The sequence below is a fragment of the Ochotona curzoniae genome, unplaced genomic scaffold (assembly GCF_017591425.1).
Source record: "Ochotona curzoniae isolate NIBS_2020 unplaced genomic scaffold, NIBS_Ocur_1.0 scaffold_4506, whole genome shotgun sequence".
Lineage (NCBI taxonomy): Eukaryota > Metazoa > Chordata > Mammalia > Lagomorpha > Ochotonidae > Ochotona > Ochotona curzoniae.
The window spans coordinates 47,970,390-48,114,568 of NW_024467119.1; the positions used below are offsets into that span (position 1 = coordinate 47,970,390).

General features: G+C 38.2%; 1 protein-coding gene across 2 annotated transcripts; it reads right to left on the reverse strand.

Moving 5' to 3' along the window:
- Window positions 1-9,499: 9,499 nt before the first annotated feature.
- UGT8 (UDP glycosyltransferase 8) lies at window positions 9,500-93,169 on the reverse strand. 2 transcript variants are annotated; one of them, XM_040967051.1, is made up of 6 exons: window positions 92,999-93,169; window positions 59,408-60,231; window positions 18,743-18,885; window positions 17,220-17,296; window positions 14,350-14,569; window positions 9,500-10,399 (listed from the first exon to the last, which is right to left on the reverse strand). In XM_040967051.1, the coding sequence occupies exons 2-6, from the start codon at window positions 60,227-60,229 to the stop codon at window positions 10,036-10,038; spliced, it is 1,626 nt and encodes a 541-aa protein (XP_040822985.1). In that variant the 5' UTR covers window positions 60,230-60,231; window positions 92,999-93,169; the 3' UTR covers window positions 9,500-10,035. The 2 variants fall into 2 exon arrangements, with proteins under 2 accessions (XP_040822985.1, XP_040822986.1); XM_040967052.1 differs by lacking the exon at window positions 92,999-93,169 and having other exon boundaries at window positions 9,719-10,399; window positions 59,408-60,328.
- Window positions 93,170-144,179: the final 51,010 nt, after the last annotated feature.

The window sequence follows — 144,179 nt, forward strand, 5'->3', positions numbered from 1 at the left end:
CTGAGTTTGGGTGTTTAACTTGGGTTGCACACATTCCTATAACTTCCCTAAATTCTAGGACACTCAAAACTCCTGGAAATCCTCCATTATTCTAACCTAATGCGAATCTTCATTTGTGTATTTTTATAATTCCTCAAACTTATTCTTAGAGATCTCAATTCATCAGCTGCTGTTGGACTTTTTTTAAGCATTCTTTTAAGTCTTTCATTGACTCGATGGCTATTATAGAATTGGATGAAACTTATTTCGAGAATATAAATTCTAGCAGAAATCTCAACCTGGGTACTCTCATAATTCCAAAAAAATTTTGCTGCTCCTAAGAAGCATTAGTCATTAGAAACATTGGACAGTGAAGTCTTTTGTTCTCTAACTGAACCTAGTATCCAGAACACATAACCCTGTGCCCAGTGTAGAGTGGGTGCTCAATAAAGACATCTCTGAATAAAGAAATAAATGAATAAATAATGCAGAGACAAGTACTAAGCAAAGGATGAAATGCGATTAGACTTTAGTAAGCTTTTTATTGTGTTTAAACTGAAAGGAGCATGAAATTACACAATCTAATCCAAATCTCTTAATGAGATGATTGCATAGCTAGAGTTATCACATAGATCTATAATTTGTACCTGGGCACATAATAACAAAATATGTGGCTACGCATTTTCTTGTATCACCTACCCCAAGTTCACTGGCTATTTTGTTCTTTTTATAAAACCTGTCCCAGAATCAGCATCACAAGTAAACTCTGGAATACTGGAAGAGAAACCCAAGTTAATAACTTCATTCATAACGAATCTTGCAGGCAAATCTCACAATTTGATATTAAACCTGAGCTTCCAAGTATATACAGCAAAATTAATTTAATCATACTTAATGCTCTCACACAACTTGCCTTGCTTATTTTTATTTTTTATTTCTTTTTTTATTTTTTTACTGACTTATCTTTTAAGCACTTATAAATGTAAAAGGTCATAATTGTGATTATTTGAATACATGTTTTTACTTTTGTTATATCCTTATTCAGTATATTTTTATAGACTTAACTGTAAAGTAACTCTGGGATTGGCGTGATTAAAAAGGATATTTCTAAGTTTCGTTTTGCAGCGCTATAAGGTATTCTGTAAAATGAAATCAAGAATTACATGAGTGAAAATGCTTGGTGCCCAAGTTCTAGTGATATAAAATCAAGACACATTGGATTTTGAGTAAACTTTGCCTAATTATTAAAAATTTCTGACGAAACCCACCCTATCAGGATATTAGTAAGTAAAATGTTAATGCTAATTAATGGAAAAATTACACAGCTTTGTAAAACTGGCAAAGTGGTGATTAAAAAACCTTTGGAACATACTGTATGCCTGCATAACCTTCAATTATTACTCTATTCTGCTTTTCATCTGGGTTCAAATAACATATTTGTGTTTGATTCAGTCTTTAAATTGTGCCCCACCTTCCTCCATGGAAAGAGTAATTAGATAGAATCAACAAGAAAAAATAGCCAGACTTAAAAGATATTTATAGAGCATCCATCCAACAATTGCAGAATATACATTCTTTCCCATGAATGCTTGGAACACTTTTTAAGAGAAATGACATATTAGTACACAAACAAGTTTGAACAAATCTAAAATATTTAAATCATACCATCTATTTTCTGACCATTGCACACTAGAATAGAAAAATAAGCTAACAACAAAGGAAGCTAGAAATTATGTGAATACATGAAGATGGGCCAATATGGTCCTGGATAAGCAAAGAAGCATTAAAGAAATCCAATAGTGGAATGTGGAAATTCCTCAAAGCTAATGAAAATGAAATCATAGTAAAGTAATGTTAATGGCACACAGCAAAAGTAGTAATAAAAGGAAAGTTTATAATAAATTTCTACATCAAGCAAATAGAAGACATGAATGTTGACTCTCAAGAAAAATGAATGTTGACTCTCAAGGACCTAGATATGATAAGACAAATCAAAATGAAAGTTATAAAAGGAAAGAAATAGGAAGGATCAGAATTAAAATAAATAGAAACTTCAAACACACAAAGGATCAAAGAAATGACAACATTTTTTTGTTGTTTTTAATTTGAGATATTAAAAAAAATAGACATGTAGACAAACAGAACTCTCATATGCTTGCTCACTCCTCCAGTGTTTCCAGCAGCTGTGTCTGGGCCAGAGCACCAGCCAGGGATAAGAAACACAAACCTCCCACGCGGATGTCAAGAACCCATTGCTTGGGTCATTACTTCTGCCTCCCAGGATGAGTCGTCAGGAACTAAAACTCTAATGTCGGAATCTTGCTGCTAGTCTCCATCCCTTCTCCTGAAGAGCTGGCGTTTTGCAATTCACACACACACACACAAATTATAAATGGGAAAATCAAATAAATAGTCACAAATGAAAAAAAAGAGGCATGATAACTTATTCCACAAAAATACAAGAGATGATTAAGAGCGGTTATCAAGTACTTGCCAACAAACATGAAACCCTAGAAGAAATGGATGCATTTCTAAAATACTTATCAAAATTGAAATCACGGTGATCCACAAAACATGAACAGACTGATAAAGAATGAGTTTGAACCACTAATTGGAAGTCTCCAAACAAAGAAAAAATCCAAGACCAGATGACTTCACTGTTGAATTCCATCTAATATTTTGTCTTTTAAAGATTTACTTATTATATTTGAAACTCAAGAGTTACAGGGTGGGAGGAGAGTGGAGTGAGAAAAAAAGTAAAAAAACAGATTTTTCCTATCCATTGATTTACTTTCCAGGTGGCTGCAACAACCACGTCTGAGTGGGCCATGCAAAAGCCAGGGACTTCAGGGTTTCTCCAGGGGTGGCAGGGGACCAAACACTTACTTGGTCTACCTTCTGCTGATTCTCCCAAGTAGCAAGCAGAGAGATGCAACAGAAATGGAGCAGCTGGGGCAAGAATTCATGCGGAGATAGGATTCCAGTGTCACAGGTAACAGCTTATCCACTCCACAATTCTTCATCCCTTGTCAAACTTTTTAGAAATAAATAGTGCCAATCTTAAAGCATCACAAACAATTAGAGAGAGGAGCTCTTCCGAACTTATCCTACAAGGTCAGAGTTACCCTGATTTCCAAACCAGACAAAATAGTGTGCTGGTATAAAACAGGTTGAAATGTTAACCTTTGCAGCAGAATGATGAGTGAATCTATAGGCGATTGTTGAGTGTGATAAGCCATACACAGAAAGACTGCAAAATCTCTCTCAAACTTGGGAGTTGTAAAAGTAGCTGCTCTGACCTTTGAATAGTGATTATTGGATCCTGTGAATTGTGGGGTGAAGCAGGTTAGAAGGAAGATGAAGAACAGATACTAAAATGCAGTTAGAAGCAGCAAGTTTTAACATTCCATAGCACAGTGGAATGACTGTAGTTCACAATAACCTATTGTGTTCTGTAGAGGAGCTTACAGGAATAGTTTTTTTTTTTTTTTTCTACATGAGTATAGCAAGACAGTAAAACCAAGTTTTGTGGATATAGACACTAGATTTGTTTAAGTTTGGGATCCAGGGAACAGACTATCCCAAAGCAAGCTCTCCTCTTAACTGGGGGAACATGGAACAGTTAAGACATAATTATCAGTGGAGTGTGGTGGATATACAACCTGGAGGCTGATGAGAGTATAGTAGTGGAGAAACTCACAAGCGAAGAAAATAAGGGTAGCTCAAGCACAGAATTAGTATAAACAGGATGCACACAGAGCAAAGGGAGAATTGGTGAAGGCCTTGATAACACCAAGCAAATCCTATAGTAATTTGTCTGATAACCCACCCAGCGTTTGGATTTGAAGTCCAGTATTCCAGTCTTCCAGAGTGGAAACGTATACTAACATGCAACTATGAACAAATCTTAGCCAAATAGCTGCCATCCTAAATATCAGAGTCCCTGATAAGAGAATATGTTCATTCAGTGACTTAGCTCAAGGTCTCTGAAGGATAGACTAAGTCAAGGCTTTTTGTTTTTGAACATTATTTGCTTCCAACAGTTTGCATTTTTCCCTCCCCCCCCCACCCATTTTTTTCTGGAAGAAAAACTTTGATACATTTTTGGCAAGAGGGGTTTCTCAACAATAGCTCTTGAACAAAATTCATAGAGGGGGGAACCTAGGAATAGTCTTTTTGAGTTGACATTTACTTGCTTTTCAATGCACGGTCATGAAACCAATCCAAATGCTCCCACATTATCAGCTAGCTCCCTTTATCCTAAATTCCCAATTGTGGCAGTATGTCAGGCACCTAAAATCAATTCTTTAACTCTCTCAACTGAATATGGAAGCAAGTATATTAGTATCTCTGATTGGAGTTTTGATTATCATTCCCAGGCACTCGTGGAAGGAAACTTTGGGTGTTTGCTTCCTCAAGGCTCTTTGTTATTACTCTCCCTCTCCACAGTGCGCGATGATTAGCAAGACCAGGTTGTTTCCTTCATCTCCAAGGAAGAAGAGTATTGCTTATTGCCAGCTCCAAAGAAGGAACAGGCCCGGCAAACTAGAGCAATTTAATCAAACCTGAGAAAAAGGAGCCAGAAAATATCTATCTATCCTCTCCCACTTGAAACTTTGCCTAATTTTTGTACTTTACATCCTGTGTTCTTCACCCAATAGCAGAAAAAAAAAAATTGAATCAGAGTTAGCTATTGAATTCACAGTTCAAGCTCTTGATTGTGTCATTTACCACATTATGCCTGAAATTTGGCATATCTATCCTACCCTTCCACAAGTCTGATGAGTTTTAGAGGCCACAGTTGATCTGACTCTGGGGCATGGCTTTGTCTTGAATACATATTTTTGTGAAATGGAGATTAATGCAAAAACCAGTAACTGCTAAAGCAAGACAAAAATTATAGAAATAAAAGTGTACGGTGATATTCAAAATGACTAAAAGCTATTATACACAATATGTATTTTAAGTTATATAGATGCATGCTGTGAGAAAATGCATAAATTTTTAAAATTTACATCATTTTATTCCATTTTCTGTGAGTTTTCTGAAGTTCCCTCATATCACAGTTACTCATTCCTATAGTGTCTTTTGTCAATTTCTATTTCTACCTGTGACAACCTTGTATCTAAATCCATGCGCTCTAATTTGTCACTGACTAGTCATAATTTTTACTGTATCATGATTATTCTTGAACATTGTGTCAAAACTAGTCATTTTTCTACACATTGTATAAAAAAAGATTTATAAATTGTTTTATACTGGTTATGCCTTTCACTGCCAGAACAGCCTTTCAGTTTTTAAAATGAAAATTAAAACATTTCTTTTACTTTAAACCAATTATGAAAAAGATGTGCATATTACAACTAATTTGCTCATTTCCAAAGCCAAGAAAAAGTAATTCTAAGAGAGCTATGCTGTTGTCTACAATTTAGCCTAAATGAACTACCTTTACATTAAGTCAAATGATTGTAATGAACAACATTTGACATCAGTAGCTTTGAAAGTTGTGCCACATGATGAGGTGTTCAACATTCTAATATTTAAATGCATCTTTTTCCCAGTGGAAAAGTTACCGAATCACCAAAGCACTACAGATTGTATTTCATAGTGACAAACTGAAGAGCCAAACCAAAAACTAATATCAATAAGAAACTTATCTTTTTCTTAGTGTAGGGATGTCTTCATCATCTACACTACTGTCAGGACAGACTACTTACAGATTCCAACTGCTCCTCATGGTCAGGTAACAACACCTTCACTCTGGAGCCATCCCTTCCAAAAATTACATCCATCTACATCTCTGCCTATTGAACTTGTATTTACTACTTCTGATTCAAGTAAAATAACTTCTGCGAGAGGGAAACTTTTCTGTGTTTCAACAGCACATTGTTATCCATATGATAATGTATATTTCATTGCCTGTTGAAATGTCTTGTTACTGTTTTTGTTCCCTTAATGCCAGGGACTATGGCTTGAATCATCAGTGTCACACACAGTGCCTGGCACTTTAGAAACTCAGAAAACAATGTTCATTTGTTTTAAGAAAGGCAGTGTTTACAGCAGTGAGATCAAGACGATAGTCATACTGACAAAGGAACATTACTTGGTGGTGCCCTAAATGAAGAAACACTTGATTATGTGCAACCTAAAATACACTGCATGTATGGCATCCAAGTTAGGAATATCAAACTGAGAACTGATAGCAAAATAAGTAGGCATCTTTCATATAAAATTAAGAAACTTTAGAAAGATGTAGGGAGTCAGTGTACACAATGTAGTTGGAATGAAAAGACCATCAAAACTTAACCAAACACAGATCTTTCGTTATAGTCTTATGAGGTGAATTTCCAGTAAATATAGCACATAAGTGAAGAATATTGCATTACAATACTGATTCTAATAAATGAGAAACCAAGTAAAGCAGACGAGATCAGGAGTGTTCAGGATGGTATAGCCATAGACAGAAGCCAAGTGGAGCATTAGGGGAATATAAATAAGGAAGTAAACTAAGCAAATTATCAAGTCATTTGCAACAGAATGTAGATAGATGGTGTTGAAAGAAAGATGAGTAAATGTTAAGTTTCTAAAAAAACCAAAAAGATGTAGATAGAGCTCTCTTTCAAACAAATTAAATGTCAAAACATAATTTTCAAAACATGGTTGAGTATGGGATAATCTATACTCCATATATTTGCAAATGGCAGCACTCTAGAAAACATCTAATGAGGATAATTAAGAAACCAAAAGGGTGGTATGAAGAAAAGGGACACAAAAAATAAAGATAGAATGTATGACAATACAGTTCTGATTTTTCAGTTTCATTTTGCTATATATTACTCTACTTTAAAAAACACTGGTTTTAGAACAGTAAGCAAATTATCAGGAATCTTACATGCTATATTACAGCTCAATTCCCTTTTCAGTCATTTGTGGCTTTTGTGGCTTTTCCAAAAGTATGAGTGATGTGATGACAATGAACCTTTTGGTTTGTTTCTTTTAAAGACTCAGTGTTGGTACTCATGCCATCCCTCTCCCTGTAACACTGCCAACCTAGCAATCTAACATGTTAGCAAGTGATAGAGGAGCTGTTAAATTTGTCAGGATTTGTAGAAAAACAACAAAACAAAATATGGATGGTTTTTAATCGTGTGGCTTCTACTAAGGTGCTGCTAACTAGGATTTGCTAGGAAAAAAGCTTTCCTTGAAAACAATCAACAGCTTCTTTGAGTGTAATTTATGGCTTTAGATACCATCTAAAATTTTTACCATCTCAGGAGCAGGATAAGAAATTCTTTAATTTATAGTTTGGAGATGTGCCTACACACTTCTCAAACATTATCACGTAAGATTGGAATAGCTTCTATTTCAAGTTATTTTCAATTATATAAACTGCAATAAGCATTCTCGGATGTGATTTGACGGGTATAAACTGGTGGAATTACACAGAAGAATGAAAACTGGACTGTATTTTCCATCAAACACATTGCATTCTCCCTTGTTGTTTTCAATCTATTTGAATCTTATATTCTCAAAGCGTTTATTTTGGAATCATTAGATTTTAGAATTTGGGTTTGGGTTACTGGCTGGGTTTTGAAAATATAATAGCTACAGATCTTTGCTAAGCTTCCACCTTAAAACATTGCTTTATCCAACCACAAGCTCTTTGTAATCTTATACAAATCGTGTCTCTGGGAGAATGTGAATAGTAGAAGTTACGAATCTAGAGAGAAAATGTACTTATTTTCATTTGACATGTTGAGACCAACTACAGAAATGTGTAAATAATTGCAGAGATTCTTTCTGTAAAACAAATGAATAAATGCCTTCTTGAAAATGTTACTTTATTAAAGAATCTAGCCAAGGTGTGGAAAATTGCAAACCATTTCATTTATGAAAACTGGCTAACAATATGCATACTGGAAAAAAAAAAAACAGCAATCATAAGTACCTGTACTCGGACTTCTTAATTCTGGGACAGAATTTTAAGATCCTTGTTGATGTACTTCTAAGGTAAATTATTTTGTTTAATGATAATAAAAAACATTGTCACATTTAATACATTGTTTTCATACTTATTTACACATATGAAAGTTGGGAGATCTTAGAAATATGTTTATAATGTATATATGAATATATACATATTTAAATAATATTGCCAAAAAAATCTGAATAAAAACTTTATTCCAACAACATTTCTCTATTTTAAATCATGTTTATTAAATTTTTATCACAGTGGAGATAACCTCGCTCTCAATAATGCAATCAGTGCCTACTTTCAAATTCGTCAAATTCTAAAAAATTTAATCAACTCATTCATACACTCTAAGCCCTGTTACTATCCCACCATTCATTGCCTGTCTTTTTTCCCCCTTTTAATGTCAACATTGTGATAAGATTGTGAGAAGATATAACTAACAGACTCATAGGTATAACACCATTTCTTCAAGTATTCAGAGAGCAGTACATTTGCCTGCATTATACATTAGGAAACTACTTGTGACATTATTTCTAGGTACAACAGAGTGGCTCCTGGTGGGAGTGTACTGAAGTTGTATGTCATAGTGTATGACAAGGATTTACAGCATTCTAGAATTTTTCAAAACTCTTCCACATTCTTGAATGATCTTGGGTAAATGTATTTTTCTACTCTCAGCTGTCAGACATGGGTTTTCAAACTACAAATAAATAAAGCATACACTCAACATGTGTAGTGCAAATGCTAAGTAAACAGAATGACATGGAATAAACCCATAGTTGCCAACAAGTGAATGGTTCAGCAGGGAGGTCCTGATTTACGATGCCTATTAGTTGCATCCCTGCTCCCACCTGAATACTGCCACCGTTCCATGTCAGCCACAATTCCTGCAAAAGGCTGCTGAAGTGGGAGGGGGTAAAACGGTGAAGACACAAGGAGGAACTCCTTCTAACAAATAAATGGTACAACTTATCTGTCCTGTTTTTGTGTCACTGTAAAATCTGATTTGCTAGCAAAATCTCATGCCTCTTCAGACAAAAGCAGGTACCAAAATGCAGAACTGCAAACATCACATGTAAAGATAGTGTTGGCACCTATGGAGCATAGATTGTGTGGCCCAGACAACAACCGGCATGAGATGAGATTTCAAAGTTCAAACTCTGGACATGTAACCTCAACATTCTAAAGTTACATTATAGAAAAGCCATTGGTTACATACACATTCAAGCACTGATCCTCTTTAAAAATGTCATTACAGACAGTAATTTTTAGTATTCTGAATGAAAGTCATAGCCTTTTTGCTTTATCTTAATGACTCAATTAACATAACGGTTTCCGTTACAATGACATATTTAAAAAACTGAATTTTTTCGAGAGGAAAATTATTGCGAGGAGATGAAAAGTGAAATGTGACAGGTAATGATACATTTGCTTCATTACATGTTCTCCTTGCACAAGTATTCACAGTCTGTGAGCAAAGGAAAACAAGCAAGGAATACAAGAACAGCAAAAAAAATCCAGACCTTCAAGCTTCTCAGTTTCTTTCTCTGTATTCAGTTTCTAGGGGAAAGTATTTTTGCACGTTTGTGTTCTGGATTCACGCACATTAAATGCCGGAAGAGAACCATGTGGAACCTGCTTGTTTACTTCAGTTTTAAATGTGGTTTATCCTCAACAAACAACAGTGAGCAGCCAAAACTCAGGATACACGCATGCGCACCCACACTCAACTCTTACTAAGAGGACGGAAACCATTCCTTATCTGGGACACGCACACGACAAGATTCAAAACTAAGGTCTGACATGGTTGCTTAACTGATTTAAATAATTAAGGCTTCTAAGAGGTTCAGTGCCCAAACTCACTACAACATCAGTGTTTGAAAACACTTTTTTTTTTGCATTTTAGGTTTGTGCTGCTTGCAGCCTTCCTCATTCCACAGAATTTCATTAGTAAGATCTGATAAGGGACTGTTAGAATTGTTTTTACTGATGTTTCCCTTTTAGTAGCTGTTAGACTAAATTATAGCAGTAAAGATTCAATGACTGAACCAATTTGTTTCTATTACGCGGGCCGTGTTGGCTCATTTCACCTTCTTTTCATGTTTAATATGGCCATTTCTTTTATACTTGCCATTGAGGATCCCGTTGTGGTAATGTCCATTGACTGCACTATGCTTATTTCTAGAGCACAGGCTTTTGATTTTTCTGTAGATGAACTTTGTCACCCGGGACAAGAGGAAGTACAATAAAGCACCCCCGAGCGAAAGCACAAGAGCAACATCTAGTAAAAAATACTGGAAGAACGAGATCTGATGGACTGCGGCACGCAGGTGGTGGGCTCCATTGTGGCGGAGAATGTAATCTATCCAGTAGACAGTGCGATTGACAGGGTGGCCAGGCTGGTCCTTGTGAATTTCTGAAAGCTTCTGGGCCCTCTGACGGTAGCTATGTGGCAAGGGAAAAACACAGAGCGGTCAAGCTTCTCTATTCACAAGGTTCTCTATCGATGCATCTCTCAATTTTAAAATTGGTAAAATTAAAGCAAGAATCCTTTACCAAGCACCTACATCATGTTAAGTGCTTGAAAAGCTTAATCTTACAGTAAGCCAACGAAAATATTTTATACTGGTAAGAAAAATAAATCCAAGAGATTCAATAATCTGGCTATGATTACAAAGTTGAAATTGAGATTCAAACTTAAGGCTCCATATTCCTCACTCTTTCCTCACTGCTTCACGCATAGCTGTGCTCTTCATAAGCTTTTAAATACTATTCATCAAGTGCTCTCAAGCAAGAAGTAGAGTTCATTCAGTTAATTGTTTAAAAAAAAAAAGAGGACGGAGGGGAAAAAAATGTAAATTTTTAAGATTTTGTTCTACATTTTTTTAGCTGTGACACTGAATTTTCTTTTAATTGAAAGCAGTATTAAGTGATGGCATGAGAATATTTATTACACATCCAAACACGGGTTGAGAAATGCTCCAACCCATGAAGTCATGTGTGACATCATACGCAGATATAATTACAATGTTTCTAACATGTGTGACTCGTATGACATAGCCAGTTAACACGACACAGAGACACAGGATCCAGAACATCCTGGAAAACACTCATGACAGATTGGAATGCAATGGAAGGATCTAGAAGTAGTTGGAGTGTGAAGCAGGAGATTACAGTTATTAATGAAAAAGCTACCTCCACATGTATGAGTTGATTTGATAACACTCTCCATGGTTTATCTCTAACCCTAAACATTAAACCTGAATAAATGAAAGCAAGTTTGCAAAGTGTGAAGAGCAGGAGTTTTGGTCTGAGGGAAAGATCAAATCAAGGCTTTTCCTTATATTTCTTTCATGAGAACCACATAATATGGAATAGTGTAATTTTCAATGGGCACATTTCCTCCCTCATCTATGCTTTATGACAAGGTTACTGACACACAATAAAACCAGTTGTGTGAAGTGGAAAAACAGGCAGTGAGAGATCATGTTCACCTTGATTTGTAACTTAAAATTATTTCTAATTGGCGGCAAAAAGCAAAGTTAATAACTTCTATTACTCCAGAATTTGTGAAAACTCTTATCAAGAAAAGGGCATCTTTAAAATTCCAAAGTAGAAAGTGGGTGTTTTCGACAATAAACTCCAATGATCTGTTTGAAGAAAAAGACAAAAGAAGTGTTTAAAAATAAACAGAACTCTTGCACCTCGGGTACTTTAGTGTCCCTGTGGCTGCCACCCTCTGTCCAATGAGGAGTTAAACAGATATCCATGAGCATTCCTGCGAGGAAACACTTTGCACACTGTTAAGTAAGTGATAACTTTGTATGAAACTTCTGCATGTTCCTCTTATTTGTCAGAAAAGCCCCGGAGAATAAAAGTAAATCACTTAGGGCTGATACCATGCCATAGTATGTTAAACCTCCGCTTGCAGCAGCAACATCCCATATGGGCTCCTGTTCAGATCCCAGCTGCTCCACTTCTAATGCAGCTCCCAGCCTGGGAGCTGGGAAAGCAGCAGAGGATGGCTTAGGTCCTTGGCCCCTGCACCTACGTGGGAGACTCAGAAGAACCTAGTGGCTCCTGGCTTTGGATCAACTCAGCTCTGGCCATCAAGACCATACGGGAAGTGAACCAGCAGATGGAAGATCTCTCAGACTCTTGTTTCTTCTTCTCTCTTTAATTCTGATTTTCCAATAAAAATAATTCTTTTGAAAAAAGTAAATCACTTATAATTTCAACAGGTAACTATACTATTTTTTATCTATGATGGAGATTTTGAGAATTTCATAAATACAGACAGATATTGTGGTGCAGTGGATAAAGCCTCAGCCTGCAACACTGGTGTTCCATATGGGCTCTGGTTTGTTCCCTGGCTGCTCCACTTCCAATCCGTTTCCCTATTAATGTGGCTGTGAAAAGCACTGGAAGATGGCTAAGTGCCTGGGCCCTTCTCACCCATGTGGGAGACCCAGCTGAAGTTGCTGGCTCCTGGCTTTGAGCAGCCCAACACTGGCTACTGTAGCCTTCTGGGAAGTGAACCAAGAGATGGAAGATAATCTTCTTTCTTCTCTTTCTTTTGTTCCCTCTCTCTGATTCTTTCAAAAAATAAATCTAGTGTTTGGCCTTTTTTTAAAGTTAATGGACAGTGAAACTAAAGAACAACTTTAACTTATTGGAGAAACAATTTCTAAACCCTTGCAACATTTTTTTTCAAAATATGCAGATTCATGAATTTTTTACTAACCCACACATATTTGGAGTTCAAGAAATGTTGCACTAAGCTAAGCTTTTATTTCAACTTTCACATTTTTGTAGAAATCTTGTATGTGTATACAGGTGGAAATGTACGTATATATCCCCCTGACCCAGGAGGAAGACCCTGGGCATGCCTTACCCGAGCTGAAGAGAACCCAGATTCTCACTGAGACACTCACTGCTCACCGGGAGCAGACCCTGAAAGCTGGCTGCTTCCTGACAATCTCATTTTGTGCCACTTCCCTCTTCACAAGTTCATGGGTCAGTTGGGAAGGGATGCTGAGGTTGTGAAAGGTCGATTTTAGACAAGGAATTATTTTCTATGCTGGAACTAGCCTTGACATTACTCTGCGCTTTTAGCATAGTTTTTCTTTCAATTCAAAAACTCTCTTCACTAATAGGAAGGTTGCGGTGTGAATTTAAACAGTGAACAATGTTATTGACGGGATCACGTATGCCACTCAGCATCTCTCCCAAGACTCTATTAGAAAAGTACCTCTTAGTGAAAATAACTACTTTGAGAGGCTGACAACACCTGCACACTACATTTGACATGAAGCATGTCTTCTGTTAAAAGGTGGCCACAGCTTGGACATGAGCTATGTAGTAGGGCTCAACTCTCTTCCTCCTTACATTCTGTTTGTTTTTTTAATTTTTTTATTCATTCTGGTTTTTCATTATTATTAGTAGTAGTAGTATTAGAATGTCAGATATACAAAGAAGAGAAGAGACAGCAAGCTCTTTCACTCTTTGATTCATTCTCCAAACAGTTGCAATGGCCGGAGCTGATCCGATTCGAAGTCAGGAGCCAGGAGCCTCTTTCAGGTCTCCCAGGCGGGTACAGGGTCCCAAGGCTTTGGGCCATCCTCGACTGCTTTCCCAGACCACAAGCAGGGAGCTGGATGGGAAGTGGGGCTGCCAGGATTAGAACCGGCACCCATACGAGATCCTAGCGCTTGCAAGGCAAAGACTTTAACTGCTAGGCTACTGTGCCGGGCCTGTTACATTATTTTAAAGTTAAAAATCTCTAGACTCTGGGCCCAGGCACAGTGGCGCAGTGGTTAAGGTCCTCGCCTTGCACGCCCAGGATCCCATATGGGCGCCGGTTCTATCCCGGCAGCCCCGCTTCCCTTCCAGCTCCCTGCCTGTGGCCCGGGGAAGCAGTCAAGGACGGCCCAAAACTTTGGGAACCTGCACCCGCGTGGGAGACCCGGAAGAGGCTCCTGGCTTTGGATCGGCATAGCATCGGCCGTTGTGCTCACTTGGGGAGTGAATCATCGGACGGAAGATCTTCCTCTCTGTCTCTCCTCTCTGTATATCCGCCTTTCCAATAAAAAAAAAACACACATAGTTTGACCTAATGCTTTTTCCCGTTACATATCCCCTGTCCTCAGTGTGGTAAATCTTAACAGCTGTTTCCTCAGGGTAAACATAAGGAGGGTGAAATCACTACGGTTTTTATTTTCCAAATTAAACAATTCATGTACAATGTATTATCACAGGAACTCTAAGGATATTCCCATAGCTTACCTATTAATAATTTGCTTATAGTAACTAGCTATTGACAACATGTTTTGGGATCTATATTTATGAATGATGTATATGTAACTAAAGATATTTGGTATTATTTGAAGCCTTACCTGGGATTATTGATAACTTTCACCAATGCTTCATATAGCTCTCCTTCGGTAACTGTCTTCCACTCCAGCAATATTCCCATGCCTTTTGCCTGAACACGGGTCATTGTATCATAATGATCTCCAAAAAGTGGGATTCCTACCACAGGCACACCATGGTACATAGTTTCAAAAATACTGTTCAACCCACCATGGCTCAGGAAGGCTTTAATATTTGAATGCCCTAAACAAGGATGAAAAAGGAAACAATTTATAATGCTATTATTTCAGAATAGAGATTATCTTATACAGCCATAGTTTATAATAACATAAACTATAAAATATATTACAATTTTCCATGAATTTTTAAAAAGTCCACCCTACAATAAAACACATTATGTATATATATGATTTTAAAGTACAGTTTTGCCATTTCTTGCTCTGGACCTATTTAACTGGTATACATGTAATTATCAGTTTGTGTCAGTCAAAAGCATTTTACGTTGCTGAAATGTGTAGCTTTAAAGAGAATATTGTAACTTTCGCCCAATCACGTCACCCGAGTACTGTCACACACGTAAATGGCCAATAACAAGTAGGTAGCCAAGGAAAGCAAAAATGTCAAACAAGAACAAGAATCCCCCATATTCTACTACAACTTGACACCTACTTTTTGGCTATACAGACATTTGCCAATATTAAATTCAAACAGTCTTTGTAAAAATAATTATGTATAAACATAGTACAGGATTCTAAAAGTCCACAGAGTTTATGTGTTTATCTCAACAAACATTGTGCAGTATCATGATTTTGCAACATTTAAGTATGTCTGCACCTGCGTTTCACAGTTTTAATTTCTTTGAAAGATACAAACAAAGGCGCATTTATGAAAATCAGTCATAAGAGATGGGCCATCATGTCAACGTTGCTTATAATGGAAATAAAAGAAATAGCCTGTCAAAATCAATGAGGCATTACAAAATCCAATTGTGCCTTCCCACAAAACAGCCTATGTCTTATAAAAGGATGGGAAATTTTTCATATGATGTGTGACGATAACAAAGGCTGCATCTACAAAATGTGTTATTGGGCAAACAGGAATTACAACTGGTAGAAATACACATCTTTTAAATACGTATACCAGGTACAAAAAGTGTGTGTCCATCCCAGCCTGCATGGGATTCCCAGCACTTACTGTCCCAAAGTCCATTTTCCAGGATATGTTTTAAACTTCCTCATACTGAAAGTTACATGAAGATGTGTGTACATAGGTTACACACACAATGCATATATAAAATGCATGTATATATTATGTATATGCATATATTATATACGTAGTGTATGGGTATTACATATAACTTGACTGCTTCATAGTCACAAAATTCAGTTTGCTGATTTTTAAGGGGATCTATGTAGTTTCTAGAAAACATGATTTAGGGGCTGTCACTGTGATGCAGCAGAGTAAGTTGCTGCCTGCAGCACATGCATTATACATTAGAGCTACACTTAGAGTCCTAGCTGTTTCATTTTCAAACTAGGTCCCTGATAACATGGCTTGGAAAGCACTGAAAGACGGCCCAAACATCCGGACCCTTCCCACCCACGTGGAAGACCTGGATGGAGTTCCAGGCCCTCCTGATGCAACAACAAACTGAGAACCAGTGGATGGAAGATTTGTTTCTGTCTCTATCCCTGTAACCCAGCCATTCAAAAAGTTAAAAATTAAGAAGAAATACATTCTAAAAGCCTCTTTTCAAAAATTTAATCTAATTTAAGGTCACCTGAACCTTATATTAGTATTATAAAGAGTGGCTAATACTGTTCAAATCATAATCTATTTATAATTGTAATGAAAATTATATTAATCGATAGCTATGACATTATACTTTCAAAATATTTAATGACCAAAACTGTATTTTTACTAGGCATGGTTTCTAAATAAAAGGTTAATTTATTTAGATTTAATTACACATAAAAGATATGCATGTGATAACTTTTTTCAGTTGAAGATAAAAATCTCAAAAAATAAGTCAAAAGAAACACTGTATTTCTACAACACCTGCTGATTTAGGAGAAAACTGAGGCAGATAACTAAGAGCTAAAACAAATCAGCAATTTCCCTGATCTACTACTTTTTTTGGTTTCAGATAGATAAAACATTTCTAACTTTCCTAGATTTTGAGACACAACTGTCATACAAATTTGTATGTTTGTTGTTCCAATATCACATTTACCCAATGAGATTAGTCAAGTACAGCTTTCTTGAGTGCTAATTTACATTAACTTAACTATACTTACCAGATAATTAAAATTGGTGACTGAACTAACAATTGTAATTTATAATCCTGACTAACATATTCTACAAATTGTTTTCCAATAAAGACATGAAATGTTGGGTTGAAGTTTACAACTTGAAGGTCCGGCGCAGTGGCCTAGTGGTTTAGGTCCTAGCCTTGCATACACCAGGATCCCATATGGGCTCTGGTTCTTATCCCAGCTGCTCCACTTCCTTTCCAGCTCCTTGTTTGTGGCCTGGGAAGGCAGTCAAGGTCAGCCTGGAGCCTTAGCACCTTTCACCCATGTGGGAGGCCAGGAAGAAATTCCTGGTTCCTGGTTTGAGGTCAACTCAGCTGTGGCCATTGCAGCTAATTGCAGAGTGGTTCAGCAGATGGAGGATCATTCCCTGTGTAAATCCTCTCTGTGTATCTGCCTTTCCAACAAAGATAAAAATAAATAAATCTAAAAAGAAAAAGAAATTTACAACTCAAGATGCCAGATAAAACATGACTCTCTCCTAAACTATAGTGATACGGTATGAACTACTTAAACACAAAAATCTGTTTACACAATTAAATTTTAATGGTCAAGTAGTCATCCTCATGTTACAAACTTACCCAGCAGGTCATTTTGTGGTAACCATTCTATGAGCTTAGTGTTGTTTCCTAGATTCTTTGGTTTGGTTCCAGAAAATCTGAAATGTACACCAGACAAGAAGCTTTTCAAAACATCAAAACTTAGCTCATGGTTTTGGCTATCCAGTTAAATGATCACATTTCCAATAATCCATGTATTTAAAAAATTAAGCCATGTTTCAACAGCAACAAACATTAATTAACATCCTTCTTAACCAAAGCTTTCTTCCATTTAGGAAATAATGTGCTTTGATACGAATCTATATTATGATGGCTCCTCTAAACAAAGAAGTGAAAGGAACAAATCAGCCTATAGCAGCAGGCATCTGCCACAGTCCTCAGCAACTAAAACAAAGGGCCAGGACAGGCACCGCTGGACAGTCAGTGGTCTTCCCTTAACACTGGAGCCTGAGGGCAGGTGCAAGATTGAACGAAACCAGAAAGTGTGTTTCTTTAGCTGGGCACCATATAGGAGTTCTGTGCAAGAAAGGACATGAATAGGCTACACCCTGGCTGCTCTTCAAAAGGTAAGCCATGAAGGTGTATAATGATTGAGAATCTGGGCTGAGCACACACAGACTGTCCTTCAAAGTAGAACGGTTGCTTTCTGGTTTAAGCCCAAAGAGGAAAGGTGGGAGACTAGAATCTGAAGAGACAGGTCATGAAACGTTAGAGTAAAATAATCATGCAAACCTGTTTCAACTTAGCTCAGCCATGACATGTGCAAGCTAAACAAGTGCAGGAGTCACTCTAAAGGGAAAACCCTCATTACTCACGGCCCACCTGTCACATCTTGAGATACTTTTCTAACTGTGGGGCTCCGGGGTGCTGACAGTGTTCACCAACACATCCACAGAGCCCGGCAGCCGTGGCAGGTACTACATAAATACATGCTAATTAAAGGATTCAGGTTGATGCTTTAAACATAGGGCTGGAAACGTCACACACAGAAAGCTGTTAGCACCATCCAAAGGATCTTCATGCCAACCTTTGGATGTGTCATAACGAGTGTTTATGGCTAACTGCTGATTTTTTTTTAACATCTTTGCTACTTGGACAAGAATATATATATATATATGCATTTTAAAGGAGAAAAAGTGGAAGCCTTAAAAAGATATAGAATATATGTTACCTATTTATTTATGCATCTGTCTTGGTCATTCAAAACTGGTTTAAAGGACTATACAGAAAAATATGAAATTATATTATTTTTAAGGAAATAACAAGAGAAAATGAAAGTAAAAATTTGAAAGATGATTACAAATTCATCTGAACCTAGAATAAATCAATCATCCTGAATCACCTCTTTTCTGTGCGACAGGCCAGAGATCTCTCATTCGTCATGGAGTTTTATGAATCAAGCTCTAGACTTGAACTCATTAAGAAATACAATGAAGAGTCAGCATCATCTTGCACAAGCTGCCAAAGCGCTGTGTTTTGCCACGTGGTTAACGAGGGGATGTGGAACAGTCACAGCGAAGAAGCCACCTGTATTACGGCCTTACCTCCAAAGCACTTTTTGAGGCAGTCTCCCCAGAGCTCCCGCAAGTTTGTTAGCAATGTCTTCTGACAGATATTTGACACCCGCTCCAAATGAGACCAGCACAAAGCCATGTTCGCTAGCACCATTTACCCACTGTTGGAGATCCTGTAAATCAAAATAGGGCAGGTGATTTTATGAAGATCCGTAAAGTTTATAATTAATGCTGTCAATAGTCCAGTTTTTTTCTTTAAAAGCCTTCAACTTTGGTCCTCTAAATAACTGTCAGAGTGGTTCTGGGCCACTCCGCATTCCTAATGGGAAGAGCGAAATATCACAGTCATATTTCATAGATCCTCAAAGGTCTTTTGTTCAGGTAAAATGAGTTGCGATGATCACATCACTTACAACTTTGTCACATAATCCTTTTATTATAACCCTATTTGTAGCTAAGGGATACTGCACAATAAGTATATCCACAAATGTATTACTTTACAGCTTAATTATCCCTAGGGCTTGCTTCCCTTAAAATAGGTAATCATCTAACATCAAGTTCTCTAAAGATGAAGTTTTGGGGGTCCATTATTAGCAAACACCCTGAAACATACCTGGCAAATATGAGATTGAGAGTATTCTCTAAATTTTGCCTCACTAGGATTTACAAGATTTTTCCATTTCAACAGTGTCAATTGTTTGTTCTGTGTTCTGCCTGACACAATGCATGTGGCTAGTTTTCTAGATTTTTCCTGCCAGAATGATTGCTCATAATAATATTTTTAACAAATAACTTTCCTTCAGGAAATCTCCTTAGTAGTTTTAGACAATAAAACTCAGCTTAGAAGGGAGAGGGAGGCCCCAAGGTGAGATCCAACATGCCGTTTCCCAAATGGGAGATGAATACGAGGAATGCGGGCCAGACAAGGTGTGTGCTCTGGGACATTTCCCTCCTGGCGAGTTCACCTTCATCGTGAAAGCACAGAGGACCGGCATGACAAATGCTTTATGGGAACATGTGGGTTCTGCCAACAAGACCCAGGAGGCCAGAATACTTACAGTAGCCAGAGACTGGAGGAGTTTAAATTCCCTGACCTCAAGGCAAAGAATTTGAACTTGGAACTTCATGAAAAGTCTGTACATCTAATCACCTCAAGGACTTCCATATAGAGGATTCTGTGGAATTGAAGGCCCCACCAGTTATAAAGTAGAGCTGATTTAATAAGGTTTTTCCCCCAAAAATCTCTTCATAATACATGTGTTCGATATAAATAATTGAATTTTTAGAATCCTCTTGCTCTCGAAACGAATATCAGATCTAGAAAATTAGGCTTAAAATTTCAATCACAACAGCAATAAAATTGATGCATACTGAACACTAACACAAATGTATAGATAGGAATCACGTAATTGAATGAAAGAACTAAAAGCAAACCTGAGTAAATGGAGAAGTATAGGTCATGGCTGAATAGGAAATGTTAACATTGTCTGAATTCTGAAGCATTGCTCTCAAAGTTTTGGATGTTACCAGAAGGGTGCCCACAGACATACTTGTTGTGCTAACATGAACTTTCATTAGCAGGCAAGAAAGCCCATCAGTTGCCAACTCAGGGAAAATGCAATTCAATCCATCCACTATCATAAGTCAGAGAACAGTTAGAGAGTTAGATTGAACTACAATATACCTTGATGAAAACACACACACACACACACACACACACACACACACAGCACTTTGATTGTGGGGAATTCCTATGCTAGACAGACTCCAGAAGTCCCCAAGACAGATTTCACTGCATAACAAACTTCTGGAGTTCAAAAGACATTTTATAAAAAACAAGAGAGCAGCAATTAGACTGACATAATTTTTATATATGATTAATACTGAAACAAAATAGAAAGGGAATAACCCACAATAAATGTTGAGAAAACAATTGCTTCTTCATAAGAAAGAAAATGGTAAAAAGGAAGTTGGTTGATCTCACATGATTCATCAGAGAAACATAAACTAAAAGTTTTTTATCATATAAATTCTGTAATGCTCTACAGAGAGAAGGTCAATATAGTGTCATTTAACCTCTAAAAATTGAATTTGGTACTTATCTTTCAAGTAACTGTGATTTTATAAATTTCTTTCAACTCTGTCATTTGCCAGATAAAGCATCATTTATGAAGTGGCTTCAGCATTTCTAACCCTATGCAGCAAGCCTTTTCCATTTCATCTTTCAAACAGTCCGTATTTTACTTTTTTTTTGTAATTTACATGATCATTTTTAATGACTTAACGTTTCATCCACTTAGAATTTACTTTAAAGAAAAAGTACAGTTTGGTATTCTTCTGTATTTTTTTCTTTCAAGATTGATTGATTGAGTTGAAACAGCAATGGAGAGATAGAGAGCAAGACAGACAGATAGACAGAAAATGGGGACCCGGACTGAAACCAGCAGCCGGAAATTCCACTTGTATCTCCCAAATGGATGTCAAGGGCTCAAGCACTTGGTCCATTTTCTGCTGCCTTCGCAGGTGCACGACTAACAGGATGCTGCATGGGAAGAAAAGTGGCAGGGACTTGAACGAACACTCCAATACGGGATACTAATACGGTAAGCAACAGCTCAATTTCCTTAGCCGCAATACCAGTCCTTCTATTTTTTAAACATATGATCAGCAGGCTTCTCAGCATCCTTTACTAAATATTCTTTCCTCTCTTCAGTGAGCAGGGGTGTCACACTCTCTCCATGTCTAGATTCTATTGTGTCCCACCACAGAATACTGTGTATTCTTGTGCCGCTGCCAAAAAGTCTTCATGCTGCCCTTTCATAATATAGTTTAATATTTCTAATGTTCTATGTCACTCATTACCTTTTTGGGGATTCTACTAAGTTATTTTTGTGTTTTGTGTGACTTTTTTCATCCAATTCCATTTTTACTAGTGGAATCACTGTTAATGTAATTTTTTTTTAAAATGGGAGTGCCTTGCAGAAAAACATCCCAGTTCACTGGACATACGCGTTGTAGAAGTCACTCTCAGGTTTTCGCATTGAGCTGGTCAGCGCTGTGTGCACATTGCGCCACTAGGTGGCAGGGCAGGAATGCAGCAGAGGCATCTGGCTTCAACCACTGTGATCATAAGCCTGAATCCCTAGCCCCTCGCTGTGGGCCTGGAGAGGAACCAAAGTCTAAAAGAAAGAACTCCCGTTTTCAAAGTGTAAACAAAGTCAGCAGACTGAAACCACAAATCAAATAGTAAACAGGAAACCAGCAACATGGGTAGAAGCTCCCCTCACTATGTTATCCTACCAGTATTGTTTTAGAATCATCCTATTCCCACACAATTTAAGTGATCAATATAGATATCCACCTGTACTTTTCTATTAATTTTACAAAATAAAATTTATGCCAATTTGAAAACTTGAAAAAAAACACTTCCCAGTAAAAAAAAAACAATAAATCACATTATCTTCATATAGGGTTAAATCTTTTGTGGGAAAATGGAATGTAATTATGAATTATATTTATCACATTAAATTAATACTACACATGATACTTATCATAATCAGACTATATGGTAAAGTCTTCACCTTTAGTGGTACCTGTTTGAAGAGATAAAGTGATAAAGAGAAGACAGAGGAGAGAATGTGAGATAGAAAATTCTCTCATTCACTTCTTCATTCCCTGTATTGTTCCAACAGAGGGCCAGGCCAAAATCGGGGAGTCAATACAGGTCTCCAGCTTGGGTTACAAGAATTCAGTGGCCAGAGCCACGACCACTGTCAGGAGCAAGAGTCAGTACTGAACTTCCAAACACTCAAAAATGCATTCCTGGGCATCTTGGCCATCAAGCTACATTTCTATCCTATCTTTTGAATTTTTCAACTTTTAGATTAAAAAAAAAAACATGATTTTTTTGTTTCTTTTCCAGTATTGCCAGATTTCATTGAGTAGAATGACTGGATGTGAAATGTTTGATGTGGCCCAGGACAGTAGCAACCCATGAGATGTGGTCTCTCCCACCACATAACTGTTCTTGGGGAGCTGGGGTGAAAAGCAAGGACCTGTGAGTAAAGGAGATGTGTCAGAATATCGAAGCAATGTAGCAGAATTGGAGCAACTGTTCAATAAGTGATATTTGCAATTCATTTAGGCAATGCAAAATAATAATGATGGAAAAACATTAAAAAGAGGAGAAAGCAAGATCTGGATATGTTTCCAGAAGTTAATCATCAGGTTATATACTCAGACTCCTTTCCAAAAACACGAATTTCCTATCATGGTAAACAAATGCAAAAAAAAAGCCCAATTCTAGAACTGTAAAAAGTAGCTTACAGTAACTATTTAAGAACCAGTGAAAGAATAATTAAAAAGTGGATGTGGCAAGCACATCTCTGTTTACTAAGCTGAGTGTGAGCACTTGGATGCTGGGAGACTGAGCCGGCTGGGTTAGCATCAGCCCTGTCCTCAGGGCAGCCATGACCCAATCTACACAGCTCTCTCCCTCAGAGTGGTTGAGAGGGAGCCAGGTCCTGCGGGAGTCCAGTAACACTGTACCCTTTGTGAGCACTATCCATTCTGGGGGAAGGAATGCTTGGACTGTGAAAGAATCCTACACAAAGACTGTGATGGGAGACGCGGGTGGTGCATGTAGGGGCTGCATTTCTGGTTCCCAGCAGCGATATTAATGGGTCTCTTTTCCCATTTTAATGGATCTGAAACAAGGGAATGCTCTACTTTGTTCAGGACCACAACAAATTGAAATATTGATTCTTCAAAATACAATAGGTAAAATCATAATGAACATTTAGATACAAAATTAACATCATGGGATCTCGGAACATTAAATATGATCTCTGAATACTGCAGAGATAACCAGGATTTATTAAGCAAGCAAAATATCACTAAAAATCTAAAAGTCATCAGGTAAAATATTGATCATTGTTTATGCAGATTTATTTGACAAGAAACTGACTTCAAATTCCAATTTCAAAATGTGAGCTGTGATCTTAATCAAGGTGCCCACAGCATGAGTTCCAAGTCCCTGATCTTACCACACAACACATTGTGAGAATTAGATGAGATCAAACACTTCATGAGGGAAACACTACCGTGCTACTTTCTTTAGCTGTTGTGTATGATAAACAACACAGACTAAGAATGAAAGCGATGTCTCCACTGAGGAACACACACACACACACACACACACACACACACACACACACAGAGTTATTCTGTATCCAGAGATTTTCTCTAGGCTATATTTTCCATCACATTTTAGATTCTTCTGATAAACCTGGTGAAATACAAAGACAAGAAATACCACAAAATATCTGACATGTAGGATCAAATCTAGTTGGTAACTTTTCCAAAAAGTTCAAATCATTTCTAAGATTATGCAAAAGTGCTTAAGTTCCATCAAACCTTCAGAAGTAGTAATGATGCAGTGAAATAATCATGTGGTGTTCCCATTTTTAAAACAGAAAAACGAACACTAGAGGGATAGATCCATTTCCACCAAGATTTTGCTGTCTGCTTTGTATCTTTCTTCTTTAAGGGCTTTTGATTTTACTAGTATTATTACAATTTAAAAAGGTAAGCAAAATTTGAAACACTGGGTTGACTTTAGGAAAGTTAAATTGTCAAGGTTCTTAAGACATTTAAGGAGGTGTGCATGAACATCCGGGCATCTACCTCTCCAGGACAGTACAGCAGGGCACACAGGTTCTACAGAAAGTAAACACTGGGTCTAAAAACAGGGCAGAAACAGTAATAAACAGAGATGAAACTCTCACTAGGAAAAAAATACCAATCCAAAGATAATATGTAAGCATTCCTTATGTAACAAAAGGAAATTAAGAATCCAGAGTTTGAGAATGACAGGCGTAAGAGTGAACACGTTTATACACATGAGAGCGGAGGATGCAGAGCGAATCGATAAGACGCAGAAGGAAGAGGCATAATTTTTCTGTGCACATCTAAGTAGCACAGCCATTTGAAATCCTGGAATGTTCTTTTCTTAATAATCTGCTGTCAGATAAAACGTGTAAAGTCTGGCTCAAACAAACATGGTCATGGCTACTGACTAATCACTTATCAAATAGTGTCCCAGCTAATTAGGTGGGTTTCCGAACCTCTGCATTAATTCAATACTTACTGAACACTCGCTGTATATTGTACCTGTCACTCTGCTGTACGTACGACACGTGTTCGAGAGGAAGTGACTGAGGACTACAGTCTTCAGCGTTTACACTCTTATCAAGATATCACACTCAAAACTTCTCTGCCAAGGCTTCTGAGGTTCTGATACTTTCTTCTTCACGCTCCCAAACACAGTCTTCCCACTGCTTTCAGACAGTTCCTCCTAATATTGTAGCTATAGATACCAAGGCCCCAGCAAAGATCTCTCTTGTCACCCATTGAGAGACTGGCTCGCTCACAGGGCACCCTGTCACTGTATTGTTCAAGATTTTGTCTCTTCCAGCTTGTGAGATGTGACAGCTGCTCCACACTCACTTCTAATAAAACAGGAAAGCAAGCAGCAATCTCGGCCTTTGAAAAGATCAACTACATATACATTGCTTAATTTTTACATTCAGGTGAGTGGATAAATACGACATTTTTCTCAGAAATTTTAGAAATACTATAAAATAGAATTATTACAAGAGTGTCTCATTTTTACCCAAGTTACCCACTAAATGATGTAACCTGCTCAGGTCAGCCCACCAGTCTATTTGTCTGCCTTCTCTTTTTTTTTCTTAAGATTTATTTATTCTTATTGCAAAGTTAGACATACAGAGATGAGAAGAGACAGACAAGATCTTCCATCTGATGATTTACTCCCCAAGTGACTGCAATGACTGGAGCTGAGCCAATCCAAAGCCAGGAACCAGGAGCTCCTTCAGGTCTCCCATACGGGTGCAGGGTCCCAAGTCCTTGGGTTGTCCTCGACTGCTTTCCCAGGCCACAAGCAGGGAGCTTGGTGGGAAGTGGGGCAACCGGGATTAGAACCGGTGCCCATATAAGATGCCGGTGCATTCAAGGCAAGGACCTTAGCCGCTAGGCCACCACTCCAGGCCCTGTCTGCCTTCTTTCCATAAAACAAAGCGACAAGAAACATCAACACTTTCTTCTTGGTAATCACAATCCTGTCATAGAGACACAGACTGATGAGAAACATTTCTGCTGTTTTGAGTTCTGATTATCAAAACAGAGTTCATAACTTGACAGGGAATAAGCCTGATACATAACACTCAAGTTGAATGATCTAAATGGCTATCAATTATGGACAAGTCAAAATTGCACCTGACTGGATACAAAACAGCACATCTTCTGATCTTCTGTGAAAGTCTGACCAAAGATGTTCAGTGTGAATCTGAACACAGGATAAACACAGAAGGATGTCCTACAAAGTCACAAGCCTATGACCCTCAAAATCATGACAGTCAGAAAAACACTGCAGGATGAAGCTGCAGGCAATGCCAGTGGGCAGCTGATGTCTCAGACCACGTGGAGCACAGAAAAGTCATGCCGTCCCCCATTCAAACTGCTCAACTACACGCATAATAAATTGTTGCTAAAATGACAACAGGGTAGAGTTTACAGCTCTAGGGGCTGGGATATGTCAAGAGAATTTCATTTGGATCCTTTCTCAAGAGTCATAAATGGATTTTTAAAACCTAGGAAAAGATCCACGTGAAGTCCCTAACATCTATTCTCAGAAAAAAAAAGGGGGTGGGGGAGGGGGAGAAGAGAAAGTAACAATAACACCTCCTTTATGATTTTTAAACCCTTCTATGTTATCTCTTTAAAGAAAAGATAGTTGGGACCCGGCGCGGTAGCACAGTGGTTAAGGCCGTTGCGCTCACTTGGGGAGTGAATCATCGGACGGAAGATCTTCCTCTCTGTCTCTCCTCTCTGTATATCCGCCTTTCCAATAAAAAATAATAATAAAAATAAATCTTAAAAAAAAAAAGAAAAGATAGTTGATAAAGCTGATACTCAATAATACCCAAGACTCTAGGTTCCAATGCATGAAGCTATGACTCTCACCAATACCATAATACTTGCTTGGTATTTTTCCAAAATAATTTTGGTAATTACATTTCCTTTTGAAGTCTGTATGACAGAGACAGAATTTCAGTGCCCTTGATGTAATCTGCTATCATATTCACTTCACAAATAATTCAAACAATAGCAGTTAAATAGACATTTTTTGGTCATCTTCTCTGGGTCAAGCCCTAGATACTAGGAACATATACACATGTGCATACATACATATATGGTATATCAATACATATGTGTATATACTCACATATATGTGTGTGACCAGTTCAACTCATAGCCCTATATATGCTTATATATGATTAGTTCAATCAAATATAAAAAAAATTCGGCAAGTAAATGAACTTCAAAAATTGTTTTTCCCCTACTGTTATAATTATGACACTTGATTTTTCTAAATTATAAACCCATGGAAAGAAAACCAATAAGTACAGAATTTGGGGAAAAACGGTCTTGGTTTAGTCATTTCCAGTGTAAATTACTCCAACCCATTCTTTCAGATCAATAAGCCATCAGAGCATACCTGAGACAGTTTCCCCCACATGACTAAGGAGTGCAGATGAAGCCAGACAAAGACCAAAATGTACAACATAATTATGTCATTTTACTCTATTTCCATCCAGTCTCATGTTTATTTAAATACCATGAGTCATGGACATAGATAAAAAGAGAGTCATCTTTTGTGAACTGAGTGACCATACAGACTAAAAATTAAGAACAGCTCTGATCCTTGACTCCACCCCTTAGATAATCTACTTCTACAACCACTCAGGAAGGTAACTCTTATGCCACAAAATCAGTGACCTAGAAGTCAGTGACCCAGAAGGGTGTGGGCAATGATATGTTAATCATGGGATACATATTTGGTCATCCCAGTAAAGCTTTTGTACCTTGGGCAGAAACATGCAGAGACACAGTATACAGCACCTGTTCAACTATGAGCTCGTCTGAGAACTACATTATACAAAGAAAATTTTAAAATAAACATCACATTCCAGTGCAGCAGGCAATAGAGACGGGAAGACAAAAATCCTGGTTTAACCCATCACGTGCCATACAAAGGAAGAACGGACATCTGTTATCAGAGATGGCTGGGGCTTCCCTCCAGGCTCTGCTCCAGCAAGAACACTCCATCACACTGTGCAGCATGCAGCCAAATCCATGGAACCACAATTTGCATTTATCTGCTCTCCAAATACTCCAATACTATGACTCCCTTTAAAATTAATAAAGCTAACCTCAGCCTTCCACTGCATTCTGTAAAGAAATGTATCTTTAAATATTTATTCCCCAAAGTGCCTTCTTACACATTTTCTTTTATCTCAATTCCTGGGCCTTCTAAGAAAATTTTGCTTCCTAATACTAACCAGTACTAGTCTCATTGAGAGTTTTTCCCACTCACTGTTTAAGGCTCAAGTTCTAAATACTAATTATGTTATTTTAAATTTTATTTATGAGAAAAATATTAAAATTTTCATTACTCTGATGACCAAGTGACATTCAAGGCCTATTGGTCATTCCTTCCTGCCCTGAACTAAAGCTTCTACATTCATTCATCTAGTTTATCTCTTCCCATCCCTGCCATTCTGGTGGCTTTGTTCATTTTCTGACCTTGCATGATGGCATGTCCTTGTACCCAAATTCAATGGGTCCTCAAGGTCAGTTCAAATGTCACTTATTACATCAATCCTTCTGTAACCTTGCCAAGCTTAAGAATTTACTCTGCATTTCTTTTATTTGATTGAATTTTAAGTCTTCTGTAGTACTACACATATTTGAATTTCTTACAAAATATACGGATAAATAAGTTAAGTCTTTTAACAGATAGCTCCCTGAATTTCAAGGGACTTCAAACAGCATGCAGTCTGAGTATCCCTAATACACAAATTCAGGATCTGAAGTGTTCAAATCTAATGCTTCATAAGCACTAACATGATGCCACAAGTGGAAACTTCCATAGCTGACTTCATGTGATTTGCCATGGTCCAAATGCTGGTGGACTGAAAGTATTGTATAAACTACATGCTGGAGGATCTGGTGCAGTGGCATAGCAGATAAGTTAATCCATCTCCTGAAGTACTAGACTCCCATAGGGACACCAGTTCAAGTCCCAGACACTCCACTTCCAATCTAGCTCCCTGCTAATTGCCTGGGATAGCAGCAGACGATGGTGCATGGCTTCGGGTCCTTGCAGCCATGTGGGAGACACGGAAGAAGATTCTGGCTCCTACATTTGGAACAATTCTGCTGTGGTCTTTTAAAGGCCATGTGGGGAATGAGCCAGTAGATAGAAGATCTCTCTCTCTCCCTCTTTCTCTCTGTCTTTCAAGTAAAATCAAGGAGTGCATTATTTAAAAAAAGAAGAAGAAGGTTATATTATTAGGATATATATGAAGCATACATATTTCATGCTTACACTTGGATTCCATGCCCAAGATATCTCATTAGTATATGTACATATTCCAAACTCTGCCCAAAAAAATCCCCAAACCTGAAATACCCCTCCCAAATCTCACATAGCTGACACTCAACCTGCCCATAACTCATGTACAATTAATAACAATTCACTGAATATATCATATTCAATTTGCATTATTTTCATAAATCAAATCTATGCAAAAATCCATCAACTCGTACATGAATTTACTCCAAAGATTCATTTTTAAAATTTACTTAAAAATTAAAATAAATTATTTTTCAGAAACCAATGTGTATTCTCCCAAAATATCATTGTCTCACATGGTAATTTAGGATAGATGAAGTTAGATTTTAATATTTCAGGCATATTAAGAATTAATTAAAAAGACATTTAGAATATGCATTAGGAATCCTGGGACAATAGGACCATGTCTTCTTATTCCTCAGCCCCCAGAGATTGGCAAACTTGCTACAACATTAAAACAATTAATCTTTCTACATATGCGTAAGATCAAAATTTGTATATGGCCTGCAAATCTCAGGTTTGATTATAGCACAGGGCAGTACAGAAAACCCTATCAGAACATCTTAGCATGACAGAAAAAGTGATTTTTATATGGACAGTCAGTACTTGCTTACCACCTTCAACTGTCTCAAATTTCGTGTAATATTATAAACATATGAGACTTTTCTATTTATAAAATATACAAAATGAAAGAAACAATCTTAAGCAACATTACTAAGACATTTCAGGTATTTTCTCACTTAGGAAAGTGGGAATCAGTCATAATTTGCCAAGTTAAAGTCAAATTATTTACATTTTTATATACTTTATTTTTATATTTTTACTATATGGCTCAAAAAGAAGGCTGCTTAGGAAAACTGCTCGAAAGAATGAAAAACCAGAAAAATATGTAAGTAACTTTCTTCCTGTACAAAGTGTAAGAGACAAATGTTTGGGCAAATACCTCAAACACCTTATGGTCTCAAAATCTAAGATGGGGTAACCTGAGGAACAATGTACAGAATAAATGCTGAGAAAAGCAGAGATTAAATTTTTCCAAGATCAATCTGGTCAGGCGTTTTTGAAGAGAGTGCCAGCAAGAAAAGTTTCTGGTATTAGAAAGAAGAAACAGCAGGATGAAAAAGACTTCTGAAACAAAGGGTATGATGTATGTTCAATGAGAAAAGAAGTAGTAAGAAAGATACTGCCAAATAGAAACAACAGCATTACATAAGGAAAAGATTTTCATAATAAAGCACGATGAGATGAGTTAGAGACAGTACCAAAGGGCTGAAAGGACAAGAAAAATTTTAAAAAGAAAAAATTCTGAATTTATAATGAATTCTTGGATTCCAGAGAGATGATTTTCATAAAATAACTATGAAAATAGAATCAATGACCAGTAACCAAAAAAAAAAAACCACCAAAATTGATATTAATAGAACTAGAAATCTATCATAGATTGAGTTAGGTATTTCATAAAAACATAATTTTTACCTAAAAAAACTTTTTTTACCTAAATAATTTTTTACCTAAAAAAATGGCAAAGGGACTTTAATTTGTGAGAGTAATAGCAAATGCTTCGAATAAGAGCATTTAAAGAAAAGCTAACACATAAAAGGAATGCTAAGGTGGAAAAATTCTCCAGTAAGAGATATTTGTAATAGCCACATCTCAGGAAGCAACCATGCACACAAGATGGTGGGAGAAAAAGAACTCTGGACGCCAGTGGATGTCTTCACAAACACACACACCCATATATACATTTTTCCACATGAATAAAACAAACTTTTACAAGTTTTAAAAAGAAAAAGGACTCCAAGATCAACTAATTGATGGTCATTTTTTAAATACACTACTTCTGAGGTAGCAAAAGCCCGGCTGCACAGCTGGAGTACCAGGAAGAGTTTAGCACCTGCATGGAGGGGAAATCAGTGATCCCAATACAAAATCTAGGGCAAACACAGACTCTGCAGGTGAGCTCATCCCGGGAAATTTCTGCTTATCAATCAAGCATGGCTTTAAAAACTCACTCATCCAAAAACAGAGCTGCTGTGAATAAATACAGAATTGTAAGGTAGTATTCAATCACATAGAAACGAGTTCCTCTCAAAGTGGATGAACACCAAGACACACTAGCAGTGCACACTGTAAAGTCACAAGACCCAGGAATGTTCATTTTAACCCATATTTCAGGGGTTTTTAATATTAAATAAGAAAAGGTATACATAGGAAAACATATATATTCCTTGCTACCTAGGAAGAATCATGACTTCAGTATCCCAGCTCCCAACTTTAGCTGGGCGTCTTGCAGCCCAGGTAGAGACTACATTTTCCAGTCTTAGCTGAAGTGTGGATATATGATTAATGTTCTGATGAATGAAATGCAAGCAAAAAAATGAATCTGCCAAGGGATTACTATATTTTACGTTTTATATTGTGTTTTCATTTTAGGCAGAATAAACACCTAAAACCTGATACAAGCTTATTTTGACTGTGCCTTTGAGGGTGCTTGTGTGAGTGTGGGAGTGGACCAGGTGGAGAAAGTCTGAAAATTTCCAAAAGAGCATCACCACAGGGGAAATGGACACTTGAATATTTTCTCCAAAGGACAGCCACGCTCTAAAAGAAAAATAAAATCACTATCCATTTCAGTGCGAGATTTAAACTACAGTGAAGGCAATGGGGATGTCAGTCAGTCCATTGGGACAACTCCTAATAGCTAGAACATAATTGCTTATGACTCATAATAATCTTTTTGAGGTGTTAAATTTTCACTTAAGTGGGTTTTTTTTTGAGGTTTCCATTTTTAGGGTTGTTTTCCCCCAATGATTTTAAATTGTCATCATTGTTTTACAACTCACTATGCTGTGCATGTTGTGTCACTTTCAATACTGTGGGTATAGACTGTATACAAACTCTTAGAAAGCATCACGTTTGCACTTTTTCCAAATTTGACTCCTTAAAACAGTATTACAAAAGCAATGACTTTATAAGCATTGTGTTTATAAAAACAAATGCTGAATAATGCCAATGAACAGAGAGCTGTCCTTTTCAAAACAGCTATATTCGTGAAAGAAATGTCATGAGGTTTAAAAAGAATAATCCATGTAAATTGCTCAGAATTGTCACTGATAATTAAAAGAACTAGTGAGCATTAGCTATAACTATTTAACAAAGTATTTTCAAAAAGAAACTGAGAATTCATTACATGACAGCCTTGGATGGAAGCTATTAGCATATCTCTTATGACGTCTCAGACATTACCTCCCAGGGACTACATAGGAATTAAAACTTATAATTGATATATTTTACAAAATATCTGCAGGTGCAACTGTCGTTCTACAAGAGGATAAGCCATTACTCACAGACTTTTTAACTGTTCTAGTTGTGTGTTCTTTTACAACCAGAATCAAACCTGCCTAAAGAAGTCACACTGAATCTCAGTGAAGAAAAACACTTCTTTTCTCTACATAAAACGTCACACTTCAGAACTCAGAAGAGTTCTGATCCGGCTCAGATTCTGAGATTCCTACACCAGCCTGGTCCCAGCGATGTGCAAACACCTCTGCGTGGTGCTGTACACCTAATGTGAAGCCAGCAAAGTAATCAAATAGTTGACCACATTTATCTGAAACAAGAAATACTATCATTCCTGAGCATTTCAACACATGCTACATGCTAGATACCATTTATTAGTAGTATGATACACTCTAGAGGCCAATTTCAAGGGGATTTGGATTTAAGCTCCCCTCTGCATTTTTTATTTTATCTCATCCTCTGCTTCCATTGTGTGTGGTGAATTAACTTCTTTCGAATGCAGTGCAAAGTTACTCTGTAGTAACTTTAGGAGAATTGAAAAATTAGTCACATAATTTTTTTGTAGGGTTTAATATTCCTGTCAAACCCAAGTTGAGAAATACTACTTCTGGGAAATAATTTACTTCATTAAGATAGAAATTGTACTGTTGGTGCTGCTACTGCTAGCTCCACTGCTTGCCACATAGTTCCCATCACATTTATTGGCACTGCAGCATTTTATTATGTCCAGACACATATATAGATCTGTTCATCTAATGTGCTTTAAACTAGCAGCTCTCTTTTTCACAATGCAATTTTAAACATAGTTTATGCTGTCCTTTTTTGCCAACAAAATGTATTTGCTTCCAGTCTTAATTTAGCAATAAAAAATTTTCTCCATCATTTGCAATTGACTTAATACTCAAGAATGTACATATTTCATTCTCTCTTCTTTTCCCTAAACTTATAAAATATCTAGCTTATGGTAAGAACACAAAATATATTTGTTAATGTATAATGTTTTGAAAAACATCAGCTCTATCCATTTTACTAGTCTATACCTATATAACTCAGATAAGCAAAAAAAAAAAAAAAAGAATGCTGAGCCTATCAAGCCCATGAAGCTAATATACACTATGCAAAATTATGCCTTTATTTCTAGATGATCCATTAATATGAGGCTACTTGTATATGCTGAATAGTAAATTACTCAGTATCAGCAGGGCTTTTTTATGAAGACTATAATAGAACTTTCTTTGACGCTTTTGTCATCCTATATCAAACAAAAGGAGAAATTTCATTTCAGTATACAGTTACTTTCAGATCTTTTTCAATTGCTGACAGTGTGACAGACTGGCACATCTACCATGATATATAGTTTTAATATGGCATGACCGAGTAATCATACTGGTTTTGAGGATCCAAAAAACTCATGGACACTATTATTCGTTTTTCACTACTTGCGCTTCAGTGGTTCAGACTACCCATATTATCTCTATTAGTGAATGGAAACAGTAATCAGGACTGCAGATTTTATAGAAAATCTGGGACCGGGGCTGGCATAATGGTGTATCAGGCTAATTCTTTGCCTGTGGCACCATTTGAGTTCTGGCTACTCTACTTCTGATCCAGATCCCTGCTAAAAAACTGGGAAAGCAGTGGAGGATGACCAAAGACTCTGGGCCCCTGTGCCAAAATGGGAAATAAAGCCAGAAGAAACTGGGTCTCCCAGCTTTGGACCAGCCAAAACTCTGCCTGTTGTGACCATCTGATGAGTGAGCCAGAAGATGGAAGATCTCTCTTTACGTCTTTTTCTGTAACTTTAACTTTCAAGGAAAAATAAATAAATAAGAATTTATAAATACCTCCTGGGTTTGATATTTCACTATCTGATTTGGATGATGTACTCAACTTTCTTTATCTGATTAAAAAATTAGGTCGCAGTTCTTGTCCCTCATAAGATTATGATAAGGACAAGCTAAATGTTGCTTGTTAGACATGCAGCACTGTTTGCTCACAGTGAGCCGCTGCCAGATGAATTACTGGCATTGCCCTAACGGATCATCAGTGGTGAAACTCTTGATGCTTATCCCCATCCAGGAACTTCCCTGGATTTTCACCAATTTTCACACCTGTTGGGTTATTTGCTTAATTTTTCTGTGCCATAATTACAGGTTGAATTTCCTCACTTTTTTTTTATAAAGTTTCCCTAACTCTTTTCAATCCCTGAAGATACTCTGGAAGTGGGTATTGTGGTAGAAGAAGCTGAGAGAAGTTTTAAGGAGCTAATAGCCAGGCTAGGAATAATAAGACATACACAGTCAAATGAATAAACCAGAATGGGCTCCAGCAAAGCAGCACACAAGAATGACAACCCAAGGGGCGAGTAGACCACTGTCAAGGATCTTGCAGAGTCATCCTCATGACTACATGCTCACTGTGTCCTATAGTTCCTAAGCACTCAATAAACATTAACAGTGAAAAAAAAGGAGACGTAAGATTTTAAAAGGTATAAAGTAATATATAGGAATTTTGGCAGGAAAAGATTGGACAATGAATGAAATGCAAAATATATTAACTCACTCTTTTCAGTACATGTTTACAAAAGGCCCACAGAATTCTTGTCTTGTAATCAATGAAGGAGAACAAAAAAGATCAGACAAACATCAACTTTTAAGCTTCCTATGAGGAACCAGTAGACACATTCCTTCCCAAGGAGGAAGAGAGAAGTCACAGTCCCTGCAGTTCAATGTGATGTGCTAATAGAGCCTGTGGTATTCACATAAACTTATCAAAGGATCAAGAAGACCTTTCTAAGGAAGCAATGTTTAAAATAGAGAACTTAGGTGATCATTTGGTTCATTGGTTAAGATACCATTCAGAATGCACACATCCCGTACTCCAGTGCCTGGTACAAAGACTGGTCCTGTTTGCAATTCCAGTTCGTTACTATTGTGCATCCTGGGAGCCACAGGTGATGGCTCAAGTACTTGATCCCTGCCGCTGCAACTGGGGACTCAGATTGGGTTCTGGTTTCCTGGCCTTAACCTAGCCCAACCTTGGTTACTGTAGGCATTTGAGAGCAAGCCAGCAGATAGGTTATCTGTGTGTCCTGCTCTGTCCCTCTACCTTTCAGTGAGGTGAACATAAGCAGAAGAAAGAAGAAAGGAAGGAAGAAAGGAATCAGGGAGGCAGGGGAGAAGGAAGCAAGGGAGACAGAGGGAGAAAGAAAGAGAGGAAGGAAGGAAGAAAAAGAAGAGGAAGATAAGGCGAGAGAAAGAAAAAAAAAACTGAGGAACAAATCAGCTTGCTTGGAGTAATTATAAAGAATCAAGTTAGAAAAGAATAAGTAGAATAACTCCCAGTCTCAGGTATTTTAACAGGCTCATTGGTACACAGAACCCATACAGGATTTGGTAAGGATATGACATACCAAATGCTGTATTATTCAAACTAATTGCTCTTGCCATAAGATTTGATTACCGGAACTAAGTAACTATGGCTGAAGGGTGAAGCCAGGAGACAGGTGAATGAGTACTGTATCAGTCCACACACGAAGTCATTAAATTTTACCAAAAATAGGAGCAGAAATAGAAGGAAAATGATGGTGACATTTCTAAGAAAAAATTACCAGCATCTACCAAAGCCGGAAAAGGATATATAGTTTCAGGAGAACGTACTGCATTTTTGATGTATTATGGGCTTGAGAGAAATTTAAGCAGAGCCTTAAAGAATGCCAGGAGCATAATAAGACACTAGACTTTATGCTTGGTAAATACTTCCAATGAAAGAACCTCAACTGAATTTGAACTGTGGTAATGCAGCAAAGTGGAGAAATCCACCATGGGGAGAGGGTTCAGGGAGGGGTGGGGGGAATCCCAGTGCCCATAACACTGTGTCACATAATGCAATACAATTAATAAAATTATTTAAAAAAATAAATTAAAAAAAAATGCCAGGAGCAGGCTTGCTGACTCCCTTTCTACCTCTCTGCTAGATAACATGCTTAGTTTTTTAGCTTTTAGTTTTCCCACCATCTGAAAATCGGCGAAACTACAGATGCATTCAGTCATCCAATGGAAGTTCACTGAGTCCCTGCAGTGTATAATGCCAGAAACTCAGCACAGCGTTCAGGGAAGGAAGTACCATTTCAGTGATTTATCTTTTTTCTCTTTGCAACAAGAATTTACTCCAAACTAGTGCCCTGAAGCTATTTAATGGGCAAATAAGTGTTAACCTCACTCAGAACACGTGATAATGTAGTATTTTTTCCCTAACCTCCTCTTCACCAAATTCAGCTTTATCAGTACCAAATGGAAAATCACAGACACGCAGACATTTTGTCTTTTGTACCCTAGAGCTCAGTACTATCCCCCAAAGATACATCTCCCTGATTCCCTAATGCTAACTCAAGCAGCACATTTGGGTGTTTTATCATTGCCCCAGACCTGTAACTGCTAAAATAGAAATTTAGGTGTATAACACATTACAAGAAATTCCTGTTTATTTATTTGAAAAACAGTGGGGAAAAAGAGGGAGAAATAGCCAGAGAAAACTCTCTCATCCTTAGGCCATTCCTCAGATGCCTACTAAAGAGCAGAGACTGAGCCAGGCTGAAGCTAGGAGCTAGGCATTTCATATTCCTACATGGATTGCAAAGGTCCATTTCCCTAAGCCATTACCGGCTGCCTCCCAGTATGTGCACTAGCAGAAATTGGGAATTGAAAGCAGAGCCTGATTTTTTTTCTTTTTTTTTTTTAAGATTTATTTATTTTTATTGGAAGAGCAGATTTACAGAGTGAAGCAGATGCAGAAAGAAAGATCTTTCATGATTAGTTCTCTTCCAAATGGCCACAATGGCCAGAGCTAAGCTGATCTGAACCTAGGAGCCAGAAGCTTCTTCCATGTCTTGCATGCTGGTACAGGGTCCAGAGGGGAAAAGGCTGGCAGAGAGAGGAAGGAAAGAAGGAAGCTGAAGACCTGCTTTCCCAGGCCATCAGCAGGGAGCTGGATGGCAGTGGAGCATCAGGGACAGGACCAGGCACCTATATGGGATACTGGCTTGTATTACAAGGGTAGGTTTTAGCTGCTGAGCCATTCTGCCAAGCCCAGACCCTGAACTTGAACCTAGGCACTCAGATAGAGGATGAATATACTCCAAATATCATCTAAATCATTGGATCAAAAGCATACTCCAGTATTATTTTTTCTTAAATTATTTTTAATGTAACGTGTTAATATTTTAGACTCTATTCTGAACATAAACAGTCTGCTCATTCAGGGGCTGCTGCTTCCATTGTCTTGCATATAGACATTGTTTTTATCACCTAGTATAAATAAAAATACCACAGAGAATAGGAGTGTGCCTCTTCCAGCCTGAGACCCTGACCATTTATAGTTTTGACTTCAGATCCTAACCACAAATCACACAGACTAAAAACACCATTACAATAACAAGAATCAAAAAGACCTTTTGTTCCTTCAAAGCTCCAGAAAAGTAACTTCTCAATTTGAAGAATAATATTTCTTTAATGAAGTAGCTGTTTCCAACTGTTCTGAGCTACAACATTAGTCAAAGATCACACTGCTTTTCTCAGAGATTCACCATAACCATCTGTATTAAAACTAACTTCTGTTTACATTTCTATGACTTAGTGCATTAAGAGCCCTTAACTATGTTTCTGGGGAAAAAAAATTGTGGAACACTGATAAAAAGTGAAACAGTGAATATCAATCCTATTGCTTGCAAACTAGAACAACTAGAGAGAGAAAAAGTTGAGTAAAATGAAATTTTATTTACTGATGTGACACGTGCTTTGTTTATTCAGCTGTCTGTGCTGGGCGATTCCATACAGAGCTGTTCATCCAAGTGAACACATAGGAATAGAATGAGGAAACAGAACACAAAGCCAAAGAGTTCAGTCAAAAGAACATGTCCAGGGCAGGTGTTTGTCACGGTGGTGAGACTGCTGCTTAAATCTGTCTCTTCAGCTTGGATCTGTGCTTCCTGCAAATGCACACACTGTGACACAGCACGTCACAGCTCAAGGAGTTGAGCCTAAGCCACCACACAGAAGACCTGGAATTCCCAGGTTCTGGCCTTGCCCAGACTCAAAACTGGCTGTTGCAAGCATTTGGGGAGTGAACCAAAAGATGAGAGCTCTCTCTCTCTCTGTGTCTTTCAAATAAATATAACAAGTAGCTTATAAAAATTTCAATCAGTTTCATATTATAAAGACAACATCAATTAAAAATTAACTAAAAACATCAATTTAAATGATTCACCTTGCTGTAAGACCTAGCTGCTGATTATGGAGAGCTTTGTGTGTGCTGGGCATGGCATTAAATACAGTGCCTTACATACTCAGCTACTCTGTGTAAACTGCAAGATATAAATAAAGACAGTTTTCCTTTAGTGACAAGAACACTGCAGGTAAAGAAATCCCAGTATCTTAAAAATATAAAAAGTTTTTAAAAAATCAATGTTAACGTAAATGCAAAAAGCTTTTGATCTTTTAGTGAATATAGCCCAAAATTCAACTAAGTACACAAAGGCCATGTTAACAGTTCTAACAAGAGGGTCCTATTAATCAGCACACAGGTACCATTAACTATCTTGTCTACTACCTCACAAGGATAATGGACGCATTTCCCAATTTTGTATGTGATTTCCATGCACTCAAGACTGTTATCTTTCGCCCTGCAACATTTAAATTTTACTTTTAAAATTATCATTCACATTAGTTTATACTTTGGTGCACAGGTAGATGGAAAACATATATCTACAAATGTTGCATTTCCTGTCAAAATGCAACAGAAGAGAGGCTTATTCCAGAAATGGAGAAATTTAGACTTCATAATTTCACAAAGTATAACCATATCTGTTTCAGGGTCTAACTGTAATAACAATTTTTCTGCAGCCTGCTCTCTCATTTTCTGCATACTGCAATGGTTTTACTGCGTTGGTTACCACAACCACTTTACAACTATGGCTGATCTCTCATTTGATAAAATGCTAAATACATCCAATGCACTGAGTCGTATCACTGCAACCATGCTCTGATAAATGCACATGAATAAACTGTGTCTTACCAAAAAAAAAAAAAACCTAATTGTAAAAGTTTTCTAGGATTAACACTTTATTTTTAGCTGCTAAATTTTCATTTTGCCTTTCAGATTTTTCGGATACAGAAACATTCAAAAACTTAAAAGAATTTCTCCAGAGACTTTGAGATTGACAATGATGAGTAAACTGCTGCAAATATCTGGGCTTCACTTACAGGGTGAGGTGTCCCATTCTTTTGGTGATATTTTCTCAGATCTACCTTTAAATTTAAAACAAAAAATAACAATATAGGACTCTTATGCAATATATATGTGTGTGTGTGTATATACATATATATTTGTAATGCTTGCAACTTCAAAAAATCTGTTCATTTTGGATGGCAGCTAGGGTCTACCTAAGTTAACAGATTTATATGCATTTCTCCTAAGACATAACAGGGAAGTAGGAATTTGAGAAATTTTTTTCTTTCAAGAGTCATTTTTCTACAAAAATTTTGAACCTGTGAGATCTTAGCAGCAGAAAATGAAGATGCAACAAATATCACACCAAACTGAAGTGAGAAACTGGTGTTTCTTGAATTCCGTAAAGTGTCCTTCATCACAGTAACAGTCCATTGCTCCCACGTACTGCTCCTGCTGCTCTGACCAGGGTGTTTGGGAAGGCCATGTCCAGCAGCCAAGAAGGAGTAACCTACTGTGGCCAGGCACATAACACGACTTATCATGTTTCTTTGATCTATGGCAAAATTATTTTTCTTCTTTTATAAAGAAGTTGATATTCAGAAAATTTATTTGCCCAATGACCTACAACAAACAATTGTGAAATTGTAATTAAAGCACAGATTCATTAAACACGCATTTGGGCTGGGAGTTGAGATGCTAGTTGGGAGATCCACATCTTCTATTAGTGTTACAATTCTAGCTTCCTATTATGCGCACCCTGTGACATAGCAATGATGATTCCAGGTCCGTCCTGCCACCCGCATGGGAGGTCCGGATGGCATTCTAGAGCCTGGCTTTAGCTGTTGTGGGCATTTGGAAAGTGAAGTAGCAGGTGGAAGCATTTTCTCTCTCTTTCTCTCTATCTCTCCCCCCCCCCTTTCCATGTTCCCCATCTTCATATCATTGTGTCTTTCACATTAATAAAATAAACAGTTTTCTTAAAGAGTACAAACATATTTTCCTTGTATCAAATCCAACGCCCATTTCAGTACTAGGAAATCTCTTTGGGTCAGCTCATTCAAGAAGGCTTTGCAAAAAAACTATTCTCACATACTATGGGAAAAGTAAAGAAACAATAGGAGAAAGGCAAAGCAAAGAAATAGGAAAGATTACAGGACCCAGATCCTTCATTGCAAAGCCACTTAAGCCTAGCTTGGCACTGCTTTCTGGACACATAATCCCATTCCAACTCTGTGGCGACTGTCCTCTGGGGAAATGGAGATGTGAATACCCACATTAAACAAGAGAAAACAGGAACATCAGACTGCCCGCAAGATCAAGGTAAGAGATGGCAGGGCTTTCCCAGTGTTTAGGTGTGGGCAAGGTTGGCACACCACAGGCCAGGCATCTAGGATATAATCTCACCCTGAACACATATTTGCTGACTCGCTGGTGAGTGAATGAGTGAGTGGAGTCCTGGTGAGTGTGAAAGCCAGCCAGAGACTGCTGTTGTTTATTTACATTAGAGGCTTTCTTTCACAACTGAAATCGCCACTGGAGCCTCCAAAGGCCCAGAGAACACAGAAGCAGCCTGGAACCCTTGACAGCCCTATAGACCATGGCGGCTTCTCCATGCTCCCAGCGCCCAACAGAACATGCAGCACCTTCAACAACATGTGAAATAAATGAATGAACAGGACAAGTACACAGGTATGAAAAGCTGGGTATTTTCTTTTCTGCAGATAAAAAACATTTTCAGTCAAGAGCCATATTAGATCAAGGAAGCTAGTGAAGCCTGAAAACATTTGGTGAACTTGGGATGGAAGCAACAAAATGTTCTGCAGTAACAAAAATCTAAGGACAAGTAGACCTGTCTATGGAAGGGCAGCAGTAAATCTACAAAACTTAGTGGGATATAAAAAAAAACAGAATCCATCACTTAAATAAGCAGTTAGTGGAATTAACTTTCTAACAAAATAGAAAACGTGAAAAGTGATAAAAAAAAAAATCACAATGACCTAAAATGTCACCATAATAAAGGGTGAGAGTACATAATCCAAAATTCAATCATTTTTTAAGATTTATTTTTTATATTGGAAAGTCAGATATACAGTGATGAGGAGAGACAGAGAGGAAGATCTTCCATCCAATGATTCACTCCCCAAGTGACCGCAATGCTTGGAGCTGAGCCAATCCGAAGTCAGGAGTTTCTTCCAGGTCACCCTTTTGCAGGGTCCAAAGGCTTTAGGCTGCCATTGATTGCTTTCCCAGGCCACAGGCAGGGAGCTGGATGGGAACTGGAGCAGCTGGGATTAGAACCGGCACCCAAATGGGATCCCAGCACATACAAGGCGAGGACTTTAGCCACTAAGCTACCGTCCTGGGCCCCAAAATCCAAATCTGAGTGCTGATGTGCACTCACAAGTGGAAAATAATACAACTGACACATGTGATGAATTACAATCAGACACACGTTGATCTTGATGTTCTGGTACAGCACATTAGGCCAGCATCTGCAACTCTGGCATCATGAGCTCCAGTTCAAGTTGCAGCTTCTCTGCTTCTGATCCAGCTTCCTGCTACCCATGCAGATAACATGGATGAATCACCCGGCCTTAGCCATGGCCACGTGGGGAGTGCAGAGAGAAGACACAAGATACTCATTCGTTCCCTCTCTCCCCTTCTCTTTGTAACTATCCCTTTCAAATAAATAAGTAAATAAATAACCCTATTTTAAAAAAAAAACACTGGACCCAGCACGGTAGCCTAGTGGCTAAAGTCCTTGCCTTGCATGCGCTGAGATCCCATGTGGTCAATGGTTCTGAACCTGGCTGCCCTGCTTCCCATCCAGCTCCCTGCTTGTGGCCCGGGAAAGCAGTAGAGGACAATCCAAGGACTTGGGACTCTGCACTCGCTTGGGGACCCAGAAGAATCTCCTGGCCCCTGGCTCGTAGCGGCTCAGCTCCAGTCATTGCAGCCACTTGGGAGTGAATCAGCAGACAGAAGATCTTCCTCTCTGTCTCTCCTCCTCTATATGTCTGACTTTCCAATAAAAATTTAAAGTTAAAAATAAATTGAAAAAACACAGGTAAACTAAAATTATTGTATATGATCACCTTCACACCATCTTTGTAAGGCATGAATGAACAAGAAATTAATCTGTGTTTATACCCGGGTCCCATTTATACCTCTGTACCTAAATGCATTCGTATTTGGAAACATGAAGGATCTCAGACACGTCCTGTAATGAGTGTTCAACCTGAAGTAGCAGAAGCAAGTCTTTGCTTCCTGTCCTAACAGCAGTTTTCAAAGGAGAAGAGTACATGCAACATCACATGTGGTGATCTTTAACTAACGACAGTGGGATGCGCAAGGAAAAGAAGGAGGTAAGCAGGGCACTGACCCAGGCAAGCACGATCCTAACATTCGCTTTACCTGGAGTTATGTTTTCCACTCCTTTCACGGAGTTTCAGTTAGTGGATTTCCACAAAAGAGCCAGTCACATGGTAGTGGTCATACCGGACAAGCAGCAAAGCTCCACAGGTTAAATACAGACTATATGTATTAAATATATACAATAAATATATATACTTATCTCTCCATATAAGTTTATATAAATGTTATGAATTTTCAAGTAGTACAGTGTTTATACTTGCATGTGTCAATCCCTAAGAACCACATGTGAAAAAATCATAATGGACCCTATTCTTTCATCCCAAACCCTAATCATAGTCTTCAACGCCTGCTTTCATTCCCAGAACTTTTAAAAGCCAATTCATATAATAACTCATTTAATGCCTCTTTTAACAGACTTGAGGTCCTTAAATTCAAAACTACTTATTTTGCTAAATACTGAGTTTCCAAAGATCGCAATATCCCATACATATTTAGTAGATAAATAAATGATTTAAAATTTTGTGGACACTATTTTCTGGTCTGAATTTTTTTTAAAGATTTATTTATTTTTGTTGCAAAGTCAGATATACAGAGAGAAGGAGAGATAGAGAAAAAAGATCTTCTGTCCAATGATTCACTCCCCAAGTGAGTGCAACAGCTGGTACTGCACCAATCTGAAGCCAGGAGCCAGGAGCTCTTCTGGGTCTCACACGTGGTACAGGTCCCAAGGCCTTGGGCCGTCCTTGACTGCTTTTGCAGGCCACTAGCCGGGAGCTGGATGGGAAGCGGGGCCGCTGGGATTAGAACCGGAGATCATATGAGATCCTGGCATGTTCAAGGTAAGGATTTTAGCTGCTAGGCTACTGCACCAGGCTCTGGTCTGAATTTTTTTAAAGAGCCATCTATTTTTATTGGAATGTCAGATATACAAAGAGGAGGAGAGACAGAGGGGAAGATCGTATGTCTGCTAATTCACTCCCCATGAGTCATAATGGTTGGAGCTGAGCTGACTCGAAATCAGGAGCCCGGGGTTTCTTCTGGGTCTCCAAGCAAGTGCAGGGTCCCAAGGCTTTGGGCCATCCTAAACTGCTTTCCCAGGCCACAAGCAGGGAGCTGGATGGGAAGCAGGGCCACTGGGACATGGCCCGGCACTCAAATGGGATCCCGGCACGTTCAAGGTGAGGACTTTAGCCACTAGGCTACCACACTGGGCCCTTTAGGCTAGATGGCTGCCATTAAAAAAGTTGAACAAGTTCCATATGTCATTCTAATCATAGACATTGCCTATGGTGATGATTGATTTCAAGAAAACTGTCAGGCTGAAAACATGAATATTGATCTGGTGGAAAGTAAACATAAAGTTACATAATTTAGTCTCTAATTCTAAAGATTAAAGATAGCCCAAAAATCTCATTCTGTACATGAATGAATGGGAATTATTTTGAAGTAGTTCAGCATTCAGATTCAGACATCTGAAGCCTGTTGCAAATTACACAATTCTGGAACTGCAGTTTGCATGAAAGTTAAGGCCTATTGCAGACGGAAATCCCAGTAAGAGTCAATCTGCACTTCCCTTTTTGAACACAAGCCATGTATAACATACAAAGTTAATCATGTTTTGCAATACTATAACGGTGTCATGTCCCCAGGTCTGGGACTCTAGGTGGCCCAGGATGTCTTATATAGTGAAGCATTTAGGTTTTTTTTTAAGAGTTATTCTGGAAGAGGAGTCTCCTTTTTCATCCATTTATTAAGCCATTAGTTTCGACCCATTTCAGCATGTCTGTCTCAAAAAGTTATCTATTGTTTTAATCTGCCATGAGCTAGAAAATAAAGTAGTCCTGTTTTTTTAGAAAGTTACAACTGGATTAAAGACATTCTGTATAAAGAAGTTCTATGTCGTATTGTAAGTCAACTACAGAATCTGTAGTGCCTGGACATTTTGGCATTTAGTTTGGCCTCTCCAGTATCTTTTTACTTTTCTATGGAACATATTTGTTCAAAATTTGGAAGTGTGAAACTTCCAGAAAAAGCTAGTTTTCAGAGTTAACAAGCAATAGCACCAAAACTCCAGAACTTTGGCACTCCACTAAATGTTCTCTTAAAATGCAGCTTATTTATTTACTGACTTTTAAAAAAGCCCTAACAGTTTCTACATATCACACAATAACACTTCTCTTACAAAAATCCTTCATAATCTATAGTCACTTACAAGTATTTTCACAAATTTCCAACGACTATTGTTTTGAACAAAGAAGAAAGCTTTTTTTTTTTTTTACAAAGAAGTAACCTGCATGTGGTGACAAGGCTAGTGAGTGAACAGGCCTAAGACTCAGGTTCCTATTTCCTCAGTTCCAAGATGCTTCCTGTTATTACAGGAACACAAGCTTGTTCACAAAGCACAGAACTAAGTATGCATGCACATCTGGAATTTGAGATGGTCCTAACTCCATTGAGCTTGAATTTTGAGCTTGAAATCCCCCATGTGATGGAGCCATACACACTGTTACCGCAGACACCCAGGGGGAACTCTCCCAAATCCTCTGCAAGCTGCAGCTCTCGTCTTTTACTAACCAGACTAATTAAGCTGTGAGTATCGATTCTTCTGACTGAGGCCTGTCACGAGACCTCCGATTTCAGCATAAAATATTCACTACTCCTAGAAAGATAATACGTTGCACATTCTATCTACCACTAATACAGAGCACTGAACAAAGTTCTTTTGTCTTTTCTCTTTGCTACAGCTATCTGCACCTGAGGTTTAAAAACAAGACAATTTGAATAAAGTAGAAGCAGAAAGGGGCTTTGCAGCCCTAAAACAGACTGAGCCATATGATTAACTGAGGATGTTTCAGGTTCAGGAGAGCATGGATGCAGGGCTTCTGGGTACAGGGTTCCTAAACAGGGTAAAACAGAGCAGAGGGAGAAGAATAGGACAAAGTGAAAAACAGAAAATTCAAGAGCCCAAGATAAACCCAACAATTTTGACTAAGGCTGTCCATACTCTAAAGAGATATAAGATTTCTGCAAAGAATGATGCTGACACAGTCCTAGTGGATTAAACATTTTGTTGAAGATTGTGTTTTACGCACTCAGTACCAATGCTTATTAAAGAAACCTCTAATGTGTAGAGATTATTTATTTATGTTTCTCAAACAGAAATACTATTGTGTTGACTCCACTGGGTACGCTTTGTCCAATTCAGTTTTCTAATTAGCAATTCTTAGCATGATTAAATGCAAAATACACAGCTGTGTAAGACTTCAGCCTGGTAGTAACCAGTAGTGCCTAATACTGGGTTCTTAAAGAGAATAACAAAACTACTCAAATACTGAACACAAAACTTTTGAGGCCCAACTCAGCTGTAAGAATTCAAGTTAGACACAACCACTGACTATATGTGCATGAAGCTCCTTGCTGGGTAGTGTTTGCTACCTTCGTGGGAAAGCTATGTGAACAAGACAGAAAATAAGCCTGCTCTAAGTGGTTTACTCAGCTGAAAATACATACAGAATATATCACAATTGATTTTTATCAAATCATAATCTTAAAAGACTTTACTACCATGCAAATCTAGAATAACAAACCAGAATATCTATAAAAACATAATATCAAAAACATGTTTTGATAAATTTTTTTTTTGCAATCAACTGAAAGGATAAGGGTTCTCTGAAATGTTCAAGGCAAAGCAGACTTAACTAGCAGTGCAAAAATGTTTAAAAATCATGTGTTTTTCTACAAAATGCAAACTAAAATTATAAAATTGCATTCTACAGTATGTAGAATACAACACTGTACCGTACCCATATGCATGATTTTTTACTGTGTCAAAAATAAACTTAGCTTCTAATTCCATTTTTCCATGAACTCTTTTTTATCTTTATTTAACTATTTAACTATGTGGCCCCAGAAAGATAAAGGCGTCTTCCTGAACACCAAAATTAAGACCCAGACATATTTACCTGGTTCCCAGTGAGTGTTCTATCAACCTAGCCAGTAGACAGATGTCACAGGAATAAGTGTGCTACAAAAAGAAGCTGTGAATTCAAACATGTGTTGCTATTTATCTATTTAATAACAAGTAAAATTTTCCAATGACATACGACCATGTGTATATGAACCCAATTAACACATGGAAACATCCAACTCAGTAGCAGTGATAGTTGGTAAGTATAAAATCTCATTTGTTCTGGCTATGCTTTACTATTTTGTTATAGATTCTCAGAATTCTTTGAAGCCCCTCTTTTCCCTTCAAATGGTGGAGTGTTACCCCATATATATATATATATGGTAATACGTATGACTTCAATACAACCCCTTCGAAGGGAATGCTTACATCTAAGTGCCTTTGACCTTTCTTATCAATATCACATACTCATAAGTCAACACAAAATGCGTCTACTTACATATTCACAGTCTTCTCAGATTCAGTAATGTTACAAACCAAATATTCTCCCTCAAAAATTCATGCATCTTTGTCTTTCTCATCAAGGAAATGCCATCAAGCAATTAACTGTTCAATCAGGAAACCTGTTGCTTTCTAGGAATTCCACCTTACCCAACTTCAGCCCAGTCAAGCACAGCTGCCAAACACACTTGGAATGATCCCACTTTTTGTCGTCTCTGAAGCAAACCACCAGCCTCTGAGCTATTACAACATTCACTCAACTGGCCCCTCCCAGTCTCCTCTCACCACTTGCTATAGTTCCTTCTCCATAAAGCATATACTCAATCAGGCTTACGCCCACTGAAAGCCTCAGATTGGAATCCTTTCAGTTTACAAAGACTCTATAACAGGATCTCTGCTCACCCATGCAATCACCTAGGCCACTCCTTCCTTGCCCCAGTCCCTAAATTCTTCAGCCCCACTGATAATTTGAGAGTCTTCCAAATGCAGTGTCTTTCCCACTTGGAAATGTGTGTGCTAGTTTCTTTGACTGCAAAATTTTCCTTTGCTTGGATGATCCACCTACCTGGGAGGCACTATTCTAATCATCTGTGAAGACCCTCTATTTTCCATCACTGTATCCTATAATTTTCAGTCCCAGCATTACAACATTGAAAATTATACATCGGGGGAGTTGCTGTAATACTACCGGGTTAAGCCACTGCCTGCACTCCTGGCATGGCACCCCATGTGGGTTTGAGTCATGACTGCTCCATTTCCAATCCAGCTCCCTCTTAGTGCCCCTTGGGAAAGCAGCAGAAGGCCTGAATGCTTGTGCCCTGAACCCAAGTGGGAGACTAGAAGAAGCTCTGGGCTCCTGGTTTTAGCATGGCATGGCTCCGGGCTGTTGCGGTCATTCTTGGAGTGAATCAACAGATGTCTCCCCTTCTTTTTTCTCTGTAATGCTCCCTTTCAGGTAACTAAATATTTTGCTAAGAAAATTAAATTACAAATGTATTAATCTGTTTATATCCTACTATTTTCCCTATTATACTGGAAGCAGCACAAACAACACCACTGTGATTTGAACTTAACACTGAAAGTTGGTGCACGGCACATATTAGGCACACAATACTTTTTAAAGACCTATTTATCCTTCTATTTATTTAAATGGCCGATCAACAGAAAGGGTGGGAAGAGAGGTGGGGGGGGGGTAGGAAAAGAGGGAGAGACATCCTACATTGCTGATTCATTCCTCAGACAGCCACAACAGCTAGAGCTGGATAAGGCCAAAGACAGCAGTCAGAAATTCTGTTCTGGTCTCCTTGGTAGGAATCAAGAGACCAAGTGCTTGAGCCTTCATCTACTGCATTACCAGAACATGAGAGGGAGCTGGACTGGAAGTGAGTAAAGCAGCCAGCATTCCAATGTAAGATGCCATGTTGCAAGTTGGTCCTAGACACCCAATAACTCTTCAATGATCATATAACTTTCACATCTTTCTTATGAGTAGCCATTCCTTCATGATTTGCAAAACTTTTTCACCACCACACTTGCAAGGCTGTTCTAAAGACACTTTTCATGAAAACATAAATATGAAGCTGGTTTAGATGTTCTTCACCACAGCCTAAAAATGGTCAGGTGATCTAGTCAGCCTCAGGGTTTTAATGATAATTTTCAAACTACCTCAGCTGCTTTTCACTGATAAAAGGTCTGGGAATTCTGAGTTTAAAACCACTGTATCCCATGCTTTTTAAAACATCAGCCTTTTCATCTCAAAATTACATAAATTCCAAACATATATATAAATATTTTGATTATGCAAAGTGCTATGGTTCTAGGGAACGAAAGAGGAGATATAAAAGGGCTAAGCTGAGACACCTGCTCTGCAAGAGTAGTTCCTCCATTATTTTTGCCGAAGGATTTGAAAATTTGGAAGAACCTAATCTTTGCTTACAGACCTATACAAGCTCAATCTTTATAGGTACTATAAAAAGGCCACTTATCTGACCCTAGCTGACTATAAACCATTTTAATTCAGATAAAAATTTTTAAGAAGTTTCTGTAATGAAACGATATAGAGATAGAGATAGAGAGAGAGATAGAGATATCTCCAGGTGGGAAAAAAAAGGAAAGTAAAGGCTAATCTCAACTTGGCATTAAATACTCCCTCTTGATTTGACTTCTCCTGAAAAGCCACTGTAAGAACACGATACATAAACACCCATTTTACTTGGAAATGTTTTCTGTAGTAAACATTTCAGGAAAGACAGGCAAGTCTTCCTCCACCCTCACAGCACTTTTACTTCACAATCACTTCCTAAAATGATCAGTGCATTGACCAAGCAGTTAAAAGACTAGAATCAAATGGAGAGAATCAGAATTCTTGAATCTCCTCTTAAAAATAGTTCCAACTTGCAGCAATAAGTTCTGTTTTACAGAAATATACCTTGAAAAAATCCAAAAGCACATGATGGAGATGAGTGCAATCAGAGAGGGAAGCTGAACAGCTTTGTTTCGGAGTCCTTACCTGTAGCTAACAAGCTGCACATGAACATTCTATTTAGATCTATATCATAACCATGAGTTGAGAATTCAAAACATCATCTGAATTTCATAGAATGAAACCTTAAGGCAATGAGCCATCTGGATGTGCAACAAAATTCAGAGCCTTTATAGTTCTTGAAATCAAGGAACATACATATTGTTTTGACCATAACTGGCTCTGAAGTCACTTTCTGATATACAGGAAATCTGTAATTGCCAGAAAAAAATTTCCATATCAGATTTATGATGCAAGTAAGATGTAGTCATCATATATGTTGTTGAGCCTAAGTAAAAAATTCTCAAAGGATGGTTGGCCCTAAGATGCACTGGCATCCCCTATGGAATTGCTTAGAAATTATCAGTCCCAGCTCAGATATTCCAGGTCACCTACGAGCAGATACTAACATGAATTCCACAGGGCCATGGAATAAGCCATGCCAAGGAGAGAGAAGCTGAATGCAAAAGAGATAAGCGGATATACTCTGCAGGATGAGATCAGGCTGAGTTTAGACCATGGCGACTGAGTTAGTATATTTGAAATCTTAGAATGAAAATTTTAATGTGTTTTTGTGTTTTCTGGACCAAATAGTGTTACTCATTAAGATGAAACTGAGGAACAGAATCAAGGCAGAGTCTTCAGCCACAAGCAGGCAATCGTTTATTTGCCTGGACATTTCCCTTAACATCCCTCAAGAATGAGAAGCATAGGAAAGGAGAAAAGGCAGAGGTAGACCCAGCACACAGGGGGTCTGGGTACCTCTCCATTTATAGGTTTGAAAAACCACAAATAATATCAATAAGATAAAAGTGGATGGTAACCTGAAGCATTGTGGGGTGATTTCTTCAATTTTTCTTTCCATTTTATGAAGATACATCCATTAGGTTCTGCACAAAGCATTCCAAAATGTCTAAAGACCACATCTCTCACTCATGTGTCATTGTCCTTCTACTTCAGTGGGGAAAAAAATGTAGGAAAGGTCAAAAATCACAAGTTTGAACAGCTAAAATGAACAGAGGAGTAGGTGACATCATAGATACTTCCTCCACATCCTTCCCATCCTTCATCCCTGCCCCCCGAAACCATTCTTTCAGTTTCTATGAGCAAATTAGGAAGAGTAAGCAATTCAGTAACTGCAGCTCATCCTTAATCATAGCAGTAATTACCACAATCATAAGAGCAGTAACTTCCATGGGGTAAGTCAATGATACTCAAACCTCTGAAGTAAGCACGGCTACCCTCATGTTGATGGGGCTGATTGCTTTATTCAACAGAGTCACAGCCAGAACCACTTAAGTGGAAAAGCCTGTACATCTGCTACTTTGATATAAAATATTCCATAAAAAAATAAGAAGTAGGCAATTTCACTTTCAGCCATTCTTCACAAACAAGTCTGCTCTCATTCTATTATATCAAAATCTGCAATGAGAAATAGATCTTATGGGGCGGTTGATTGGACTGGTATTGTGGTGTAATATTGCTGTCTGCAATGACAGTATCTCATATGTTCAATGGATTGAATCACAGATGCTCAACTACAGATCCAGTTTCCTGCTAATGTGCCTGAAAAAGCAGTGGAAGATGGTAGAAGTACTTGAGCCCCAGGCACCCACGTTGGGAGACCCAGATGACAAGCTTGGCTCCTGGCCTAGTTGAAGCCACCTGGAGAATCAACCAAGGATGAAAGATCACTTTCTCTGTCTCTCCAATTCTTCCAAATAAAATAAACAAATCATCAAAAAAGAAAAAATAAAGATATATGACAAAATAACTAGCTGTAGTTGTTTTAAATTAGAGAACAGAACCATTTGGCTGAGAGTAGGAGTATTTGTGAGGAATATTATACCAAAACTAGGGTGCAAATAGCAATATAATCACAAAAATTATCATTTGTAAAGTGATCAGCTTAAAACATTTTCCTAGCAAACATTTACTGGCAAAACACTGCCAGTGTTGGAACTAACGCCTATATGAACAACTTGCTAGGGTTCATAAAAATTCAAAAGTTTTAACATCAACAATACCAGTTATGAAGTCTTTAGAAATCCTCAAACTTTGTAATAACTTAAGCTTTTCTGGAACTGTTTGTGTATTTGGATCCCTTAACTTTTCAGAAAATCCTCACAAGCATAGTACTTACGGAGCTATTTATAAGCTGTTTTTAACCACACTGCTGCTTAAGAAATGATCATTATCAAGCCCCTGTAGCTTGCAAAGTCAACATACCATGCGGGTACCAGTTTAGGTCCCACTGTTCCAGTTCCAATTCCCAACCATGCTAACACATCTTGGAAAAGCAGCTGAAGATAGCACAAGTATTTGGCCTTCTGCTACCCCTTAAGAAACCCAAATAAAGCCCTGGGTCCCGGCTTTGACCTTGTCTAGTCCTAGATGCTGTAGACATTTAGGAAGTGAGTCAGTCAATGGATGATCTCTATCTCTGTCGCTGTGTAATTCTTTCAAATATATAAATAAATGTTTAAATAATGAAACAAGAAAATTACTGCATCAGTGAACTAAACATTAAGCTATCGATAATTTTAACACAACTTAATTTACATGCTGTACAGTCATTTAGTAAAGTAATCTAGTTTCTTAACTATGAAATAAAGAGAAAGTATACAATCATTCCAAAAAAGCTCTGAAAATACATTTTGATTTAATAAATTTCTGCTTTAAAAACATCTATCATTTATACTTAGATCTCATGTTATAAGGAATACCTATCCTCAGAATTAGTAGAAGTAATTAAGTTATTAGTATATTCCAAACACTACAATCCTCAGGATGTTTTGCTTAAGTTTTTAAGCTTTATTTATTTATTTATTTATTTGAAAGTCAGGGTTATGGACCCAGCACAGTAGCCTAGCGACTAAAGTCCTCACATTGCACATGCATCAATCCCATGTGGGCACCGGTTCTAATCCCAGCAGCCCCGCTTATCATCCAGCTCCCTGCTTGTGGCCTAGGAAAGCAGTTAAGGATGGCCCAAAGCCTTGGGACCTTGCAGCAGCACGGGAGACCCGAAAGAGGCTCCTGGCTTCAGATCTACTCAGCTCTGGGCATTGCAGTCATTTGGGGAGTAAATCAAGTGAAGGAAGATTTTCCTTTTTGTTTCTCCTCCTTTCTGTATCTGACTTTCCAATTTAAAAATAATAATTAATAAGTAAATAAATAAGCAAACAAATAAATAAATAGTCTCACAGACAGGTGGGTAGAAAGAGAGATCTTCCACGCACTGACTCATTCTCCAAATGGTCACGACTGGTATCGGGCCAGGCCAAAGCCAGGAACTTCTTCTGGGTCTGCCATGTGGGTGGCAGCAGCCTAGGCATTTGGATCATTTCTGTTCTCTAGGTACACTAGCAGAAAGCTGGATTGGAAATATCATAGCCAGGACTCACACCGGCGCCTGAATGGGGTGCTGATGCTGTCAGCAACTTTTCCTGCTATGTCACAATGTTGGCCTTTGTTCTCAGTTTTCTGATCTTCATACACATACCAACAAAATGAAGTATTACTTTCCAGATGAAGACACATACTTTAATAAAAAAGTATTTATTTAGGATTTGGGTATTATGGTACAGTGGGTTAAGCTGCATTTCAGACACCTGCATCCCATGTAAAAGGCCCATTTGAGTCCTGCCTACCTTGCTTCCAATCCAGCTTCCTGACAAAAGTGCCTGTTAAACCGCAGCTGATGGCCAATTACTTGGGCCCTTATCATCCACATGGGAGACCCAGACTAAATTCCCAGTCCCTGGCTTCACTCTGGCCTAGCTCTGGCTGTGGTAGCCATCTTGGGAGTGAGCCTGTCATTCTGACTTTCAAATAAAGTTAAATCTTTAAAACAACAACACCACCATCAGCAATAAAATGTATATTTGTGCAAGGCCCAATGGCATATTGGCTAAGTTCTCATCCTGCAAGCACTGGGATCCCATTTTGGCATTAGTTTGTGTCCCAGGTGCTCCACTTCCTATCCAACTCCCTGCTTGTGGCCTGGGAAAGCAATGGAGAATGGCCTAAAGCCTTGGGACTCTGCACCTGCATGTGAGACCTGGAAGAAGTCCCTGGATCCTGGCTTGGAATCAGCTCAGTTCTCGCCATGGCGGCCATTTGAGGAGTGCATCAGCAAACAGAATATCTTTGTCTTTCCTTCTCTCATTGAATCTGATCTGCCTTTCCATAAAAAATAAATAAATTTGTAAAAAATATTTGTTTAAAACTAGCATTCTAGTTAATATGAAATATTGATTACAATTTCATCTCCAGGAAAGCTGAATTCAAAGATAGGCTTATTTTAGAATAAAACTTTTTGAGATTTGAGGAAAAAGTTCAAAAAGTTCTTCAAAATATGTATCTTCCAAAAGTGTACATGGACTTAAAATACTTTTGCAAAAAACTAAACTTATCTTATAATTCTATTTTCTATCAACTTTTGAAGTCCCTGCATATACTTTTAAAATTAACATTATTTTGTAAGGAAAAAAATTTTTTAAATGATTCATATGTACTATTAAAACAGCCTTAATTTTCTACTTCTGCTGCAGCCTCAGACCAAATCTTTTACCCCAGGAATTCTGGTCCCATAACCTGACATTTAATTCTTAAACATTGAAAACAGCTTTCAATCATTCTATGTAATAAGTAATGGTTTCTGTGTGACTCAATAAATACTGAATATAAAAAGCCACTGTTAAATGGTTTCATTCCTTTTCTCAGACTTATCTGCTCACAAGTGGCTAATCCCACAATTGCTCGGTGTCTTCTTCTTTCCAAAACGTGTTAGTGGGAATGGGTTCTGGCCAATGACAAAATGACAGTGAGTTAACTCTTGACCCTGTCCTTGGCTCCTGCTCCTTTTATCCATTTATCTCTTATCTGTGTTTTTCCACGTGATAATTTCCCTGAAATTTAAAATGCCCACCAAAGTAGTGAAATCAAGATGCTTTTAACACTTCTAATCTGACAAGAAATCGTTGTTGGGGGGTCACCGCATGATGCCACACATGCAGTGCTTTTTCCAGACATCTGGCCTAGTCCTCACTATTACCTCTGTGCAGCTGCATATTGAGGTCATCAAGCGGCAAATATACGCTTATGCCCTTTTTGCAATATCGGCAACATCAGGGAATCTACTCTAAAGTTAGCCTGGAATTTGACTGGGATGGTATACAATCATAAAATATGAACAAACAGGCAATTGTTAACATTACAACATTGTTGTACTACCTGAATCGCCTATCTTTTGGCAACTATTTCGATTTGATGCAGTTCAGCTAATGTTTAACATTTATTGAATGCGTACCATTTACCAGATAGTCAGAGTGCAAAGTGAGTAAGTGCCGCTTTTTGAGGTGGCAACATTCTGGCTAGGAAGAGAGCCATCTAAAAGATGAACAGTTAAGGTGCAGCCTGCTGTGTGCTGTTAGGGGTGCAGGGCTGCAGGAGCTGAAAAGGGGCATGGATCAGATGACTTCAGTCAGAGGGCAGTCATCTGAAAACGATCACCTGAACCATCTGAAGCCACACAAAGAACTGACTCCCTAAGAAAGGCGTTTTATTCTTTGATGGTATGATTGTTTCCATTCTCTATGAAGACCAGCAGCGCTTATACTCACTCCCTATCAGATGCCACTGTTTTTCATTCACATTTACTCCTCAAAGGGTTACTCACACAGGAAACTGTTTAGAGACCTTCTTGTTTGCCAAAGTAAGCCCTTTAAAATGTTCATCCACGTCCTCTATGGATCCTCAAAGATAGAGACAAACTCCTTTCTGGGTATGATCCAACCCCGAATGCTAATCTCTAATCTACTCCTGTGCTCAGGCAGACAGTAGATAGTACGAGACAGTAGTTCCTGCAGGCATATTTCTAACATGTTTAAAAACGAGCAAACTGCCAAGGCATAATATTTCCTTAGTCGACACCAATGACACTTTATAATCAAAATTAGCATTTCAACTGAGTTCCATGACCAAGACTCTAAAATGCAGCAGTGTGTATGGTTTCATTTGATTCTCATGCTACACCTCTACACTCTGTTAGATACCAAATATGTTTGCAGGGCCCGGCACAGTAGCCTAATAGCTAAAGTCCTCCCTTTGCACATGCCAGGATCACATATGGGCGCCAGTTCCCAGCTGCTCCACTACCCATCCCACCTCCCTCCTGTGGCCTTGTAACCCTACACCCACATGGGAGACCCGGAAGATGCTCCTGACTCCTGGCTCCTGGTTTTGGAGTGGCTCAGTTGTAGCCGTTATGGCCACTTGCGGAGTAAAGCAGTGGACAGATGATCTTTCTCTCTGTACCCCTTTTCTTGGTGTATTTGCCTTTCCAATAAATAAATAAGTAAATCTCTTTTAAAATATGGTTGGAAAATGTACTATATCTGCGTAATGTGTGATAAAACCCTGGCTGAGCCACTCCAACTCCCGATAGTAAATGAAGAAACCATTGTGTGACTCCAGGTATTTTGAAGAAAAACACAACATAAATGAAGTTGGATTAGACACTCTCTGGATTTTTATCCTCAAGTATTATGAAATCTTCTTTAATGTGTCTATTAGAAATTCTCTACTCTATCATCCCAGCTAGTGAGACTTAAATCCATTGTCAAATCATTTCCAGACATCTTAAACAACATATTCCAGTTTAAGATACCAGAACCATTATCAATGAAACTCTTATAATGAGTCCCAAGTTCTCAGTGGTTATTTGCCATAATTTCTTTTTTTTTTAACATTTAATTCTTTTTATTGGAAAGTCAGATATACAGACAGAAGGAAAGACAGAGAGGAAGATCTTCCATCCACTGATTCACTCCCCAAGTGGCTGCAATGGCCAGAGATAACCTGATCTGAAGCCAGGAACCTGGAGCCTCTTTCAGGTCTCCCACACAGGTACAGGGTCCCAAGTCCCCGGGGTTTTCCTCCACTGCTTTCCCAGGCTACAAGCAGGGAGCAGGATGGGAAGTGGGGCTGCCAGGATTAGAACTGGCACCCATATAGAATTGAGGTGCATGCAAAGCGAGGATTTTAGCCGCTGGACTATCACGCTGTGCCCTGTACCCTCCTGTTCTAGTGTCACAATCATGCCCTGTCATTAATACTGGCATTTGAGTATCTTTTTGCATTTTTAGACCCTAAAGTAGTTTGTTGTTATTATAGCTGAACATGCGAAAAAATAAAATCTAGTTTAGGAACATTTGTTCCAAAATATATTTCAGAGTGAGAAATATCTGAAAAAGACGCATTGTTTTTAAAATATTCCCTATTGAAAAATTATAAATACCATGCTGAAATGAAAATATTTTTTACACTAGGAAACTGACAAGCTGTCAGTAATGCTAACATGTATGTGCACACATTATAAATAAAATATGCACATACCATACATGTGTATCTGTGAAGATGATTAGACTAACTTGTCAAACCATTGCTGCAACAAAAAACACTCTATCAAAAGAATCACTACAGTCAAAAGAGAAGAAAGAACTGGGAAGCACACAAAGACAGACCAGTGTCAAAGCAGAAAGCAGAGCAAATCAGAAGACAATTTTGGTAATAACTTACACAGAGCACCAGGGCCCACTCAAGAAATGTTTTTAATATAAAACAAAACTGAGAAACTGGTTAGGCTATCAAAGGGCAGAAGAATCCATGTGAGAAAACATAAATTAGAATTGTAGAGAAAAAGAAATTCTTAAGGCTATGAGTATATATACATGACTCTTATTTGTGTGTGCTATATATATGTGTGTGTATGTGTACACATACACATATATTTGTTGTTATTTTTGTACATATGTTCACACACACAAACACATAAAAGCATAAAATGTCATTTTTATTGTGTCACTGAAGTTTGCTGCAACCCAAGTAAGACGTATAGGAACTGAATAGGAAAAAGAAAGCAATCAGAAGATTATTTCTTTATCACTGATTGCTTTCTCACTCAAATCATGAAAGATCTAAAAAACCAAACAAAAGCCAAAATGAGCAAGCAGAAGGGCAGTTATGGGAAAAGATAGCTTTGTGTACTAACCCCTTATGCAGAAGCTATTTCTGAAATCTGATTTTACCATTATGAAGGGGCATAATATATCACAAAGAAATTCTGATCTAGTCAGTGTAAGAATTTGCAATGGGCTTCGACACATTCTGGAATGGCTGAGATAAGCTAAAATGAATCTCTATCCTTTACAGGTGATACTAGAGAGCATCTGTCCACCAGCAGTCTCCAGATGCCTCACCTATCTGAAATGCTAGGACTGTACAGTGCACACATCTGGCCCTTTCCACACTTCCAGGTTACATGAAATATATTAGAAAACTCTACAGTTTGTATATTATAATAACCTTAATACTCTTAAAAACCTGATCTACAATTTATTTTATCTGATATCTATGAGGAAAGCAGATTTATCCCACAGTAAGGTACCAATTGAACTTGTAGCATATGGTAACAAAGCAAGAAATTAAAAATATAACAATTTATTCTAAGTGGTTATTTTCAGAATTAAGAGTGGGAATAGTTTCAACAGCAAAAATCATGAAGCAAATCCCAAGCTTTCTGGTAAATAGCATCAGAAGTTCAGATTAAACTTGGAAAGTCATCCTAAGGTTAGATAAGGCTCTACAATGACAGATATGTGTGCATCTATTAGTTTGAGATACCTAACAAAAAGTTAAACTAGGATGGAGAACACTAGTGGATTTACTGATAACTCAATCAATTAAAAAATTTATTGAGCGAATATATTTTCTTAAACTGTCATTGGTTCATCTTTGGAATGAAATGGCAATGTTTCCATACAACAGCAGCATTGTTTTATTGGTTTAATTTAATTGATTGCCTACTTTGACGAAAGTCACTACTTCATTCCCTTTGTTAGCATAAGTTTTCTAGTGGTGATGATTTCCTAGAGAACTTCTATTCACTTGATTCATGTTAATCTAAGCATGGAAACCTGCAGTTGTGCTATCTGAGGCACAACAATGGAATTTCTGTTCATGGAAAGCAAAATCAATAATACTTACTAAAACTAGTTGTCTAACTATTCATTAATTAATTATATAGCTCTTCAAATACTACACTTATCAATCAAATGCCATCTTCAGGCTATTCTGTTGATCTACAGAGTGGCCTCTAGGTATTACAGGAAAGCTCACTCAACAGGAATGTCTTCCAGGGAGTTAAAGAATCCACAGACATAACAATTTTGGGCACAGTGTGCCCTAGTTGCTTTTTACAGTAGCATTATCTACCAACTGATATTCAATCCCACCTCTTCCAGAAATCAACAATGACTTTAATATTTCAATAAAATGACCAATGTGCTCAGCAAACCTTACTTCTGGTAGTGGACTGGCCGGTTTGGTTAGGATTCCTCCTACGTAAACAACATTAGGCAGAGTGGGTCTTGGAAACTCCAGGGCTACATCAGTACACAGCATCCACAGACTGGACCCATGAACCAAGTCGTACATGGACTTCTCCGGCTGCAGGTTGTATTTCTGCATTATCCTTTCATATTTGGGAAGAACCAGAAAGCTGACCCCTATTCTGGAAATGAGGTAAACGCCGGTGTTTTTTATCCTTTGCAGCAAGTTCATGCGATCTGTGAGGAGTGAGTTAAACTCAGGAACGTAAGCTAACGGAGCAGGAGCACCCACTTCGGCAGGATACCAAAGGCCAGTGGAAAACACAGCATATTTAACGCCTAAAAGATGAGCAATCACAAATCCACACATATCATTAGGGTCCACCAGCAGCAGGTCAAACTTTTCTTTTTTCAGATCCTCAATGAGGGCATGGTTGCCAACCATCATGTCACAGTTCTTGGTGTAGTGATCCAGTATGTCAAACAGTTCAATAGCTGTCAATCTCCCAGAGAAAATATTCCGCATTTTGGACTGCAGGAAAGCGTCAGAGGTGGTGCTGTTAAAAATCCCTGGATAACGTTGGAGGCTGTAATGATTAGAGTGGGCGATGTCTCTGCCTTCAGAGAGAAGGAACACTGTATGGTGGCCTCTCTCGTGCAAGGCCGAAGCCAGTGTCTTGAAAATGTACATATGGCTTTCAAACATAATTGGCGGCACAATGATGATTTTGGCAGCCTTCACAATCCCAACAGCACTCCATAGGAGCATGAAATATGGAGTGTAGGACTTCATAGCTGTAACAACAACGAGAAAACAACTTAGATTCAATACAATGTTTACCATTCAGAGCAACCCCCTACCCTTTCTCTAAAATATCAGATGATCCAATACATCAAGGAATGACTTTTTAAAATTACACTAGTATGTATTCAAATAAGTTCTGTATTCTTGAACACTAATTTAAGTGAAAGATTGGCGGGAAAATTAATAAATTGAAATACACTTAAAAATGGGTCAAGTTAGAAGATATAATTATATCAGTAAATTAAAATTTGAAATAAAGCTTATATAACATTGAATGATTAACGATGTCTCCCTTTTGAATAATATCTATGAAATAAGTGTTTAATTTCTAACTAACCGATATGGTTAATCCCAAGAACAAAAGAAGAGACTTTATTTCCAGGTGTATAATTACATCATCAGATGTGCACATCATTTCACTTCAATAGCAATATTTCTAGTTTTAACCAAAAAAAACCAAAAAAAAATTCCTAGTTCACTCTCCCAGTTCCTGTAATAGTCAAGCCACAGCAGAGGCAGCAGCAGCAGGCTCAACTCAAATTTCTATTACAGTGTCAAAACCCAACTCCCAGAGCCATCACCAATACCTTACAGGTAAGCAGGAGCAGGAAGCCGAAGTCAAGAGTTGAACCTCAGCACTCTGACATGGGACACAAGCTAGACCAAATGTACCCTATAGCATTGCTTTTAAGATCTTTCATAATTCAGAGTTTTACTCATAAATTAAAATACACCTACAAAACTTGCAAGCAAAATGTTAACATTTACAAGGCTTGCGTTCATTAAAACATCCAAATAAGCACTCAAACCAACACTCAGATATGGGATGCCAGTACATCAAGCTGTGTCTTAATCTGCAAATACCAACAAAAAGACAGTGGCTGCTATTTTCTTTCACAATTTACTTTACTTATTTTTAATTGAAAGGCAAATTTACAAAGAGTTAGGGAGGAAAAGAAAGATGTTTCATCTTCTGGTTCACTCTCCAAATGGTTGCAATGGCCAGAGCTGAGCTGATCCAAAACCAAAAATCAGGAGACTCCTCTAGGTCTTCCACATGGGAGCAAGGGTCCAAGGCCTTAGGCTGTCCTCTGTTGCTTTCCCAGGCCATTAGCAGGAAGCTGGGTCACAAGTGGAGCAGCCATGACAGAAACCAGCACCCATATAGGATGTCGGCATGACAGGCAGAAGTTTAGCCTACTATGTTATGGTACCAGCATCTATGATGGCCTTTTTTTTTTTTTGTCACTAAATTTATAATAGTATTCATTTACATTTTAATGAAACTTTCTTGAGACTTTTTCTTAAATCAGAGTTATAGAGAGAAGGGAAATGAAAGAGTGATATTCCATTCACTGTTTCCCCAAATAGCCACAAAGGCAAGAACTGACCTAATCTGAAGCCAGGATCCAGAAGCTTCTTCTGAGTCTCCCATGCGGGTGCAGAGGCCTAAGCACTTGGGCCATCTTCTGCTGCTTTCCCAGGGAGCCAGATTAGAAGCACATCAGCTAGGACAAGAACTACCACCCATATACAAGGCTCCTACTGTAGATAGAAACTTAGCCTACTATGCCATGGTATCATTACTGAGACTTTTCACAGATCATAACCGGCTTTTAAATTTTAGCAACTCTTTTTTTTAAGTCTACACACTGAGAAGAACATAGAAAGAGCTATAAAGGGAAGTCTTATCATAGTAATTACCCAAAGAATCATTATTTTCACATTTTAAATAACTTACTGTGTAAGAAAGACTATCAAATTGCACCAAAAAAGGGCAGGGGGATGTAGGCTGACACACTGGCTCAAGTGCCTGCAGCCCATGTGGGCGTTAACTCATATCCGTCATGCTATACTTTCCATCTAGCTTTCTTTGAGCAGCCTAGGAAAGTAGAGGAGGACAGACCATATGTTTGGGCTTCTGCACCTGCATGGGAGTCCCAAATAAACTCTTGGCTTTGGGTTCAGATTGGCTCAGCTCTGGCCTTTGTAACTATTGGGGAGTGAATCAGTGATGAAAGATTTTTGTCTCTGTCTCTCCTTTCTTTAAGTCTGCTTTTCCAATAAAAATAAAATATAAATAAAACTTAAACTGACTATAAAATAGATGACACCCCCTCATCCAATCCATCTACCCACATATATCACTCCCCACCAAAACCCACAAATACCCACCACCCCCCACCCCCCACACTCACCCCCCCACCCCACCCCCCCCCCCCCACCCCCACCCCCCCCCCCCCCACCCCCCCCCCCCACCCCCACCCCCCCCCCCCCACCCCCCCCCCACCCCCCCCCCCCCCCCCCCCCACCCCCCCCCCCACCCCCCCCACCCCCCCCACCCCACCCACCCCCCCCACCCCCCCCCCCCCCCCCCACCCCACCCCCCACCCCCCACCCCCACCCCCCCCCACCCCACCCCCCCCCCACCCCCCCCACCCCCCCCCACCCCTTCCCCCCCCCCACCCCCCACCCACCACCCACCCCCCCCCCCCCACCCACCCCACCCCCACCCCCCCCCCCCGCTCTGCTCCGGATTCTAGCATCCTGCTTGTGTAGACCTTGGGAGGCAGCTGTTGATGGCTCAAGCAGCTGGGTCTCTACCACTTTCATTGTCTACCTAGGCTAAGTTCTTATCTCCAAGCTTCAACTTGGCTCAGCCCTTGCTGCTGTGGGCACCTGAGGAATTAATCAGCCTTCTGACTTTTGACCTGGCTGTGTCTAAACCAAGATAATGCTTTTAAAGAAGTTGAGATCTTATCTCAAATCAGGAGAAAAAGTACATTTCAGATAAGGTACAATGTTACAAGAAAAATAAAGAAATAAAGCTATAAGAAAAAAAACATTCTTGCAAATGTTAATGCTGAAAGAGAGAAGAACATTCTAAAGCAAAATCTCAAACAAGATCTAAAAATAAAAACTGACTTAATGGAATACATAAAAAAATATGTATGTATCATGAAAATAGGAAGACCAAGTGGGACAAGATAATTTGCAAATTTGTATCTGATAAAGGATTCTTACCTGAAATAACCCAAAACCTCTCAAAACTCATCAGTTAGAAGACACATAATATTTAATTGGGTAAAATATCTGAGCAGGCAAAGAAGCATTTGAGATGTTCCATATCAGTGCCATCACTGGCTGGAAATTCAAACAGACACCATAACACACCCATTAGAATGGCCAAATGCCCAAAGTTCAGAACACCAACTGCTGTGGACAGCATGAAGTTACAGAATTATTCATCCTTTATGGGAATGAAAAACAGTACAGCCAGTAAGGAAGATATCATGGCTATGACAATTTCATACAAAACTAAATATACTCCTTCCACATGATCCTACTTTCATGCTCCACATCTATAAAAGTTTGCACATAGATGTTTACAGCAACTTCATGCCTTATTGCCAAAAGGTAGAAATAGCAAAGATGACCACCAGTACTTAAGTGGATAAGCTGTGGAACACCCAGAGCATGGGAAAATATTCAACATTATGAATTAGCAAATATGAGCAACCAAGAAGGAAACTTAAATGATTAATAAGTCAAAGAATCAAATCTGAGAAGACTATCTCCTATGTGATTTACTATATGACATTCTGAACACGGCAAAATGTTGACAATAAGAAGATACTGGTTACTACAGAGTGGGATTAAGCCAGCAAGGAATAAGCACAACCCAGAATGTTTAGGGCAGAGTAATAACTCTCTAAGATACTGCAATGTTCAAAACATGACATCACATGTTTGTCAAAGCCTATGCACAACACCAGGAGTCAACTGTAAACACAGAATGTGGGTGGTGTGCAAGCACAAGCTCATTGACTGCAATCAACACACCACTGTGATTCAAGATGACCACAGTGTAGGTGGTTGTTCATGTGAGGGAAGAGATCTATGGGAAATCTGTGCTTTTGGCTCCATTTTGCTGAGAACCTAAAACTGCTCTAAAAAATAAGATTTATTGATTTTCAGAAAAATCTTTTATGAGTAAGCAATCCATAGCAGTTATCTTAGAGTTTAAAAGTCTCTTGTTATATAATTTATTGTAATAAATATCTTAAATATTAATATAAGTATGCTATTACAATATTCTTTATAGTTAAAGAAATCTTAAGTCTGGTGCTATGATAGTGAGTAAAGCCACCTCCCATGGTATCAGTATCCCAAATGGACAAGGATTCAAGTCCCAGTTGCTCTACTTCCAACCCGTCACCCTGATAAAATGCCGAGCAAAACAGCAGAATATGGAATGAATGATAGGACCCCTGCACCCACATGGCAGACCTGGAAGAAGCCCCTGGCTCATGGCTTTTGACCAGTCTAGCTCCAGCCACTGCAGCCATTTGAGAAGTGAATCAGTGGATGGAAGATCTCTGTCTCTCTCTCTCTGTCCCTCCCTCACCCCAATCCTCTGATCTCCCCTTTTTGTAATCCTATCTTCTAAATAAATAATAAATCTTTAAAAATAAATCTGTAAGAAAATCTTTTTTATATAAAAGATGTTTTTGGTTTTTTTTTTTTGAAAGGTAGATTTACAGAGAAGAGACAGAGAGAACGATCTTCCAATTGTTGATTCACTCTCCAAGAGCCTATAACACTGGAGCTGAGCAGATCTAAAGCCAGGAACTTGCAGCTTCTTTCTGAGTGTTCCACATGTGTGTAGGGACCCAATGATTTGAGTCATCCTCCACTGCTCTCTCAGGCCATAAACCAGGGGCTGAATTGGAAATAGAACAGCCATTTAGGATATCAGTGCCACTGGCGAAGGATTAGCCTGCTAAGTCATGGTGCCAGCCCAGAAATCACTCTGTCAATGATCCCTTACCCGACGTGAGCAAAACTCTGGAATTGCACTGATGCTCGAGTGCAAAAGAGTACACCAATTTTCTAAATCAAGAGGATAAGCTACTTGAGGAAAAACTAGATAACTCAGGGTTAAATCCACCTAACGTAGCATATTGTAGGCACTAATGTAGCATATTATAGGCAGTAAATGGCTTTCCATGTGTGTACGCTAAAGAGAAAACACCAGTCATTCACTTACTCCAACCATACATGCACTTTGAACTCAACTTCAAAGTTAGTCACAAGACAAAAGAAGTAATGGAGGAAATTAAAAATAACAAACTCAAATTCATGTCCTCAGGAAGATATTTTCTGTGAAGCAAAAGACAACCAAAACACCAAAAACTGTTCCAGAAAAAATCAAAACGAAGAAAAATGAGAAATTCAAAGTGACTGCCAAAAGAGAGAGAGAGAGGGAGAGAGAGAGAGAAAAAGCAACATCTAGGTATAATCAAAAGAAGAAAGGAGGGGAGTATGAGAAAAGTTAACAGATAAAAATTACCAAAGCAACCAAAATCAAGCTGAAAAAAAATACTTTATTTTAAAAAGAGAATAAATATGTACAATACTAAAAACAAAAAGTCTTAAAAACTGAGAATAGGACCCAGTGTGAAGGTCTAGTAGCTAAATCCTCACCTTACAGACAGCAGGATCCCATAGAGGCATTGGTTTGTGTCTCAGATGCTCCACTTCCCATCCTACTGCCTGCTTGTGACTAGGGAAATCAGTGGAGGATGATCCAGGATCTAGGATCCCTGAACCCACAAGGGAGACCTGGAGGAAGCTCATAGCTCCTGACTTCAGATTGGCTCAGCTCCAGCCATTGTGGCTGCGTCCATAGTGAACCAGAGGATGGAAGATCTCTTTGTCTCCTTCTCCCTGTAAATTTGCCTTTCCAATAAAAATAAATAAGTCTTTAAAAAATCCTGAAAAAGATAAGGCTGGCCGATTAGTGCAACAGACTTATCCTCCTCCTGCGATACTTGCATCCCATACTGGCATCAGTTCTTGTCCTGGCTGCTGCATTTGCGATCCAACTTCCTGCTAATGGTTTAGGAAAGCAGTAGAAGATGGCCTTGTCAATGGCGTGAGATACCCAGAAGTTCCTGGCTCCTAGCTTCGGATGGACCCAGGTCCAACAATATTGGCCATTTGGGGAGTGAACCAGGAGATGGAAAATCTTTGTCTCTCTCATGCTGTCTTTCAAGTAAAATAAATAAATGAAAGAAAGAAAGAAAGAAAGAAAGAAAGAAAGAAAGAAAGAAAAGAAAGAAAGAAAGAAAGAAAGAAAGAAAGAAAGAAAGAAAGAAAGAAAGAAAGAAAGAAAAAGCAAAGAAAGGAAAGAAAAGAAAAAGCAAAGAAAGAAAAGCAAAGAAAAAGGCAGAATACTAGAGAGTAGGTCGAACCAATAAAGACAATAAAGATTTCTGACCAAACACACAGTGGTGAAATTTCAGGATATCAGGGATCCCACACCAGGGAAAGGAACCCCCAAATCCCAAATGATTACCAGTGCCACCTTGACAAAACATCATCTAACAAAGTGGATGTGAACTCAGAGCTCTCTCCTAACTGGCACCTGTGCATCATGATCTCCTCCACAGTCATCCTAAAGGATTCTATTGTTTTTTAATATACTACAACAACCTCCTAACGAAACTATCCCAACATCCCCCTACCTTCTCCTGTAGTGTTTAATGTTTTTGTTTGTTTGGTTTTTTTTTTTTTCAAAATGCAAACCTGATGCCCTTTTCTTACTTAAACCATTTTCAGTAGCTTCACACAAAAGGATTAAAGTGGTCTCCCAGACCCTTCATGGCCTGATCATAAAGCCTAGTTTCCAGTCTCATGGCTCCCCTATCTTGCTTCTGTATTCCCACATAAGGCTTATTTCTCCACTCACTTCTGGTCTTCTGCCTGCAGCACTCACCACTTTTACCCATCTTGAGAGCCCCACTAAAAACACTGCTCCCCCAGCAGAGAATCCATTACCTCACTGGCAAGCTGTTTTGTGGCCTTCAATGCAGTTTTAAGTTCACTGTACTGTGACTCATTGGATACATCTATCTTTTCATAACCTTCACATGGGCAGATTTATTTCCATTCCCTCCAACCACCCACCCTCAATCATATCCCCAGGAGCAGCACCAAGTCAAATAAGAGCTCAAAAACCCACCGAATCATTAAACATATGAAAATAAAGAAATTTTTAAAAAAATATTTAGATGAAAGTCATGCATTACATAGAAGGAGAGGTAAAGAGGAGGGATATTCCATTTCCTAGTTCATTCTCAGGATACCACAATGGCCAGCCAGCACAGGGCCAGGAAGAGGCCACATGCCAGAAGTTTCTTGGAGTTATCCTGCTTTTCTCAGGTCATTAGCAGGGAGTTGGATTGGAAGTGTACCAGCCAAGATTTACACTGGCAACATTACGGAATGCTGGTATCACAAGCAGTGGCTTCATCCACTACGCCAGAAGGTTGAACCTAGGTTTTTTGTTTGTTTGTTTGTTTGTTTGTCTCTATTTTTGTTTGGTTTTGGTTTTTAATAAAAGTTTATAGAGACTCTTAAAAAAAAATCCTTGACTTTTGAGACAAAAAGGGACAACTTTCATCCTCTGGTGTACTCCCAAAATGCCTTCAATGGCCAGTGTGGGCTGAGCTGTACTCTGCTGAAGCCAGGAACTCAATTCAAGCCTCTCATAGGAGGAAGAACGCAACTGCTTGAATCATTTTAGACCTCCATTAGCAAGAAACTGGAATCAGGAGCCAGTCAGGATTTGTGACACAGGACTAAATATTCAGCCCAAGCATGGGCTCAGCCCTTGCAAAGTATGAAGCAGCTGGTGAAAATGTAAACTGATGTGTTTTGAAATGCCACTGACACATTAATGGACTTCTCTAAATCAGCAATACCAACATTTATGAACAGATGTTTACCACATTCATTTCGACCAGCAAAGTAAAAATCACTAAGAATCTAGTGCTTATGATTAATCAAATCGATTCCAGAACATTTCACAATGAAATATTATAGAACTAATAAAAATCATGTTTTGAAAGACTTCTTTTAGATTATTTGCAAGTCAGAGTTAGTGGTGGAGGACAAGAGACAGAGAGCAGATACACAGATGGAGAGAGAGAGAGACTAGGAGAGAGAAAGAGAGAGAGGTTCTCTATCCACTGGTTTCGGCCCTAAAATGACTATAACGACCAGAGTGAGCCAGGCAGAAGCTAGGAGACAGGAGTTTCATTTAGGTCTCCCGTATAGGTAGCAGGGGCCTAGGCATCTGTGCCACCTTCAACTGGCACATGTATGGGATATTATCATCATAGGTCATGGCTCAACCCACTGCCACATCCAGAATTAGTCTCTCAACACATGATTCTACTTGCTGGTGTCCACTTACTCCACAATTGATTGTAGTTAGCCTTGAATCCACCACGATTCAGACCAAATCATCACTGTGAAGGTACTAACACCTCCCAGTACTCATGCAAACACTCTTTATCCAGCACTAACCTGATCAAACTTCTCACAAACACTATACACCACTGACTACATCTCGGCATTTTCTCTCGACTTCTGGGATGCCACTGCTTACTTAACTCTAATTCTGCTGCCAGAATTTTCAAAGTAGTCTATGCAAATGTAATTTTGTATATCAAGCAGCATTCTTTCTTTACATAAGCAATTACTCCTATAACTATATTTGAAACAAGAAGCCATCAAAACCAGGCAATAGATGTACCCACTCTTCATTAGAGGGAAGCCATTTTAAGATTCAAGCATGGGGGCTAGTACTGCGGTATATGCCGGTAAAGTTGTCTCCTGAATTGTCAGCATCCCATGTGAGCAACAGTTCAAGTACCAGCTGCTTCATTTCCTATCCAGCCTATGCTAACAAGCCTGGGAAGACAACCGAGCATGGCCCTGGTACATGGGTCACTGCAGCCACGTGAGACACTCAGAAATCCTGGGGTCCCAGAATCAGACCAACCCAGATCAAGCCGTTGCAGTCATTTAGGGATTGAAGCAAAAGATGGAAGATCTCTTTCTCTCTTTCTCTCCCTCTCTCTCTCTTTCTCTCTCTCTCTCTCTCACTCTGCTTTTCAAATAAATAAAAAAATAAATCTCTGGAAATAATCTAAATGTGAATTCATACTGGTAAAACGAGAATCTCAGGCAGCATTTTCCTTCAAGGCTGCATATTGAGAACAACCATCTTCAAAAGTGATCCTTCTGAGATGAAAGAAAGGACTTTCAACCTTTAGAATCCAGTGCCTCAGCCCCATCTATAGACAGCTGCATTATTTCTGTGCCTAAGCATCAGCGGTACTCACAGGCTGAGTCTGAAACACCCTAATGTACCACCAAGAATGTTCTTAAATCTAAGGACCAAACTAACAAGTTTCCTGTATTTTATTCTCTAAAATAACTTCTAACACACTAGTCTAATACCAAATGGGACTCCTGCTGATATTACTTTAAAATGCTATTTTTTTGCTTATTTAAAAAAAATATGTGGGAACAGTTTTTTGGCTACTACTTAAAATATTTCTCTAGCCTTTCCTATTCAAGGTTAGGTCTGGAGAGTATTCATGAAGATGAACAACAAAAAGCAGAGGGGCGGGGGGCAATCACATAAACTACAGGCAGGAATTGAGTTTTTGACAATCCTAGCAGCTCAACAAATCGTAAGATGACATTTATTGATTTGCTTATTTGTTGTCATTTTACTGGAAAGGCAGGAAAACAGAAAAAAACTAGACAGACCTATCTGCTGGTTCACTTGCCAAATGCCTGTGAGTAATGCTGGATTAGACAGAAATCATGTGCGTGTATAAAAGGCCCAAAATACTTGATATAATACTCCAACCAGCCTTCCCAAGGAGTGGTTTAATCACTGTGCCAAATAACCTCTCCAACATCTTAAACAAAAGTAAAATCATTAAATAAAAGGAAAATAAGGGCCTGTGAGGCCTTTAAAACCATGTCTGCACAGGGTAAATTGAGCAATTCAAAAAATGATATGAAGTAAAGCTAAAGCACGACTTGCTGAATATCTAAGGTTCTTGGGACTTTTAATTTCCCTGGCATGTAGCATGGATTGCAAGAAAATGAGTAAACACACCAAGTGTAATCATCACCAGAGGTACTACTTCAAATAATGTTAGAAAATAACTTTTACAAGTAGTAAGCCTGAGAAAATGCCGTCCAGCAAAATAAAGGTTTAAATAAATACAAATTATATTTTTAAAAATTATTATTCTTGGGCCTGGCGCGATGGCACAGTGGTTAAGGTCCTCGCCTTGCACGCCCAGGATCCCATATGGGCGCCGGTTCTAATCCCAGCAGCCCCGCTTCCCTTCCAGCTCCCTGCCTGTGGCCCGGGAAGGCAGTCAAGGACTGCCCAAAGCTTTGGGACCCTGCACCCGCATGGGAGACCCGGAAGAGGCTCCTGGCTTCGGACTGGCATAGTATCGGCCATTGCGCTCACTTGGGGAGTGAATCATCAGACGGAAGATCTTCCTCTCTGTCTCTCCTCTCTGTATATCCGCCTTTCCAATAAAAAATAATAATAATAAAAATAAATCTTTAAAAAAATTATTATTCTCTTACTACAAATTAAACTCCTTAGGGATATGAACTTCAGTAAAATTTGTGGCCTATTTTATTCTCATTGCTTGACCACATAGAAAATACTTAACACATAGTACGTGAAGGACTACAATTATTCTTTTTGAATCAGCATATATGAGTGAAGTACAAGTACCTCCACACACAGTACCATTTTTTTCTCTGATTTCAAATGAAATGAATCCTTTAATAACATCAATTAGCTTATATGTGAAAAAAAATCTAAGTCTGAAGCTTTTGTCTTAGTGACAGAATTTAGCCATACACCACAACAACAGAGAAAATAGGATTTAAAGTTGGAAGAAGAAACTAGCAAGTCGCAGAGGGATTTTTATACTATAGCTTTTCCTTGAGTCTGGGGTGTTTGTCACCTGCTAATCAACACATATATTCACAGATGTGTTGCAAATGCAGAAGAGAAGTTTCACGATAGCCACTAGTGATACCATTCGAGTATGAAATGACTTTGGAAGTGACCCATTCATAGGCACACAGGTGACAGGGATGGTATCCTTTCTTTTCTAGGAACAAAACTCTCTAACGCAGCTTGCCTCATAGATCAAAAGACAAGAGATCATATTTCGTATAGCTTTAATCCTAGAAATAAGCTCTAGCCAATGGGAATAAGATGGAAGCAGAAGTAAAATGTACCATTGCTAACTTATGCCTTTAGAGGCTTCACATTTCACCCTCCTGCGGGCTGGAAGGAGCACATGGTAATGATTAACATTTTGACTAGGCAGACATAAGGATAAACTGGCAAAGGCAGAACAACAAGGGCTCTTAAGGCCCACTGGTGAAGCCAGAACACCTGCCCTACCTGCTTTAGCCCACATATTTGTTTGTAAAGCAAAGAATGACCATTTTAATGCCATGATACTGTCTGCTGACAGTACTAGTGGGACACTCGGAATGGTTTTGTCCAGAATGGACAGGATTCCCCAAAATGTGGGATTTGGGCAAACAGTGAGGAATCAGTCATCCTATGGCTCCAACCTGTTTTTAATCACTATGTACTTTTCCTGCACTGCAGACTTTATGAGTGTGATCTCATTTTATGTGAAGAAACCGAACAAAGGCAAAAACAGTTGTCCCCATTTTACAGCTAATGAGACTGCAAAGCATTTGACAAATATTTAGTATCCAGTAACTTCAACTACTTTCATACTACTGTGTAAAGAGAAGAAGGAAAGTAAGCTAAGAGAATTTTGAAAAAGCTTGTTTTATTGTTCCATAGTTGTTAAACACCCAGCTTTTAAATGCTTTTTCTTTCTTATTGAGGTAATAGCTATATTTCGAAGTTGATTATAACTGGCTATTTCAAGTAAAGTACTAAAAGCAGGAAATCAAGTCAAGCTGGCATCACAGCATTGCGGGTGGATACAACCATCACCTGCAGCGTTGGCATCTCATATGGGTTACAACTGTTCCAGGTCGGATCCAGCTCCCGGCTAACAGCCTAGGAAAGTGGTGGATGATGGCCCAACCCCAAGGACCCTTGCACACACCTGGAAAACCCACAGAAGCTCCAGCTCCTGGTGTCAGTCTGGCACCGCTCTGGCTGTTGCAGCCATCTGGAGAGTGAACCAACCAATGGAAAACCTCTCTCTCTCTGCCTTTCAGATAAATAAACAGATATTTTAAAAAGAATCTTAAAAACATTCGCAAAAGCAAAGGGGCCCCTAAAATAACTTTGTAGAAATGGAACTTCTTAACTTGAATGAGAGAACAACGAAAGAATTTAGAAAATTAAGGCCACTAATTATTCAACACTCCTCCCTCCACCCTGGAATAGAGGACAGTCTGGCAACCTTTTCTTAAGGTTTTCTTCCTTTATTTGAGAGGCAGAATTACAGATGGGGGCAGGAGGAATGAGCTGTTACATCAGATAGTTCACTACTCAAATAGCCACAATGGCCAGGGAGAGGCCAGTGAGTCCCACTTGGGTGTTACAGGCCCAAGCAAGTACTAAAGACTGTCTTCCACTGCATCTCCCAAGCACATCTGTGAGAGGCTGGATTGCAAGTGGAGCCACTGGGACTTGAAGCTGCATGCATTAGGGACACTGGTGCTGCAGATGGCATTTCTAACCCAATACACCACAATACTAGTCCCTGTACAGCAGCTTAAACGAACTGAGTGCAATTGTGTGGAAAACTTTCCACTGGGAGAAATACTTTGTAGGCTATTCGCAGTCAATAATATTAGATTTTAAAACCTCAAGTCTTCATTAAATTAGCCTTGGTCCCCTTGGAAATATTAAAGAATTTATTTGTATAAGAATGCACTGTTTAACTGCAGAAATAAAATTTTAATATGCAGAGTGTAAAAAAAAATGTGCTCCTCCTAAAAATGGTTTTGGTCAACATTTCTAAACAATCACTTTCTCTCCATTAATAATACTGTTTTTGTCTCAGGACACCAGTTAAAAAGACATGATAGAAAACAAACATTTATTATTACAGTCGTCACACTAACGCAGCATATTATGAAAAATAAGACTAATGTAACACTCTAGAAGCATTATACAGGCAGAATTTCCTCTACATGGAAAATACTGAAAGGACTAAGTAATTGACAGTATCGCCTAAATTTTCAGTTCTGAGACTTTGATATCAAGAGGCATTTAAAAAAAAAAAAAGCTCTTCTGGAAGGAGAGGTGATAGAGAATTGTATTGCATCCCAAGCTGACTGCACTTTCCACTTCCACCTACAATTACATGCGGTTATCTCTTCTCACACATCTGCTGTACAGGTGGTGAGGCTGTAATGGGAAACTCAACCTTACTCCCTTATCACTGAGAGCTGGCTCAGGCCCACCTGGGAATCTTCTTTGACTTATCCAGTGTGAAGGTAACATATAAACAAGACTAGAGAAAGGGAAACAACATAACATGGGTAGCAACAGCCATTTTGATTAGCATTTTGTAACTTATCAATATTTGGTGATGATACTTATATTACACTATTTAAAATACACCACCCAAATTGTTCGAAGAAGTGAGTCTCAAATTTTGTTGTCCAGATGAATCATCTCTAGGGTTTACTAAAACTGCAGATTCCAGGATCTCGTAAGCAGATACACTGCCAGGTAGTCCCAAAAGAAATTCAAGATTCTTTTTAAAGCTCCTGAAACTTTTTAATGCAAATCTCCAGCAGACTGACAAACAAGAATCTAATAATTAATACAGATGTATAGTGGGTGAGATTCTGGTTATACAGTAAAGGAGATAATGAGATTAGAGTGGAAGGTGAATTATTCTGGAATTTGGCAGATTTTAATACACAGCTCCAGACTCTAAAAAAGTCAAAATGACAAACTCAATGGTCCCAGAACAGCACTTTCTCATTGCCTTTTAGAAAGAACGTGCGGTTTCTCAGGAGCACATGGTCAGAGTTTCAGTACTTTATGAGTATTTTATCAGTATTAAAGACATAATATAATATTCCCGCTAATTTTCACTCAGTTTAACATTCAATCTTACTATTATCAATTTATAACAAATACCAAACTGCTTTGAAATACTAACATATTGGTACAAAAATATTTTCTTTGTTTACGTTAATCCTTAGGGTTACTAATGTATATTTAAAATTTGAGGGCCTTGAAGTTTTACCATAATTTATAACCTAAGACAGCCTTATTGATTAGATACATCCCAAGAGACTTAAATTATGAAATAACATCATTTTATTAGAATAAATGATGCCACTATATTGTCAATTTATTATAACAATTATACTACTTTAGGTGGTCTACAATGAAAGTCAAAATAAAAATTGACAACGGCCTATATCTCTGAATCTCTTCAGTTACTCATAATTCTGATGCAGTCATCTAATTTCTGTGATTTAATTTTCCTCACCTGACAGGCAAGGATTTCAAATTAGATGGTGTTGAGGATCTTGCACTATTCTAAAATGTGCTGAAAGCTAGCTTCAAGAACAGATTATAATGACAGGCAATTGGCCCAGTAGTTAAGATATTATCTGGAAAGCTCATATCCAATATCTGAGTGTTTGGGCTGGAGCCCTGGCTCTACTCCTGATTTCAGCTCCCTGCTAATGAACACCCGGGGAGACGAGGAGTGCTGGGATCCCTGGCACCACATGGGAGATCCACACTGAGTTTGCAGTTCTTGGCTTTAGACTGGTTCAGCCAGAATGTTGGGGGCATTTGGAGAGTAAACCAACAGAGGGAGATACCTCCCTCTGACTGTGACTTTCTTCCCATCACGAGAAATAAACAAATTAATATTTAAACCAGACAGTAGGTTTAACTGACTTGATTTCATTAATAAAAGTAGTTATGACAAAATCAATAAAGAAAAACAACAGAGACAAATGAAACTGGTTTTCAACTTTAGATTTCTCAAATAAAAATTGCTGAGTAACTATGAATTTGGCAATCTGTACTGGACCTAACAGATCACACTGATATATAGGTTAATAATAGTAATTTAATTCCAACTAGTTACAAAAGGCACTGCAACCAGTAAAATGCCTTGAGTGACTATGCTGCATCTAAATCAGTTTTACTCAGGGTTGTCAGCACACGCTGTTGGGGAAATTCTCAAAACCTGTTCTGGTTCTGGCAACAACTTTATCAGTCAGTCTCTTCTCGTTGTTTTGTCCAATAAATGCAACATCAAATGTGATTGGCCTCAGGGATTTTTCTTTTAACAGAATAAAGATAACATTTTCTTTCCCTTTTCTTTTCTTTAAGATTTTTATATTTAGTTGAAAGTCAAAAATACAGAGAAATCTTCCACCTGCTGGCATACTCCCCAGATGGCAGCAATGGCCAGGTCAGGGTCAAGCCAAAGCCAGCAGCCTCAAACTCCAATTAGATTTCCCACATGGGTGACGTGGACATAAGCACTTGAACCATCCTCCTCTACTTTCCCAGGAGCATCAACAGGGAGCTGCATAGGAAGTGGAGCAGCCATGACTCAACCCTAGGCCATATGGAATGCTAGCATCACAGGGGGAGGCTAACCTTCCATCTCAAGCAAGCTCTGCAGGGGTGAGGGATGCTGGTGGTGCGCAGATGCACTTTGAAGAGGCAAGGATTTTAAAAAGGGTTATCGTGGGCCTACCGGCTAAAGTCCTCGCCTTGAACCCACTGGGATCCCATATGGGCACCGGTTCTAATCCCAGCAGCCCCACTTCCTATCTAGCTCTCTGCTTGTGGCCTGGGAAGGCAGTCTAGGACGGCCCAACCTTGGAACGCTGCAGCCGTGTGGAATACCCGGAAGAAATTCCTGGATCCTGGCTTTGGATTGGCATAGCATCGGCCGTTGCGCTCACTTGGGGAGTGAATCATGGGACAGAAGATATTCCTCTCTGTCTCTCCTCCTCTCTGTATATCTGACTTTCCAATAAATAAATAAATCTTCAAAAAAAAACATTAAAGAAAAAGGGTTATCACAGATTTTCAACATGATGACGTACACAACAATGTTATCTATCATGTTCATTGGTACTGTGTTGTAAAAATAACATAGATTTATGTAAACATTTTATATATGTGTTTCTAACAATGTTAAAACGTGCATTTTAATTTAGAAAAGCTATCAGGGTTACTATTTTAAAAACTGAAGATAGCCAAGCCCAAACCTTCTCATTATACAGAAAGGGACAAAGTCTCTGGCGTGGTTGCCTAGCATCACACACATAGTCCATGGTTATTCATTGGCAGAGTTGGAATCGGCACACAGGTTTCCTGGGTCCTAATGCAGTATCTCTTATCTGAACCTTATAAAGCCTCCTGAAGTCTGTCATTGATGTATGTCAGATATCAAAATACATTTTCTTAAATTCTGCGATACATCAGACAAAACAGCAATCTTTGAAAAGCTTTAGTAGTCACCTTCACATGTGTTCATACTAGAAAACCCTTAAAATGTTTATTCTCTTCAATAAGCACAATGCCTCTTGACTCTGGACAGAAGAGTTCCATTACGTAATAGATTGCTTACTGAGTGAATGGCTGAATTAATTCTTAAATGTCACAGGTAGTTACTCACTGTACAATGTCCAGGAAGTCAATATATTTCATTCAAAACATCTACCCTTCCACGTCCTTTCGAGTATAGCAATGGGGATAATAAAAGGAACTGTTTTTAAATAATATTAAAATAAGCTGAACTGTTTTTATTGGCAAAATGATGCTTAGAAAGCACAAAGTTGCACATCCTACACTAGTTGGTCTGGATTCAGATCCTGGCTATGTTCTCCATTACATATCCCTGCTAGTGCATGCCTTGGGAGGCAGCTGATAACAGCTCAAAGTTGGATCCCTGCCACTCACTTGGGAGATCTGGAGTTATGGTATTGGCTTTGACATGACCATCCCCACTGAGGATAACATTTGGGATATGAATTAGGACATCGAAGGTCTCTCCCTCTCTCTCCCCATCACTCTCACCTCTGCCTTTCTAGTAAATTACATAAATCAATAGTACACAAAGAATTTAGGACCCACAGGGAGGCTGGATAACTATTATACAGAATCCATCCTCCTGTCCCCTCTCCACTCTATACATGTCTGTACCCACCCATAATGTGTAAATCCATAGTTAGGACAAGCCCTTTCAATTCCCTAGGATATCAAGAACCTCTGAAAGGGCAGACAGGTCTAAGGAGAAAAAGGCTGCAAGGAAGAAGCAAGGCAGTCAGAGGGGCTCCATTTCTATATGTGGTACAGAAATCTCAAGAAAAAATGCATTCCAAAACAAGAAGTCTAATTGATGGAAATAATACAACTAACTCTCAATGCCTTCAAGAATTGTTGTTATAGTAATTCTCACACGTTTCCTGTGACCCTGAGGATCTAATGCAAATCAATTGCTTTAAAAACATACCAAAGCTAAGGAAAATAACAGTAATTATTTCAGGGGTACACGTCTGGTGCAGTGATAAAGACGCAACAATCCACCTTAGAGGGAATGGATTTAAGTTTTTGTTCTCAGCTCCATTCCAGCTTCCTGTTTCTGCACACTATGGTAGGCAACAGATGATGGTAATTAATTTTTGGGTGCCTGTCATGGACATGAGGAGCTCCAAACGATGTTCCTGGTTCCTGGTTTAGACTTGACCCAGCTCCAGTTATTGGGAACATTTGGAGAATGAACTAGCAGATGAAAGACCTCTTCTGTCTCTATGTCTCTGTGTATCTTTCCGCCCTTAAAATAAATAAAACAAAAGCATTCATTTTTAAGGATTTTTTTTTAAAGAGTTATTTATTTGGCAGTCAGAGTTACTAAATCAAAGGAAGAAACAAAGAGAAAAAGAGACAGAGTTTATCCTCTGGTTCCCTCCTTAGATGACAATGAACAGGGCGGGCCAGGCCAAAGTCAGGAACTTCATCTGGGTCACACACATGGATCATCACTTGGATGCTCAAACACTTGGGCTCAAACACTTGGATCATCTTCCATTGCTTTCTTAAGTCTTGGATCAAACACTTGGATCATCTTCCATTGCTTTCTTAAGTCTTTTGCAGTGAGCTGGATGGCAACTGGAGCAGCCAAGACATGAACAGATGCCCATATAGGATGCTTGCATCACAGGTGGCACCTTCACCTGAAATACAACACCAGGCCCAAGAAATACTAGCAAACATCCCAGACAATAATTACTTCTTATGGACTTGCCTATTTTCCCCTCCACTTTTCTATTACTCCTTTAGTTTTTGCCAAGATTTCTTGAAATATGTCCTTATTCTTTTTCCTACTTCTATTGCCATGTCCTGTCTGCCCTCTTGCAATTACCAAAGACAGAAAAATCAAGCATAGAGGAGGGAAAAAATAAATCAGCCTCAGTTAGAGCTTTAAATTACCTAATGTAAAATATCTACAGGCAAAAGAAGGAGCGCTTAGAATATTACATCATTTTCCTCATGTGTGTAATCCTTGGTGTCTCCAACTTCAGTTTCATATCAGACACACTTACACTTAATTATTAATACAAAATAAACTCAAAATAGATTTTATTATCTCCCTTATTGTACTACTGTTACTTGGAACTAGCTACAAATGGATTTCCAGGTATTAGGCCCCAACCACATGTAAAACAAAAATCTATCAAAATATATTTATATTAAGGAATTCAATGGAACCTTTCTACAAATCAGACTTTTTTTGCTTTACCAGAATAATGTAGCACTACTCTCCTATATGGATATTTTATTTAAAAACAAATTAGTTATACTGTGGTATCATGACCCAGTCATAAAGCTAATATTTGAGACACCTACATATCACTCAAGAGTGCTTGGTTTGAGTCCTGGCTACTCTGCTTTTAATATAACTTTCTACTAATGTACACTGTGGGAGGTAACAGATGACGACTGAAGTATCTGGTCCCTGATAACCACGTGGGAGACCTGTCTGGAGTTTTCGTTCCTGTCTTCAGCCTAGGCTAACCCTAGCTGCTGCAAGCATTTGGGGAATGGACTGATAGAAGATCTTTCTCTCTCTCTCTCTCTCCCCCCCCCCCCCCCCACACACACACACAAATCAAACTTTAAAAATTAAGGGAGGCGGGCCTGGCGCAATAACATAGTGGCTAGGGTCCTCACCTTGAACATGCTGGGATCTTATATGGGCACCAGTTCTAATCCTGCCTGAGGTCTGGGAGGACAGTCAAGGATGACCCAAGGCCTTGGCACCCTGCAACCATGTGGGAGACCCAGAAGAAGCTTCTGGCTTTGTATTGTCTCAGCTCCAGCTTCAGCCGTTGAGACTGCTTGGGAAGTAAACCATGAGACAGAAGACCTTCTTCTCTGTCTTTCCTCCTTTCTGTAGATCTGCCATTCCACTAAAAATAAATAAATCTTTTAAAAAAATTATGGGCAGGCCCGGCACAGTAGCGTGGTGGCTAAAGTCCTTGTCTTGCACAAGCTAGGATCTCATATGGGTGCCAGCTTGTATCCCAGCTGCTCCACTTCCCTTCGAGATTCTTGCTTGTGGCTTGGGAAAGCAGTAGAAGATGGCCCAAGGCCTTGGAACCCTGCACCCATGTTGGAGACCTGGAAGAAGCTCCTGGTTTCTGGATCCATATGGGCTCAGCTCTGGCTGTTGTGGTCAATTGGAGAGTGAACCAATGGATGGAAGATTTTTTGTCTCTGTCTCTCCTTCTCTCTATAGATCTGCCTTTCCAATAAAAATAAATAAATCTTAAAAAACAATTAATGGGGGCCTGGTACAATAGCGTAATGGTTAAGGTCCTCTCCTTGAACGTGCCAGGATCCCATATGGTCACTGGTTCTAATCCTGGCTGCTCCACTTCCCATCCAGCTCGCTGCTTGTGGCCTGGGAAAGCAATTGAGGATGGCCCAAAGCCTTGGGACCCTGTACCCGTATGGGAGACCTGGAGGAAATTCCTAGCTCCTGGCTTCGGATCAGTACAGCACTGACTATTGCGGCCACTTGGGGAGTGAATAATCGGACAGCAGATCTTTGTCTCTCCTCTTCTTTGTACATTTGCCTTTCCAATAAAATAAATACATCTTTTTTAAAAAATTAAGGGAACATTTCAGTTTGAATAATGCAGTGTGGCACAAGTGAAAAAAATGGCAAGAAAAAATTAGCATACCTGTAGAAAATTGGGGAACTTATTGACCTTCACTGCCTTATGGGAAACTAAAGATATCACTGAAGCATGTTTAAATGTCTTATCTCTGATAAATACTGTTTGTCCAAGGCACTATAAGGAGGAAAAAAAAAGTGAGATTCCACTCTCTCTCTAAGGGCTCATACTTTCCCTTGAAGGAATATATGACCAAAATTAATTATTACACGACCATCGAGAGTAGAAATCGAGGACATTAGAAACTGCTTGAGGAGCAAGAGTCTAAGGAGGGAATATAGTGCCAGAACCTTGAAGGATGGAAATTTGAAAATACAGAGGGGGAAAAGACAAATACTTCAAGTGGGTAAGTATCTTGAAACAAAAATCTCAAAAAACAGGTAAATAGCACCCTGTGGAAGGTAAACAGGGGTGACAGGAATCCAAGCTGATCATCAATCAATAATGAGTCCTGAAGGCCAGGCTTTAGTTTGGGGATCCCCACATGAAAATGAATGGAATAGCAGAGTGCCACTCGCAGAAGATAAGTGGGTCAGCAGTCAAAGCAATTGACTGGCAGTGTTGAGAGGAGATTCTGGGCCAAGGGGAAGGTAAGAAAGAGACTCCAACACTCAAGAAGCAATGAGGCGAGGGGAGCAGGCAAGGGCAGAATTACACACCAGACAGGGTATAAAGGCTAAGGATATAAAGGAGAGGGCATCAAGAGAAATGTTGGTCTGTCTGTTTGAGTCTCATCTGCTACACCTCTGAGCAGCTCCTTACTAAGGCACCTGAAAATGTAGTGGAGGACGACCCAAGTTTATACTCTGCACCCAGGTGGGAGTCCCAGTAGTTGCTTCTGGTTCCTGGTTTCTGCCTGGCCCAGCCCTGGTCATCTGGTCATGGTGGTCATTTAAAGAGCAAACCAATGGGTGGAAGCTTTCTCTCTCTCTCTCTCTCTCTCTGTGTGTGTGTGTTTGTGTCTCCCTTTCTCTTTATTTCTGACTTTCAAATACATAAGTAAATCTTAAAAATAATTCAATGGGGTTAAGATTTCAGCATTCCCAGAAAACAAAGCAGGGGGTAGCTTGTAGCAAAAATAGTTTACTTTTTCTCTTTCTCTCGTTTACTTATTTATTTTTCTGAAAGTCAGGGTAGCAGAGATAAACATAGCTTGGATTGGATAAGACTAACGGCAGAAGCCTGTAATTCCATCTAGGTCTCCAAGGTGGGTGGTGAGAACCAAGTACCTGAATAATTATCTGCTGCCAGGAGCATTAGCAGGAAAAAGTCCAAAGTGGAGCAGCTGGAGCTTGAATCGGCATCTCCAATATAGGATACAGGCATCCCAAGATGCCTCAAAACACATCTCAAAAGCCCGTTATTTTTAAAAAACTGTATCTGAAAAGCAGAGATTCAGAAGGGTTGAGGTGAGAGAGAGAGAAAGAGAGAAATTTTCAACCAGGCTTGTGCCAGGACAAAGCCAGGAACCAACAGATTCATCTTGGTCTCCAGAATGGTTGCAAGGGTGCTTTCATGTGAGCCATCATTTTTTGTTTCCCAGGCTTATTAGCAAGGAGTCTGATGGGAAACAGAGCAGTTGGGACTCAAACCAGTGACCACATGGGATGCTAGAGTCACAGACAGTGGCTAAATGTACTATGCTACAATGCCAGTCTGAAACAATGTACCCAGTGTATAAAAGATTTGCCAGTCATAAAAAAAATATTGTTGAAACCAACATTTTCCTATTAAGGCAAAATAAAATTTTCTAAGATAAACTTCATGTCCAAAACAGCAACTACAACATTCTCCCACCAATACTGCCACTCTACCTCAGCCCTGACTTGGCGTGGTGAGCCCTATTTTCCCTGTGGAGCACCCCAGGCGAGTGTGTGCTTTAATCACACTCATCCTCCAGGTGATACTACTGCTTCCTGCTATGACACAGCCAGCTTACACAAAGTCCACACAGGGAACTCAAACACCGTCCTTGTCTTCTTGAGTTTTCCCTGCACTGCTGTTTCTCTGTCCCCACTCCATATCTGTTGCTTTTCTTCTCAATTTCCTTCTCTTTTTATCTCCCTTAAGACACACTCACAAGTATCTCCAAAGTACTTTCAAGGTCAGAAGAAAAACACAGCTGTCTATTGGCATTAAATTCCTTAAAATAGTTTCACCTTTGACCTTATCCATAGCCTTCACTGTTTTGGCCCTCTTCTCAATGGACAGGAAAACCTGTTTGACTAGTTTTCCTTTAAACTCTGGCTTAGTGAGTACCAGAATGTAGAGCAGCATGAATGCAAAAAACTATGTAAAGCACCAGGGCCTCCATGAAAGTCTACAGGAAGGGCCTGCATGTCAGGTGCAGACTGCCTACTATTGGGGCAGATCTCTCAGTACACACAGATATTACTGCATCACTTAACCACTCTTGCCACTGCCAGCAAAGGCTCTTCTTTAAATTAATTTTTAATTTTTCCTGTTGATTCTTTCTCTTCTACATAACAGGGACAATAATGTGGATGCAGTAGAATCATACTGTCATTATTTTAAAGGAAGAAGATCAAAATGATCTCATGGATGAGCCAATATTCAAAATGGGGCTGGGAGGTGTGACCAAGTTTTTTGTGTCTGTGTGTGCATGCGCATTTGTCAAAGCAGGATAGAAAAATTTGAATTTGCAAAACAGATTAACCAAGAGGATTCTTTCTATGAAAAGATTTGCCTTAATATTTCTCTAAATAGCAAAGTCCCATGATGTATTAAAACTATAATATGTTTTTGCTTAGTTGAAAGAGCTATAAAAACAGATGCATAAAGAAACATCAAGACCAAGACAGAAACCAAGACCAAAACTGAGAATTCTTCCATCCTCTGGTTCACTCCTTAAATGCTCCCACCAGCCATGTTTCAGCCAAGCTGAAACCAGGAGCCAGGAGCTTCATCTGAGAAGCTTAGTTAGGCAACCTTCCTTGCCTTAGCAGAAACGATAGCATGAAGGTGGATCACAAATGGAGCAGCAGTACTGGAATAGGTAACTCTTGCATTCCATGGCAGTGTCACGAGTGGTAGCTTCACCACTGTGCCACAATGCCAGTCCACAAACATGGTGTGTTTAAAAATCTTTATCCATTTTGTTACTGTAAAATATTTCTAATATAACAAACCTCTGTATAACCATGTATATGTTTTAAAATGTATTTATATCTTCTGTATTTCCTTTCTTGCTGTTGAGCAAGGGTTTAAGACACCACCTACCAGGCCCAGCGTGGTAGCCTAGATGCTAAAGTCCTAGCTCTGCATGTGCTCCAATCCCATATGTGCACTGGCTCTAATCCCAGCAACTCCACTTCCCATCCAGCTCCCTGCTTGTGCCCTGGGAAAATGGTGGAGAACAGCCCAAAGCCTTGGGACCCTGCACCCATGTGGGAGACCCATCGGCGCAGCTTCAGCCATTGCAGCCATTTGGTGAGTGAATATTCGGACAGAATATTCTGTCTCATTTCCTCTCTGTATATCTGATTTCCCAATAAAAATAAAATAAATCTTAAAAAAATAAAAAGACACCACCTACAAAGTGAGCATTCCATATCAGAGCAGTAAATCTACCCTAAGTGGCTCAGCTTCTAATCCAGCTCCCTGAGTATGTACCTAAGGAAAAAAAAAAGGAAAGATGGCCTAAATACTCTAGGCCCCTGCCACCCAGGTGGGAGATCTAGATGAAGTTCCCATCTCCTGATTTCAGCCTGGCACAAACCTGGGTATTAAGTCCATGTAGGAAATATACCTCCTGGCAGATAAAAGAATTCTTTTTCTCTGCATTTTTCCTTTAATTCCTTTTCTCTGTGTTGCTCTGCCTTTCAAACAACTAAATTAAATCTTTAAAACACAATTTAGTTCCATAAGAATAATTTAATTTATAAAAATTAATTTCTATGCAGCTTTTCACGAATATCTAAATGAAATGAAAATGAAGCATATTTGCACACTAGATTTTACTTTCTAAATGCATGAGCACATATTGAAACTTAATGTCTAACAAGATAATTAGTTCCATTGTCATTGCTAATTAAAGCAAGTTATAGTTAATACTGTAAGTTAAGGATCATCAGTGCCTTAAAAATATTTTATGCATTAAATTTCTTCAAAACACATAAAAAAGCAAAGTAATTTTACACATAAAGTTTAATATAATATTTTCAAATAAAGCAAATATTTAAAATTGAGCTTTAAATGTAAATATTTTTCCTGGGCAGCATTCCTTATAGAGACATTTCTGTTATGTATATCAAGTTATTATACCTGAAGTGATTATTCCTTCAAAATGAAACCTATGTACTGATTATTAGGTATTGAAAATCAGGTAGATAGCACAAAGCTCTACACAAAACATGTAGTATCTAAAAATGTTCCCATTGTAAGTTCTTTCCATGTGATCCAAACACCTTAAAACGCACATCAATTTCCAGCCAGAGAATAGGAATGCATATACGTTGCTCTAGATACCATGTCATCCTTCATAAATCTACTGGTACTGTTTATGTTTCGACTGTGCACTCCTGAAACAGTTTTGACTTGGCACTTATTAGCCCGCCAAAGGAATACTGAACTTGATAGAAACTGCTTTGAAACCAAGCTTGTGAACACATAATTTGGAACTATAGAAGCTCCTAAACTGAACATCACCTACATAGATCATTATGCTTGAAAGCAACAGGACCATACACCCTTACGCAGTAAGGATGGTTTCAAAAAGCACTGAAATTCAACTCCAGAATAGAGGTACTAGTACCAAACGTTGTAGTCAGAGAATTCCAAGAAAAGGATATCAAATGTTAAATTCCATAGTAAATGAATAAATTTTAAAAATATTAAATGATATTAAATTTAACATGTTAAATCAAGAATTCCACCTGATACTAAACATTATAGCTGTGTACACAGCAGACTTCCTATCTCCTTACATGTATGAAACATCTAATTTAATTTAATTTATAAGTATTTACCAATTATCTTAAAGGGACTGCTCTAAGTGTTATATAAGTAAATTGTAACCAATAGAATGCATTAAAATACTCATGTTAATTTAACCTTTATGATACATATTATTTTAAACAATTAATCATCCTTAAGCTTTGCATCCAATTAGTAAACAATATGTACTATGTTCACTTATTGAGTCATTCAGAAGCCAATTCAAGTATAACATTTTCTCAAAATACTGTATTCATGTAAATATTCAAATAGATTTATTTTTTCTATTTTATCTTCAATATAGAGTACCCCTTCATATAACTGAGAGAATCCTAAGACTAAAGAATAGATATGCTTAACACTACCTCAGTAGATTCTAAAATTAAAATAAAAGGAAAAAACTCATCTAGAAATCATCCTTCACGTATTACATAAGTTAGTAATCCCTTTTACAGTGTTGATTCTTAAGACTCTATAGCATTGTAAATGTTTCTGAATCATCAGATATAAAATCAGGGCAGGCATTTGGCACATAGGTTAAACTACTGCTTGGGAAGACTACATTCCATATTGGTATGCCTGAATAGGAGTCCCACTTCTCCTATTTCCAGCTTTCTGCTAAATTGTACCCTGGAGAGTAGCAGGTGACTGCTCTGCCACCCATCTGGCTGGCCCAGACACAAGTCTGAGATTCTGCCTTGGATTGGCCCAGTCTCAGTTACTGAATATTCAGAAAGTGAACTAGAAGATGGAAGATCTATTCCTGCTTTCTGGTTCTTCCTCCGACTTTCTGCATCTTTACTTTTCAAGTCTATAAGCACATACAGAAATATAATATCTTTATATTTTGTTAATTTGTAGTACCATTGACCATAAGAACACTTCAAAAAGTTTGTGGAAAAAATGCAATCAGAAGTTGAGCTTATTTTAATGTGCAAAAAATTGGAATTCGGGCCCGGCGCGGTGGCGCAAGTGGTTAAAGGTCCTCGCCTTGCACGCCCGGGATCCCATATGGGCGCCGGTTCTAATCCCGGCAGCCCCGCTTCCCTTCCAGCTCCCTGCTTGTGGCCCGGGAGAGCAGTCGAGGACAGCCCAAGGCTTTGGGAACCTGCACCCACGTGGGAGACCCGGAAGAGGCTCCTGGCTTCGGATCGGCATAGTATCGGCCCGTTGCGCTCACTTGGGGAGTGAATCATCGGACGGAAGATCTTCCTCTCTGTCTCTCCTCTCTGTACATCCGCCTTTCCAATGAAAAAATAATAAAAATAAATCTTTAAAAAAATATATATATATATAAAAAATAAAAAAAAAAATTGGAATTCATGTATAAGTTTGGCATAATAAACATTTTCTGCTAACTTTTTGAAAACCTCCAATATGAAAATGGATAATCATTTTTTATTAAACTAAGGAAACAGAAAGCACACACCAAGAATAATTAAAGAAAAAAAGACATTAAAAGTATCTATGATTTGCTTACCACATGTTCAAAAAAATCATTTAAGTTTTTTAAAAGACAGGATGACAGATGGGCCAGTACTGTGGTGTATCAGATAAAACCATCACCTGTGGTACCAGCATCCCATATGGGTTATGGTTCAAGTCCCAGCTATTTCACTTCCAATCCAACTCCTTGCTAATTCTCCTGGGAAATCAGTGGAAGATGGCTAAAGTACTTGGGCCTCTGTACTCACACAGGAGACCTAGATGAAGCTTCTGGTGTCTGGCTTCTGACTAGCCCAGTTCTGGACCACTGCACCCATTTGGGAGAGTGAATTAGCTTTCTCTCTCTCTCCTTCTTTTCGTAACTCTGTATTTCAAATAAATTTTGAGAGAAAGAAAGAAAGAAAGAAAGAAAGAAAGAAAGAAAGAAAGAAAGAAAGAAAGAAAGAAAGAAAGAAAAGAAAAGAAAAGAAACTTTCACTTGCTAAACCCCAAATGGCCACAAGGCCCATGGCTGACCCAGGCTGAAAGCAGAAGCTTTGAACCCCTTCTGGGTCTCCCACGTGAGTGGCAAAAGTCCAAACACTTAGACTGTCCTTCAGTTGTCTTTACAAACACATTAGCGGAAGCTAGAAGGAATAATTGTAATTACTGATATAGGAAGTTCATGTGTGTTTTATGTGTGTGTGTGTGCACATATATAACAGGTGCTTTTAAAATACCATACAAGAATGGGTTTTGTGACACAGGAGTGTTATTTCTTGCATTTCTGATCTAGTGTCGTGCTAATGTGTCCTGGGAAGAAGCAGATGGTGGGTCAAGTTCTAGATTTGCACTATCCATCAGCGGACCCTACCCACAGCTCTTTCAGGCATTTGAGAAATGGAGCAGGATGAAAGATACCTCTTTTCTCTCTCCCACCCCTCTATTCTACCTATCAAGGAAGCAAAAATAAATAAACATTAAACAAAAAGAGAAAACACATGTAAATGCCACCAGCCTTGCTAAGATCTCTCCCAGAATACTTCTAGCAACTTCCACCCTGTCTTCAAGGACTGATCATATTGTTCTCTCTTCATCCTTCACAATTTTCAGTTGTTGCCATTTTACTGGCACATGGCAACCGACATCATCTGGCCAAGTTTTCACCTTACAAGTATCTTTTGCATATACTTCTCTGAACCGTGAGGAATGAGCACCTTTGAAGGAAAAAAAAAAATCACTGAAGGTCTCTTCATGACAGACCCAAGCCATGTTTTCATAAAAACAACAGCATTTATTGAATGCAGAGCACTAAGCTTCCACACTTTGCTTGACAGACCTTGCATGATTGCGTCATCATAGTAGCCCTTTCAAACAGGTTGTAGAGAGCATCATGGAACTAAGTTGTGAGATGAGGGCCACAGGACTATTAGAGGCAAAACTAGAAGTGTCTCATAACTCTCACTTTAGTATTTGACCTCTCACCTCTTGAATTTTTGTCCATCTACCCTTTTGTTCACCTACCTGCTATCTAGCCGAGGACTGCTCTGCTTAGAACTGAAGTATGGTAATCACTGGATACCCACCTCTTGTCACCTTTTCTGGAAAGACTTCATATCTTACATGTCACCCTTGCATCTTAAATCTGCCTATCCTTCAAGTTTGGTCCCCGTCTTCCTATCCCACCATCCACCACTTCATCATCTAGTCACCTAATTCCAAGAGCTCAACCTCCTGCACATCTATCTTGGTGAGCAAATTTTTCTTCAGCTTACTGCCTCAGCTTTAGCTGCAAGGTTCTTATCTTCTATTACCAAGGTCATTTGAACATCTTTCTCATCGGCAGTTTTCAGCTCACCTTCCTCAGATCCACCTTTCTGGGTTGCTGTGAGAGCTATCATCTCTCACAGCATCATCTCTTTGTTTAAAACAACCTTGAAGAGAAAATTCTCCACTCCTCAGGGTAGCAAACAGCCCACTGAGGCCTGACTCCTGCCTACAAGGATTCATTTTGTTTTTTAGTGTGACTTTCTATGAAGTCTTTCCAGTCTACAGTTTCCACGTAGAAGTGGCCACTTCCAAATCCCTGCTTAGGGCATGCCACACACTTCAATCTCACAGCACTAACACAATTTATAGCACTCTGCTAAACTCGGTAAAACTAACTTCTCTCCTAACTCCCTCTCATCAACCCAGACCCTTCTCAGGGTCTTAACTACCTCCTACAGATCCCCAAAGCACAGTGCCTGGCACAGGGTAGCTTTACAATAAATATGTTTTGGAAGAGAAATATGAATATGTATAAGCATTTCAGATTGAGAAAATATGATCAATACTGTTTACATTGCATCTCCTCCATAGGTAGATATGCAAAATAAATTTTAAAGAAGTCAGCAAACCCAAGCATAGTTAGAAGAATTATCAAAGCACTTTATTCATTTCTACCTTCCAGGATAAGGAACTAGCAACAGCATTACATATGAACGGTGAGTACCAGCATAGAAAGTGATATGTAAAATATAATACAACACATATTCCTAGACAAAGTCAATCTGAGCCCATCATAAAAACAAAATTTTTTAATTACTGCTCCAATTGGACATAAAAATAAATATTTTTCAAAAGACAGGCAAATTTTTCTATAGTAAAATTCTTTAAAACTTTATATAGATAGGTCAATTTTCTGGAAACTTCAATCATTCTTCTGACAACCTTCTACATTTCTTCAATGACACATTAGTCATTCAGTAGCATGTTATTTAACTTTGTGGTATTGTTAATTTCTATTTTTTCTCCTGCTGTTGATTTTGTATTGTTGCTTTTCATTTAAGGGGATGTATAGTAACTGTGTTATGGAGACTATCATATCTAGATGTGAGGATACAATGCAGCATGCATCTCTATTTCCAGACCAAAGATGGATTCCCAATGAATCTGTTTACTAAATCTTGACAATAAGATGCTAGACTCTGTCATTGCCCATGCCCACAGTGATGAACATACAAGTGTTTATGAAGAACCATACTAAGGTAATAACAGAGGGGAACTCAGTGAGAGGGAGGGATTTGGTGAAAAGGGAAGGGAAATCCCAGGGCCTATAAAACTTTATCATAAAATGATAATAATAATAAGTAAAATGTTAAAAAAAAAGAAAATTAAGAAATAGAAATATCACATATAAACAGAAAATATCTGTCACAAAATCCACAGGCTTTAAACTCAGACAACAGTGTACATCATTCCATGGAAGAAAAGACAACAGATAAAACAGAAGGAGGGCCAGCTCACAGTGTGACAGCAGTAGAAAGTGATCGCTGATAACAGAAAGAGGACCCAGAAAAACCATAGAAAGAAGAATGGTACTTCTGTCTCCATTCTAGTATTTCAACGCAGCCGGCTGAAACCACTTACAATAAACAAAAAGCAGCTCTATACACCTCAACGAACAGTGCCATTCAATTCTTCATGAATCCACGCTCAAAAAGATAACTCCACAAAGGAAAAATAACTGTCTAATATCCTCTAAGGAAACAAGGAGCACAGTAAAATTCAGAAATCGCTTGTTTGTTTCAAAGTTTCAGTAATCAATGGTGTGAGAAGACAGCTCTCCAGAAAATGTATTTGTTTTAATATGCATGAATCCAGATGATGTGAAAAAATAAGATGCCTAGTACAAACAACATTCCCACTCTTCACCAGTATACTAGAATTTTTCAAAAGTATGTTAGAAATCAAGCATGAATTAAAATGGCTTATGTCTGGGAAAGCAGTAGAAGATGGCCCAAATCCTTGGGACCCGTACCTGCATGGGAGACCTGGAAGAGGCTCCTGACTCCTGGTTTCTGATCTGGCACCAGCCAGTGCAGCCATTTGGGAAGTGAACCAGTAGATGGAAGAGCTTTCTCTCTGTCTTACCTTCTCTCAGTAAATCTCATCCATCTTTCCAATAAATAAATCAATCTTTAAAATGGTAACAAAACTCTATTATTTGCTAAGTAGCCACATAGTTTTAAAAAGCAGTCAGAAGATTTAAAGTGGGGCTGTTCTGGCTGTATTTAAATAGCAATCAAGCTAAAAGTTCTTCAAGTGTGCTGTGAAATGTTATAATTTAAATTAAATCATTGGGAAATGTAAGTTTTGAACAGAAAATAAAGTTTACAAAACTAGTTATAAAAACCTTTATTTATTACTTCGATATATTCATCCTAATGTGTACCAGTTACAAATACAAGCCCGAATCTCTGGAAATTTTAGAATTAGATCGAATTTGAATCTTTAGAGTAGTGTTAGCTGGAAAAACTCAAAAGTGTGATGTCTGCTCATTGGTGCTCAAGTTGTGAATATAGAATCAAGAGTTTACTAAAAAGCAGGTCACCATGCTTCACCACAGCTTTCAAACACTCCTGCACTAGGTCACCCACACTAGATGTCAATTTAACCTTGTTGGTGGCAGGCAAACCAAATAATGCTGGAGTATTTACCTCTCGCACAATCTAGTTACTCAACAGAAATACATTTCTAAAATAAAGCCTCCAACTACCAAGAGAGAGCTTCTACAGAAAACTAAGTCTGTGGACCCAGATTTAATTTACTTACCAGAAAGTTCTGGTCTCCCTTCCCATTTAACATCAAGGTGCCCAACTTTTCAATTAATTTAAAAATCTCCTGCAGACACACTGCGATTGCTCCTCAGGTTAACAGATGAAAGTACTTTCCAGCCTTCTGGCAACTGGCTTCCCCTCTCCCCGCTTCCCCCTTCCCCCCTCTCCAAGATGTGGGAATGAAGCCTATGGATTCTGACTGAAACTTTTTTCTTTTCTTTTCTTTTCTCTTTTTTTTTCTTTCTTAACATGAACTGGTCAGAAATAAATAAAAACAACACACTTGGCATCTAGCCAAACTACCATATATCCACGTCATTAATCTTGTGGAGAAAAAAAAAAAAAGTACAAGGTGACAGACAGCCTGAGGGGACTGAAAATCGTGTAGTGTGACTTTTCTGTTTTTCCGTGACAGAACCCGGATGGGGAAGAAGAAAAAAGGGGGTGGGGGAGGGTGCTAACGCCGGTTTATACGGTAAAAGTGACTCCGATTACACCTGGATTGAAATCGCCCTGTAAGCCCGCGACGGCTGCTCTCCTCCCTGACAACGCCACTTCGTGGCGGTGCAGCCCGCCTTCCGGCTGTGAGAGACTCTCAAGTTCTGCAGTTTCTCCTCGGCGCCCCAGCCCTCCCTAGGGGATGCTGAAAGGTGATGGGAAACCCAGGACCAAGTACAGAGGCGATCCTCTCCCTAAACCCAGGCAGTGCTGCAGAAGGCAGCACAATCACCTCACTCAACTTTACAAGCCCTCAGTTCAAACAGTGCACGAGCACGTAGACAGCGGGTCCCCAGCTCCCGCTCCCGCTGGTTGTCCTTTTAACCCCGACGCGCCGCACAGCGCAGCCCTCACAGAGTCCCTTGGCGCCCTCGGCTCCAAGGCGCAGGCCACCTCACCGAGCCTCCAACCCCAGGAAGGCGCCCTTCTCCCTCGCGGCCCGCCCCCCGGTGCTCACCTCCCAGCCAAGCCCCGGGACCCGCTTCTCCTGTGAAGGGCACCCCGTAGGACGCCCCTTTCCGCGCGACTCCGCCAGAAACTGTTCCATTCCTGGGACGGGGTGGGGGGAGAGGGGGGCGGGAGCCGGATCTCCACGCCGAAAAGTCCCAGCGCGCAGTATGCAGCCCCCCGAAACGGTCCCCTGTCCCACCCCTCCCCCACGCAGCCAGCCCGACATCCCCCTCCCTCAGGGTCTGACACCGAGTTGAGGAGAGCTGGGAGTGCTCCTTCTCTCCCGCCACAGCCAGCAGGGAGGGAAACACCTCGGGCCCGTGGGGCTCCCTCGACCCCATCTCTTCAGGGTCAAGTGCAAACTCCTCAAACCGATCGGAGCCCCTCAATCCCCTCGCGCCTCGGGTAGGAAAGAACGCGACTGGACCCCCGGCGCGTGCCATATGGAAGAGAGAAGGTGACGGGAGTGACCCGCCTTTACACTCCCCCCGCACCAGCCTCCGGCTTCTCTAACACACCTACACACACACACCTACACACACACACCTACACACACACACACCCCGATTCCTAACTCCCTCAGCCCAACCCCAGCGGCGCTTTCCAATTCCTAATCCCCCGCCCCCTGGAAAGCAGCCATTCGCCCGGCACTCACCTCCTCCGGGCGCAAACAACGCCTCTCTCCTCCTCCTCCTCCCTGTCCGCCCCCTCCCCTTTTCCGCCGCGGTCCCCGCTTTACCTCGTCTCCGGAGAGTGCTGTGCGTGAGTTTGAGTGTGTTTCAGCCGCGTAACTGTATCCGGGACAGAAGGGACCCGTGTTTGCGCGCCGGATCAGGTGTCGCCGCCTTTGGTGGCTCGGGGGCGTGAGGGAGGCTGCAGGACCACTGCGCGGGCTGAGGACGCGCGCTCTGGAACTCTCCAAAGAAGGCAAGGCTCTCACCGCGCCCTCGCTCGCGTGCCCAGCGCGCCTGCTCCTCCTCAGCCCCCCGCGGGCCGGCGGACCCCCGCACCGTCGCACACACTCCCCACCGCGCCGGGCAGCCCCTGCCTTCCCCCGCCTGGCCGCGCAGGGCCCTCAGCCTCGCATCACACTCGGCGCGCTCGGAGCGCCTCCCGCGGCCGGGGCGTGCTGGCCGACGCGCCTCGGCGTTCCGCGCGCACAGGCTCCCGCGAGGGTCGGCGTCCCGGGACCCGGCGGCCAGGCGGGCGGGCAGCGACGCTCGCAGAGCCTCCCGCACACGTGACCCGCCCCTGTGGCCCCTGCGAGGCGTGGCCCCCGCCCTTTTACTCTCCCCACCCCCTCCCATCTCGCCAGCTCCGCGATCTTGGCCGGCGTGCCTTACCTCACCTTCTCGGCTTGCCTTCTCTCTCTCGCCGTCTCTCTGGCTCTCTCACTCCCCGCGGACCCAATCAAAAGTTGCACTTATAGGCGAGGGGAGTTACAGGATTAAGAAGAGGGGTATCTGCTGAGGAGAGCAAACACCTGCGCCACAGCCAATCAGGCCTCGATTGGGGGAGTTAGTGAAGTAAAAAGTGTTCGAAAATGCTGGTCCGGTTCTGGAATCCCAGATAAAGTAAACTGGGTTGTTGAGTACAGCAACATCATTCCCCTTGGTCTGTCTCTGGCTGAAAGAGCCATTTATGCTTTGCTTGGTTGTGCCTGTGGTGACTTTATTCTGACTAATCAGTGTTTGCCAGCAGCATATCCTTGCCAACTTGGCCTCTGGGCTAGGAAGCAACTTTGCCAAAGACTCACTGGCTCACTGGGGCAGGCTTGCTGTGGGCCTCGGATCTTGGAGTCCCACGGCTTTGAGCATCTGGAAGCAGCTAGTTGGCTTCATGGAATCCAGTGAGCCTGAGGGGGGTTCACTTTTCCTGTCAGTCTCATGGCATGGTATGCAAAAGCTTGGGCTAAACTGTTTACGTCCCAACTTTCAGAAAAGCAAAATGTATGCAAATTCCAGGAGCCGGGTTGCCCCCCACAGCATATCAACCTGGGGAATAACACAGTGCCACAGTTGGCTATGCTTTCCCCTCGGCCCATCTGGAGTCCCGTCCTGAGCAGGTTGGGACTTTCTCCCTTAGATAAGAAAGCCTGTGTTCTTGCTAGACAATGAATAAAAAAAAAAAAAAAAAAACCCTAATAGGCGCAACTTTATTTTAACGTGTATTTTAAGTCCCTCAGCTTAAGAGGGCTCAAGTATGAAGGTATTTTCAAATGTACGGTTCAAAACGATAACTCAGTTCCATTCTTTGCTGATTAGATTATCTTGAAAACATCTTCCTGGTCTTCGTACCTGACCCAAGGAGTTATCTTCCTGTGTACTTATTTATAATTACTTGAGTTGCTCTGCATTATCAGGGGGGCAGGGAATATGCCCATCTTTATCCAGTGTTTGTCTATTGTCTTCCATGCCTCACAGCTCTACACAGAAAGAGCATTCATTAACCCAAAATAAGTTTAACCCGTCATTGTATAAACAGTTGAATTATATTCTTGCAGCTTGAAATTTTAAAAGGAAGAAATTACTAACATTTCTTATCTCCTTGATTTTTCTTTACTTTAGAAACAGAGGGACAGAAAAATACAGAGAGCTCCCAAAACCCGGTTCACCTCCAGTTGTTTACGGGGGTCAGAGCTGGCCCAGGCTGAAACCAGAGCTAGAACTGTTTGTCCTGCCACCCGCGGCCTCTCAGAGAGAGCCTTAGCAAGAAGCCAGAGGCAGAAGCAGAGCTGGAAAGCAAACCGGGCACTCCAGGGTAGCATCCAGTACAGCAAGTGGCACCTAACCGTTGCACCAAGTACCTACACTGGAGTATGTGTGGACTGTGCATATTGATATGCTCAAGTATTAATTTTAAATGCTTATTACAATTCTCCAGCCAAGGGGGCTCATATGATTTTATTAGAAAATATTGATAACCGTATAAGAGGTATTTGCTTAGCCTACTAATGATTAACCATTAATTACGGAACCAAGCTCTGTAATATTCAATTTCAGCCTCAGCATTTGTCAGTTCTGTGACCTTTAGCATATTACTCAGCTTCCTTTATTTCCTTACCTGTACGTTGAAATAATAATGGCATCTACTTCATAAAGTTATTGTAACAGTTATAGGGATTAAGCTCAAACTTGCTTAAGAAATAGAACTCAGATCTAGTAAATGTTCAATAAATGTTACCCATATATGTGACTTACCTGCAACTTCTACTGGCAATGGAAGTTAATTGGCATTTTGATTTTCATGTTGCTGTTGTGTTTATTAATATATTGAATAAGGGGATTTTTTTCCCTAATACTGGAGGCAGCACAGCATGGAAAATGTCCCGGCTTCTTTTCTTGTAGGACTTATTTTTCATACAGTGTTCAAATAATATTAAAATGTTCTAATACTTTGCATTTTGCTATAGATATACTAGTATTTCTTAAAAGGGTTTGTAAATTCACTTTATTTACTTCATAATTTCTACCTTATCTTATGCATCTAGCAACTATTATTTTAATCACCTAACTTAATACTCAAAGTTAACAAGCCCCACAGAAAATTTTCCTCCTAAATCTCCTAAAATTTATTTCATAGATTCTGCCCTTGGATGGGGAGAGAATTAACTTTCTAAAAAAATAGAAAATATGAGTGTATAAGTATAGTTTACTTAAATGTAATAAGTACCAGTTGCATAATAAAAGCAATAAGTCGCGAGGGAAAAGAGCAAAAGTGATTGATGCTAGTTACACTTGGTTGTAAAAAGATCTTGGAAAAGTTTCAGTAGAAGTAAAGGATGTAAGAATAAAATCTTAATTATTTCTGGACAATTTTTACAAGTGAAGGAAGCTTTAAATCTACTACCAGAAAGTATATAATATTTAAAATATCTTAAGCATGAACACACTGTTTTGTTCAATTGTATTTTCCACATAGCTGAGCGTACACTTGGACACTGATAGGAACAGAACATGGAAGACATTCCAGCCACAAATACAAATATATGTGGTCCTCTGCCATTTCAGGAACATTTCAGGTGTTATGTGACAGAAGGGTAAATAAATTATACATACAATTAGACAAGTATAATGAAAGCACAGAAGTAATACAAAAGAAGTAGAATAACGATCTGAAAACCTCTAAAGAAATTTTACAAAATATTGACGCAAGCTGCGCTTTGAATGATGAGTAAAAAGTCACAAAATCAGCACTAATGATGTGGCACCGTGGGTTAACTCACTGCCTACAACACTGGCTTCCCCTATGGTCACATGCTTATGTCCTGGCTACTCAACTTCTGATCCAACTGCTTGCTAATGTACCTGGAAAAGCAAGAGAGGATGACTGAAGTCCTGGGGTTCCTGCTCTGACAGGAGACCCAAATGGAGTTCTAGGCTCCTAGATCCTGCCTGGTTAAGCCCCAGCACGGGCAGCCATTTACTGAGGGACCAACAGGTGGAAAATCTCTGTGTCTCTCTGTGTCTGTCCTGCCCTGTCTGTAACTCTTTCCTTTCCTTTTCTTTTCTTTCCTTTTCTCTTCTTTTCTTTTCTTTTCTTTTCTTTCCTTTTCTCTTCTTTTCTTTTCTTTTCTTTTCTTTTCTTTCCCTTTTTCTTTTCCTTTTCCTTTCCTTCTTACTCTCTCTTTAAGATATATTTATTTTTATTTTAAAGAAAGGAGGAGAGACAGTGAGAAAGATACAATGGCCAGAGCTGAGCCAATTTGAAGCCAGGAGCCAGGAGTTTTTCCAGGTCTAGCATGTGGATACAGGGTCCCAAGGCTTTGAGTCATCCTCAACTTCTTTCCCAGGTCACAAGCAAGGAGCTAGATGGGAAGTGGGGCTGCCATAACTCTGCCTTTCAGACAATAAATAAATCTTAAGAGATTTATTTATAATAAATAATTTTAACTTTAATTTTAATAATTTTATTTTTAAATTAAAGTATTTAAATAAATCAGATAAAGTAATTTCAATTTAAATAATCTCATTTTTTGTCTCACCCTCTCTCTGTGACTTTGCCCCTCACACACAAAAAAAATAAATCTTTTTTGAAAGACACTGCATACTCTGTTGAAGAGCCTAGGTTTGAATCTTGGCTTTACTTCCAATTTCAGTTTCTTTCTACATAGCAGCAATGATAGCCAAGTGTCTGGTATCTACATAGGTGACCCAGATAAAGTTCCTGTTTGCTGGATTTCACCTGTCCCAACCCTGGTCGTCCTGATTGTTTGTCACTCTTGCGGAATTCTCTTTTGCTTCCTCTTCCTCTCCCCCAGAGAATAAAAATAGAGCTTTTTAAGCATTATTTTATGATCCATCTACTAATATTTCATATGGCTATCTTATATTCACTTTTTCTGATCAGGTTACAGTTCTGAGATGAAATTATTAAGTACATGTTTATTCACAAGTATTCTTCTTAAACATGACCTTTCTAAAGAAGTAGATTGCAGGGGCAGGCACAGTGGCTCAACAGGATAATCTACCTGCAAGTGCCAGCATTCCATATGGATGTCAGTGTCCCAGATGCTCCACTTCTGATCCAGCTCCCTGTTTACGACCTAGAAAAACAGCAGAGGATGTCCTCAGTCCTTGGGATCTTGCACTGACACAGTGGAACTGGAAAAAGTTCTTAGATTGGTTTAACTCTGGCCATTGCAGCCATTTGGGGAATGAACCAGTGGATGGAAGATCTTTCTGTCTCTTCTCTCGGTAAATCTACCTATCTAGTAAAAATACATATTTTTTAAAGTAGCTTCCATTAAGAGCAAGGACTTTACTCCTAAGATTTGCACTGTTGATTAGGTTATCTACATGTATTTTATGATCAAAATTCTGTTTTGAGTATCTTTCTTGTTGTCCTGTTTTTCATTTGCTACCTCCTGTGTTTTAAGTATTTAAAAACCATTGTGTAGTAAATCATCTAATGGAATATTTCATATCATTATGGAAATACAGTATAGTTCTGTAATGTGAGGATATGAAAGTTACAAGGGTCATTATAAGGTACAATTAGATGCTGAAGTTTAAGTGTAAATCAGATATAGATTACTTTTACAAATTCTTTTAAAATGTGATGACTAATTCAAAGGTGCTTCTAATTGTGTTAAGCAATTCCCTCTTATTCCACATTGAATATATTTCTTTGCACAAGACCATTTTGCCTAAACTATTTGATTAAATAGCTACAATTCAACATATCTAGAGTTTCAGATATCTGTGCTAACCATGATCACTGAAAATTTCTAGAAAACAGATGGAGTAAGGTATCCCATGCATTTGTGGCTTTATATATTCTTTGTTTTCTAAACAATCATATCAAAGAAAATATCAAATGTGTAAGAAAAATGAGACAAATAGGAAGCAGGTAGACATTTTCATAAACTAGAAATAGAACAGAAATGCAAAGTAGAGATGCAAGCTAAAGTCAAGAGCTTTGACTCCCAGGTCATATTATAACTAATGGTGCTTATAACAGACAGACCCTAAGGTGATCCTAGGATTCCAGCTCCAGTATCATATACTCTGTCATTCCCTTTCTTTGGGTGTGGATGGAACCTGGGACTTGCTTCCAGTCACTGGACTATGATAAAGGTGAAAGGAGTTTACATATGTCATTAGGTTCCTATCTCTGCTGATGTTGAGCTAATCAACTTGGAGATTATTCTGCATGTCTATGACTTAATCAGGTGAAAGTCCTTTAAAAAAATTCTGGACTTACCCCTAGAAGAAACTCTTCTTGTAGTCTGGATTAAATGAGTAATCATTTCCTAGCTGGGGTAGTCCTTGGGGCAAGGAATGATTAAACTCCTGAGACCTTTTATCCAATAGTCACAAGCAGTTGGGGTTCTTAGTTATACAGGTGAGTGAGCTTGATAGTGTATTTTTCCCCAGTCAATCCTCCAAATGAATGTAGCCTAACACCTTCATTACAGATTTGAGAAACGTGATAAATTTGTATAGAACAGACTTGCCAGACTATATGGAAATTTGAATACTCATAACTAAGAATTAAAAAGAAGCTTAAATGGTGCTAGAAATTTTGGATCTGAATTGGTAGCTTAGAATGGCCAGGGTTCAACTTATTTAACCTTTATCTGCTGCCTAAAAGAGCACAAGTTAACAGGAAAATGGAACCAAAAGCAGACCTTAGAAACAAACCCAGGCACTCTAGAGAAATGAAACAAATACAGAAAAATAAGTAAAAGTTAGAATGTTATTGCAGGAGTTAAGGTCTTTGAGAGGCAACCTAAAATGAATGGCACCCCTAAATTCTCACTACAATAAAACAACAGAGTTTGCAGGCTGTGGACATGCACTGTTTAGTAGAAACAATATAGAAAAATTTGTGGAACATGTTCCTCCCTGTTTCTGTTTTTTTTTTTTTTTGGACAATCTTAACAATAATTGCAAAACCAGCTCCACTATGATCATTTCTGAAATCATTTGGCTGTCCTTTATAATTCCACAATTCTTAAAGAGACCTTTTTCTCTTTATATTGGTATATATGAACTTCTTCAGGGAAATCTTAAATTCCAACTAGAATATGAGTTCATTGTAGGAATTAATTATGCTTTCATTCTTGTGTCATCACATCTCTTTTAACTTCCTTAATACAAAAACACATGCGAAAACATTTGTGGAGTGAATATTGAAAGATAGTTATAACCTTACACACTCAGGAGAAAAACAAAATGGTAAGAATTCTACAAAAGAGGAATGCATAAAACAATGCTGATTCAGGCTTTACTATGGCTTTGAAAGATATTAGCGCTGTTGCAAATATAGTTTTTGTCAGATTTAGTCATATCTGTCAAAAATGGATAAGAATAATATACTATCATAATTTTAATAATTTGTGATTACTTTAAAATGTACTATATATGAACAAAATGGTCATCTTTACATTTGATTATTGCTTATTGCATTTGCCTATATTTATGCTGAACTACAGCCTTTCAACTTTTATGTGTTGACCTCTTTATTTAATGACTTACTAAGCCATTGACTATAATGTAACCTTAAAATGGTATCTCAAAAACTAAGGAAAGAGAGAGATAGAAAGAAGGAAGGGAGCACAGGAGAGAGAGAAAGGAAGGGATAGATCTTATTCTTAGATTTATCTATGAACTACATTATATCTGTTTTATTTGTACCAATATAACATTATCATGAAATTTGATGGGGGAAAAGCTTATTTTTAATTCCAAAATGCTGTGAAAAATAAACAGAAAAAAAGAATTATAAATGAATGATATGAATGTTATGGTATAAGTATATTCACTGATAATGAAAGCCATTTTATCAAAATTAGGGAACTTACGTTATATATTTTCTTGGGGAGAAGAAAGTTCTGTTTCTGATTGCTTGGGAAAGCAAGAACTTTTAAACATCACTAAAATGCTTTTGCAGCATACAACTTGGTCCTAGATCAGTTAAGATCCTTTCATCTGAGTATATTGCCTAACTCATCTGCACTGGCCTGAACAACAAGATGTTTAAGCCATATAATGTGAAGCCTTGAGGCTGGTAGTCTCAAGTTTGCTGTAGTGAATCAATGGTGCCACATACATGGATTTAGGATCTAATTTCTGCTCTGATACGAGAGCTGCATGCCTAGTTTCCTGAGCAAGAAATTTTGGAATAGAAAGAAGCAAAAAGATATTCTTCATGAAGACTTCTCTTTACAAAGAATATTTTTCTATGGACATTTCTTAAGGTTCCCCTTATATATCATTGGCTGAGTTAGGTAATAAGATGAATCGCTGACACAGGAAAAGGTAGTGATGTGTTTAGACCAGTTAAAATTCACCCATGTCATTGCTTTAGCAAGATTGAAATTCTCGTAATCATTACAGAAAAAATGACTCTAAGGAAGGATACATTTTTGCCTATAATGTCACAGGATCTCTCTAATCTTTATGCCATTGATAACCTATATAATTTATTTCTTGATTAAATGTCTAGTAAATATACCATCTATTGTTGCTTTATTAGTTTCCAAAGACTTCTTCAATGATTGAGTAATGTAATAACAAGTCCTGTGTTAATTTATAGCATCTCTTAATGACTGCAAAGTTCAGAGGGAATCATTGTGTTTCAACCCTCAATTCCAATCTCAAGTAATGTAAGTCAATAAAACAGACTACTTTAATGAAAGTATCATAACCAAGACATTCGAATAAATGTTTCTTATAAAGTATTCATTTGGAAAATTATGCATTTCTAAAGCAGCCATTTTCAAAGAAAGTCAGAACTAATCCTGAGGTGTTCCAAAGGGTCTATGGTACAAATATTATTATTTTTATAATCAGAAATCCAGAAATCTTCATTTTTAGTAAATTAGTTTGATTGTTCAAAATGTCATTCTATGGCAATCCAGGAGGATTAGTTAAGGAAGGAGTCAAGTTGGCTAAGGTTATATGCTGGTCAAAAAGCTGTGGATAGGGCCTAGTAGCCTAGTGGCTAAATCCTCGCCTTGCATCTGCAGGGATCCCATGTAGGGATGCCATATAGGGGCCAGTTCGTGTTCCAACTGCTCCGCTTTCCATCTACTTCCCTTTTTGTTGCTTGGGAAAGCAGTGGAGGAAGACCAAAAGCCTTGGGAGCCTACAACTACATGGGGAACCCAGAGGAAGCTCTTGGGTCCAGGATCCTGGCTTTTGGTTGCGAAATGGCTAAACTCTGGCCACTGCAGCCACTTGGGGAGTAAGCCAGCGGACAGAAGATCTTTCTTCTCTGTATCCCCTTCTCTCTACATACATGCTTTTCCAATAACAAAATAAAGTAATTCTTCATTAAAAACAAGCTGTGAATAAGAAACATGTTATACACTCCTAATGGAATGTGAGCACACACTAGTAACAATTCCAAATGAAAGATTCCAAGTTTATTTTCACAAAAGGACACAGAGTTAAAGGGCATTTTACAAATCATTAAAAGGCAATGATATCTTAGGCAATACAAATATTTAGGAATTGATTTTGTATATATATAGTTACCTTGAAACTAAACTGATTTTTAAACATTTACTCTGTAAACTTTTTTGAAGATTTATTTATTTTAGTTAAAGTCAGGGTGAGCGAGAAAGAGAGACAGAGAGAGAGAGAGACAGAGAGACAGAGAGAGACAGAGTGATCTGCCATCTGCTGGCCCACTTATCAAATGATCAAATCAGCTAAACCTGGGCTAATTTGAAGCCAAGAGCAAGGAGCTTCTTGCAGTTCTCCCACATGGGTGCAGAGCCATAAGCATTTGGGCCATCCTCCACTGCTTTTCCAGATCATCCTCAGGAAGCTGGATTGGAAATGGAGCATCCAAGATGCCAAACAGTATGCATATGGGATGCTGGCACCTCAGTCAGAAGATTAACTTACGATGTCACTATGTTGGCCCCCAAGCCAAATTGATTTTAACAATATCAGCCTCAAATGTGAAGTTTAGTATAAAATATAAGATGTTTATATTGTTGGAATTGTCTCAAAACAATACTCAGACATTTATCCTACATGCTTAGGTGATATATAATTAACAAAGATGTTGGAATGATACAGTCCCTCTGAAGAAATCAATTGAAGAATACATAATTTTAAATATGAATTTATATCAATTTGCAGGAGGAAATAACCTACTTAAGAACCTGTATTTTTTGTTCTGCCTACTACTCTCACAATCCAAGATAACACTTTTGGTGAGAAATTTTGTTCTTTTCTTTTCTGTTTGGTCTCCCACGTGGGTAAGGGTCTCAAGACTTTGGGCCATCCACTGCTTTCCCAAACTACAAGCAGGGAGCTGAAAGGGAAGTGGATTGGCTGAGACATGAGTGGCACCCGTATGGGATCCCGGATGTGCAAGGTGAGGACTTTAACCACTAAGCTACTGTGCAAGGCCCAAGAAATTTCTTAACACAGAAAAACTGCCTAGGATTTTAGGAAGATATAGAGTAGATAGATTCTGGATTGTATATCTGTCTTATAGTGTTATATAATATATAACATGAATTCTGAAAATTAAATACAAAAAAGTTCTATAATTAATTTGGTGCTTTAGAAGTGAAAAAGGTTCAGGAACCTCTAGGGTCATTCCACTGAAACTTTCGTAACAATAGTTCTTTAATCTCTATAACACAACGGATGTATAATTCAAGCTAAAACCCAAGAAAGGAAGAAAATGCAATAAAGTTTTTGAGGATTTACATCATAACTATTATGTGTAGAAGTACACAATTATTTATTAAAGTTATACATACAAATATTTAAATACAGTCATATATGAAATTTGTTGTATATGACATATATGGGACATATGGTAAGATTCTGTGACTTGCATCATGCACAGACACACGCATACAGCAAAGTACTAAAATAGAGTTTACTTCATTTTACACTCTTTTTTAAGATTTATTCATTTTACTTGGAAAGTCAGAGATACAAAGAGAGCGGGAGACAAGGAGACAGATATGTTTCATTTGCTGGTTCATTCTCAAAATGGCTGCAATAGCCAGAGCTGGGTTGGTTCAAAGATGGGAGCCAGGAGCTCCTTCCAGGTCTTCATGTGAGTGAGGGGGTCCAAAGACTCAGCCGTCCTTCATTGCCTTCTCAGGTCTTCAGTAGGGAGGTGGATTGAAAGGGGAGCTGATATGGGATGCTGATGTCAGCGCCGGCAGATGGAGGTTTAATCCAATATGTCAGCAAGATGGCTCCTCCACTCCCATTTTGTAATCTCATTTCCAACACTGTTAAATTGTTCAGTTATTAATCTGAAGGCTTCAGAATGTGATATAATAATTTTGCAAGAGCCATAACAATGTAAACTATAAAATTATAGTAACTAAAATGTGTGCAGTGCAATTTGTCTTAGTTCCCCGCTGAGTTCTCTACAAAGATTAGAAAGCATGTGGTATTGCTATAATGGTTTCAAGAAAAAGGAGTAAACATTCTCACTGTGAAATCTAAAGCTGTTCGGTAATATGTGCCTTGAATATTAGCCTCCCTATGCTCATTAATGTTTCCACACATTTTGTTTGTATATTCCTCATTTTCAGTTTTCAAAAGTATGTGTTAGATCTATCTATCCTGCAAACTTTGGTCATCAGATCTCAACCTAAATCTCTCTTGGTCCCAGAATATCCTCTGAACTCTGCAGAGGTCAGTTATTCATCTAGTTTATCCCTCTACTTCTTCAAGTTGATTTGCTTCTCCATCTATTTATATTATGCTCTGCCAAGGGGGCGGTGGTGCAAGAGAGCAACTGCAATTATGGTGGTAGACAAAAGAGCAAACATATTGCTGGCTCTTTACCATGGGTCTCCAGTCTGCTTGTGCTTCCAGTGTGCAGTTCATCAACACTAATTGGTTCCTTACTCCAGAAGCAGATGATAATCCAGCTTTCAGTTATTTGACCTTAGGAGACTCTTATGTCAACCAGTATCCTCAAGCCTCTCTTAACAGGGCTGATACCATGCCCGAGGAGCCATTCTCTGAAGTCTTGAATTACAATTTTAAAAAATCCATTTATTTGCTTCATAAGACTAGGGAATGTGGTTGCTTCCTGATACTACAACCCATGTGAAATGCCAAGTTCTCATTCATGAACCTGATTAACAACTTCATGGTTGTAAACAACCTTTCCTGACTGGACCTTGACCCATGTAAGATAATACATACAGCTATTAAGTAATGAAGTCAGGAACTAGCATAGATCAATCTAACAAACACAGCTCTTATCTACAGTGAAATACTCTTATCATTGTGTTAACCTATGTGAGTTTCCATTCAATTTTACCATGCTTTAAATAAATAATAGTAATAGAAAATATTTTAAATAAAACAAATTTATTTTAAAACCTAGAAACTGTAACATTTACATCTGTATTTGGTCATGCAGCTATGGATTTCTTTAAGTATTTTCAGCTTTAATATAACCAGCTAATGGCAGTTGATGCAGTTATATCAGTACATTATATAGCATTTATATATATAAATGGGCAGACATATAGATCTCTATCTAACTAGATAACTGAGAAGTATAACAATGTGATTAGATAAATAAAATTTCACATCTAAAATGATTAATTAAAAGACTATACTTCCTGTCCAGAATAAACACCATTAAAATATTTGTGAGCTTATTTAAATTTCCAGGCTTAACATTATCGGATTGTTGTTGCTACTGTTGTTAGTGCTTTCCACATCACTCCATCTGGAAAAATAAGTGAAAGGAGACCCTTTAACAAGTAGTATATAAAGTCTTCATTTAATGGGCAAATATTTTAACTGTGTATATCCTATATCCAATGCCAAGTATTTATTATACAATGGAAAACAAGAGAGAAAATTAAGACAGACACATATTAAACAAGTAATTTTTCTATAGAAAGTATTCAGTTTTATGCCATTGTTTTCCTGAGATTTTTGAACTAATTTTTTTTTTTCTGGTGAAAATTTGAAAAGTATGTCCTAATATAAAACTGAAAAATGGTGAGCAGATCTTTTACATTTTTTTTTTCTAGCAAACTAACTCATATGTCAATCAAATTTTTAAGTTACTAGAAATTTAAGAAAGAACAAGAAACGAAATCGTAGCTTGTGTCGGTAGCTGTACCTTCTCTAATTTTAAGCCATGCTCCCAAATGTAAGTGTCTCTGCATGATCAACTGTATTTTTGAATAACAGAGTAACTTATGTGGAATTATGCATTATATTTATATTTCATATATAGAGTTCTCACAACCCTAACACTAAACACTATTAATTAATTTGCTGTCTTGTTATTACTCCATGGCTTAATTATGCCGTAACTGGGGCTAAATGAGAACAAAATTTGTCTATCTGTGTCCTGACCCTTACAACTTCTTCTTTGCACTTGCTCCCCACTCTACAGGCTCTGAAGTTGAACTTGGTAATGTGGAGTTATGCAAGTATCTCCAAGCAAGCTTGTTAGGAATACACATTCCAACTGAAACATCCAACGGTAAGAACCAAATTGGGTTGAAGGCCAGACAGGAAAGGCCACTGTTCTTACTAGGACAGAAGGTGAACTGAGTAGGGCTGGCTCACGGACCCCCTGGTATGCACAAAATCTGGCATTGGGAGTGGTTCTGCTGGAGGAGCCTGGGCAGCTCCTCTGGCAGGACACAGTCCCTGCAGGTAAGCACAAGAAGCATGATAGGAAACAGCCCAGAACAAGCCATGGAAAGTTTCCCACTGGCATACATTTGGCATGGGTCGGGGGCAGACCAGACTGAACCAGTTCACATCACCCACTGGCTAATCTGAGTACCAGAACAGAGTGTGGATTGAGCCATGTTTGGTCATGACAAAAACCAATGCACATTAAAAAATGCCAAGGTGAGGTGATCTGCACTAGATGTGGCTGCAACGCCCAATCAGCACATGTGAGAACCAAGGAGGGAGCGGCCAAAACCGTCAGGGAGAAAGTTTGGGAACTCCCCTGCTAGACATCCACTCCCTCTGGAGAATGTGAGCTGGGATGGGGCAGACCAGACAGTAGATAGGGCTACAACATATGTGGGCCTCATGTGGACTAGATCAGGGATAAGCCAGGCTGGACTGATTGTTCCTACTGGTGCAAGCATAAATTAGAGTGGGTCTTGCCACAGCATCAGCAGGCAAAAACTGGCACTGGGGACTAATTCTGTCAAATTAAACTGCAGAACCACCTGAAGAATGCATAATCCAGGAGTGGGAATGGCCTCAAAGTGAAATAGTGGGTTCCTCCCTCTTGGGTTACCACTCCCACTGGAGGGCAAAAAAAACAGGACAGGAGCAGGGGTGGTTAGACAGAAAGGCAACCAACAGCGTGTGTGGGGGCTCGATAGTGGAGTTGGTTAGGTCGGACTAGGCTTCAATGCCCATTAACATATGAGAGCTGAATGGGATGTAGGACAGACTGGACTAGTTTGCTGCACATACTGGCAAGCATTGGAATCAGGGAAGGGGGCAGGCCTGGTGGGGGTTATTGTGGGTGGCTCCAACTAGGCTGTAGCTCCTACTGGCTTATGTGAGGGCCAAGTATGTGCTGAGCAGGATCGGGCTGGACTGCAACACCCATCGATTCGCCTGGAAGATAGTGCTAGAAACAGAACTGACCCAGCAATTGCAACCACCAGCTGACTGGGGTGATGGACTGTACTGGGTCCTGTACTTGCAAGTACACACAAGAACCTGGTCTTGGGACTCTGTACCTCTGTGGGAAACCTGAAAGAAGTCCCTGGCTCCCACCCAGCTTTGGATCAGCTCAGCTTCAGCCATTGCAACCATTTGGGGTGTGAATCAGTGGATGGAAAATCTTTCTCTCAGTTTCTCCTTCTCTCTGAAAATCTTCCTTCCCAATAAAAATGAATCTTTTTAAAAAATGATTTTTTTTCTAATGCTTGTTTCCATGAACTTACTAAAAACCTTTCATCTAAAAGGGCTGCATATGTGTTTGTATGTGAGTGTATTATCCAGATTTTCCCAGAGAAATAAACTTTATACAAAATGGGAATATATAGAATATGTGTAAGGAAAGATCATTACAGGAACTCACTGACTCAGTAACAGAGGCAGAGCAGTCCCAAAACACAGTGTCTGTAAATTCTAGAGCCAAGAAATTTGGTTATGAAATTCATTCAGCCCCCAGATTCCTGAGAATCAGGGGCCTAGAACATAGGCCAAAGAACCATACATAGGGCTGTCCTAAGGCAGGAAAAGGAAAAGGCAGATAGCTTAGCTTTAGGGGGAAGTGAATTCACCCCTCCTCTGCTTTTTTGGTCTCTTTACAGTCTGTTCTGTTTCCTTGGCTGATCAGGTGATGCCATCCACGTTGAGGAAGGATGTCATCTTTGCTTAGTCCACCAATTCAAATATTAATCCCTTCCAGAAACATCTTCCCTGCAAACATACCCTGTTATTTTGTTTTATCGACTTTCTAGTTAGCTATTCCTTAGCACAGACAAGTTGATTCATACAGTGAACCACAAATGTATTGTGAAAGGAGGACTAATCACACCAGCATCATGTATTGTCTTAATAAGGTTCACTGCTGCATACTAATATGATGAAAGATTATTTCCCTGAAAGATGACTTTTCAGGATGTGTGATTAAAATTCCTTTTCCTGGTTTCAATTTCCCATTCATCACTTTTGACTAAGCCCTTTCAAGTTCAAAGTGGAGTAACTTGTTCTCCAGAGCGCAAAGCAGTACTCCACCTTCTGCAAAAATTTTTCACAGGTACACAATGTGTGTTCTGCTGCAGTCAAACACAATCCTTCCCAGGACGGCAAAGAGTTACCTACAAACCACAGTGACATCCACGAACACACAGATCAAGGTAGTACGGCTATGAATTCCCGAAAAGTTTACCTGTGATTTTCTCCATCATGGTCTGCAGTCACTCCATAGCATTAAGAGCTCTTAGCTAGAACTAGACAACAGAGATTTTAGGGTTTAGCCCAAATTAGCACATTTGAAAGTTGAGGAAACTGATGAGCAGAGAAACTCGCTGACTTGCTTGGGATCACATAATGAGTTACAGTCTCCTGTCTTAAAACCTTCACATCGCCTAAGAAAGAAACATTTTGCGTTAGTTCAAATAAATGAAATTAAAGGAATTGAGTCAAAGTTCATGTGTCAAAGTTTAGACTCCTTAGAAGTAGGAATATAGTTTTTTTTTCCTAAAGATTTATTTATTTTTATTTGGAAGTCAGACATACAGAGAGGAGGAGAGTGAGAGAGAGAGAGAGAGAGAGGAAGATCTTCCATCCACTGATTCACTCCCCAAGCTGACACAATGGCCAGTGCTGAGCCAATCCGAAGCTAGGAGTCTCTTTCAAGTCTCCCATACAGGTGTAGGGTCCCAAGGCTTTGGGTCTTCCTCTACTGCTTTTCCAGACTGCAAGCAGGGAGCTGGATAGGAAACAGGGCTGCCAGGACTAGAACTGGCACCTATATGGGATCCTGGCACATGCAAGTTGAAAACTAGCCACTAGGCTACCGTGCTGGACCCAGGAATATAGTTTTACTCTAGGATTTTTGTTGGTTTGAAATCACTTCTTACAAAAAAATTATAGTGGGTAATTTCACCAAAAGTAATGGATTTCAACTAGGTGTAAGTGCAGGTGGTAGTGTATAGATTAATTATGCATGCTTAACCTCTCATTTTCATGCACCATATTTTAAAATCAATTTGCAAAATTACTTTGTAGATGAAGCATTAAATACTCAAAACATAGTTTTTGTTTCCATTCCAGCAGTCCATTGATAAGATGTTTCCTATAGGTGAGTAAGGCATTCCTATATAGTTTTCAGTTAATTCTTCATTAAATGGGCATTTGTAGATTGCTTGAGGGCAGTTTCATTAAGCATGGGATTTGAATGTACAGACTTAGCAAACATAATAAGGGAATAGAAAAGTTCAGGCTGCAGACTGAAAATGTCTGGATTCCAATCTTGGTTTCTCTTCAATTTATATCACTTTACTTAACATGTTTCTAAACATTTGCATCTTCTTTTAGTGATCTATAAAATCATAGCAATTTCAACTTCATAGGATTGAGGTGAAGCTTAAATTTTTAACCATCTGAAATATTTAGATAGTATTTTGTGGACTGTGAATGCTCTAAGAAAGAATTAGTACTATTTAAACTTAAAAATGAAAAATTTTTAATTTCATTTTCTGTCTTTTTAAAATCATTAAATCCTGCATTAGTTATTTGATTTTAGTAAAGCATCATTATTCTTTTGGGATTTTTTTCAGTTGAACTCGTAATGGTACTCTTTTTTGTACTTGGTTATTGATGTATATATTTGGGTAACATGCAGTAAAAAAAAATAAGTATGGTATAAGGTTTTTCATCAGAGTGCATTGATTTATCAAATTCAAGAAACAACAATATAAATCAATGATTATCACACTTTTATTAATAATCCTCACTTTATTTTTAGGAATACATTTTTGAAAATAATAAACAGAAAACTCGAAGAAATAAATAACTCACATAGAAATAAAATGCAAATAGTCCATTTACATTGGGTAATGAGGGAAGTTTAAAAAGACATGGTTTTAAGTGAATTTATAGCCAGGTAACGAATCTAATGGATGAAGAAGATGCTGCACTTGGGGACAAGGGAAGGCAAATTCAAATGTATCTTGAATTAAGAATTGGCAGAAAGATTATACTCAGGGTTACGGGGAAAAGAACTCAGAATATTACAAAACACACAGTTAAAATATTGATCCATGTATTTCAGGCTGAATATGAATTCAAGGGAAGTCAGGAAGAAGGTTAGGACCTAAAAACAAGAAAGACTGAGGAGCTACTAGTGTTAATAAGGATCATGACTGTATTTTCCAGCAAGCTGAGAAAACAGTAAAGTTTTAGATCAAAATTTCACTAGATACATTTAAGTAGTTACAAGCGCCATGAAAAATGACAATTTTATGGGCTTTACTTCCTTCAAATTTGTGACCCATAATACAGTCAAGATCCTCTTCTGAACTAAAAATTTAAAAAGTTGTGTGTGTATGGGGGGGGGGGGACAGAACACTTGCTTGCTTGACTTCACAGTGCCTAGGAATATTAAAACTTTTACCATGGCAGTTGGAGTCCTCATTACTATCTAAAAACATTACATACTTATTGTCACACTGTCTATATAGTCTTGAAAATACTTGATTTATACATATGTGTGTATATATAAAACTTGATTTATATGTAAATATACTATATTTATATATGATATGTAAAACTTGATTTCTGTAGTTTTATCTGATTTACCCAGAAAGCAGGCGAACTTAATCCTAATTTTAGTTTAGTTCTTAGAACCTCATCAGGAACACTTTCGATAAAATTGTTCATCCTGCAGTACCCAATACACGCATTGGTTTATTTTTTATCTTCCCCTTCCTACTTTGATACCTTGTTCTGCTTTTGTTGTAGATCTTAACAGTGTAGACTAAGTGTCACAGGCCAAATATTGCAAGGGGGGCGCCTTAAGTATTAATGCAAGATGAAAAGACAATTCCTGCTAAGGTGTTTGTATTGGAACTAAGCAGAACATACACTTTTGAAAGCATTTTTAAAAACGTTTTTGGCATGACAAAAATCAGATAAAACACACCCAAGGCACTTATGACTTACAGGAATCAGAAAAGAGATTGAAATGAAAGTTCATTTTCTGAAAAAGGAGCAAGTGAAGTTCTATTCTTAAAGTTTGTCAGTAAGAACAGCAATTAACATTTGAAGTAGAAGGAAGTTTTACATGTCAGCACCAGAATGACATGATGAATTCAGTAGAGTATCTTACTCAAAGAAATCAAACAAAAATTAATGACAAAAATTCATTACCCAGTTAAGGATTGAAAGTAAACTTGAATGAAAGTATAAGGATGTAATAAGTTTAACTGTCATTTTGTTGGCTTCCCAAACAGATTGGTCTTTATGATGTCTGAAAAGAGTGACCATGTGATTTTATGAAGTTATAAACTATCATCTATGATCCATTTATCAGCTCCTGGACTACTTAAGCTTGGCCTAGAAAAGATCCCTTTAAAAGGTTATCAAAAAGGACAAGTTTTATAACATCCCATTGAGCTGTAGTGGTGAAAATCCCCTGTAATAATTATTGATGGTATTCTGATGGCTCACACGCCTCCATTACCTATCAAGATTCCTCTCATGGGTTTCAGAGATTTGCAAGGGAATTTGAAAAAAAGATCATTTATATTTTGCTGAAAGAATTTTGAAATCCTTGTATGGCATTTTCATCCTGCACATTTTTCATGAGCTTTCTTGAGGACTTCTCATGTACACAGCTTCTTTTGAACCCCTCTTGAACGACTGACAAGCATTTTCAAAATAACAAGCTCTAAACCGAAGTCTTTTTTATCATCCACCAAACACAAAGAAAAAACATAGTTTTACCTCCAGATTTATGTTGCTGCCCAATGAAGCGAGTTACGGGTCATCTTGTAGAACTCCATTGCTTTCCCTTTCTTCATCTAACTCATAAGTAGGCCTGAAGAAATTTCTCTTCCCATTTTTTTGTAGTAGCATCTCCATTGGTTCGGGCAACTAACTAGCAGGTTGGCTCCCACTTGTTTCCAATTAGTCTTCACAATTGTAGCTAGTGTTTTTAAGGTGTAAACTTCAAGTTTAAACTCTTCTTTGGACCCTGTTACTCTTTTTTTTAAATTTATTTATTTTATATTAATTACATTGCATTATGTGATGCCGTTTCATAGGCTCTGGGATTCCCCCCACCCCTCCTGTACTCTCTCCCATGGTGGATTCCTCCACCTTGTTGCAGTATTATAGTTCAAATTCAGTCAAGATTCTTTCATTGCAAGCATATACCAGGCACAGAGTCCAGCATCTTATTGTCCAGATAAATTCAATGGTATTTATTTTTATTATTATGTTTTTATTGGAAAGGCAGATATACAGAGAGGAGAGACAGAGAGGAAGATCTTCCGTCCCATGATTCACTCCCCAAGTGAGCGCAACGGCTGATGCTATGCCTGTCCGAAGCCAGGAGCCTCTTCCGGGTCTCCCATGCGGGCGCAGGGTCCCAAAGCCTTGGGCCGTCCTCGACTGCTTTCCTGGGCCACAGGCAGGGAGCTGGAAGGGAAGCAGGGCTGTCGGGATTAGAACCGGCGCCCAAATGGGATCCCGGGCGTGCAAGGAGAGGACCTTAACCACTTGTGCCACCGCGCCGGGCCCAACACACCCTGTTTTAGGACGCAGCATGTGGGTGCTGCAGCCTGGACCTGCCCAGACGACTGTCGGTCCCTGTAGCCCTGAGTGTTGGCAGGTTCCATGGTCACACCTAGCTCAGCCCATCATCACCTCAACTTTTGAGCTAACCAGCGGGACTTGCATTTTCACAGGGTTTAGCCCATGTGTTCCCCACAAAATCTACCCCCGGACTTGGTTCTCTTGCATGCTGGTTAGTATCATGGCCCTACATAATGTGATCTATCCCCTGTTCTGACATTCAGTCAGGTATGGGGATCTACCCCTGCCAGGTAGACATCCAGCCCTAGCTAACATGTGGGCTGGGATATGGTCATCAGCAATGTTCCATATTAACAAGCCCAGCTCCAAATTCCCATGAGGCATGGTGCATGAATCTGACCCAAAAATATCTTAAGATCTCTCCCTTCCAAACCACCAGGTCTCAGTCCCCTCACTCACCTGCAAGTACAGTGACCCTCTCATTGAGTGTCCCTCAGGATTCATTCCTCACCTACATGTACTGTGTCCTTATCCATGAATGTTCCTAGGCAGTAATTTCAGACCCCTCCCCCCTACCCCCAGTACCTCAGAGCTTCTCGCCTTGTGCCCAGCAGGTGAAGTTCAGTTCCATTGTTGCTCTGGCCGCCCACAAGCCCAGGATTCACCTACTGTTTGGCAGTGCTAGGCAGGGAGCTAGGATCTCCAGCAGGAAGCCTGGCTTGGCACTTTTGTTCTCCCAGCCATAGCCATGTGGCTGGGAGATTCAGACACCCGCATCTGTGAGTAGATTTACCCGGACTCCACCCCATCATCATGTTCTGTAACTCTAAATCCTGTCTTCCCATCCTGGTGCAAAATATTGCTTGTTCTTGAAATTTTCTTCTCCTAATATTGTGAGTTGACCAATTTTATTTCAAAAATGTGTGGGAATCAGACTCTTGGAAGCTCAAGAGTCTTTTATTCACTGTGGCACTGTCACATTCCACTGCAATTGGAAGAGAGGAGCAAACTGGTCAGCCATGTTCAGGGGTTTTTAAACTATGATCATCCAATAACTAAACACTGCTACATGATATGAATCATTCAATCAACCAAACTTACCTCAGTGCACAATATAAATAATCAAATCAATGTTTGTGATATGAAACACAGGTGCCGAATCAGTTAAACATTGTTCACTCTTGAAATATCCAATCAGTAAGAGCTGCATCTTGTTTAGTAATGAACAGTTGAACTAGGCAAACAGGCCCTTCGAATTCCATGGATAAAAACCAATTTGGGGCAATCAGTTTACCACATTAGCTGTAAAAGAAAAGCAAGATCTCATCCTAAAATGAGATATTTTCTTAGTCTCAATCCACTCTTGGGTCTTTCCAAGAATCTGAGGTCTTGACAAATGTCAGGTTATGTCTAAGTTGCAGAAATGTTTCAGGAGATTTAGCTTTACTGTTGCCAGTTTCTATTGTCTGGGCTGTCACACTACATTCTCTTGTCTTACATGACTGGTAATTTATCACCCAGATACATTGTCAGATAATCCTTTCTATCAGGACCATTAGCAAGCAACTAGATTAGGCGTAAGGTAGCTGGAACTTGAACTAACACCCAAATGGAATGCAAGCATCAAAGGGAGGCTTCACTCACTGTGCCACCATGCCAGCCCCCTCATTTTAAAGATAAGCCAGTTTCAAGTAAGCAATTTTTTTTAGATTGAGTTCACATCTAATCTGTTCTTAAAGAAAAGATATTCAAACACATTTAACAGATTAAAGACTTACCAGCTTATGCAAACATCACCTGTTAATGTAAAACTTTAGTATAAAGACAAAATTACACAGCTGCTAGTAATACACTTAACAAACCATAATATTTTTCTAGCTTCATGAAAAAAAGCTTTATATCTTTCTGTGACCATAAAATTAACATAGTCACTGTAGAAAAAGGAAAGAAAAAAGCCCAACAACATAGAAAATGTGGAGAACACTATTAATTTATTTTATTTTAAAAGGTTATTTATTTATTTATTTATTTACTTATTTTATTTCATTTCAAAGGCAGACTTAGAGAAGAAGAGACAGAATAATGAAACATCTCTTGTCCACTGGTTCACTCCCCAAACGGCTGCAATAGCTGGAGCTGAGTTGATCCCAAGCTAGGAGCCAGACCCTCTTCTGGGTCTCCCACATGGGTGCAGGGTCCCAAGGGCCTTGGACATCACCCTCTGTTTTCTCAAGTCATAAGCAGGCAGTTGGATCAGAAGCAGAGCAGCTTGGACATGAATCTGTTCTCTTATGGATCCCGGCACTTGAAGGTGGAGGGTTAGCCTATTAAACTACAGCACCAGCCCCTCACACAAAATTTAGACTTTTAACAAATTATTCACTTAGTAAGAGAAACAGAGATTCCTTCTATTACCACACTCCCCAAATAGCTGGAACTGTCAGGAGTGAACCAAGCCAAAGCCAGGAACCAGGAACGTCTAGGTCCCCCAGATGGGGGTAGAGGCCTAAGCACTGTGGCTGTCTTCTGCTGTTTTCCCAGGTCAGGAAAGAATCGATTGGGAGCAGCATCAGAAATGGGGAAGGTAGGAGTCAAGCAGGCACCTATACGGGATGCCAGCTGTGCAGGTGGCAATTTTATGTACTGTACCACACACCACCCTGAGAGCACAACCAAAAATCTCATTTTAAATAAGAACAAAACTTTACATAAATAGAATCAGTTGTGTCTGATTTTTTTTCCCTTGAAGTTAGTATTAAATCATATTACCACTCTTACAAAAATATTTTATAGGTATTATCGGGATCTTTGGATTTATTATCTCTGCTTATTATCAAACATAAATTCCTAAAATATCATTTTTTTCCTATAAGACTCAGCTGAAGTATCTTAATTGATACTTCAGGCTCTCCACAACGAAGACTCAACTTACTTTTCACCAACTCTCTCACTTTACAAAGAAAGGCTATTACATATTGATTTTTTTCTGTTTGTATAGTACCACAAAAGTTTTACCGTTCTAGAGCCTTCATATACTTTCATATTCAAATATCATCTGCATGTGAGGTCTTCTATGAGTAATCTATTTCTACTTAGTGTGGGTATCATCCATATAATATTTTTTTCTGAAAATCGTAGTTAACTGAATCCCTACCTATTGAATGTCAGATACTATTTAGGGTTCTGGGCTAAATATAGACAAAGTTCTCCATCTTCATATAAATTATGCTCTCCTGAATGTACAGAAAATGTGTGTTTATAATATACAGTGAATTTGTATAATCTGTTATAGTTTGATAAGTATTTTTTAAAATTAAGACAAAACTTAGGAAATTGGGGATGCCACTGTTTCTGGTCATTTTTACCAAAATGGTAAGTTCAGATGGTGAAAAATCTGAAACACTGTTGTGGATCATACAGTTATTGTCACAATGCTTCAACTCAGGCATTATAGTACAAAAGCAACAACATGTAAACAAATGGTGCTATTGGTTGAATTTATGCACCCAGGTGTTGGAAGTTAAACTTCAATGAAATAATACTAGAATATGGAGCCACTGCTTTACCCTTTTTCATCAATGGCATTAATGTTCTCACTAAAATGGCTCCAGGGAGCTCCCTGGCCCTTCCATTCCGTCTACTGAATGAGCATGTATTAATAGGGCATATAAGGAACAGAGGAATGGATTTTCCTCACACTCTGAATCTGATGGTTCCTACATCTCACACTTCCCAACCTCAGGAACTTAAGAAGAATCTTTCTGTATTTATGGTGGCATAAGCTTAAGATATTTCATTAAGGCAGCAAGAATAGACCAATGCCATTGATTATGTTTGAATTTTAATTAAATTGAATTTTAATTAATTAAAGTTATCAACATTGAAATTTGGGTGATTTTTCTTCTCTAAGATTTATTTATTGTTATTAGAATGGCAGATATACACATATCCATCAGCTGGTTCACTCCACATGTGGCCACAACAGAGAGAGTTTAGTCAATCTGAAGCCGGGAGCAAGGAGCTTCTCCAAAGACTCACATGAGGGTACAGGGTCCCAAAGCAGGGAGCTGGATGGGAAGTGGAGCATCCAGAATATGAACTGGTCCTCATACTGGATCCCAGTGCACTCAAGGCAAAGATTTAGCCACTAGAGTTCATGTTGGGCCAGGGTGTTTTTTTTCATGTGGTATGAAAGAATTTTTTAAAATTCCGTTTTCAACTAAAATATGAATATCTTGGTTTTTTTTATTTTTTGTCTTTACCTCATGGGATGTGCAAAAAAAGGTCCTGTGCCAATCATTGTGGTTTCCTGATTCTCTTTCAGGTGATTGAAGGCTGGGATTAGTGATGCTTGGAAGGAGGTATGGGAGTGAGTACAGGATGTTTTAGGAGTGTAGCATTGCAAGCAGAGGCAGGAGTCAATGCAGACTCAGAGCAAGTTTAGTTCATTTGAAGAGTAGAGAGTTTACCCACTTAGGTGGAACAGACGGACTGTGAGAGAAAAACAGGTAGGTGATATGGGAAGACAGGCAATAAAGGTGCTATCTGATTTTGTAATAGGCCAGAAAAGGACTGGATTTTACTTGGGACAAAAAGTTGAATCGATAGGGTGATTTTAACTAGTTGTGATTATGTATCCATTTTCACAGATTAAAAACAGCACCTTCCTACATTTGAAATGAAATCCATAGAAGATTTCCTCTAATGTCAATCTATTAAGTAGGTTTAAACATAGCCAGAAATGTCTCATTAAAGGTGCTATATTGGCAAAGATTTGGACATCAAATTCTCTGTCAATCAGAAACGCTTCAATGGTGAATTAACAATGAATACTTGCCCAAGTATAAACATTGTTTTGGCCTCATTTGACCTAAACTTCATTTTCCCTCATGTGGATGCAATGATCAACCACAGGACTTCTGGTCTTCATTATTTCTTGCTCTTTCCTTCTTTCAATTTTTGTAGGGCAGTGATTGACACATATCTTCCTTAGAAGCAGCCAAGATATTAAAACCAAAAGCTGTTGCAATGAACAAATTACCAATGCAAATTTTACTTGCTTATATTTACATCAAATTCACAATTTCCAAAGTACTCTTGTCTCAACCTGAGTTGAAGTTTAAATTAACTCTATAAATCTTTAATTGTCCTGTAAAATGAGTTTAGGGTCCTGAACATGAAGCAGCATGCTTATTGCTCATGAACTTGTTTATGAATGCTGAGATTTTTGGGGGAAGGTTAGGAAGTATGAGTGATATTCAAATAATTTATAGAAAATGTGTGTTATTAAAAGTATGCATAGATTTCAAATTTTTCTTTGCAGCCAAATAGACTTATTTTCTATTTCAATTCACTGTGAACTTTTTGAAGTCCTTTCACATATCTATAAAATTTAACTTAAAATATTACCATATTTACTATATATACTGTAATATTACCAATATTACCATATTTATTTTCTAAGTATTATAATTAGTGTATTGAGCAAAGTAAGAAAGGACCAGAAGTTCCAAATGTTCAATGATAAGCTTAAAGCTGTCATTCTTTGTGTGCAATGTGGGGAAAAGGAGGAGGAGTTTGTGCTGTGCTACTCTGATGACTACTGAAATTTTTATTCTTTTCAATAAGAAAAGCTTTAACAATTAGGCTGTGTTGCAATGAAATGTTCGTTTGTCCAAAGTCCGATTCCTGGTCCATCAATACCTCTTTGTGGGAGGTACATCCCTAAAACATGCCTTTGTGTTGAGTGGAATGCAACCAGAGGCGTTTAGTGCAAGGAGTCTCAGTAAAGCAGGCTGAAATGAACAATGGTGCTTCAGAAAAGATAAGACTAATATGTATATGTATTATTTCAGTACCATGTACTATTCATTACCTGACTAGAAGAGTATCTAAAACAAAGAGGACTAGAACTTCACATTTTAGTATGGTCCTAGAGGAGCGTTAAAAGTTCAAAAGTATTTTATAGTCTCAGTGCTGTATGAAGAGCTTCTGAAAATTACTTTTTTCTTACACATTTTAAAAGAATTTCAGTTCAAAACTGTCTCATGACTTACTTAACTTGGGCTCTAATGACTTTAACTTATATTCTTCTGGAAATATTTTTATTTTATATTTTTCTGAGAAGTGTTTTCTTTGTTCACTTATGTTTGTAATACAGCTCAACATTAATTGGAATCTAGTCCTGTTACTTTCTTATTCTTGTACCACTTCATCTCCTTTTATTAACCTTGAACATTTAGGAAAAACCAACAGAGTACTGGATCTATATTATCACGACCTTAGTCATGGGGAGCTCAAATTTCCTACAAGACAGAGAAACCAATGATACTTTTAGAAGTATTCTACATAATTTAATAATGGTGGCAATCTAATTTAAAAAATCTCAAGGATTTGCATCATGTTGGGTTGACTTTGGTTCTTTAGATAATTGCAGATCATTCTAGATTCCACTGAGAGTGTAACATGGTGACATTTTACCAAAGAAGGTGTTTAAATGAGCAGAGTTGTGGGAATTGTGCTGTCTGAACTGGCTGGAAATGAGGCACAGGGAGGAGGGAGCAATGAACAGCAATGACATAGAGAAGGTTCACAACTCTACTGACTTAATTCTCTATACTTATATGGTGAGTTCATTAATCTATGAACATCTGATGAGTCTTTGATCCTATTTTACTGTCTTTCTCATCCTATAGCTTTGTTAGATAGTCTGATGGTATCTTGGATAATTGGGTCTAATTTCTTTTCTTTCATGGATAAGAAACACAATTATCTGTCCATTTCCTGTTTCATTGTTCCCAGAAAGAGATCTTACTTTTCTTGCCTAGGTAATTTCCAATCAACTTTTACCTCACTGCCACAAAGTAGCTCATTGAAAGTTATTCCCTCTAGAAATTTATCTGGTTTATACAAACTAAATTAAATGATCAATTTTTATTTTTATATAATTACATCCTAAATGAACATTTTTTTCTGCTTTTCTGTGGTATAAAACTGAAAATTATGTGTGTTTAAGATATATAACAGGATGTTTGGATATATGTTTACATTATAGATGATTACTATAGTTTGTTAATTAACATATTTAAAACTTCACACAATTACCTTCTTGTTTATATCGTGTGAATATTTAACATCTGCTCTTAACCTTATAGTTGCCATGCTGTACAACAGAATTCCAGAACTTATTGATCTTACAAATACAAATGTGTACCCTTTAACTGGTATCTTCCCAATTCATTCTCTTGACTATTATTCTATCCTAGAAATTTAGCTTTTCCAGATTTCACATATAAGTGAGATCCTAGGATATTTGTCTTTCATTGTTGGGCTTATTTCACTTGGCACCATGCTCTCTAGGTTAATCCATGATGCAACAAAGGCAGTATGTCCTGATTTAAAAACTGAGTGATCTCTCATCAAATGACTGCACTATACTTCTTTTTATCCATTTACCTTACAAGCATTTAGATTGTTTCCATATCATGGTTAACTTGAATACTGTTGCCATGAAATAAGAAGTGTAGATAACTCTTCAAGCCAGAGATTTCTGTCCTCAGTTCTACCCAGATGTAGATTTTCTGGATCAAATAGGAATCAATTTGGGGAATCTAATTTCCACAATGGCTATGCCTATTTACAGTCTCATCAGTAGTGTTCCAGTGTTTCCTTTGCTTTACAACTGCACATTTTTAGTAATAATCCCCCTAATAGATACGAAGATGAGGTCCTATCTCATTACTTTTTTTTTTTTTGCTTTTCACTGATGATTATTGATGTTGAACATTTACATACATACATATGTTTTCGTATATATATGCATATATATATACACTAAATATTTTAGTACAAAATACACAGTGATAGAGATGTAGAGAGACATTGAGAGAGATCTTCCATCTGCTGATTCACTCTGTGGTGCTACAACAACGGGGATTGGACTAGGTTGAAGGTACAACCTAAGGACTCTGAATCCCCCATGTTGGTGGCAGTGTGTCAATTATTTGAACCATCATTCACTGTCTCCCAGACTCATTATAAGGAAGCTGGAGCAGAGCAGAGTATCTGGGGCTTAAGCTGGTTTTCTGTGTCATCACGCCCACCCTTGAACACCTTTCCATATACTCTATGGGATTTTAAATTTTTTCCTCTGCAAAATATATCTTTAGGTTCTTTGCACATTGCAAAAATCATATTATTCTTATGTTTTGTTTTTTTGTTTTGTTTTTTTTCTACTGGCCAAGTCCTTACATACTTCAAAGTTGAATCCTTAACTAAAAGGTATGTGGTCTGCATTTCCCCTTTAGATCTAGGAATTTTGCAATTATGTTTAAATGTTCAATCAATTTTGAGTTAATTGTTTTGTGTGACTAATGTAACAAAAAGATCCATTCTCATTTGTGTGTGAATATCCATATGTCCCAACATTATTTAAAAAAACTTTTCAAAATGACTATATTACCCAAAGTAACTTACAAATTCAATACAAGGCAAATCAAAACTCCAGTGATACACTTGGCAGAACTTACAAAGTTATCATTAAGTTCATATGAAAATACAAAAGACCCCAAATAGCCAAAGCAATTCTCAAGAAAACTGGAGTTACCACAAGATTATATTTTAATAGACATTCATTCTGTATGACTACTGCAACCAAAATGCCATAATAGTGGCGTAAAAATAGACATGTGTACCTATGGGACAGAATAGAAATCTGTGAAATGAATTCACCTGTCTACAAGTAATCTTTGAAAAGTATAAAATGTTGAACCAGAGGTGGGTGTGGGTAATGATAAAACAAGTTAATGGCAGATTGAGAATCATTTAAGCCAGATGGTGAGTAACAAAGTCTCATACTACCATCCCTTCTAGCTTTATGAACTTGCAAATTTTATACTAAAAACTAAAATAAATATAATGAAAATGAAGTTAAAATTGAGAAAAAAAAGATCAGAAACTCTCAAACTGCTGGAAGAAAATATAGAGAAAACACTCCAAGACACTGGCCTAGGCAATATGGTATAAGACCCTAAAAACATGAGTAGTAAAATTTAAAAAAAGGCTAATGAGATTATATACAAATGAGAAGCATATGCATTGAAAAGGAACCAATAAAGTAAAGAGAAAAGTTAACATACTGAGAGAACATACCTGAAAACTATGTGTCCAAAAAATGAATTGGCAAACAGAATGCATAAGGAGTTCAAGAAAATTGAAAACAAAAGCAACTAATATGGTTAAGAAACTGAGAAAGGATATGAATAGACATTTATAAAAAGAAAAATGATAATGGCCAACAGAAAAATGATAGTGTTCATGATCACTAGCCCTCAGGGAAATGCAAATAAGAAACACACTGAGATATCACTTCAATTCAGTTAGAATGGTATTATTCAAAATCCAAAAACTAACAAGTGCTGGTGAGATTAAAAGAGATCTCTTATACACTGTTGGAATGGATGGCAATCAGTACAACCACTGTGAACAACAAAATGAAGATTCCTTAAAAAACAGATGATGAATCAAACAAATGACCTAGCTGTGCTAGTTCTTGGAATAGGTCCAAAGGATCACTCTATGAAAGAGATGCCTGCAGTCCTATGTTATCATAAACAGCTCAAAATAGCAAAGATACTTCTGAATGGATGACTGGATAATGAGAGTGTGCAAATACACAATGGGCAAGTTATTACCTACAAAAGGGAATATATCCCAGGCATTTGCAACAAAATGGATGAAATTGGAGATAACTCTTCCTAGTGGAATAAATCAGACATGGAAAGCCAAGATTGTTGCTTTGCTTTTTTTATCTGGGATATATATTTATAAAATGTATGGATACCATATTGTTTTATATAGATAGTTGTAAGCATTTTCTTCGTTGAATTATGCCCTCTACATAATACTGCATCCTTTTGTTTGTTTGCTTTTTAACTTCTTACCTCCTTTGTTTGCTTTTCTTTGTGATTTTATAGCCTCTTAAATTGATATATTTTTATATCTCTCTTATCTTTTGTGTATCTATTTTTAAGTTCTCATATTGTGGTTACCAAGAGGCTTATATAAATTATGAAAGTTGACATTAAGCTTGTAAGAACTTGATATGTGGTGAGGTAGGAGGCTAGTTCAGGGTCACTAGCTTGGAAGTCACTCCCCTACCACCTAGGTGTTCCTCCTGCCCACCTGTGACTCTCACCTATCACCTGAGAGGTGGCCATATTGCATTGTGGTGTAACCACTCCCCTCAGAAGCCCCTATAAAGGCTCATGCTAGAGAGGGACTCACTGTCTTGACCCTGTTCCTCCATCACTCTGGCTTTTCGACTCTTGGCCTCCCCAATGCCTGCTTGCTCTCTGGCTTTCCATGGACAGACTCTGAGGACAGGTATGCCCTGAACATGGCCTCTGTGTGTCTGTATTCCTCACCCTCTGTTCACTGCTTGGGTGAGACAATGAAGACAGCAATGCTAAGATGCTTTGTATTTCTAATTTGTGCACTATCAGGAGTTCCAGGAGAGGTGAAGCGTAGCAGTAGCGCTATGTGGGCAGGGAAGCCAGGCAAAGGTGAATGTCTGCAGCTTTGCAAGTGTGTCCAGGTTATTCATTTCATGTTTTTTAGGATAACATATTGTTGGGGTAGCTGGGACATAGGTATTCAGCTTAACGGATGGACTTCAGGATAATGACCATTTGTTCCTCTTGGGGTTACGATTGACTGGATTGCCAATATGGACTTGTGATTTGCTATTTCTAGTGGGCCCTGTTATTACCAAGCTTGGTTAATAAAGACTCCTTAATAAACCTTAGATATGTCTGGTGTGATCTTGCTCACACTCTGCAACAGATGTTAATTATATACCAAATTCTCTGCTTTTATGATACTATCTCCACATTTTATGTAATTGATATCATAATTTTAATCTTTTTATCAATAATTATTTCAATCTTTTATATCAATAATTATCAACTTAATTTTTAGTATTATTATCTTTAGTCAGCTCACATAGCAAGCATTTGCCTTTTCTTTCTTCATTTCTAAAATCAACTTTAGTGCATGAACTATTCCTAATTTGAGGTCTTTTTGTTTGTTTTTTTTTCTTGTCATACTTTTGATATAGCTCCTACAGTATTCTAGTCTGCAAAGAGACTGTGAAGAAATATGTTAATAACCTTATTGAAGATACTTTGTATGTAATAAAGCATCCTTTCTCTTACAATCTTTATAATTCTCTTTATCATTGGTTTTTGCCTGTTTCATAGAAATGTTTGTCCTGGAGAATTTCTTGGAATTAATTCTTATAGGAAACTGCTGAACTTCATTTACCAAGATAACCATATCTATTCTCATGTTTGTGTGAAAATTTTAGCCATAATTTCTTTAAAAATGTTTTCCCATCAGCTCTTTCTTTTTGTTTCTCATAATCCAAACTTAACTCTCTAGTAGCTCTTTTAATCATGTAAATTTTTAGAATTATTTTTCCTTCTTTCATTATTTTTTAAATAATGCCGTTTAAGTTCAGCGTTTTTTGGTTGATGAAGCCTGTCATCCATATTCTTGTTGCATTTTTAATTCTATCTATCTTCAGTTCTATAATTTACTTTTTCTATAATTTCTATCCTGTACTTGAATGTCTCATGGTGTTCAAGTTTTTCTGGTCTTTTTTGTGAATCTGATTTTCTTATGGCTATCCAGCAAGACTTCCTTGAGATAATTTTTTTTTTAGTTCTTTATGAGATAATTCCTACATCTTCATTTCATTGCATCGAGTTACCAGAAAATCGTGTTGTGTTTTTTTGATGACATTGTGTTTCCTGGTTTTTGAGATTCTTGTTGCCTTACTTTCATAGCTATATTTGATAGAGTAGTCACCTTGTCCAGAGTTTATAATCTGGTTTTGATGGAGAAAGACATTTATTTATTTATGGATGTTAGCAATCAGTAGGTGGAGTGTTATGGTTCTGGCTGTTGTATGGACAAAGTGGCATAATGTAACATGAACTCTGTCACCTGATATAAGCATCAGAAAGGATGCTTGGAGTTCTCAACAGTTAAGTCAGTGTATACCGAAGCAGTAAGGAAAGTAGAGATATTCAGTGCAGAAAGCTTCTTGGAGTCCTTTTCCTCATGGAGGGACATTGTAGACACTGATTCCTCTTGATGCTAAATCTGGTTTGCACTCACACTTCTTGTGGCAGCATCTTGTATATTTGATGCACGGCACCTGCATAGCAGCCATGGGATCTGTTTCCAGAGCATGATGCACTCTGGAATTCAGAAACAGTAGTGACACCAGGAACTGGGGTGCAGCAACATCTGCCACAGTCTTAATACTAGTATGCAAAACATGGGTGCTTGGGAAGCAGTTGCCAACCAGATTCTGGAGTCAGGCCCACATAGAAAAGTCAGAAGAACTGTGGGAATCAGATTCTATTTAGAATAGTCATGCTGTTGGTGTCTGGATGTGCCCTGTGCTATAACAGCGATGACTTCAGTGTCTAAGATGAGAGTGCATATAGTGCAGCTTCAAGCTTGGACCATTTGTGCAGTGTCTGTGGTTCCAGTGTCTAGGGCATATATGGAATTCAGAGTATAGTGGCCACAGGCCTTGTTGTGAAGTTGGCAGGATGGCAACAGCACCCTCTCTGGGGGTCAGTGGCAGCAACTATCAATACAAAAGCTGTCAGTGTCTTCTTTAGAGTGAGCCATTTGGATGGTGATATCCACAGCACACCTGATACAGACCTCAAATTTCCCATATTTTGTTCCTTTATGCTGTTGCAATTTCTTAACTGGATTCTCAAGATATTTTAGGATTATTTTCTTTTGAGGAGAGTATTTTTCTTTTAAGAGCTGATAAATTATTTCATAACAGAAAGAATTTTTTATTAACATTTGTGTCTATGGTGCCAGCCATAGTTCATGCTGCCTTGCATTCCACAGATGGTTATTGAACATGGATTCAAAGAACAAAGATCTTATTTTTTATTTCTATTTTTTGTCACTTCTGTGAAAAAGCCAGACATAATTCAGCTTAATTTATCTTCATTAATAATTTGATTATAGACATGACTACAATAAATGGTGCAAGCTTTATATTATGCTTAAATTTCCCAGATTCTTCCATGCCTAATTTTTCCTTTTTGTACTGTGATGTTAAAATAATCATGCATCATTTTAGTCTGATGTGTCTGTTAGAAGAGACGGCACTGAGAAATAATCATTTTCCACTTGTTAATGCCAATGAGAGTTTTTGACTAATTGTTCTCTAAGAATTTTCTGCTACAGTAGGAAACAAGAAGCAGGTTGTTCATTTAAAAGAGATATTCATACAACCATGGAATCTACCACCAGTAGAAAATATTTATGGAATCTTGAGGTACACTCTAGTTTCTTTGGTAGCTAAAACATTGATTATACATAAAAAATAATTCAAATTTAAAACCTTCATTTCCAAGGTTGAAAAAATGCTTAGCTTACTAACAATAATTTATAGGATAAAGTTAGACATCCATGCCATATATTTAGAATATTCTTGGACAAAACCCTTCAGTAAAGAAACAGAGGCAAAGGGAAATAGCCAAAGCCACTATGGGGTTATCTACCGACCTCATGGATCATATTCCTTTGTTTAAAGCTGCTAAGAAAGAGAAGATGAGAATTACAGAAAACTGAATGGTAGGCACACTAGTGCATTGCATTAAAACATTAAGAATCTTGATTTATGGAATAGTCCACTAGCTTTATATAGTGGAAATGAATGAAAATGAAATATTTTGGGTGGGGTGGAGTGGTTCATAAGGTTTAAATTACAGAAATATATACCAAAGAATTGGTTTAGGTGTTGCCTTAGTACTAACTTCATCATTCTCACTGACCTATAAGGTGCATATATTTATCTACATGTTACTTACATGGAAACTGATACCTAGGAAAGTGAAATAATTTGTTCAAAGTCAATAGTAAAGCACATTTGAGCCAAGACTTTTTTACCCCATTGCATAACTGAACTCTTGTTCATGTTGCTTTGTGGCATTGCTAATAAAATTGTTTTGAAATACAACACAAGCAACTCTTTTAAACTCTCAGCAGTGTTTTTTAACCTGATGATTTTGGACTGAGTTGTTAAGCAGGCAGCTAGTCACTTCCTTCCCGAGGAATCTGCCAATCCCTTTGTTGCAAATAAATATCTGTGACCATATTGTGATTGGGGTGGAGAACATCGGCATTGGCTCAGGTAGCAGCTTCTCCACCCATTTCCTCCCTCAGAGCTTCAGTGGGCTGCCCCACTGCTAGGGCATTCCAGCCTCAAAGTTACCGCTATCATGGAAAGAGCCAGCTGTATTAGGCCCCTTTCCAGACAGGGTTCTTTAAGAAAAAAAAAATTATGTAGACATTGTTTCTGCACTTCTCCAAGACTCTTGACACAGGATTCATACTCACATAGATAAAAACCCAACTCATCTCAATGGACTTATAACTCATATTGCCGCAACTATTTACTCATTACTTATTTTATCCTTTTCACAATAATAGTTAATTCTTTTTTGAAAAAGATGGACAATTAAGATATCAAGAGAAATCTCCAATTATTAAAAAATTTCTGTGATAAAATACCATGAGCACACTCTAAAATTTACTTGCTCACTACATTGTATGATAAAACATTTATTTCAAATTCTATGATTTTGTGCTATTATATTTGGGGAGTGTTTTCATGTAAGATATATTCAGAGAATCACAGAGTTACAGAATTTACAGGGCTTTTTTAAAGTTTTTTTTTTTTATTGGAAAGGCTAATTTATAGACAGAAGGAGAGACAGAGAGAAAATTCTCCCATTGGTTGATTCATTACCCAAGTGGCCACAAATGCTGGAGCTGAGCTGATCAAAAGCCAGGATTCAGGAGCTTCTTCTGCGTCTCCCACATGGGTGCTGGGGTCCCAAGGCTTTGGGCCATCTTCTACTACTTTACCAGACTACAATCAAGGAGCTGAATGGGAAATGGAGCAGCTGGGACACAGACTAGCATCTTTATGGAATCCTGGCAGATACAAGTCATGGATTTAACTACCAAGCTAGCACACCAAGCCCAGAACTTTTTAAACATTCTATTTCTGCTAGAATCTGGCGGGTAGGTGAATTGTCATAACCAGGAAATGTGGAAGTCCCCAAATTCCTTTGTCCTTCTATTGCATCATATTGGCTTGGAATTTTACAGTATCAAAAGTGAAATAGTGACAAAAGTTATTGCATAGTTTCCATTGCACTATTCACTTACCAGATGTTAGTAAAAAACTTCTGAAAATACACCTTTTTTAAACCAGTCACCAGCCATCTGTCACATGAACAGATTCCCTGATTGCTGCAACTTCAGTTCCTTGAATCCTATTGTTTCAATGATCTATAGCCCTTTTCAGCTTAAATTTGGTTATAGTTGGCTTTACTTGTTTCTTTGTATTGTAGTATATGTCTAGTTTCATCAAATTTTAATTGTAAACTCAGCGAGTGCATGGAAATTTCAGAGGTAGCTTTGAATGAACACAGTTTCTCTCTCTTTCTTAACTGTAATTCCAAAAAATAGCTGTATAGTGTGTTAGGTGTATAACATCTTGAGATAAGGAGGACTTGGCTGGAGCACCCTGGACTTCTTTCCAGTCACCATCGCCCCTGGAGAGTATGTTCTTCACTGCTCAAGTCCATTGTTCCTGTGGTATGAACCCTAGGGTAGGCTGTTTGATAGGGATCCTCACTGCAGGACAGAGTGACTGTACCTCAGAAGCCTCTGTCCCAGGTACCCTTGCAGAACTTCTGAGGCATACAATTTCATATTGAATTTCAGGCTTCTGTTGTCATATGCGACATGCATCTAAATAATATATCTGCTTCATGTGACTTATATTAAACATGTGTGTGTGTTTTATCTTACTAGACGCAAAGAAGCTACTGGCTACTGCATAGTGACCAGAAATACAAAATTCACCTCTAGTAATGCATATAAACTTTCCTTTAGTGATTTGGTGTCTGGTTTCTAGAAGAAAGAAATGCTAACTGGCATGGGATGATACCTCACTGTGGTTTTATTTGCGTTCCTTGATGGCTAGAGGTCCTAAGTGTTTTCTCATGTTCCTATTGCCCTTTTATATTTCACCCTTAAAGAAATATCTGTTTATGTTCATATGCTGGTCATCTTTTTCTCTTTTTGGTTTTTATATAATAAAAATTGAAAAGGTATGTTTCTCACCAGCTAAACACTATTGCTTTTAATTCTTCGCAAAGAAAAATATTTATATTTGAAATGTAAATTTACACAAAGGAGAAACAGAGTGTGATATCATCCATCCACTGGCTCACTCTCAAATGGCCACAATAACCAGAGTTGAGCTGATCTGAAACCAGAAGCCAGGAACTTCTTCTAGATCTCCCATGTAGATGCAAGGGTTCAAAGATTAACTCACTCTCTGCTTTCTTCCTGGACCATAAGCAAGGAGCTGAACTGTAAGTGGAGAAGCCAGGACATACCTATATAGGATGCAAGCCCATACATGCAGGATTAGACTACTACGCCACACACTAACCCAATGCTCGAATTCTTACATTAACTTCTGCACATGTCTCTAGGACGAAACACTTCCATTTTACAAGATGCAACTATATACAATTTCTAAAACTACACTGAAGGTTTGGAAATCAACAAAATCCTAATACCCAGTGCAAATATTTTGCTTGTTCCTTTAGAATTAATTTATTTATAGAGAACCAGGAAAAGAGAAAGAAAAGATAGAGAATAAGAATAGGTTCCATTTACTGGTTCTCTTCTCAAATCCCCATGACGCCAAGAGCTAACAACTCAACACTGGCCTCCCACATTGGTAGCAGAATCCATTTATCAGAGTCATCACAGATACCTTCCAGGGTCTGCATTTGCAGGAAACGGGTTATGCACTGGAATCAGAACTAACACCCAGGTACTCCGATATGGAAAACAGGGACCTCAGCCTTTAGGCTACATGCTCACTCCTTCTTTCACTCTCTTTTTGCATACTTGTAAGTATACAGAAAATCCAATCAATAATCATGTATTTTAATTTTCATCAGTATGCTTTTACTTGATTTGTATGTAAGTTGCTTAACTATCTTATGTAAACTATTTGCCATATTTTAGAATAAATCTTAACTGATAATCCCCAGAGGAAGGATTGCTGCATTTGAGGAAAAAAAAAATGAGTTTTCTTTAAAAAGCTTTATTTATAACAGATTATAATGTAATTTGAAATTAATTTTTTTCAAAAAGTATTAAATTAGTTAAAATTACTATCAGCAACATAAAATCTAAAGCAGAATTGCAAAAAAAAAAAAAAAAGAATAAGTATTTATGGGGTAATCTGTTTTCCTCCTGCTCTGGTAACTCCTTTTCATGTTTGTTCAACCATTTATTTTTCTTAATCCACTGGAATTGCTATATAGTAAAATATAGGGTACCATTGTTGTGATTTTTATTGCTATGGGTTTTTTGTTTGTTCATTTGTTTCTCGTTTAGTTTGGTCTTAGTTCCTTCTCCAGGCTGTGACAGTAAGCCAAGTGCTACTCTTTAAGAGAGCCTTGATTGGGAAGAAACTCAGATTTGGGTGTCAGTTCAGTGAGTCAGAAACAGAAAGTGAAATCAAAACACACGAAGAAAAGGAAATTTATAACTTACAGTTTTCAGAGAGATTAAGTATATGCAAGGGACATCAGAGGTGGCAGGGAGTTCATCAGAGGTGGGTGGGGAACGGAGGAGAGGATCAATAGGGCTATTTCTTTTAGGGTCCAGGGGAGGAATTTGTAAAACTTTCCCATTGAGGTTATAGGTTGGTTGGTCCAAAGAAAATACATGCAGTGGGGAAAGGTGGGGGAATTTCTTCCACGACATAAGTGTTGACCATTAAGTTTTCTCATGGTCAGAATTTGTGTTAGGACTTAGGTTAGTGAGATAAGGCAGAAGTAGGCTCCTTCTCAAACAACTTCTCTTTGAGGAAGAAAGTCTTGTTTTATTTTTTAAAGACTGATTTATTCTTATTTGAAAGGCAGCATTTTAAAAGACAGTAAAAGAGACAGAGACAGATATAGAGGTCTTGCCTCTGATGTTTCACTCCCCAAATGGCCATAATTACTGGAGCTGAGCTGACCCAACGCCAAGAGCTTCCTAAGGGTCGCCCACATGGGTGCACAAGCCAAAGGACTTGAGAAATCCTCTGCTGCCTTCCCAGACCTTTACCATGAAGCTAAAATGGAAATGAGGCAACTTGCTCATGCCCATATGGATGCCAGCACTGTAGGCAGAGGCATAGCTTGCCATGCCACCACATCAGCCCTAGAGATGAAGCTTTAACTAGGCCTGCAAGAAAATATGTCAAACAACTTGGGTTTGGCTTAAACATAGAAGCTAAGGCAGCAATTCAACTAAATAAATATGTGAAAACCATTACCTGCATAGTTTCTAAATAGAAATTGATTTCACATTCTGCAGTCTGGGAAGTACAGAATCACTATGTGAGCTATCTTGCACCTGATGAGATAGATCCCAGCTCTTGGATCACAGATTGCATCCTCTTAATCCACCCTCAGAGGGAGGAGGACCAAGACAACTCTCAGGAGTTCTCTTATCAAGCACTAATCCTGTTCATATCCCCACAGTTTAATTATCTCCCAACAGCTCCAACTTCTAATATCGCTTGATTGATAATTAGGCTTCAATCAAGAGGATAAGGGGTGCTCAGAAATGGGCCATAGCCTCCTTCACTTATACATCTCATAAATATGAGGTGAGGGTCAACTATCAGGCATTGGTAGTCACTGTTGAAAACAATAGAAATATCTATTAACTTCACACCACGGCCCCCAAAATATTTGTATTCCCGGTTATCAAAAAAGAAAACATGCCTGAGCTAGCAAAGAATTTACTGAAGATCACACCGTAACTGCAAAGGCCAGGTTTCAAGTTCAAATTGTAACACATCAAAATCTGGGCCTTTTTTAATCTACCTAACCATGAGTAATATTGGCCTAGAAGTTTAAACTATATTTCCCTATTAAGCAAGCAAAGTCAATGGTAATTTTATTTTGTTTTGTTAATATCATGAAGTTGAAACATTTTTGTTTACTGTTCTTTGACAATTATTTGCTTATGTGCTTTTGTCAGTTGTTAGTACTGCAACTTCAATATCTTCCATATTACACTGTAGAACATATAGATCAGGATACATATATAAATACTAATTTTTATGTTTGGATTTAAATGAATTTATAAACTTTTGTGTAGATGGTAGAATTTAGATTCATTTAACAGATTCATTTCACCATCATATCTGGTGACAATAACAGATGGAGACTATTAAAAATATGTGACAATCTTAAAAGGTGAGAGTTCCATTTGGTACTCAGCAACCTTGCATTGACTGTACTTCAACGTTTGTGATTCATGTAATGTGTCACAGGACTATTGGAGAATTCAAATTAATGATTACTTTTAACTTTTCATTTTAGAAGAGTACAAATATTACAGAGCTCCCACATATGGCACAATCAGCTTCACCTATGATTGACATCTTGTACTTTCATCACATTCCATAAACCACTCCAACTGTCACGTATAAGGAAGAACCTGCTAAATGTGTCTTTTTGCATTTGACTTATTTCCCTTAACATGATGTTCTATCCATTTTGCTGCAAATGACTATTTCATCTATTTTTTATGTCTGAATAACATGATGAAGCAAGAAAATCTTTGATACAGTGATTTCATATCTTTTGGATAAGCCCAGTAGTGGAATTGCTGGATTGTGTACAGAAGGTCTGATTCTAGATTCTTACAAAATTACACTCTTTTCCTTAATGGCTGTACTAATTCACATTCCCACCAAAATCATATAAACAGTACTTTAAAAGGTAACATATATTTTCATGAATGTTTCTTAGCCTTATCTAAAACCAGTAATCAAAAACCATAATTCCAGGGCCAATATCATGCTGTTAAGCATTAAACCACTGGCTGAGACACTGGTTGCCCGTATGAGAGCTTCTTCAATCCTGGCTAATCCACTTCCCATGCGGTTCCCTGCTAATGTGCCAAAGAGGACAATATAGGAAACCCAAGTGCTTTGGCCCTTGTACCTATGAGGCAAACCCAGATGAAGCTCCTGAATCCAGGTTGCTGGCTCTTACCTGCCCCAGTCAAGTCTTGGGTGTTGGGATCATTTGGGGAGTGAATCAGTGCATAAGAGATCGATCTCTATAATTGTTTTCTCCTCTTTATTTCTCTGTTTCTTCTCCTCTCCATTCTGCCTTTCAAATAAATGAATAGATGTTTTTTAAAAATATAAAAAACTATAATCTGCCAATATTTTGTTAATGCTTTGCTTTTATTATCAATGGGTGAATGTACAATTTCCCCAATAAAATTTATTATATGACTCTAAGCTTGTTTTATTGTTGTCATTCTGTTTTACCATTATAATTTAGTCAATAGATCTGTTCGCTTTTCCCAATGAGTCACGTTTCCTTTATACATTTATTAATATTCTTTGCAAGATCATTTTCACAACCATTCAGATTTCAGATTAATTTTCTGGAGATTGCTTAATGAATTGAAGCTTGTTAGCAAAATATGCCAGAAATTAGCTTTAGTTTAGTCCAGCATCAATATGTACAAATAATTACAACACATAGAAGGTTATTTTAATGAAAATAGCAATAGTTTCCATGATATAGATATAGGAATTTAAGGACTATCTTGCTCTATTATACTATGATTACAAGCTGCTATTAACTGAATATTTGCTAGGTGCTATATTCTGGCTTATACACTTTAGTTTTTATTTTTAAATTTAAATTACAGATGATGAAAGAAGGCAGAATAGGGTGAGAATGGTTAAAATGAATGGAAAAGGATTAGCTGCAAAGAAGCAGAAAGGACATGATCCCAAGAAATAGAGGAACACCTGGAGATCCATGATACACGAAAGCAGCAGAGACAGCAAAATGACGCTGCAGTGAACGTGTGCAGTGATTGTGCAGGTACAATCAGAACTCCACCACTAGCCAGGTGGAAAGGAGAGAACTTGGAAACTAAGTAGGTGAACCCAGTCATAGAACTTCAGATCCTGCTTATTTTTAAAGTCAGATCATGAGCAGAAGGAGAATGGTAGAGCCCTAATGGACAGATGTGGGATTATGGTGGATTTCAGGGCCCAAATTCTCAACAGTGCGCATTGGTTGTCGTTTTGACTTTCACGCCAAAAGCTTAGGGTTGGGAGAAACAACAAGCTGCACATGCACTAAGACAGGGGAGAACTCACCTCCAACTCAGCACGCTGCACCAGTCCTACCAGGAAACTAATACTGACTTTGCATCCCATAGGTTCCATCCAAAATAGGTCTGGGTTGCCCCAGACCTAATGGTGAGCAGGTTTTGACAAGCAGAGGAAAAAAAGTTGTGCAACAGGAACCTCTACTTTCAAATAAAAGGAGGACTCCCAATCAAACAATTACATCTTGAGAATAGGACACTAGACTTTTTACCATTATGGATACGAACAGTGCTCTGATATGCTGGAATAGCAGAATTTTGGACTTGCATCAGTTGTTGAAGGACTATACTATTGTAATAATACGGGAAAAAACATTGGAAGTGGAGAATGGGGAGTGGAAGGAAGAATCCCTGTGCCTATGGAACTGTATCATGAAAACAAATTTATATATATATACATATTTAAAAATTAAATTTTAACAAAGTTAGATTATATCTCTCTTTCATGAATATAATCGTTAAGGTTATTTTTGGAAGTTACAAAAACAACTCTAGTACTATCATATAGCATAAATGGGAAGTATACAAATTCAAATTAATTTCTGAACTTAATTGAGCCTAAACATGTTAATTTCAGAAGCAACCCAAAAATACAGCTGGACAGTTTTTATTATATAAAAGTTATTTATTATATAACTTATTTTGGTATTATATCAGTTAAACAATACTTAACATATTTTTTAATTTTGTCTCTGTGTCAGAGGATATGATTACAATACAGAACATAGAATTATAAAATTCACACTAATCAAAATCTCTGAGGCATTGGCGGTTCAGTGGTAGAATTCTCTCCTGCCACACTAATCAAAATCTTTATAGACATGATCATTTTATTACCAATGTCAAGATTCTTAAGTTCCCAGTTTACCACACTACTCATTCTGTAAGTTCTGTCTACCAATACCACCATCACAAATTTGTAGCTTTTAAAGTCAGCAAAAAAGAGACATTATCAAGAGTGAGAAATCCAACTAGTTAAGATATTTTGTTTCTATGATCATTTTGCCTTTCACTAACTGGGTAGATAAAATGGCACAGATAGAAATGGAATGAAATGCATGTGTCTGTTGAATGGCAGGGACAGACATACACCCTCAAAAACAAATCTAGCAAGTTTAACATTATGAATAATTTCATTTCCACACCTAGCTGTAATTGTTATTAGAAGAAAAGGGGAATTAAGGGAAAATGCACACTTTGTAAATGAGCAGCTTTTGATGTTTGTTGTCTGAGAGGATGTCCCATAACAGAATGTTGGAGAGGGATTGATGAAATGATAATGAGGAAAAGGTAACAATTTAGTTAATTTTCAATATTAATCATTCTGTTTTTAAGAAGGATTTATTTATATATTTATTTATTCATTCACTCAAAAGGAAACCAATGGAGAGAGAAAGAGAGAGAGATCCTAAGGAGCCAACTGAACTTCTACACCAAAGATTACCCTCAAAGTTCAAAATTGGAAGTACAGTTTCTGCTGAATGCATATTGTTTTTATATCATTATAAAGTCAAAAATGTGCAAGTGTATCATAAATCAGAATCCATTTACACACAGAAGATTGATTCAAAACATTTTAAAAAATTGTGAGTTTATGGAATCTTGTCTGTCCTATCAAGATTTATTCGTGGGCCTGGCAGCGTGGCCTAGCAGCTAAAGTCCTTGTCTTGAACGTGCCGGGATCCCATATGGGTGCTGGTTCTAATCCCGGCAACTCCACTTCCTATCCAGCTCCCTGATTGTGGCCTGGAAAGCAGTCAAAGATGGCCCAAAGCTTTAGGACCCTGTACCTGCATGGGGGACTCAGGAGAGGTTCCTCTTCCTGGCTTCCGATCGGCTCAGCACCAGCCATTGCGCTCACCTGGGGAGTGAATCATTGGACAGAAGATATTGCTCTCTGTCTCTCCTCCTCTCTGTATATCTGACTTTGTAATAAAAAATAAATAGATTATTTGCAAGGGGAAAATTCAGTTGCAGGGGGGTGTAGACCATAGGGGTGCGTGTCCCAGACTCTATGGAATTGTATGACAAATTTCAGAATTCAAAATTAAAATAAAAAAAGATTTAGTGGCATCTTCAGTTTCCAACTGATTAGTGAATGAATCACTGATTCTATGGGCTACACCTAGGGAGGACTGATTATCCCATATGTAATTTTTGTCAGAAGTACCCATCAGAAGGTATATTTGAGAACTGTCTAAAACATGAGAAATGCAGTGTCATCCAGACTCCAGCAAAAATTAAGGAAATATTAGAAAGCAACACCAACTGAAAAAAAAATGGAAATTTGTTGGAAGAGATGAAAATGTTTACCAATACTTTAATATGCACCATTGTACAGGGATTCTAACTATCCAATAGGGAAGTAACATGTTTAGATAAAAACATAAAGAAGATAAAGTTGTTATCATTAGCAAATACTGTGATCGAAAAATTTGGAAGATTTGTAACAATGTATATTTGTCTTTTTTTTCTCTTCTGGTAGTTGAGACCAAGGTAAGTTTATTATATAAACACTCAAATACGAATTAACCAGTAGATGAACGCTATTATTGACAAAAGCAGCAGAGATGTTTGCCTATATTCTACAGTACAACAGTAATACACAGCTCCTGAGTAATCAATTATTAAATGTAGTAAGTAAGTTATCTGAACATAGGACACACTTTTAAATTTGTAAGCAAAATACATTTGACACATGGTTTCTCTTCATTCTTCATGCTCTCTCAGTGGAATCTTGGTGACAATGTTCTTGAGCCACTTGCTTGTCCAGGTAAAGTAAGTAGAATGAAAGCCAGCAGTAATGTACCATAACGGGGTCTTAGTGTACTGTCTTTGCAAAAATTGCATTGAACTTAATCAAAAACTACTGAAATCATTTTTTATTCAAATTATTTCTATTTGACTAAGTTCATCTCATAACTCAACCATATTTGTGAGGTGTTGTTGTATTCCTTTATATTCTCAAAACCAGAAAAATAAACTTGTATATAACTCAAATTTCTGAGTACAAATTCTAGCTAGTTTGTTTTTGTTTGCTAAGAAATTGCTTCTGTTCTGCTATAGAGTTCTCCCTGTCATGTTATTACTGATATCCAAAGGGATTTTGATTCTAGAAATAATGATATAAACTTCAAAATGTCATGTTAGGAGAATTTACTTTCACTTATTGGAAAATAATACTTTCCCTCATTTTATTTTGTAGTTCTTACAATATTTGAAAATTTGTATTTCCACAAAAAAATGGTGATTGGTATAACCTTGCCTCGGAGGATTGAAATTCAGCATTTTCCATTATAACAGTATATTGAGAAATTGCCTCTTTTGGTCTGTTCTCACTAACAGTGCACAGAGAACTGATTATGTAGCAGATGACATATTGTCTCTTTGTGAATTGATTCATTTGACCCCATTTTTGGCCAGTTAAGAATTTTTAAAAAGCAAGTTGATTTTTAAACCTATGAAATAGAAGAGCCAATGATTTAATTCTTCTTATTAATGATATAATACCGTGTACTTGTATTAGACTTTTATCTGAATCTTCATGCTTCATTTGTTCGCTCTCAGGGAAATCTGCTGAATCGATAAGACTGAAAAATGCCCAGCATTGTGGAAGTCAATAATGCCCTTTGTTTAGGCTTGGAAGGAAGGAAACACAAACCAGGAATGCAGACACGGAGTCAAGATCTCATTTGAAGTATTCATTTGCCCAAAGAATATAATTAAGAGTTAAATAGCCAACTAGGAGGAAAATGTTGAGAGATTGTATAACTAAAAAGCTCTAAAAACTCAAGCATAGCCTGCATCAAAAGCTTTTCTCAGTTGAGAATCTGACTGTCTTTGCAGCTGAAACTGCCAACAGCAGCAAAGCCTTGATTCCCATTTTCATTTGTATGTTGGTCAGTAGAAGTCAATGTCTTATAATTTCATTTTTCTGAAAATAATTGTTCAATATAAACACATGAAATAGAAATTTACAATGCAGAAAACAAAATGAAAATAATTCGCTGCTGCTCTCTTGAATCCAAGAAAACTACGTTTTGCTGTGTTTGTTTTAATTTGCTGATGAGGGATAGGGCATATATCCATGAACAGGATAAGTAAACTTGTTAGAGTCAGAGTCAATTCAAGAGAAAGTGTGTGTTTGTGTGTAGCCTTTGCAGCATTGTCCTCTAATGAGTGAAAGAAAGCCCTGATAAATATCACTTTATTTGAAGTCTCATCTAGAAGCATCTTTGGGAATTTCTGCTAACCTCTGTGGCTAACTATCTTTGTGATTCTTCCCGAAGTCTCACTAGCTTCACTACTAGTCCCTAAGGACTTAATGATGTTCAAAATATTAAGATAAATCTTTACATCAACTGAAGGACTTGTACAATGTTAAGAGGTTTCTTATATCATCCAAGAAAAGTATATAGTCATAAATTAAAGTTTTGACAGTGTCCTTTGACTTCTCATATGATGAGCAACTAGTCACGTTTGTTGATATTTTCAATGTGCTACATTATGTTCTAATTACTAATTCTACAAAAGTAAGCAAAGCAGGCAGAATGTTCAAGATTTTAACTTTCAGCAATGTATACAAATTCTGGCTTCAATTAATTATTATGAGTTCAGTAATCCTTGAATATTTCTATTTTTATTATTCAAATATCTGATCAGAACATGAATCATTTATCATCAGCTCTAACTATTGTGGCTGCTTGGGGAGTGAATCAATGGATGGAAGACCTTCCTCTTTGTCTCTCCTCCTCTCTGTATATCTAACTCTCCAATAAAAATAAAATAAATCTTTAAAAAGTAAAAGGAAAGTGTCACTGAAAGAGTAACAAATTAGAATCACTATTAAAAGCTTCACATCAATTATCATAAACATGTTTAAGGAGCTGAAAATAAACACTGATAAAGAAACAAATTAAGCCACAGAAATGATTCAACTGAAACACGATATGAAGAAATAAATATAAAGAAGGCAATTAAACACAGAATTCCCAGAGCTGAAGAATACAAAGTGCCAGAATAAAAATCCCTTGCATTATTTCAATAGCAAATTTGAATATACAGATGGAAAAACATAAAAAAAAAACCTCAGAGTTGAAATGATTAAAATTTTCTAGTTCTAAAGAAAAATAAAATGGCAAGAAATCATAGATATTAAGACACCCATGGGACATCATCAAGCAAGTAAAAATAAACGCCGTAAAGCCGAAATAAATAAATAATTTGGTACAGCAATCGGCTTGATGTGGGGATACCAACATCCTATCTGGAGTGCCTGGGTTTATGTTCACTTTATTTCTAACCTATTTTCTTACTTATGTCTGTGAGGCAGCAATAATGGCATGAGTACATGATTTCTTGCCCTCCGATCAGAAATGGAAATTGAATTCTGAATTCCTCATTTGGCCTGACCTAGCCCCAGCTGTTGCAGATATTTGAAAAGTAATCCAGAAGAAGGAAGATTTTCTCTCTCTTTCTCTCCCTCTGTCTCTCTTTCTGGTGTGTCCCCATTTCAAACAAATAAGAGTGATGTACAGCAGAGAAAAAGGCAGAAAGGATATTAGAAGTAAAAGTCTCCAGAAAACAAGTGGATCTAGGTATTTAAGAAGCTCAACAAATTCTAAAAATATTAAATAGGAAGAAATTCACATGAAGATAAATTAATAACATAAAATTGGGAGAGCAAATAACATTTCTGAAAAGATTCTATCAGGTTATAAATTAAGCTGATAGTAAAGGCAACTTAATAGAAGTAAAGAAAATAACAGGACAGTATTGATTGGGAATACAAATGCAAAAATTATTTACAAAATAATAACAAACAATCCAGTAACTTGTTAAAAACATTACATAACAAATATAACATAGCTATCCCTAACCTGTCATTAGTTAATGCTGTAACTATCACAATAAGATATTACTTGACACCCAACTGGATAACTATTACATATATTTAAAGATTTGCTTATTTTAAGGCAGGCTTACATGCAAAGACACACATAGATATTCCACCTGCTGGTCAGTTCTGAAAATGTCTGAAATGGCCAGAGATGGACCAGAGCTGAACAGACTGAAGTCATGTGTACCTGGAGTTTCCTCCAATTATCTCCCTTGCTTGTTGAGGCACAAGCCCTGGGGCCGTCTTGCACTGCTTTCCCGGGCATATTTGCATGGAGCTTGATGAGAAATGGAGCAGCCAGGATTCAAACAGGCACCCAAATGGGTTGTAGATATCCTGGGTCTCCATTATTTTAAAAAATAAATTTAAAAAAGTGCTTGAGAAGATGTGGAGAAATTTGAACATTCACATATTATATCATAGAAAGGGCAGAAAACAGTTTGTGAATCATCAAATTTTCTCTCAATATTTTTTTTTAAGTTGGATGGTTTGTTGGTGTGTTGGTGAGTCATAGCTTTCAGAGGTAATGCCCTCTGCTCTCAGTCCTGCCAGGCAGGGCGATTCCTGTGGGACACTGTTGGAAATGAGGTCCATTGCCCTTTACTCTTCCAAGTCGCCCCGATGGGGCATTGTTGAGATCCGGAGTTTGTGGGCTGCTAGAATCAGCTATCAGGATCATTCGGTATGTTCTGTGAATACAAATCAGCCTGACTGACCGCCAGTGACCCTTGAGTGTGCTTTTTCTGAACACTGAATTTCCATATGAACCAGCAATTCTATTTCTACATAGAGGCCAAAAAGAAAACACACATATAAATAAATGTGCACAGCAGGATTGTTCACAACAGGTGAAAGGTAGAAACATATGCTTATCAACTGATTAATGGATAAACAACATGAAAAGGAAGGAGATACTTACATGGACAAATCTCAAAGATGTAATATACAAAGAATCCAGATACAAAAAGTCACATACTGTAAGATTTTTTTCTGTTTTCTATTGTTACTATTATTTCCCATGATATGGTTTTGCACGTATAAGTATTTCACCCTCCACCTCCCTCTCCTCCCTCTCCATTCTCACTCTACATACCATTTCCCCCCATTTTACTACAGTAATTTAGTGTTTCAGCAATGGTCTTAAGTCCAACATTCTGCTCTTTAAGCATATCATGGCATAGTAGGCATAAGCAATGATGAAAATCCAGTATTATACTATCAAGGTATATTTGACAATTTCATTGGAAATTCTAATTTTATTTAGGAGTAGAGATGCATAATGCACCATGTCTTCAATTCCCAGTATGCTCTCTCTCTCTATATATATATATGCATTTACATATGTATTTATTTGTTTTGTATATATATATGCATTTACATATGTATTTATTTGTTTTGTATTTTGCATGAATGTTGCCTTATATCAGAGAGAATATATGGTATTTGTCCTTTAGGGATTGGCTTATTTTGCTGAGCATAATAGTCTCCAGTAGGAACCAAAATACCTTGGAATAAATCCAAGCAAAGATGTGGAATACCCCTGTGATGAAATTCCAAAACATTGAAAAAAGAAATAGAAGACATTGAAAAATGGAGAAATTTACCATGGTCCTGAATGGAAGCATCAACTTCATCAAAATCCATATTAATAAAAGTAATATACAGATTCAATCTGATCCAATCAAAATCCCAACATTCTCTGTAATAGAGAACATGATACAAAAATTCATCTGGAAGCATAAGAGCCCATGAACAGCAGAGCTATCCTGAAGAATAAAATAAAGCTGGAGGAGTCAAAATTCTAGATCTCAAGACATACTTCAGGGAAGTGGTAAATAGAACAGTCTGGTACTGGTAAAGAAACAGAGATGAAGATTAATGGAACAAAATAGAAACCCCAGAAGTGAGCCCATATATGCACAGCCAACTAATTTTTGACCAGAGAATTTAAAATAACCGAGGGGAAAAGTTTGGCCTTTTCAACAAATGCTGTTGGGAAATGGGTTAGCAGCCTGTAGAAGTTAGAAACAAGATTCTAGTTATAGGGAACATCCAGAATAGGTAAACCTTTATTTGGAATGCAGATTGGCAGTTGCCAGGGTTTGGGAAAAGAAGAAAATAGAGTGACACCTTTATAAAGATGGGAGTTTTCAACATAAGAGGTGAGGGTCACTCAACACTGAAATGGACTTAATGATAAAGAAACAAAAATAATGGACTACAATTTTGTCTTATGGAACTAGATATACGGAAGTAGAGAAACAGCCAACAGCAGAGTAAATCGACAAAGTCACACAACTTTTGGAATAACCAAGAAAATTAAAATAAACATCATAGCTATTTAGTAGAGAACATGATAAAGAAAACTTTATGAGCACTAACATGATAATCCAGGTTGAAAGGAAAAGTATTTTTAAAACTATAATTTATGAAAACCTACAAAAAATAGAAAATAGAAATAGCTCACAATCATTTAAAGATATTTAATCTTTACATTAAAACCTTTCAAAAAAACAGCCCTAAACCCATACATCATCATTACTGAACTTTTTAAATCATTTGAGGAAATAATTTCTTGTGTAATCTTTTTTGGCAGAAAACAAAGGTAGAAACAAAACTTTTTGACTTATTTTATGAAGATGGCATAAATCCAATACTAAAATATAGCAGAAACTATAAGAAAGCCATCAACCAACTTAAACATACGTACAAATAGAGTCTGCAGCTTCACATCTGATTTCAACTAGCAAAAGTTTTAAGGAATGAGATAATGTGTTAGAAGATATTTATAATATGAACTATTTTTCATCACATGCTGTAAGAAGGAATGACACTTTGCTGGACTAGAGAAAAAACTTGAGGAGACAAACAAATTTCTATGTCAATCATACATAATTAACATTATGTTCGAGAGCAGCAGGAATCATGGCCACTGCTGCTAACAGAAACTACGAATACTTGGCTTCAACAAGCGCAATAACATGTAAACATAGAAACAAGATTCTAAGAAGGACAATGTCCCGAAAACTTAAAAGGTGTTCTTTCTGGTAGTGTGTATTAAAGATCAAAGTGTGGGATCACAAACTGAGCTTTTCATAATTAAGTTCAGGTGAGGCTGAGTGATTTATTGTAAAACAAAAATAAGAAGCAAAGGGACATAGAATCTCAGATCAATAAATCATAATAGCAGAGTTCAAAATGTGAAAAACAAATACATTTACTAAAGCCAGTACTACTTACTGTCTTGTCTGTGTCTTTTCTAGTAGATGAGTATTTATAAAACTCCATTAAAAACTTAAATTTTGAGACGAAACTTTCTGTAGGCAATTTTCCCAATGAAGTTGTAAAGCATTACATTTTCTTAACAGCATCTTATTAATTCTTATTACACATTTGAGTACGTTTGATGAGCAAAGTGGGAGTCAAATTAATGTTTACAGCACTTATGAATATTGTTAATATTGCTCCATTTAATAAGCACTTGGTTAAACCCCACTTCTTTAGAACCTGAAATAAATTCCTTCAGCGCACACTCCAATGGTCTTTATTGCCTCTATTTAGAAAACATGTTTGTAGAAATATTGCCAATATATTTCTAGTTCCTTCTTCACTAATAAACTGTCATAGCAAATTCTGTTGTGCTAAATTATCTAGGAACTGTTTCAATCCCAGGTGACAGATTGTCTTCATGGATGGCCAAGTAAGTGATCTCTAGAATATCCTAACCAACTTGCTATTGGCTAGAAAAATAAATTAATATCAGTATAATGGCTGATCAGATTAAACCCTTGAAAACATCAGCCTGAACAAATGTGGTAATTTTTCCAACAAGCCCATTCTACTGTGCTTATTAAAAAATCATAGTCAGTCAAAAGCATAACATAGCACAATATCCAGATGATAATGGAAGTCAACTGCTTTGTAACCAGTAGAGGAAATCATTGTCTGGTATTTTA

Bases quoted from the DNA above. Each gene is read 5' to 3' on its own strand.
- UGT8 (XM_040967052.1), bottom strand. From the start codon at position 60,280: ATGGTAAACATTGTATTGAATCTAAGTTGTTTTCTCGTTGTTGTTACA. The intron at 18,886-59,407 runs GTAAGGTTTGCT...TTTGATTTACAG, and splicing joins CGGCCAGTCCACTACCAGAA to GATCTCCAACAGTGGGTAAA. The intron at 17,297-18,742 runs GTAAGGCCGTAA...TGTACATTTCAG, and splicing joins CCTCAAAAAGTGCTTTGGAG to ATTTTCTGGAACCAAACCAA.